A 144179-nucleotide genomic window follows, 5' to 3' on the forward strand; every position below is an offset into this window, starting at 1 on the left:
AAAAGAAAAGAAAGAAAAAGGTTTTAATATGTTCCCTTGTTTGGTTTAATGAATGACATGAAAATTTAAAGATAAAGAAGGGAAGTGAAATAAAATCCTCTTTACAAATTTTCAGTTTTCCTTTCCTTCCAAATTTGGAGGACATATTTCCTTTCTCTTCCGTTCATTACATTTCATTTACCAAACATTGGAGATAAAAATCTCCTTCTTTTCCCTTCCCTTCCTTTCTTTTCCTCTCCTTTCCTTTCTCTTCTTTTCCTTTACTAACAATGAATAAACTATGAAAAACCCTTTATGCCCATGCCTTTTCACCGCACCAAGCTACCAGCATCAACTCCCAAACCAGACTACAAGCCAACCACAACAGCACAACCGATCCAGCAACTCACCGCTGCACCACCTACCAGCAGAACAACCACCTCCAACCGTCGAAAATCACATCAGCCACCAGTTGTCCTCTCATTGCTCCAACCACCGCAATCAATCACCACACCCATAGCAGCAGAATTTTTCGTCACCAGCCCGCAACCACCTCTACCTGTCCACCTTCAGCCTCCCACTATCAATTACATCAATTGAGTACCCATTTGAAGGAGGTAATCTAGCAACAAAGTGGGCTATTAAATTACCATTACTTTTAACATGGTGACAAGAGAAGAATTCAAAATCATCTCCAATGCTACAAATGTCTTCCACCAGTAAGTCAAAAACAGACATGCCAAAGCATTTGCTGTTAATAGCCTTAGTGAGATTATATTGGCTGCAACCTAACACACTCCATTTTCAACATGATAAAAACCAAGCCTATGATTGAGCAGTTCGTAAGCCAAGCCTAGCAGCAAGAGCATCCCCTATAGCAACCGAACAACTGACCCCCTCACGCCGCACCACCACATTTCCTGATTTAACAGTTTAAAACATTCAAAGCTTCTCGTTCTTATGATGTCCATTGTCCAATAAAGCCCATGTTATATGATGTTGGTGAGTTTTCATGAGGTAACCTAAATGCATTTAGCATAGCTTCAATGCAATGGGTTGGCTTCTTAAAAGAACACTTTGCCTTTTTAAATATTGAATCAATCACCTACTAAGTTTTTCTATCAGATGCTTTTGAAAGTTTTGTAAAATTTGATATTGCTTTTACTTTAAATTCATGCTTAATTAGTGATGAAAATGCTAACGCATGTATATTTAAACTATCCAAAGTGTTTCTTAACTGCATGATGTGCGTTCCAAACAAGTTCACTTTAGTTAGAAAACATAGAGTGTTATTGACAAAACAATCATTCAAATATTATTCAATGGTATATAAGCGAAGACTACACATAGTACTCTATCAAAAACAAATAAAAATAAAGAAAAGATATGGTATTATGATGAATTGATATTAATCGATTTTGTTTAACCTACTCAAAAACCTGCCGACTATGAGCCTCCCCTAACCGTATAACCGACCAAGAACGTACTATAGATATTAGTACGATGCGTTTCAATTATTTTGCATCTCGTACACATCGTTTAGAGACATATGAGTGAACTTGTCAAAATTAGTTGGTATAGTGGGCCCCGATATGAGCTAATTGGGCCAGCAGTTGTCGCATATGGACTTTCACAGCCCAAACAATCCGTACAATTTATACCACACTTTGCTCCTCACATGATTCAATCCTTCTCAATCTCAACTTCTCATTATTCTATCCACTTCAAAGTGCCAAACAAGATTGTTTATTCTTTCTTATTTACACTCAAAACTTAACATGAAAATCGTATTTACTAAGTACTCCAGTATTAATTTTTGCTAAAAAAAAAAAATAACTCTCTTCGTCATTAAATAATTGTCACATTGAAATTTCCACAAATTTTGTGGAAGCTAATTTGGCAATTTGATTTGTTAAAGTTTTTTATGCTAATGTTAATAGCAAACTTTCTTTTGGGATGATAAGTTATTCTAGCTCTTTTATAATTATTCTCTAAGATTTCTAATTAACTAGGTTAGGTCCCGTGTCATGCACGGTAATTTTAATTATTATTTTTAAATTAACAATGAATTTTTTCTAAAATATTATATGGTGTAATGAATTTATTATAAAATACCCTATAATTAAAAAAGCCTATTTTCCCGGTTATTATTTTTAAAACGCATTTGACAATCTATAAATATAACTAAAGTAGCAACCGCTGACATCATATTGTCCACATGGCAGCTTTATAAGAAAAATTTTCCCGCCTAAATAAAATATGATGTCATTATATAAATTTCTTTCATTTCAAATTTCAAATTTAATTTCACCTCCTCTCAATTTATCTATACTCTTTAATTTATTTAATTTTCTTTTTCACCAATTATTTGTATCCAATGCATACTCTATATTTCTTATATGTGGTAATTAAGCAATATGAATACATACAATATATACTCTATGTTTCAAAGAAATTTCTAATATCGTGCATCGTACGAGACTAATCTAGTATGTATATTATATTTCATAAAAAAATTGGTACAATTTTTTTGTCGTTAACCAAATGGGTTTCTTAAAACGTTGCACATTACACTTCTATAGTCACTTAGGGATGTCAATGGGGCGAGGCGGGGCGGATTTTGGCTTTTCAATCCCATCCCTGCCTAATATTCTTATCCCCATCCTCATCCCCGCCCTGCCAAGTCCAATGCTAAAACCATCCCCACCCCCCCCCCCCACTTGGATATCCACTCCCACCTATCCCCGCCTCCCAAATACAACAACACTACATAATTTAAATTACAACAAAAAAAAAATTCATTGTTTATATTATACTTTTTAAATTTATTTATATATATATATATATATTATAATTTATTACATTTATTCTTTATTTTACGTTATTATTAATTATTTTTATGAAATAGCATAAAAAGTATATAATTATCTTTAAGAAAATATATAGATAGGTATGGGATGGGGTGGGGATGGGGCGGGTATGAAGCGGGGATGGGGCGGGTACAACCTATTTTCCCGGTTATTATTTTTAAAACGTATTTGACAATATGTATATTATATTTCATAAAAAAAATTGGTACAATTTTCTTGTCGTTAACCAAATGGGTTTCTTAAAACGTTGCACATTACACTTCTATAGTCACTTAGGGATGTCAATGGGGCGAGGCGAGGCGGATTTTGGCTTTTCAATCCCATCCCTGCCTAATATTCTTATCCCCATCCTCATCCCCGCCCCGCCAAGTCCAATGCTAAAACCATCCCCCCCCCCCCCCCACTTGGATATCCACTCCCACCTATCCCCGCCTCCCAAATACAACAACACTACATAATTTAAATTACAACAAAAAAAAATTCATTGTTTATATTATACTTTTTAAATTTATATATATATATATATATATATATATATATATATATATATATATATATATATATATATATATATATATATATATTATAATGTATTACATTTATTCTTTATTTTACATTATTATTAATTATTTTTATGAAATAGCATAAAAGTATATAATTATCTTTAAAAAAATATATAGATAGGTATGGGGTGGGGATGGGGCAGGTATGAAGCGGGGCGGGTGGGTGGAGCGGGGATGGGGCGGGTACAACCTAAAACACCCCTGCCCCATCACCCATGGCGGGTATGGTTTTTATCCCCATCCCTGCCCCGCCACCCGCCAAACCGGGATCCATCCCTAGTCACTATATATATATTACAAATTATGTTATGAACCTAATTTTTTTCTCTTTCATTGATTTTTAGTTGTTAATATTTATTTGTAGAAGGATACATCAAATTTTTAAGTTAATCTATTTTTTAATATTTGAAATTCAAATTACTTTCTTGGATATTTTTAACACATAACTAAATATAAATAAATAAAATTATTGTTGTAATAAGTAGTACATAATATTATGGCACAATTATATTAAAAACCTGATTTACTATATTTTTTGTACTTTAGTTTCTATATTTGCCAATGTACTCCGTTTATGTTATGGAAAGACATATCAAATCTCTTATATATGTATTATTTTGCTATCTTTTTATTTATGTATAAGATTTGTCAAATCTTTTATTTATGTATTTTTTTGCTATTTTCTATTTATGTATAAGATTTGTTTGCTAAAGATTTTTTTTTTTTTTAAAAAAAAAAAAATTAAAGGACACACCAGAAAATGACACGTGTCATTGCTGGTGTGTCTTTTAGTATATAGTTATTGATTTTGTTAGCATGATTCAAATAGAGACTTTTTTTTGTACAATTGTTAAATTGATTATATTGGCAAACAATTGCTTTACTACCCAAAAGGATCACAAGATTAAACTTGCTAGTTTTGAATTTTTACTTAGATTATAATATTTTCTACTTCTAACTGTAACATGATTTTTAGATCATAGATTGGACAATCCTTTCAAACTCTATATTTTTGGTAAGGCCTTTGTTAAATTCTAAGGTAAGGTAGGGTCAAATTTTGACTTATCCATGCCAAGTTTCAAATAATCAAATTCCATTGACAAAAGTCCCCTTTCGAAGAGATCTTATCAAATAACACATGATTAACAGGCCGTCTTGTGTGCGGCTGACCACAATATGTGGCCGCTTATAAAAGAACAAAGTAACCCCTGTAACATTGATTGAGTAACCCCTTTAACACTAATGAAGTAACCTTCATGATAGCTGGGCACACTGCATATAATATAGTTTTGATTACAATAATATTATTATTTAAATAGAGAGGTTGTTATATACACCTGGGTGCACCGTACGCCCATGAGTATTTGTTCTCATTTTGATGATTGTTTTTTATTTTATCATCAAATGAAAAATAAAAAACAAACCTTAGATTAGTTGAGTGGTATGATACACCCGGGTGTATATAACAAATTCTTATTTAAATGTGATTAACGTGAAAAAATTATTTTGAATGAAATATTATACTTGTTTTAATATGATTTTCTATCACTTTTAGCTATGAAATATAAAATTATATACTTTGTTTAAAAAAATTACAAGTTGACTACTTAACCCCAAAGTAGTAATTATTGCTTTATTAGGTCAAAATGAAAATTTATTTTAATATATTCTATTATTATGTTGGCAAACTATTACTTCATATTATTATACTAGTCGGGAAAAAAAATCATTTTCAAAACCTTTATTCAACTAAATATCTTATTACTCGAAAATTAATATTGAAGTATATCGTATATATATGTCGTAATACAATATTGGCCTTTTTGTTTTTAACAATAAAGATATACAACTTTGTTTTTGTTGTTTATTTGACGTTATTAATGTGACAATCACCATCAAAACAGGATTGAACTAACCTCTAAAGATGGAGGTAGTAACAAATATCAAAAAATGGTTATATGAATACCACTGAGCTAGTTCTTGATCTAGTGGCAAAAATCAAAGATTTGTGTATAATAATAGCAGGATCCGATCCAATTAATTTCGTGCAATCTCAATATTAATTATTAATAAGTGCAATCTCAAAATTAACAATAAGTGATTAATAAGTGCATCATATATAAGAGGAATTTGATAATCAAACAAACAACACAATAGTAATTAACTAAAAACATCATTAGATTTCATTTAGACTTGAAATTAAAAATGGGTACAAACATTAGATATATAAAAATCTAGGTTAGTCAGAAATATATGTGACACACCCCATATTAATACTATAACTATAATGTAGTATAATTCAAATTAAAAACACCCATCAATCAATCCTAATTTTTTTCACTAGGAAAGAACATCAGGCAAACATCATTCTAAACACAAGTATCAATCAACCCTATTAAAACACCCAATAATTGGGGTTAAAAAAAACGGGTATTAAAAAAATTTACATCTTAACTCCATTTTCTTAAAAAAAGAAAGAAAAAGAAAAAACTTATAATTCAAATATGAATTATAATTCAAATATGAATTATTGGGTGTTAAAAAGAGAAATAATATTAATCAAGGAAGAAAAAGAGGAAGATGACTAGTAGTAGAATCAGACCATTGATGATGATGAACGGCTGTAGTTGATTGACCCCAATAATCATGATGATCAACGGTTGAGGTTTCAGGAACTTCATATAAACTTTGATTATTATCAAATTTATCATCATTGTTATGCCAATCTAGTGTATTAAACCCCACATTACTTCCTCTGTTCTGCAACAAATCTTCAATCCTGACCGTTGGATCCACCACCAGATCAATGGTTCCCCCAATCTTATCTTCTTCTTGATGGACCCCACAAATCTTCTCCATATCCCACTCCTGAACTCCCTGATGATTCTGCAGGTATTCACTAAACGACGCCGTTTCATTCCCTTCTTCAACTAGATTACTATTACTATGATTTTCATTATTATTAATTAAATTCATAAATCCGCCCATATCACCGGAGAACAAATTCGGTTCAATATCCGACAATAACCCGAAGTTCTCAACCTCCGGGATTTGAAACAACGCGCCACCGTTGACGGTGGGAGGCGTGGAGGAGCTCTCACTGCTAGAATGAGAATTGTTATTATTGATATTGTTATTCTGAGCCGCTTTTTTGGATGAGGTGGAAATCAGTGTAGATGATGACTTAGGCTTTGATGATCTTTTAGACTTACGACAGCCTCCACCGACGGGGACATTACGAAGAACACCGCCTTTGGTCCAATACCGACGGCAGTTCTTACAAAAATGACGTGGTTGAGAGAGGTTATAGTTGTTGTAGTAGCAGAATTTTGTGTTTAATGAGTCACACCTCGGACACTTCAACGCCGCCGCTTGCGGCTGTTGTTGCTGGTTGTGGTGCGGGTGCTGATGATGCTGTAGAAGTTGGTAGTTAGTGTTACTTTTGATGTTATCTTGGTCTTGGTGGTTGATCCGCCTTAGCAATAGCCTTCCGCCGACAAGGCTGTTGCTTATTGGTTGTACGTCTTGCATTTGTGACGCAACCTAAGAAGAACAATATAAAACGGAGGTAGTAGAATAATAGAATATAACAGTATAATTGAATGTGTGTTATGTTATGAGTTTGTTTGTTTGGAGGGTAGTTTTAAAGTTTTAATGGAGTGGAGTTGGGTAGGGTGAAGAGGAGAGAGAAGAAAAACAGTTAAGAAAGTAATGATGAGTAAGAGATGATGAGAGTATAGTATGAGAGTATGAGAGTAGTATGAGTTAGAAGGAAGAAGAGTGGGACTGGGACCGTACAAGCCGTGAATTGAGGACACGTGGACGGATGGATGGAGAGGAGGGGTATATGATGTCCATAAATCAAGGGTTGTCGAGTTGTCGGCCACCTAGAATAGGTGTGATCATAGTAGAAATGGATGAGAGTTTGGCACGTAGCCTGTTTTGATTCGTGATTTGTAATGGGGTTTTTAGGTTCATGCAATATGCAATTATGTACGACTAATGCAATATATCGATCTTCCACTATGGAGTGGTACGAGTACTTGTGATCTTACATAGTGTTACATGTACTATTTGCTCCAATCATCCATTTTATGTGGGGATGGTGGTGTATACGAGTACGTCGTATGTATGTAGGATATTTATAGACCATTTCTTTGATTTGTCGTCTTGTCTTCTTGTGATCTTTTTTCTTAGGTGATGATCGATATGGATTGAGTTACATTCAGATTCGAACTAGATATACGTATGTGAATTAGTAAGTTCTGGCTACATATTTAACCAAAATTGTTTGGTTGATAGAGATGGAGAAGAACTCACCTTGTAACTTTGAAATCACAAGTTCGATATACTCCCTCCGTGTTTTTTTAAGAGTATAGCCAATGGTTGCCCATTTTGGGTGGGTATGAAGAGAGAGAAAAAAAAAGCTTAAAAAATGAAAAAGTTGTACTTTTGGTGAGAAATGGTTCATGACCAGGTTATGGCCATGACCATTTGTTGAATGTGGGCATTTAGTGGTATTTCGCCACTTGTCCAACAAAGAGAGGAGGTTTTATTTATTTATTTATTTTTTTAATTGATGAAGGCTCACGTGGGAATGGAAGGAAAGGAGAATCAATGCCCACAACTTTGGAGGGAAACCAGTGTGAGTGTATGGGCATGGGAGTTGGGCATAAATAAGGTAGAAGAGAGAGAAAGTAATAAAAAATATGATGACCACCATAGCTTGGGCATCCATTGGCTATGCTCTAAGTGATACATATTGACCGGCACATAGTTTTAGGCAATTTAATTGACTTAAATAAAATAAGAGGTAAGTGGGGTAGTGGAGTATTAAAAAATTGTTAAAGAAATATAGTGGGGTTAATTAATAGTTTATTGAAAAGTAATGAATGTGAGAGGAAAGATATAATAAAAAAGTAGTAGTGGATTTGGGTGGGACCACGAGATGAGAGAGATATAATATTTTAATGTATTATTTTGCCAAAAAGGGAAATGTATCACTTAAAAAAACACGGCCGGAAATGGAAAGTATATTACTTAAAAAAACACGGAGGAAGTACTTAGGGTAGTGTCATTTGCTTACCTCTCCCCCTCAACTCTCAAAATTTGACAATTCAATAAGGACAATCTTCTTACCAAATATAAATTCAAAAATTAATTTAGCTTTTAGTCTATCCAAAGAATTTATCTTATTGGCCTAATTACCTTAATCGATAAATATAGGGGGGGGGGGTGAGGGGTATAACAGATTATTATCATTAATTTAATTTAGGAATTTTTTTACAAATTACAACTAAAGGCCTGTTCTTTTTAGATTATTTTCAGTTCAATTCTTAATTTCCTTCTCTCATAAAATATTCAATTCAACTCAATTCAGTCAATTAGAACAGGCCCTAAAACATATTTTGGTTAGATTTCTCGATCTTATTATACTAAGGTACATACATGGTAGATTTCATTAAACTTGTTTTTGACTGAAATTTCATAAAACCTTTGTCGTTTATGTTAAACATTCTTTACTTCATTTATATACTTGTATATTGTAACAGGAGAAAAGAGAATGTAGCTAATCAAATATGGAATTGATTTAAAAATATTGAATCACAACTCAGATTTTATGATAAATAAAAAGAAAAATTAGAAAAAAAAAAAAAGTAAATTTATAAATACCCAAATAACCCAATAACTTCTTGGGTCAAAATCAGCCTAACCTACAAGTATTTTTTTACTCAAATATTTCCCATACCATTACATGCATGTACGTACAATTCATGCAAAATATAGCTATTGCCTATTAGTATCGTTGGATTTATATTTATTTTTGTTACACGGTTACACTTAAACATCTTTTATATGGTTAGATTTTGTTATGAACGACTTTATTGTCACTACTTGCAATTTGGAATGTATGAAGTATATTTTATTATTATTTTTCTTATTTTTTTTTTGAAAGCAAGTATACTTGTATATTCTTTAATGACTACTTCTATAAAATATATTTTAATGAATTGATATTTAGATTTTAGAGCAATATACTACATAATGTTTATTTATTGTTTTGTCCCGGCCTCACGCTCCTTCTCTCGCCCTCTTCTCTTTTCTCACCACCTAATCACCACAAAGATTATTGTTAGCCACCGCGCACCACCACTTGACCGATCCCCCCCACTTAATCGGCCACTTTTCTATTTGACCGTCATGACCATAATAATCCCATGCCACATAATCATCTGTACTATGATAGTACACCACAGACCATAACGCACGTAAAAGCATCAAGGACCTTGTACGGACTACGGAGTACTATACCTAGATACACCTTGTTGCTTATTTAATACTTTGGGGTTGTTAGTTAATCACTAGTCGGGAAGTTAAATAGCAAATTAGCTTGGATACATCTAATTGTACATGTATCGGACCTTACTAGATCGAATAATAAAGAAGAAAGTATTTTTGTTTGCGAATCTACGATACAAAACTCCTACTTAAGTAATATGGACTCAACAGATCTATAAATATATTGCTTATTCACTACGTAATTTCTCTTTAAAAGTATAGAGAAACTAAAATCTAGTTATAATCCGAACCAAATTTGGAGCGAAAGAACAAAAGCAATACGGTCGGGTCAAGCCGAAGCTACAATCGTGATCCGCACTAAACAAAGTCATAACTAATTGTCAATGCTTTTTGGTAGAGAGTCTTAATGGCCCTTGTTCCGGACTACGGTGTACAATCTTTTCATGATTATTATCATAGCTAATTGTCAATGTTCACAACGTACAAATAATCCACTTTTAGCCTAAGGAGCTATGTTTCATTATTGTCATAGGTAATTGTCAATTTTCACAAGGTACAAATAGAGCCCCTTTTAGCCTAAGTAGCTATGATTATTACTACTTACCACTTTAATATCTTTGGTACAGTATGCCAAAAAGGATATATTTTTCAACATGCACCCTTAATGCTTAATGGTATTGAGTGATAGTTTACTTATCATCAATACTTGACTACTTGTACTGTAATTTGCAAGGTAAGACACCTCTTGTCCATGGAAAATTTAGTCGTTGACAGAGGTTGTCTTGTAATTATTCTTCTGTAGACTTTTATTACATCTACAAATAATGCAATCGAGCAGCAGATAATGCTGTTTATTGGATCATTTTATTCAAGCTCGCTGACTATGATAGTAATCCTTTTGTACTTATATACTCGTAATAAGGGCATGTTCTCCTCAGATAATTTTCAGTTCCAATAAGTTCAGTTCAGTTCAATTCAGTTTTTAATTTCCTTCTCTCATAAAATATTCAGTTCAGCTCCAATAAGTTAAGTAAGGTTAAGTTAAGTTCAGTCAATCAGAACAGGTCCTAAGTTTTCTTATTTTATTCATTGTGATAAGTTAGGATTTAGGGCTTGTTCTGATTGACTAAACTGAACTTATTGGAGCTGAACTGAACTGAACTTAAGCTGAAGAGAACAGACCCTTAGGCTTGAAAGAAGATTGCTCTAACTTCTTGTGTGCATTTCCATAACAAAAGTACTTAAATTGAGAAAATCTATAACATCAACTTCAATTTATCATCACACAAGACTTGATGTAGTATTTAGTTAGAAATTCACCTTCTGGTAAGGTCAAATCCTCCCAACTACATCTTTGTTTGTTCTTGGACGTGAACATTCCTTACCCTTCCCCTCACTTTCAAATACATATTATTCTACCTCCTCACAAATACTGAAAAAAATAAAATAAAATCGTAAGAGTTGAGGTTTGATCAGAATCCTTCTTCTTGTCTTTTAGGAATTGAAGTACGGAGTAATAAAATAAAAACTTCAATTCAATTGATAGCTGGTCGGACGACTAAAAATAAAGTCATTGGTGCGACGGCGGCTTGACTTAAAAATTCAATTGACATGATCACACAGCATGTTGAAAGGTCTCCTTATCTAGAAAATGTACCCTCCAATCCTCCATCCATTCATAGTGATGATCATCAAATAAAAACTCATCAAGATGACATATGACATATGGCATTACTTGTATGAACAGACTATTGATGTAAAAAAAATCATGCCCACATGCACATGGGACGGTATTGTGGGGGCTATGCCCTTAACTTGTAGGTCTTCTGGTATATGTCCACATCTTTCCTATACCCTTACCTTCTTATGCATTCATACTCCAATGATATCTGCACAAATTTCCTTTCTTTGGCTAAGCATTCCTTTTGGATTTTCTATTCTTGTTGCATCTTATGTTCATTTCCATTAATTGCTTTATGTTTTCACACCATATCATTTTTACTTCCATCTTTCTCTATCCTAGAAGATTGGAAAAGATATCACCTATTGGCTTAATTGAGTCATCACTATCTATAGTTTTTTGGGTTTGTTTCCTAAGCAACCATTATAGTTCATTTGAATTATTTATTCTTAAAAAGTGTAATTATATTAAAATGTGTTCATGTCACATTGCAAGTTTATTTAGGGCATGTTCTGATTGACTGAATTGAGCTGAACTGAACTGAACTTATTGGAGCTGAACTAAACTGAACTGAATATTTAATAAGAGAGGGAAATAATTAAGATAAGAACTAAACTGAACTGAACTTATTGGAGCTAAAGTGAACTGAAAATAAGCTGAAGAGAATAGGCCCTTAGAGTCCTTGGCTTATATTAGAGTAGCTAGCTAGAAGTTAAATGTAGTACGAGCAGGGTGAAAATTGAAAAACTTCAAATCAAAGACCCAAGTTGTAAAAAGGTGAAAACCAATTATACTACCGCCTATTCTTCATTAAACTATTGTATTTTTATGAAATTAATCAAATGAACTTTACCTCCCTCACTCATTTTATTGATTTTTTTTTTCCTAGTATGTATTCACTTCTAAAGGTTTGTTTTATTCTAGTTTTGACATACACAAAGTATACTTTTTTTTTTATTATTATTATTTTTTATTTTTAGTGTTTAGAGAATCGATCTCAGGATATCCTGAAATTGGAAGGGAAGTTCTTAACCAAATAAGGTGACATGAGCAATAATGACTAAAATTGTTTTATTTGCAACACTAGTAATAAACGTTTAAATAAAAAGGACAAACAAATTTGGCACTTGTAAAATTGTAGTACATATAAAATGGACGTTGCTATCTAAACCCACCAACTTAGTTAACATCAACATGTGTGGCTAAGCCCTCCCTCTATTATGGCCTAGTCGGTTGTTGGAGTGACACCCACTGAAATATGGGCCCTCATTTGTTGTCATGGGCTTGGGCCCGCACCACTACCCATTTTATTAGGATTGTGTTCATCTTTACAAATGGGTTAGCTTAGATTTATAATGGGTATAGTACTTGTTTACCACTTTACCATGTTTAGGAGTGAAAATAATTAGCTTTGTGTGATATATGTTTGTCTTCTTCAATGAATATTATGGAAAAAAGAATATTATTATTAGCTAATTTGAGAAGTAACTATCAATGGCTTTCTTTATTTTGGATGTTTTTTCTCTTTTAATTATTTGAGGTTATCAATAGTGACTCATAGTTTTTGAATTATTTTTTTCCCCTCCTAGAATGAGAAATTTACTTTTCGTATGTATGTTTAAAGCAAAACAATAATTTGGTAACCTTTTATGAATAAAGGACATCCGTACACTTGATTGATAAAATACTTGTTCATTGTTAGAATGGTTTGCTAAAAATTGCAATGTTCTTTTTATAGGTGGTAATGAATGATGATAATGAATGTTAATTCAAAGACTATATTTTACAACACCAATGGGAAAGGTGCTCAAATGTCAAAGGAAATTGAAAATGACGATGTAGTGGTTTAAACATACATACTAATTGAAATTGACAATATTGTGCAACACCAATTTGAAAGGAGCTCAAAGTTAAAAGTTAAAATTAAAAGTAAATGCACAAGGTGTAAACTAATAAGATTGATGCATGATTGTGTGACTTGTATAGACAGCTGAATTTTTAATTTGTAATGACTTTTTTTTGAATAGAAAAGTAATTAAATACGATGACGAATCTAGTTCATCGGCCTATAATCCCAAATTCTTATTTTGAAATGATGCTTACATTATTATCTAATTTAATTCATTTTAGGATCCCTACATTTATTAAAGGAAATTGCGTACCAATTCAATTATTTCAAATGAATTCAAGTTTTTGTAATTTATCATTTAAGTTTCTTCTCTTAAATATAAGATATGATTTTAGTTGCATATAATGTGTAATCAAATGCAAATTAAGCTTATGTAAGGAACTTATCATCTTAATGATCATGCATGGCAATAATACCATATCCCCAAACTTGTGTTTAGTTTTTTATTCACTACCACCCAATAGCACCCCTTAAGTTATGATGAAATTAAAAAAAAAAAAATGAAGAAAAGAGTTATTTTGGAATAAATTAGCGTTAACATAAATCAAACTTAACATTATTTCATAAAGCATAAGACTTTTTTTTTTTTTTTTTTTTTTTTTTTTTACAAATATGCCTCGTACAATTCATTGTCATAACCTTAGAGTTAGTTTTATGAGTCATGTGGGGCAAAAAATAAGGGACAAAGGGAGTATAATACAATTAGTTGATGCAACTTGCTTGATCGGTTTTTTAGCTTGAGATGTCGAGCTCACCAATTGTCCACTCACTCAGTTTGTAAAATCAATTTTCATAGTAACGTGTGAATTCATGTCATCAATTACTACTCTTCATTTTTTTTTCTTCATAAAATTAAAATAAAAAATCCCTTACTATTATGGTATATTTTCCCAACATTTCTATAACCATTCTATTACGGGGTATTATATTTCAGTTCTTGCATTTTCTTTTTCTTTTTTTTTTTTCTCTATAATCAACTTGTATAAAATGAATCAAGAAGGTATTTGTATTTCATCCAAAAAAAAAAAAAAAAAAAACTAGTTGTAGTAATACTCTCTTCGTCACATTATTAGATATAAAATTTTCTAGAATATTTTTTTTAAAAGGAATGACTTATAACTTATGAGTGGTAGTTACAAAATAACCGCCATGCATATGGAATCATTTGAAGCATGTAAATGACAAAAGGTAAAAACAAAAATATCAACATTTCCTGGGTCATGCGATTTTGATGTTCCTCTCATAACAATACAAATTCAAATCATGAAAAATATTGTTAGCCTCATCATATCACACAAACAAATACTTGTAAAAATCATGACGAAAAATAACGTTTTTTGTAGAAAATGATGACAAAGAAGCAAAAATGTCCTTTTGTTGATTCCAACTTCAATTGTCACAATCTCAGACAAATATAATGTATAGCAATAATCAAAGTGCTATCAAACCTAATTTCAATCTTTCGCCAAACTTTGACATTTAGATTTTTCTCACAAATATCATGGCCTTTTGACCTACATCAATCCACGTTGCGTCCAAATTTCAAAATTTTCTTATCATAATATATATAGAAAAATAAAAAGTTATGAAGATTTCAACTAAGGCCCCGTTCACTTCACCTTATTTTTGGTGAACTGGTATTATTTTTACTGAAACAAAATTATATTTGCTGAACTTAAATTATTTTTACTGAACTTAAATTAATTTTACTGAACTGAATTTATTTTTGCTGAACTGAAATTATTTTTACTAATTTTCTATTAAAATTCTATTTTAAGAAAACTGAATTTTACTGAACTGAATTATTTTAACTGAACTGAAATTAATTTAACTGAACTGAACTTAAATTTACTAAACTGAAATTATTTTTACTTAATATTTTGAAGTGAACAGGGCCTAATTCTAAGGACATACAAATATATAGTTTATATTTGGAAAGTTGAGATATACGAAGTACATTATTGTTTGCATATTAAAGATTAGGAGTGTAAAGTTATTATACTTAAGCTAATCTAATTATGACAAAATTGTTGATAATAATTAGATAAGAGGATAATAATAAAACTTTGTATTCTTTAACTATATTAGAGACATAGATGAAAAAAGTTAATCAATGTAGTATTATTGTACTAAATCATTTATATATGTACTTATTTGACTTTTAATACTATTTAATCAGTGGAATTTGGGTGAGGGTAGAGGTCTAGCGGCTCTATACTTAGCTCCACTGTGCCAAGATAGTATGCCTATATTATTGAACTTGTTCACATCTAACAATATCTCACATGACTGTACTTTCATATATATAACTATATAAGTGTAATTACATGTCGCAAAAAAGATAGTGAATTTGAGACACATAAGAATTTGTGCATTCGCTCAAGACGAATTGAAGGAAAGCGTCTGCACAAGGGGTGAATTGAAGGAAAGCGTCCATACAAGCTATGGTGGCACTTCCATGCACGAGGCTTAGTTGCTCTCATTTGTGACACGTGTCTTCTTCGTTGTTCGATGTTTTATATGATTAGTTGTCATATTTACATAGACGGCTATAGGCAAATTTCTTGGAGGGTAAGGATTATTAGAGTTTCCTTATTATATTATAAAAAAGCTATTGGGATGTAGGTAAATTAGGTTGTTAAGCCATTAAGAGAACCCTTGTATATTCCTCTTTTTCTATTAAAGTGAAGAAAAACTCTCGAATTCCTCACCGATGGAGTAATTCTAGTTGACCAAATCACTTATATCTATGTGTGCGTGTTTTGACCATCTTCTCTATTACTTTCTCAACCATTAATTATTCATTTACTATTGCTCAACTGATTCCTTTTTGGCTAAAGCCCGACCCTTTTTTACACTGCCTATTTTATAATAGATATGCATCAATTTAACCCACTTACTCGATCTAGTATAATTTGTTTATTTTGTAGGAAAGTTGAAGGATTGAGTGTTCAATATTTTGCTTGTTTATGGTTTCAATTCTTGTATTTGTAAAAAAAATTGAGGAGGAAGTGAAAGATTAAAATGTCATCAATGAAGAAATTAAAGAGCAAAGATGGATATATGACATGTGTAAAACTTGCATGCATTAGCCCGACACCTGACTAAACCACTAGCTATGTTTTAAAAAGAAAATTTCTAGTACAACCAAGTCCAATCCACGCACTATTGCGCCATGTTGTATTTACGTATTAAAGCCTTGCAAACCCTTATTTTATCATGCTTTGTTGTACTTTACTTAAAAAAGGTAGTCCAAGTTCGACCCACGACCCAATATATAGAGTAACATGTCATGCCATGATGTTAACCTCATGTTCACGATGCATCGTTGGATTTTTTATATTAGGCTATGATATGCCTCTAGCCAGTCCGACTCAGCCACATGTCTAAGAAAAAGAAGAAAGGTATAAAGGTGTCTAAGAGTTGAAGAAAAGCTCATCTTACGATTCTTCTCATTAACATGCAATAAAGATTATGGACCTGAACTTAACCATTAAATTCATTTTATAAATTTATTATCCTTCATATTCTCAATTTCAAAACCCCATACCACCATTCCTACATGTCAAACACTTCAAAACTTTTTATTTGCTCTGTTCCATAATCAATTGTCTATTTCTCTGTCAAAGTATATAAACTTTGGTAAAAAGTTCTTAGTAATAAAAATGAGAAATGTAGTTACGAGTATGTGAGATATTGTTAAATTCATCTCAATGTGTAATTTTATAATATTAACTTCTTATATTTTTTGTTAATAAGTAATTGTCTCAATGTGTAATTTATTTTTTTTGAATAGAGGCCCTAAGGCACTTAGCTATCATTCATAGGGAGATCTTTCTCCAAAAGAGGAACAATACAATTCGGATAATCCGATAACCAAACCCGACTACTAGTGTCCCTTGGCAAACAATGAGCAAGCTCATGGGCCACTTTATTTCCCTCCCTACGAGTAAAGCTCCAAGAAATAAAATCAAACAAACCACTAACATGATAAATATCATCTAACACAAGGTGAAGGTTGCTTCTCCCTCTTTCTCGTGACTTAATTGCGGTGATCAAGGTGAGGCAATCACTCTCCACAATCAATCTTCGAAGGCCAAAATCTGCAACAGCTTTGAGACCCAACAACACTGCTTTAGCTTCAACAATTTCGGGCTCCCAGCAGTCCTCAACACTCCACACAGCAACGAAGCTCACGCTGCCCTGAGCGTCCCTCACCACAGCCCCAACAGACGCCCCTCCTGCTACCCGCGTTCCACCGTCCACATTCAGCTTGTAAAGGTCCCCACTAGGCGGCTTCCACTTCTGACGAGCAGACCCACCTCCAACATTGCTCTTCTTCTCATCTTTTTGAAGCTCTTCCATCAAGGTCGTGACATACTCCATTGATTGAGTTGGGTTGCAATTTTCACCTTCAAATATCCACCTATTTCGCGCCGTCCAAACAGCTCAGCAGGTGGTCATCAACAACCCGTGTTGCGAACTTTGGAGACCCTCCAGCAGAACCGACGCCCAATCCACAAAGGATTGACATCTTGCCCCCAATTCCACATTCAACTCGCACTTATCCCAAATCAATCTAGCAATAACACAATCACGAAGGCAATGCAATTCCGTCTCCTCCTCAACATTACACAAACTACACACCCCATCACAACTTTGAATACGCTTACTCAACTCTTTCGAAGTCGGAAGCGCACTCCTACAAGCACGCCAGAAGAATATCTTAATTCTTGGGATCGTATTTGCATTCCAGATTTTATTCCATAGAGACGAAGGCCTCGATGTGGCAGCCACATTATCATCCAAACTCGCACCAAAAATAGCTCGATATGCCGAACGGACAGAGTATTCGCCATCCTTCTCTAAATCCCAGCACAACGAGTCATTAGGCAACCTAAAACTCAATGGTATGCTTAGAATTCTGTCACATTTGAAAGGTAAGAAAAGTTTCTTGATGAGAGGAACATTCCAAGAAGCCGATGAGAGATTAATGATGTCACACACACGCCAATCCCTCCTCTCATCAGTACATGGGGATATAATCTTCTTAGTTTGAGTCTTTGGGATCCAAGGACTATCCCAAATTGGGATACTTAAGCCATCCCCAACTCGCCACCTAGCTCCCTTATTCACAACCCACTTAACACTCCAAATGCCACGCCAAGTGTAGCTCGGGTTGTTTCCGAGCTCGGAACTCAAATAATCCCCACCATCATAATATCGAGCCTTCAATACTCTAGCTATCAAGCTATTCGGATGTTGCATAAGCCGCCACGCTTGTTTCCCCAACAATGCTGCATTAAAACTCTTAAAATCTCTAAATCCCAATCCCCCACAAGCCTTGGGTTCACATAATTTCCGCCAAGCAAGCCAATGCATTTTTCGTTCACCTTTCTTTTGACCCCACCAAAAATTAGACACCAAAGACCGCAATTCATCACAAAAAGAAGAAGGAAATTTGAACACACTCATCGCGTAGGTTGGGATAGATTGGGCAACCGCCTTAATCAGGACCTCCCGACCCGCCTTAGATAACATTCCACTCTTCCATCCTTGCAACCTTTTCCACAATTTTTCACGAACACCTCTCGTGATAACTCTCTTAGATCTCCCCACCACCGTAGGAAGACCTAAATATTTATCATGAATATCCACCATTTGCACACCTAAAAGGTCCACTAGCTCCCTCCTTCTAGCCTCCGAGACTCCCTTACTAAAAGACACTGTCGTCTTACTTAAATTCACCATTTGACCAGACGCCGCCTCATAACATTGAAGAACTTCCCGGATCTTATTTACCTCATTCACATTTGCCTTCGAAAAAATAATACTATCATCCGCAAAAAGTAAATGTGAAATTTTCGGAGCATTATGCGCAACACTAACACCATGCAAACTCCCATTCAACACCGCTTTATTTAATAAACCAGACAACGCCTCAGCACACAGAATAAATAAATAAGGGGATAGAGGATCACCTTGTCGCAAACCCCTAGCTGGAGTAAACTCCCCCGAAGGTGCCTCATTTATAAGAACAGAAAAAGACACCGTAGAAATACAGTGCATAACACGATTCACCCAGATATCCGCAAATCCCATTTTCACCATTACTGCTCTCAAAAATCCCCACTCTACTCTGTCATAAGCTTTGGCCATGTCCAATTTCAAAGCTAAAGAACCCCCAGAGCTCGTCGAATTCTTCATATGATGAAACACTTCAAAAGCCACCAGAATATTATCTGTAATTAATCTCCTCGGAGTAAAAGCACTTTGATTCAGAGAAGTAATATCAGAGAGAAATAATTTCAGACGATTGGCCAACACCTTAGTAATAAGCTTGTACACCACATTACACAAACTAATTGGACGAAAATCAGACATTTTATCAGGAGCTTCTTTTTTCGGAATAAGCACAATGAAGGTTTTATTAATCTCTCTAGGGATAACATCACCCCTAAGGACACCCAACACAAGAGAAGTAACAGCAGGACCAACAATATGCCAATAAGTCTGAAAAAATAAAGGACACATACCATCCGGACCGGGAGCTTTAAGGGGATGCATTTGTTTCAACGCTGTAAGTACCTCATCCGCCTTATACTCCGTACAAAGAAGCTCATTCATATTTTCCGTCACTCTACTTTCAATGCCTGATAAAGCCTCACTATAATCCACCACCGGGGAAGCTGTAAAAAGTCCACAAAAATAATCAACCGCCACTGCACTAACCCCATCAGCATCTTCATGTCGCACCCCATCTTCTGTCACCAAGGAATGAATAGAGATCTTTTGACGACGTTGACTAGCTTTCGATGAAAGAAACTTGAATTTCGATCTCCAGCAGCAAGCCACAAAGCTCTCGAACGCTGACGCCAATACACCTCCTCGACATGGAGCAAGTCCGAGATCTCCTTCACAATTTTGCGCCTCTCACGCACTTTGGCAGCAGATCTCTCCCCTCTATTTAATCTACTCAATTTCCTTCTCTTCTTCCTAATCTCACGAAACACCTTCCCGAACTCTTTATCACTCCATGACTTCAAATATTCAGCACAAACTACAAGCTTCTCCTCCACACTATCCCCACCTACCAGCCACGCATCCCCTACTACACCCTCACAACTTTCACTCTCCGTCCATACTTGCTCAAATCTAAATAATTTCTCCTTATTAATTACTCCACCTACACCCTCCTCCAACACAAGCCGTAAGGGAGCATGATCCGACCACTCGCGGTCCAAATTAAAAAGTTTAGCCTTCGGAAAAAGATCCTTTCAACTTTGAGTCACAAGAGCTCTATCAAGCCGACATTGAAAATTATCCTCATCACTTTGTCCATTGTCATAAGTGAATTCATACCCATCCGCACATACATCACATAAATTGCAAACATTAATTGCCTCTCTAAAATTCTCCATTTGTCACAACGCTCTATCCCTACCTCCTTTCTTCTCCGAATCAAATAAAATTTCATTAAAGTACCCAATACACACCCATGGCTCATCTCTCTGCTTAGCCAGATCTTCTAAAAGCTTCCAAGACAAATGACGATTTTGCACTTCCGGCCATCCATAAAACCCAGTGAGTCTCCATACCACATTACCCGAATCAAGCTTAAGAAGAACATCCACATGATGAATAGACATCGATTGCAACTCCACCTCCACTCCTTTCACCCAAAACAAAGCAACACCCCCCGACCTTCCACAGCTATCAACTACCAATCCATCATACCCTGGAAATTTAGCTCGGATCTTCATCATCTCTCCACTACTCAATTTCGTCTCCATTAAGAAAATTAGAGACGGGGCCTCTCTCCGTACTAAGTTCCGGAGATTATCAACTGCAGAGGTATTGCCCAACCCTCTACAGTTGATACTTAATATACTCATTGAGCTAGGCGGGGCTGCTTAAGCACAGCCTCCGCCACACGCCATCCAAAATTATCAACATCATCAGACATAGTATTTTCATCAGAAGGTAGCACCTGCTCAACCCTCCCTTTGTCAACCTCTCTCACCCTTTTTCCCAAAACAACTTGTTGCTCCCCACTCATATAAGTGTCGAAGCTATCCCCCTGCTTTACCACTTTTCTCCATTTTTTATTTACCTTTTGACTCTCACCAACAGTGCCCCCTACATTACTTACCATATCACTTCCCTCCCCTTTCACCTCCCCATTTCCTTTCACCTCTGCCTTCTCCCCTGCCACATTCCCCTCCCCTGCTTCCACGGAAATTCCAGGAGCAGTAGGTAGATTACCTAACTGCAGAATTCCCCTTCTCTCATTACACACCTCCCTCTCATCTTCTAGCTCATGAACAACTTCCTCCTCCTTCTCCATATCCTTAGTAACAAACAATTGCTTGCGTACAGAAATTACCGCATCAAGCTCCTCAATATCTTTCGACCTTCCCTTTCTAGGAGATGCTCTAAGCCACCTCCCCCACCCCAATTTCGATTTCTTACTCTCCTCCGACACTACATCGCAGTCTTTCTTAGAGTGACCAATCACTCCACACGCAAAACAGATAAACGACAATCTTTCATAAACAAATTCCACGCACACTGTCTTCCCACTTTTATCAAGGATTCGCTGAAAACGGCGCAACGGCTTGGTGATATTAATCATCACTTTTACTCTACGAAATCGATCAAGTCCAAGCAGGTCTTCTTCTACTTCAACTACTTCCCCCCAATTAGCAATAATTTCTTTCACATCATTGTCAGTTCTACAATTAAACGGAAGGTTTTTAATACGAATCCAGAAAGGGGGGTGGTAAAGGGAGACTTGCTCAGGTTGCTCATCTCCTTCCACCTCCTTCATAACAATCAACTTATTATCAAAACACCAAGGTCGACCATTAAGAACCCTCTCCTTATCCCTCCAATGAAAGAATTGGAATGCATAGAGATTAGGTCCAAGAATTCTAATTATCAGTTTGTTTCGTAGCCCCCAAGAATTTGTCATAGTGTTCTTAAAGGCTTCAACATTATAAGGGCGTTCGGTAACTAACCTACCAATCAAGAGAAGATGAAATTTGTCTTTCGAAGGCATCGCATCAACACCTCCAAGATCCACCACACCACCATCTTCATCATCAAGAGACAAATTTGCGTAGCGATCCAGAATATCATCATCAGCCATGGTCAAGAACTCAAGATCAATCCAAGGTCAAGTCAACGGAGCCGAAAAACAACGGCAGCCAAACCCTACTTTCTAGAGAGAAAACTCTTTCTTTCGAGGGAGCGAGAGGTCTCAATGTGTAATTATGATATCAACTCTTTATAATTTCATCAATATGTAATTAAATATAGTAAAAAAAAAATAAATACTCTGTGCATATCATCAATCAATGCTATATACTGAAGTAATCACAAAAAATATTCTAGAAGTACACGTGTCACGTCTACTTTAAAATATTTCCCGCCAAAAACTTTTCATTTTTTATTTTTTTCCTTTAAAAATAATAAGATAATTGATGAAAAAAAAGAATATACAGCCAAAATTATACTCCGTACTTCCGTAGAACAATAACAACAAATTTAAATAAATAAAATATTAAATATATACACAATCTATAAACAAATACATACAAACTTATAGTAATATATAAATAAAATTTTGTTCCTATGAATATTCGAGCGTTGCTAGTTAATTATCAAATGTATGTTTCGAATACTATACAATCAAATATTTGTATTTTGTATGAATGTAGTACGGGATAGAGAAAGTAGGTTTTTTTTTTTTTTTTTTTTTTTTTTTTTTTTTTTTTGGCAATTGTTAAAATTTGTTTATACACAAAAAAGCAAATGAAATAAAAAAAAAAAAAATACTCACTTCTCGTATTTGAAATGCAAAGAGAGGGAGTGAAGGAAAAAAAAATAAATTAAAAAAGGGGCAATTCAGTAAAGTGTGTTGGACTGTTTCTTTCTCAATCCTCACTCTCTTCTTCCTCACTCAATCGACGGCAGAAGATTCTTCTTCGTGAATCTTCATCTTCTTCCGACACTCAAATTTCAAATCAACTCGCTCTCACTCACTTCACTCACTCAGTGACTCACTCACTTCACCCCCACATTTCGAGGAGAGAGAAAATGTACTCAGGAAGAAGAGGCCCAGAACAACAAGACTACGTGGAAATGGATGAGAGGTCTTCGGCCAGTTTCAATGGCGACCACCCGAATAACAAATCCGGATTCAGCGATAATTTGGATCGGGGTTTATACAATGATCTTGTTGAAATCGTTCCTCTCGTTCAATCCCTTATCGTAATTTTCTCTCTTCCCTAAATTTTTTATTTTGATTTTTCATGTTTTGAATCCGCGAAATGTGGAACAAGAAGAGGAAATTATTATTATGGGGAAAATTTCGAGATTTTGTCTCGCTTTCTGTGGCAATAGTTCTTCTTCGGTCTCTTTCTTTGATTTGGGATTTATTCATTCTGTATTGACCTAATTTCTGGGAACTTTTCTGTAATTATGTGAAATTTAAATTGATTTTGATTTGAATTATGTAGGATCGGAACGCTAACAGCTCATTTACCAGACGGGGTTCCATGATTTATACCAAGACACCTTCCAGAGATTCCAAGAAGGTAAAATTTTGGTTTTTTCGGTGTTTAGCGTGTTGTTAAGGGCAGTTATATTGATCTCGGGATGTTGGGTATCACCCCGAAGACTTTAACCAATTAAGCTAGTTGACATCGACATCAAAATTAAAACTTGTACATTGCGCTGTTAATGTTAACTTGTTGGGGTTTGGTGGGGGGGATGAGTTTTCCAAACGTGTATGGTAAAGCAAGTTTGTTGAAAATGCAAATGCAAGGATGATATGATGATTGTGCAATGTATGAAAATTGAATGAAGAATTTGGGATGTTTAATGCATGAGAAACCAAAGAAAATGTATCAACTTTGTTCATGTATCGAGCTATATTATTATTCTTTACGAAGTAGATTGATTGCACCTTAGAGAGTCACGTTGCTTGCGCTCACTTTTGATTCATCCAATTGAAGTCATCCTGTTGCGTAATTTAAGTGATTGCACTTTGGATCATAAATCTTAGTAATGCCATGGAGTATGAAGTTGATGTGACCCAAGCTGTGAAAATGATTGCGATTTTGTGTGCTTGAGACAATTATTTATAAGGGGTTTATTTTGCTTTCATCAGAATAGTAAGAATGGAGTTAAGTCTAAGCATGCAGACAAAGTACAAGACAAGTATTCTAAGAATGATACAGATGGATCTCCAGATGATCAATCAGTTTCCTCAGCAACTATGGCTGCAGAAAAAGAAGAGTTGAACTCTCTTCGGGAGCAGGTGGAGGATCTACGTCGGCAATTGGCAGAAAAAGATGAACTCTTAAAAGCAGCAGAGAAGTCTAAGAATCAGATTAATTTGATTCAGGCACAAGTAAATGAGTTGAAGCAATTTGCTTCTGAAAAGGATTCTTTGGTTAAGTCAAGTCTATCGCAACTTAATGATGCCAAGGTATTGCTCTGCTTGGCTTTATTTACTGTGTCTTCATGTCTTTGCTGTTTTCATGTATAAAATTCTAGCTATTAGGTATTCTTGCTTTTCTGCATGTTGCTAATAGATTATGCAGTTCTTGTAGTTGTTTATAATCTTATAGTTGTGACTGGCATATATTAATATTGCTTGAAATTTTGTAAGGTGTGCAGTTTACCTGGTCCTGCTTGAGCTTACGAGCTGTATACTCTTGGGATTCTCTGAGAACTAATAACGTAGACATTATGAACATAAGTGATAAGTAGCCTTGAATCCTTGATATCTTTGGAAAACGTTTTATTAGATGTCTTTAAGCACCGGGGCAATGGCAGGACTACACTCTCGTCTATTATCTGTGAAACTGTTGCAGCTTCTCGTATAATTGCCCTTCGAACTCTAGCATAGTCCATGTTGAAATATTTTGTATCAAGTTTCTTGTCTGTTGCCATTGTACTGCTGTGTCTGTGTATTCTGCATCAACCTTTTTATTTGGGTACTGACAGTGTATACTGCATCAATGCATTGTGAGTTTCTTCCTATTACATGGCCCATCTAGACCCAGGGTATAATTGCTTGTATTTTAACCTGTATAAACTCACGCTAGGCCATAGTTGGTAGACAGGTAGTCTAGTGGATGGGTCTTTCTTTCTTCCTAACAGAAGATTTCTTATCATTAACTACCTATTGCCAACTGCCAAGATTATTTAAAGGGTTTAATTGTCACCAGTTTGCTACTTTGCTGGAGTTGGAAGTTTTGAGGTTATTGGTGTTGTTACATTAGAAGCTAAAGTAATTATTGAATCTTGATGAGGGGAACCCATTAATGAAAAATTGCGAACATCAGTATAAATAGAGGGGGAGGCTGGTGAGGGGTTGTCACATATGAGAAAGCAAGGCAGGTTGGAATATTTGTATCTGAACTTTCAGCTTTTTCATATGAGAAATTGTCTGTGTTGAAATAATTTCATTCTATATTTGTCTTTGAACCTATCAATCTATCATCTTCTCAAATTTTTTTTTTCTTTTTTTTGGGCCATCTGTTGGATGGAAGGAGTTAAGAAGTACATGATAAAGTTGGGTTTGCAGGAACATTTAACATTGGACATAGTGGGATTTAAGCAGAGGATCATTGTTAATGAGTACAAGAGATAAAATCTTGGTTCATTTAGCTGACCCTATCTTTTGTTAAGGATTTGATTGATGTTATTGTTTAAAGATTCGCTTAAAGATATGTAAGTGCAGGTATGAATTTGAAATGCATAATATGGCGTTGTGGATAGGAAATGGTTTTGTTCATAGGATTCACTTCTTGCTCTAGTTATAATCTGATCAGAGGACAGGGAGAAGTTGCCAGGGCTCTAAAAGGCTAGTAATTCTGAACAAGTGTGTTGTTGGAGTGATTTTTATGAAAAATAATTATAGGAGTCCTGAGACTCTTGACTCTGGACACTCTTGATTGTTACTGAACTGTTTTTCTGTAGAGATATCCTTGGTCTTTCTTTTGTTAAGGGATTGATAGACGTTTAGTTCCTGTGGAGTGTTTGAAAGATGAGTTAATGATTGAAGTTTATGAGGATCTCAAAGCTTGAACTTGTCTTATTTGACCATCGAGTGTTGTCCTGAATTTGAACAGTTAATGCTCTTGAGACTTGAGGATACTGGGGATTTAAGCATTTACTTACTGAATGGCTGAATGATGGTTTGTTATTATAAAGTCATAAGTCCTACCCAGTTACAATATACAAGATCAAAGTTAGTTTTAAAATTTTGACCATGTCTAATAGTGTATTTATAAGAAAAACGTTATCAAGTTGAATCTTATTAGATCCATGTTGTTATGAATTTTCAATATATCAACGTCGTATGACTTTATTAATACTCAATCAAAGTCTTAAAGATGTTAATGGCCTAAGTAGTGCATTGGGTACAATGCAAGTGAGTAGAACTTAGGAAAATGGAGGGAGTAGAAGGTCTTGAGGAAATTCTATAGCTTTAATTATTTGTTCTATATCATCAATCAATCTTTCATACTATATACTGCTAGAAAAACACTTTTAGAGCCCATTCTCAATTAATCTTGTGTTTTTCTCAATTCTCATACCCTAATCAGATCCCAGTCTCAATTTATAGACTTCAGTTAGAATCACTATTTTTTTTTTTTTTTTAAATTTTATTTATTTTTTATTATTCCATTTTTCAGGACTCTTTGAGTCTTTTCCCTGGTCTCCTTGCCTCTTCCCCTTGTGTTTTATAGGCTTATTTTACCCATAGTGTTCTGTAAGCATATCAATTGGTTTTATTTATTTATTTTTGAATATTGTCTTGTTATTTTTACTCAGATAAAACTGGCAGACAAACAAGCAGCTGTCGAGAAGTTACAGTGGGAAGCAAAGACATCCAATCAGAAGGCAGAGAGGCTCCAAGAAGAGCTAGATTCCCTGCAATTGCAGATTTCATCATTAATGCATATATTTGAAGGATTGTCACAGGATGACGCATTTACACCGAGTGAGGATTATGACACTTCACCATACTATGTGGATCATCTCCCTGACGTAGTAAGTATTCTATCTACTAACATATATCTTGTTCTGTCATACTCATATTTATAGGTAGATGCTGTAGATTTAGCAGAACTGAACCCTAAACAATATCAACTTTATTCAAGCATTTTAGAAGCTGTATACTAAGACCGTAATTACATGAATCTTAAGCCAACCTGATTTACAATTAAATATGTTGATTTTAATAGGACAATGTCGATGAAACTGATCTGCAAAAGATGGAGGAGGCAAGGGAAGCTTATGTTGCAGCGGTTGCTATGGCTAAAGAGAGGCAAGACGAAGAATCACTTCTTGCCGCAGCTAGAGCAAGGTTACATCTTCAGTCGATTGTTTTCAGTGCCAATGCTGAGTCTTAACACCCAGCCACTACTGTATTATAAAATTATGCAGGCAAGCTTGTGGTGATCACATCTTTATCATGCAAGGCAGTTCGGTCACGGAGACTCATTTGACGTCTTCAGGATTTGCTGTCACCATCACAAAATAAGATCAGGCAGCCCTCTTTGTTTGGCTTTTGAACCACATTGTTTATATGTTTAAAAAGAAAGTAAAGAGGTATGGAGTAGCACTTTTGTTTAGGATTGACCAATTCTCATGTTTCATCTGTGTGAGAGTTGTTTTTACTGTACGAACTGCGCGCAATGAATGGTGAAAATGTTAGTAGATTTGGATTTCAATGTCTCTGATCCCCTGCATTGAATTTATTCCTACGATTTGTTTGCAAAAAATGTACTTTAGTTGAATGAAAGTATAAACACCATGGAGGAGGCACGCACGCTTAATTTTCTAGCGATACTTTCCTATTTGGGGGTGGGAGGTTTTGACTTTTGAGGAAAAGAGAAAAAAAAAAAAGTAAATTCGGGAAATTTTTCAGAATTTACAGCATCTGAGACACGCTGGGCGAGATTTGTGCTTTCTGAACCCTACCCTCCCTGATCTTGGCCATGTAACTGGACTACCCATCCATGCCCATTCCAATCTGCAAAATTTTGCAAACATTTATATTGTCAGCATACTGTCAGTAACCAAAACCTCGAATCTTTTCTTCTTTTGAATCTAAAAAGTAACTTACACAGGGAATTCAAAAGAGGTTGAGCTGGTATTCGATATATTCGATGTGCTTGATTTAGCAGACTCTGAAGCTAGCTCTTCATTTCCCTCAAGTTGATCGTCTTGATCACCCCTAGAATCTGATCCACTGAAGCCACTGGATTGATCAGACTCTATGCTCGATATATCATTATCTCCCTTCAACAGGTCATCAATCCTTATCATAACTCCCATTTTAGATTTCGGACTCAAAAAGATATCTTCCTCATCAATCTGAATTTTGACAGAAACACACAAAGGATATTAACGAAAAAGGGCCAGAAAAGTTGAATTCTTGTTATAGAATAGATATTCTTACCTCTATGTTGGGCAACAAGCAGTCTCTCCTAAAAGCTAGAAGAGCATTGACATTGCTGCCATCTTGGTCTATCAAGTTCCAGGGGGATGATGAAAGTTCTACTTCAGTGTTGTGGTCAATCTGGAACTGCTCTTCATAATCCAATTTAATAGACGCTGTTGATTCAACTGATCCATTTCTGCATTCCATCGATTCAGTCAATTCAATATCATGAACAAATTTGTTATTTTCCAACAAATGATCACTAATATCAGCTCCATTGTGGTGCAGCTTAGGACTCATCTCTTCCTCAGCCTGCAGCCAATCGCCAATGTCATCATCAGATCAGTACATAACCTGTATTATCGACTAAGGTAAATCTTACTCCTAACATGTTTTAAGGGATTCATATTATCTAACCTCTTTATTTGGTAAGAAACAGTCCCTTCTATTTATAAGGCTCAGGTGGTTTACATCCTTGTTCTCGTCACTACACATGCAGGTGAGGTTCCCATGTTCTTCACATTGAAGCTGTTCAAACCCCATTTTCCCATAAAAATATTAGATCAGAGTCATCAGACACCCTCTTGTAATTACAGTACTATGACTAGTCTACCACTATGTTTGTGTGAGGATTCGCCTTAGTTGTTAGACCATTCAGTCATTGGAATAAGATTGAATAAGGTTTAAGGGAAAAGGGATCGGAGATTGTACTCCCATACCCCGTTAATTTCTACTAACTAGACTGATCAGTAATGTCATTTCACTATGTTCACGAATCAAGTACAGACAATCTGTAAAAAGTTTAATGTAATCTTACCTTCGGACTGTTATTCATTGGGCTATCCTCTTTAACATGAAATGCACCATCCTCTTCAAAGCAGAAAACAATGTAGTCTTCATCAGCAAAGGGAGGCCAATCAGGTTCCTCTACATCACCCGAACCACTACTATTAGACAGTGTCGAGCCAATATTAATGCGCCTTTTAAGCTTCCTTGGCTTGAGTTTTGAGAGGAATAGTCTAGGGGTGTTGTTACCACCACTCCTAGCCTCATCCTTGGCTATCCAAGTTGTTGATTTGGCTTCCAGTGCTTCTGATTGTCGCGGTGATGATGAGCTTCTAGAAGTGTTATTAGCCCCTGCCCTTGGTGATGATGATCTTGGTGAAGAGATGAATGTTGTAGTGAAAATTTCTCTTTGTGAAGCTGATGATGAAGGGGATGAAACCGGGTTAGTTGGAGTCGTGACTCGAGAGGATGAAGCCGAGGAAGGAAGAGCAACTCTGTTTCTCCTGTTCTTCAAATTTTCGTCATTGATATATGAACATTTGCACATCACTGAAAAAAGAAAAGAATGGTAATGCATTCAGAGAAATAATGGACTCTAATTTTCCCAAGTAATATTGACTTATTGAGGATGAATTTTACAGAATCTATCATCAATATTTTTGCTGTCTTTTCTTTGAGTTGTGGGTGGCATGTTTAGAATAATGGTGTTCATAATTTCTGTTGAATTCTATTTAAAGATTGTTTAAATGAATTATAATGTATTCATCAGAATAATTAAAAGTATAATTCCTTTAAAATAATAAGGTAGAAGAAATAGTTGAGGACCATAATAGTAGATTATTAAAACCCATGATGACTAAATCCTAAGAAGCAAGTATACTATCAACATTATAAAAAATTAAAAATCCAATTTCAAATAAAATAAACAACTACTTTCTCTGTCCCTTACGACAAATTTCTATGTATAATCCGGTTGTTTCTTGTGTTTGGTACAACTAAATGTATTTTGTATGTCCATGTGTTTGTACCTTGTATGCATATGAGAAATGTTGTACTGAGTGCTCACTCTTGCCTTACTTAAACTATGATTTCGTAGATGAAAAAAGAAAGTGGATAGAACATAAATGAATGGAAGTATTACGATTAATGCGAAAATCGAAAAGAAAACTGAAAGCCCATACCTTTGCCTTGCAACTTTGCTAACTTCTTGATCATCCAGTGTTTGCACATTATTATTCATCATTCATTGGTTTGGTGCAATGTTGAAGAGTAAGAAAACAAAAGGTGATATATGAAATGGGGTTTGATTCAAACGGTAAAAGAAGCACGTGATTAAGAGGGCATAAATATTTGAATTTAAATACAAATTCATATAATTATGAGGTTTTAATAGCTAATAAAATGCGTGCTTTTATATGGCCTCCATCATTAGTGGGCTAAGATATTTAATTGGCAAGGAAAGAGCAAATCAAGGACTTAAATTAAATGATTAGTGTGACATGAACATGAATTTGAAAAATCACTCAATCATCCTATGTGAAATTTATTAGTGGTTACATAATTACTTATGCCACCTTAAAATATATTGATTTTTCAATGAAATGGCGCAACCTAATAATTCTAAAAGCCTTCTCTTAAAAAAAGGACTCTAGAAGCCTTAATCCTTGATTAAATAAATTAACCACAAACTTTTGTAACTTGGGGCGTTTGGTATAGTAATTTTAGATGTAGGAAATAGATTCAATTAAGTGTTTTCATTTCTAGTTGTTTGGTATGGGTTAAAAGTAACATACGTAGTATATAGTTTTCAAAGTAGGGGGATTCCTTTATCTCCCCCATCTACTCTCAAGCGTTGACCTATGGAGCCGTGTTGGCTAAACTTGTGAAAAGTGCTGGTGGTCCGATGCTCTAGGATTCTTCATCTTACCTTATAAAAAAAAACCGTTTTCACGTTACGCTCAATTCATATAGTAACTTTCCGTAACTTTATTTATTTAACTTTTTTTTTTTTTTGAGGGAAACTCCGTAACTTATTCAATTATTTTGCATTTAGGAAAAAAGATACTGTATCATTTTATCATCGTTTGCCAGAGAAGGAAAAAAAAAAAAAAATGGAGGAGACAGAAATTTCAGTACGTAGCCTAACCGGAGAATCCATCACTGTTTCAATTTCATCGACCAAAACAATCGCAGACCTCAAACTCCTTTTGAAGAACCGCTTTCCTCCCGCCTCTTCTTCTTCCGACTTTCATCTTTTTCTCAAAGTACGATTTTTTTCACAATTTTTAATTGTTATTCTAATTGTTGTTATTGATATTATATTACTTTCAATTTTAATTGGTTTGTATTGAAATTATTGATTTATATGTTGTTATCAATGGTATGATAGGTTACTTGTGTAACATTGTGCTAATGTGGTGAATTTAGTCATTTTATTGATTTATATAGTATTTGTCAAAATTAGCGTAATTGTTTAGGATTGAATGTGAATTGGCTAATGAAACTCGGTTTATGTTAGGACCTAATACTTGATTGCGAAGCGAACCCTCGCTCGGAAAATAGAGTGATTGTTTAGGGGATTGGATGTTGATCCCATGTCTAAGGGTTAGGGTAGCTACATTGTTGTGATGACATTATGAGCTTGAATTGTCGAATCCGTGGATTAACTGTCATTAGCTTTTATGCCTTATACTCCCTCGGTTTCATTTTCATATTCTCGATTTGACTAGTAGTGTACAAATGTATAATGACAAAATGAGGGTACTCCTTTTTGAAAAAATGGTATGTATAATCACAAATGCTTAGAGCAAAGAAGTAAGTTAAGGTCGGACTGTTAGTATGGGACTTAACGAGTACTATGTTGTTTATGTTTTGAACGTATTGCTCATTTCTGTTGGGTTGCTTTGTGTTTCCCAGGGTATGAAACTAGGTGTTAAGAGTCAAATAGGAAGTCATTCCATAAACTCAGGAGAATTTGTCGCTCTTATGCCGTTTACAAAGAAAGCTAAATCCCAAAATATACACTCTGAGGAATCTGGAGTAGCCTGGGAGACTACTCCACAAAGTGAACTTTCACACGTAGCAGAATCAGCTTGGCGTGATATGATGGAAGATTTGTCGTATCTAAATAACACAATGAGTTCTGAAGAACATTCTGGTTTTTTGCCGGATCATTTTGATAAAAGTAAAGGTGATATGATAAATGAGATTCTCTCAAGTAATTATGCAAGAAAGCGTAGAAAGATCTCCCAAGTTGAAAGTAAGGCAGGGCTTGCTGATGATCTTATATCTAGTTTACTGCGTTCCTCTAAAAGGCATGTTCTTGATGAAGAAGTTTGTGAAGGTTTCCTCAAGGTATTGGAGTCCGTGCATTGTTTATCAGATGCAGAAACTGGGAACTGTATGTTGTCTAGCAAGTTTAATATGCAGGAGAATGGCCAGCCAGCCCAGCCCTCTTGCTCATGCCTTTGCCCAACATGGTTAACGATAATGATGAAGTCCTTTACGTTCTTGAACATTTTTGCTGGATTTCTTCAAGTGAATCATGAAGCTGTTACATTTGACCTTGTCAAGAATTCACTTGATAAACTTCGTGAACTTGGTTTCTGTGGTAGTGTGGATGATTTGAAGCGTCTGCCAGATCTCTGCCCTAAGGTTCCTTACCAACTTAATTGCATCTGATGCCAATTTGTTATGTGTTCTGTGATACATCCCCTGCTTATTTTTTTTTTTTGGCTAGTTGCTTTTCCTGGTTGATTTACCTTGTGTTTCCATTTCTCGCTTAGTTTCTTTATCGGCTACTGTAGGAAACTAAAGTATGATAGCTCAAGTTCTCAACTAAGGAACTTTTGTTAAGTCTTGTATGTTTCATGTTAAATTAAATTTGTTTTTTGTGCTATACTACAATCAATGCTGTCCAAGAGGTAGATTTTATTTGTATGCTCATTCTCCAAGAGGTTTGACATGAGACTGAGGGCTTGGTGTTCTTGTTACTTTCAATATGAGTTACACTAGGTATCTATTTGTATAGTCTTTTCATTTTTCACTTTACACTCTTTTTCCAACTTTGTTCTATCGACAGTTCATTATGCTGATTCATGTTAACCATTATCTTGCCATTGTTGTTGTTGCTGAACATGAACAGTCTTGCTATGATGTTCTTTATAGTGTGCATCAATTTGTTTGTTTATGATACACATTAGTCCAGGATGCAGATAAATTTAGACCATATCTCTTTTACTATTACCCTGGTGATTTTATACTCCAAGCTAAGCTAACATCCACTTTTTCGTTGCTGTGTTGACAATCTTTAAATTTTAAATTGAATATGTTGTTTGATCCCAGGTTGTGCATTTTATTGACCAAGAAACAGAAAGTAAGATGTCAGTAGATGTTATTGTGATAAATAATTTCTCAAGGGAATGGTCTGACCATATTAAAAGCAATGTGAAAGGTAAAGTGCTGGAACATTGAGATCCTTGTCTTTTGTTTTCCTGAGTGATGTGTGTTTTTACATTCCCCCAACTCCTCCTTTATGGTCTGGAGTTTGGACTGTTGTCTTTATGTGATTTTACAAGGTATTGCATTGCTGTATATTTTCATGTTTACAGCTCGAAAAATGGTTCCTGTGTCAAAGATAATTAATTCGATAAATAGAAGACAAATACTTTTCAGAACAACTTTAGAGGAAGGTTTCAGATTACTTTTGGTATGTAAGTATCAGATCCTCCATTGCTCAATTATTTTGGTCCTAGATGTATTTATTTTATTTTATTTTTGGTGAAACATTAGAAAAAATTAGTGTGGTATTCCTGACCGAAGAAATAGTATTCAATATTCATTTAATTTAATCTGCAATGTTGATTTCTATGGCCCTCGATAACAGAGTTTCATATGGTACTATGGTATATGATTGTTATTGTTTTTCTTGTATTCTTGTTATTGTTACAATGAACACTGCATACTATATGCTTTTTATCCCTATAATGTTACTTTTGATCTTATATTTCTGTAAAAATATAATTGCCCTTTTACTACATCCAACCAAATTAATCATTTACCTGGTTTGTGTATTAACTAACACCTTGTTCTATAAACCTTTGAATTATAATATTCTGTAAAAAAATAACTTTTAGTCAGTAATTAGTAACTTTGAGTTTGAAATCTTTTCATAAGTAAAATTCAGTTATTGAGCAAAATTTAGTAACTTTATACAACAAATTATACATGTGATTCACTAAAAATTAGTGTCAATCAATATAATGAATTTCTGCTCACTAAAAGTTGCATTCAGTAAAAATCAGTTTTGATTAGTAAGCTTAGTTTAATTGGCTAAAATATTTTTTTAGAAATTAGGTGAAAAGAACAAGGCCTTATTGGTGGAAGGTTTGCGATCAATCCTTAAATTATTGAATAGTTGAGGAAGAGAGCTTTTTGCAAAGTTTTGGATTATAAAATTTGAACATAGGTGACAAGATAAAATTGGAGGGATATGAGATGGACCATGACTATAATTTGGAGGATTTTTTCTTAGAGCCTTGGAGGAAGTTAATGTTTTAGAGCGGGAGATGTTTTGTGGCTAGGTAGGAGCTTTAATAGTACTCCCTCCCATCCTTTTTATTTTTCCCACTTTAACTTTTTTGTCTCACAAAAAGATTCCAATTGGGAAGATTAAAAGGGTAGTTGTTGGGATTAATCATATAACAAAGTAAGAGATTATGAGATGTTTTTATTGTTTTGGAATGAGGTCCTTTTTGCAACGAGCATAGTGACTGGATTTAGTTAATGAAGATAATTGACATGATATGATGATATTAGGATACGTGAGACCCTAGTGCTTTATCCTTCCCGGAGTTTCATAATGTTGCTTAGGATAGTTTATATGACTTTACTACTTGTCCTTGACTTTTTTTCTTCTTCTTCTCATTTTGAATCTTCATATATACTTGAGATTCAACACCTGTCTAAGTACTCAGTAAGCTTTTGCACTTTAACATGATCATTATCAAAATCTACTGCTTGTTATATCTCTATTAAGATAATCAAAATTCTTGGCAACGGGGTTTACATTTGTGTAAATTATCATTCATGACATTTGATGCAGGCCACCTCTTGTTGTTTTGTGTTCTAATTATGTGTGAAAATTTTATCAATTGTTTTTATTACTGAATTTGAATGATATCCTATGATACCAATTTTCTTATTATTATAGCTATAACTCTGTTACAATTTTGTTATGCAGCCTGATGGAATCTATGTGAAAGCTGTTTCGCTGGAGGAGCTTATCACTTCTGTAAAGAAAACTGATTCATCCTCTTATGGAATTGCTGCAGAAAAAAATAGGAGCTCTATTGAAGTGCGGTGTTGTGTATGTTTTTCCTCTTGTTTTCCTTTTAAGGGCAACGCTATATATACTTCTGCTGTCTTGTTAAATTTATTCAGTTTTAGGAGAGGTATTTACGAGAAGCCCCTTCATAGAGTGTTTGATTGGGCACATGAGTCATATGCAGGTATCTTGAGAATTGAAGTGGGTGTTGCATTGCTGTCTGACCCCCCTTGCCCTCTCTTTAGTGTTCTTGGACACTTCTATTCTAAGTTTAAGTAGTCTTAGAGGTATAATTGATAAGTACTTCCTCTGTTTCTTTTTAGTTGATAAGTTGGGTTAGGCACACATATTTAGGAGAAGTAAGATAGAAATGTGAAGGACAATAATACCCCTACTTAATTTCCCCTTTCCTTCCTCCAACTACTGACCAGCCATGTGAGCCACCTCCATCCCACCCCAACTTCATCTATGGATTCTAGTCATTCTACTCCACCACCACATTGATCTACTTTTCCGGTACCACCTTCCCACCTTTGTCAACACCTTCTTCCTCACATAAAACCCACATAATTACTCAACATTATCAAATTCGAAAAATATTTACAACCCCGACTTTCAATTTGTCACCGCCCCTACCTTTGGGTCTGGATTTGGAAAAGAAGACAATGACAAAGGATGAAAGAATGTCAATGCTTTTATCAATTTAGTGTTGAGCGATAGAGGATTGTTGCTATAGTGAAGAAAGATTGACAAAAAGTCAAAATTTTGAAGTTGAGATTCAATATGCTAAAACTTCTTATGAACATCCATTATTGACGGTCAAGTAGCTAGGCGAAATTATTAACGGTGAAGGACAGCTAATTTGGGGTTTTGGAGGTGAATTCAGTGAAGGATACGATGGTTAGGGCTTTATGGAGGCAGCCATGGTGGTGGGGATCTAGAGGAGACTAAGGTACTAAGTGTAGCGGTGATGTTGGAATGGAGGCCAAGGTGGAAATTTCTGATGAGGACTCTGATGAGGGAGGAGATAGAAAAAAGATTTTTCCATGGTTAAGAGGGAGTATCTGGGTTAGGGGGGGAGAGAGATGAAGGAGTGGGTCAGTAAGGGGGAGAAAAGAGAAGAGGGATAAGGGCAAAATTGACAATTATTGTACAAGACATTTCTCAAATTGGTATGTGTCAACTGTAAAACTTCCCAAAAAGAATACGTTTTAACTAAAAACACGAAGGAAGTCTTTTTCAGTCTGTTGCTTTTCTCATCTCCATATTAGATTTGCTAATGTTTCTGAAGATTTAGCTACATAAATCTTTTGGTGGATCTTTATTCTTGTCTCTCATGCTCCTTATCACGTTCCTGACAAAGAGCTATCTTGATCAAAGGTTTTCTGTTGACTAGTTACAGTGTTACACCATCATAAGGGCTATAAGTGTTTTTTCTGGCGTTTATCCGTGGTACATGTTAAATGTAAACAACTGTTTCCTTTCATTAGCTATTACCAATGTGTTTGCTGTATATTTGTTCATCCATGACTTGTGGCTTTGTCTTAGTAAGCTTCAAGGCGAAATTAATGTGTGAACAAGTGTGATTTTGTTGTTTATGGTGCAATTGAGCAAGAAAGGTCTTTATGGCTGATTTTTTGGTCACATTTTTTTCAGTGATTTTGGTAGAGAGATGTAGGAGATGTAGGGGTAGCATGTGCTGTTTTCCAATTTGCATCCACTCCTATGATAGAGTTTCACTCTCGCATTCTTGATTTTTATTTGTGTTTCCAAGGAAAATTTTAATTGCTTTAAGTTTCAGATTGTTCAGAACTTTATTTAATGTTTTGGTGTTAAATTTACTTCTTATGCTTGGATGCTTTTCAATCGTCACTTCTAGTCCTTTCTCATCTCTAGGCTTCTCTGTTATCACTCTTGTATTTTCTTTTGTGTAAAAAGGGCTCAAAAGCCCACCTCCCATAAATTTCGCTGTTATAAGATCTTTTTAATTTTCTTAATAATCAGCTTGCTTGGTTGTGTAGGATACTCATCCACTTTCACCCATGTTGATGATTGAACATCTTAGGAAGGGCATTGGCTCTCGTGGACAGGTACTTTCATACTGTATGAAGTTACTTTTTGTAAGAAGCATGCAAAGCCCTTAGTTTTAACAAGCGCACGATAGGTGTACCTAGGCGCAATTAGGCGCAAGAGCTGGTGCCTTAGCTCTGCGAAGTGCAAAGACCTACAAAAGGCGCAAACCTATGCGCTTTTTTCTAGACTGCTTCTTGCCCCTTATGCTGTAAGGCTGTAAATAGCTAATGCGTACGATTTTATTTTATTTATTTATTTATTTTTATTTATAATAACACCATGTGACTTTGTGATGGTCAGTCTAGAGGAGAGAGTAACTTTATATTCCCCAGTTCCATTTGAAGAGTCCTAGCTATTGATCACATGGCCTTTTCACCTTTTATTATAATTCACTTTTAGACTTATCTAATAGAAATTATCATGAATTTTAATATAAATAAAGTGCAGTAGTGCACCTTACCTACAAAAAGTGCCCGCCTTGCGCCTAGGCCCTAAGGACTTTTGTGCCTTGTTGCACCTTGCGCCCTTTAAAACTAAGGTAAAGCCTGTAAAGCTCTGCTGAGTGGGCACTTTGATGGAAAGTCTGTTACTTTCTATCTTCACTGTTTCTGGTGCCCATTCCCCCACCCCCACCCTTATTCCCCAACCACAATATTCTTTTTTTCTTGACCAAAAAGCATAATGTGCCAATATTTACAGAACAAAGTGCCTACGGAAAATAAAAGATTAGAAAATTGCTTTGGGCTATTATTTGGATGCAGATAGTACATATAGAAGAAATTAATCCAAGAGTTGCAGTCTACACTGATATCCCTGATGAATTATCAGAAAATGCGAAGATTGCTCTAAAGACTCTGGAAATTACGAAGCTGTATAGCCACCAGGTCCGTATCACCGTACGTGTCTTATAACTTTTTTGCCTAAAGCCATAAACCTGATGTGGATTAAGTTTACCTTTTTGCAGGCTGAGTCTATAAAGGCTTCTTTGTGTGGCAAAAATGTTGTGGTAGCCACCATGACATCTAGTGGGAAATCTCTGTGCTATAATATACCAATATTAGAAGCATTATCCCAAAACTGGCTATCATGTGCTCTATATCTGTTTCCTACTAAGGTGAGTATACTGTTTTTTCGTGTATAAACAAGCATGGACCCACTTATACACCCACATGGCCTGACTTGTGCACATACAGACATATATGGAGTATATTTTGATATTTGCTTTTATTCAGGCATGGTTATGTAAGGGAATTGGATGAATCACTGGCCTTACTTATCTTATTGTTTTTTTTTTTTTTTATTTTTTTCTACTGAGTTGTTCTTGGCAATATTGTGTGGACAATTAAGAAGTTTTTACTGCTTTTTTATAAAACTTCATTTCAGAAGTATTTGATGGTAGGCTCTCCATAATAATCATTTGTTATTTGAGAGATGATGGATTACGTTTTCTATCTACTTTCCTTAAGATTCAAATGAATGTTCTCTTATGCTTAGCTGATTTAAAGATTTCTGGTTCAATCTATCACCACATTCGTGGTCCTTTGTTGGGTTAGGGATTTCGATCAGCTTATGTTCTTTTGATTGTCCGAGGTGAGTTAATTGATGCCGAGACAATTTTTTGACATGAAGTAAGATTAGAATGGGTTCAAGCTTTCTAAGGGCTAGCCTTTTTTACAGTAATGAAGCAGTGATGTTGGGGGTGGTTAACACCTTAGTTTTTGTGGATCAAGTCAGATTGGTCTTGAGAGACATAGGCTTAGTAAGACTTCATGGCAGGTATCTTGCATTTCTATCCCTTGGTTTTGTTGATGGAGAGGAATGAGTTACTTTTCCAGAGTATGTTTTCTAGTTGGGAGTTTTTGTGGGAAATAGTGGTGTTTTTTAATTTTTATTTTTATTTGTGGTCCTTTTCTGGCATATCTTTAGCAGCTATTCATTTAAGTTGGACACTATATTATTTTTTAGAGGACCCTGTTCCCCTTAGTTTTGTATCCATCACTTCCGATATATCTTTCTCCCGTGCACACACTAGCGCGTATTTGTTTGTATGTATTACGCATGCTGCATGCATGAGGATTTGACTAAGCAATCTGTAGATTTGTATGCTTAGCAGATATCCATTTAGACTAGCACAACTAGTCTTAAGGAAGTCGAGCTTTTACGAGTTCACTTTTGCATCTTTGGTACTAGTAAATCCCATTTTGCAATCGTTTAGGGCTTTAGGGATTCCTAGCATTCACATATATTGATGTTCTTATGTGACCTTTCTCAACTTTTACTTTAAAATGCTGTCTTCCTCAGAAATTTGGCATGCTGCACAATCCCTTGATGGATCTTAACAATGTTAATATTTAAAAATTATTCTAACCAGAGTAGCTTACGTAGATTTGTTGACACATGCAAACACAAATTCACTCATTCACTGATTTGCAGCCTCTTTTTTATTCAGTGCCACACATCTGGTTTTCAGTGAAATATTTTTAACTCACACTTAAATCTGTGTTCAACTTCTTTGACTGTCTAAAATGATATATATATATATATATATATATATATATATATATATATATATATATATATATATATATATCGTGAAAACTGTCTAAAATGAATTTGCCTAATTTATGTCTAATGCTGCTTCCAGGCCTTAGCTCAGGATCAGTTGCGAGCATTGCTGTCTATGACTGAAAATTTTGAAAATGTCAATATTGGAGTTTACGATGGTGACACTTCTCAAAAAGAGAGGAATCAGCTTCGTGAAAACGCTAGACTGGTACTTTAATACTTCCTCCATTTCATGTTAGTTGACACGTTTTGACTTTGGACACTTTTTTATAAGTTACTTTCACTTCCGTTTGTGATTTATACTCAGAAGAAACTTCCATTTGGATACGTTTCAATGTATATTTTTCAAATATACTCTTTTTTATGCTTATTTCTATTAATAATTGAAGATATTATCGTTTAATCATGCATTGGCAAACATGCCTAAACAAATGTGTCAACTAAAAAGAAACGGAGGAAGTAATTATCAACTTTGTAAGATTGTGAATGCTACTCTCCCATGCTGTCGTGCCTAACTGAGATCAATAGTTTTCTTTCCTTTGTTACAGCTGATCACCAATCCAGATATGCTGCATATGTCAATCTTGCCATATCATGGACAGTTTCAGCGAATTTTATCTAATCTTAAGTAAGGAGTAAATCTTGTTGATTCCTGTTTTTTATCATCTAGTTATTTCTGTAATTTTCTTTTGCTTTTCTTTATACTGGTGCATTTAACTTTTATTACACTTTTATGTATGGATGTTGAAAGTATATGCTATAAATTCTCTAAAGCTGTGATTTCTGTTTAATCAAACAGGTATGTAGTCTTTGATGAAGCACATGCTTATAAGGGAGCATTTGGATGCCATACTTCCCTTATATTGAGGAGACTACGCCGGTTATGTTCTCATGGTATGTATATATTGGCATACATTGTTTTTAATGCCACATGATCTTTTTCTTGATCTTATTAAGTCAATTGCTGAATTTATAAATTTAAACTTGTAAATTCATTAATTTGAGCTTTATAATCAACTTTGGTGCAAGAGTATATTTGTGTTCTTGAGTAGCTTTAGTTTCTAAGTGTATAGAAAATTGAAAATTGAAATATATATTATATACGAGGCTACCTAGGTTTATCACCTGGTGTGTTTATCTTATGGCATTTCAGTAATTATTTTGTATTGAAAAACGTGCTGTGTAATAAAAAATTAATATTCTCTGATTATGCCAGGTGTCCCTAACGGCTCATATTTAACACCGTCAATCTACTATAGACAAAATTCCTTCCTTCTCTTTCCTCCCCTGCCTCTTTGCTATTCCTGGTATTTCTTCTCTCCTCCCTTGCTAAGCCAATCAACCACCTTCGCAGCTATAAACCGGCCGGCCGGCCGAACAAGAGACATCCTAGTAGCAATGTATATAAAGTGGGGCCATACAAACCCCTTAGGGAAAGGTATCAAACTAACCGCCACAATCGTTAAGTCATGACCGGAAATCTTTAAAGCGGTGGTTCTATAATTCCGTTTGACCGATGTGGGGGTTGTTTAGTTGGAGCGATTGGCGATGCTAGTGGTTGTGTAGTTGTAGCGATTGACCGATGTGACCGATGTTGGGGTCGTGTAGTTGGAGCAATTGGCGATGCTAGTGGGTGGTTGTCTATTGTGGTGATGGTGGTGTAGTAGCTATAGGAGTGAGAGAGGGGTTGGTTGTCTAAAGGAAGAAGAGGAAGTGGGTTTACTGGTTTTCTTGAGGAGAGAGAAAAACACTAAAAGTTTGCTCAACTATTTTACATTAACGGCATTTAAAGCAAAATATAGGAAAAGCCATATTTCTCCCTATTGTTCATGATTTAAAAGTAAAAAATGCCCATAGATAAACATGAAGCGTTTATCTAGGTTGTAAACTTGTATTTTCTCATTATATAGAGCTTTCCAAATTATAGGGTTCCAACCTCCAAGTAGCTAACTGGATGGGTTTTTATGGCCATCAGCCATTTACATAGCCCAACTTTTTTTTAATAGGGCTTTAAGACCAAATTTATTTATAAAGCCCAAATCAATTAATTTTGATTGTTAATTTCTTTTATAAAAGCCATTACTTGACTTTACTGGATTAAAAAAAGATGATGTGCCACATGATAAATATATTATGTCTACAACTTCATTTAGGTATCTATATGAATTTGGAGTGATATCTTACTAATGTGTCCCATGCACTTGATTTAAAGCTCCTTCATGGCATTAGTATGCATAGTATTCTATTCTCAGTTGGTGTAGGTCTGTAAGCGCATCAATAGTAATCCAGATATGCCTTCCTCATGCAGTGTATGGCTCTGATCCTTCTTTTATCTTTTCTACTGCAACTTCTGCCAACCCTCGTGAGCATGCAATGGTAATTTTATTTTTAACTTGGTGGGTTCCATCAATCTGGTTGTTTATTTATTCAGTTGTCTATGATCTTTTCCCTTTTTGAGAATGAGCTGGTTAGCTTGTTTTTTGTCCATTCAGGAACTTGCAAATTTACCAACAATGGAGCTGATTGACAAAGATGGAAGTCCGTCCGCTCCAAAGTCCTTTATTCTTTGGAATCCACCTTTGTTACCAAAAACAGTGGGTGCTTTATGGTTCTTTAATATTTTTATAGTAGTGGATAACTTTGTGATATGATGCTGATCATATACTTCTGAAATCCAGGTGCAGCTAACTGGCACAAGAATAAAAACCATTGTCACAAAGAGGTCTAGGTAACATTTATCTTCTTTTATAGGAAGCTAGGTATATAGTGTTCATTGTACTAAGATGTGTTGGACATGGATTAGACATATCATCTTTCAACCACTTTTTAAGACCTGTTATGGGCATGGCTGCAAGTTTTAGCTGTAATGCAGCTCTTACTTGCTGGATTAGACCTTAGAGAGCAAACAGGAAACTTATCTCTTTCATGCGGAGTTTTAGTTCTTAATTCCTGTTCCTGTTCCTCCCTGTGTAGAAAATTACTTGATACCCTTCTCTCGAAAGTATAAAGATATACTGAGGTATTAACCCATTACTAATTTCACACTGATCTTGAATGCTATATGCTAAGGTGATTTGATGATTCTCTCATCTCTTTCAAGCCTCTATATTGCTTTTTGAAATAGATAAGGCTGATTCAAGAGGCCTTTTCAGCTCTATCCTGCCACTGGCTTTTGATTATAGCTAGTAAGAGATCAATTTTAGCATTAGAGTCTTACTGTGTTAAGTGTAGCCTAGCCACAAACTTTCCTACCAATGTGCAATTGAATCTTTAATTTTGTATATATAGCTTTGCCCTTCTAAATTTAAGGTCTGGCCGTGAATCTTACTTGAGATAATTCATGTAGCCTGTTTCATAAAGTCATAAACTGGTTAAAAGACCATGTTTACTGCCGGAATTAGATTTCTGCTAACTGTGTTCTATCTAGATCCCATATTCCCATGCACTTTAGAAGACCTGGAAATATATCTCTATCAATTACAGATTTACGTGGACTCAGAAAGTTACTTGATTTCCTTACTTATAAAGATTAAACAAAACTATGAATTTTTGTATAGCTGATGTTTCTAGAGATTGATGAAAATTAAGATTAGTTAAAGTTGAACAATAATTAGATGTCAGTTTAAGCTTTATCTTTCCCCTTCTATGTTAACTTTTACTGATATTAATTAATTCTTTTTAGCTCAGTATATTACTGACGTACTGCTCATGCTTCTGCCTTGATATTAATACCAGCTTTTATACTGCTTGCAATTTGGTAACCATCATCTTTTTGTTGTATTTACAGCCCTATATTGGAGGTTTCACAAATCTTTGCTGAAATGGTGCAGCATGGACTACGTTGTATTGCTTTCTGCAAAACACGCAAACTTTGTGAAGTTGTGTTATCTTACACGTAAGTCAATCTCATATTCATGTGTTGATATTCGTGATAAAATTTTGGAATGTCCTTTAGTGTAACATATGTAAAGTCTAAATTTTGTTGATTTAAGCTCATATTGGTCGTCATTTTCTGCTTCTTTTTTTTTTTTGTGTTATACTATTTTGACGCATCTTGATGTGTACTGCAGTTAAGTGTGATCCAAATAATGGGGTTTTCAAAATTTTTAACTTTATTTCTTTGGCAGACATGATATACTTCAAGATACAGCTCCTCATCTTACTGATTCCATCTGTGCTTATCGTGGTGGCTATTTTGCTGAGGTTACTGTTCTTCCTTTTTTTTTTTTTTTGGTGTTTAATGCCATCTCATGTCTTTAGAAAATAAAAAAGAACTTGGTTTATGCCTTGAACCAACCAACGCTGCCCTTAAGGGTAGAAAGTGCTAGACTTGTGGTCAATTGTATAGTCTTTAGCATCATAAAGCTAGCTGACACCTTTGGTGTTAATGAACATTGCATGCATTAAGCATTTTAGTGGTTATTTACGAAGCAGTTGAAGTCTAGATTAATTTTAGGGAGCATCTTGTAAATTGGATAATGAATTTATCCATTAATTGAGTTGTTTTTTGTCTGGTTAAGCTGCTTGGCTTTTATTTCTTCTTGGACTCTTGAATGTTTGTGGGTGTATTCAAGGGTGGTATATGAGACCAGATCTAATTGTAGTTTATATTAATATAGTTAATGGCTCTGTTGTGACTGAGCTTTGTGATGAAGCAGGATAGGAGAAGGATAGAGAGTGAATTCTTTAGCGGAAAGCTCTGTGGAATCGCTGCAACTAATGCTCTTGAGTTGGGTATTGATGTTGGACACATTGATGTGACATTGCATCTAGGTTTTCCTGGTAGCATTTCTAGGTAAAGTCTGTAACTAATTGATCTTAGTAACTTGGAATTATATATTTTGGTCCTGATGTATTGCTTGTCATTTTATTCAGTCTATGGCAACAAGCTGGTAGGTCTGGAAGAAGAGGAAAACCGTCACTTGCTGTGTACGTTGCATTTGAGGGACCACTGGATCAGTATTTTATGAAATTTCCACAGAAATTATTCCGAAGCCCTGTAGAATGCTGCCATGTAGATGCTCAAAACCCAAAGGTATCAGTAATTAGTAATTTATATCTTGAATCTGCACTAATTAGTACTATATAGCAAGCTAGATTTACTTTTTGCCCTCAGCCCTCACAAGCTTGATTATTTACTTCTTTGACCATGTCTTTCATGCAGGTTCTTGAGCAGCACCTAATTTGTGCTGCCATAGAGCATCCTATAAGCTTGATATATGATGGAAAGTATTTTGGCTCTGGTTTAAACGATGCTGTTGCAACACTTGAAAGCAGGGGTTATTTATCAGCTGATCCCTCTCGTGAGTCAACAGCAAAAATATGGAGCTACATTGGGCAAGAGGTATGTTTATCAGGTCTTATTTTAAAGCTCATCTACCTCAATTTACATATTTGGGGACCATGAATTTGTTGAGGCCCCTTTTGTGCACTATTGACTAGGCAAAGCCACTATCTAAATTGAATCGTGAATATTGGGAAAGAGATGGCAATATCATGTAAGAAGGGAAAATATGGAAATAGGAAATATGATGAAGAATTGTGTGCATGTGTGAAGGGGGTATTCTGCTTAGACTTTGTACCTAAAATGGTAAAAAAAAAATTGAAAAACTTTGAAATGGATTTTTCCTGTCGACTTTTGTGTGTGTTTTTATTTAATTATTAGAACTTGTATTGTTGTGGAAAGAAAATAGAAGAGATGGATTGTAGTTTCAAAAGATTAGAGACGAAGTGTGGAATTCATATTGTGGGAAATTTGAAATTCTGAAATGCAGTTTTTTTTTAAGGAGAGCAAGTCATAACATGATGTGATCAGTGGTCTAAGAGGATGTAGGAATTAAGGAGACATGATGATCAAAGTAGAAAGAGACACAGTGATCTATTCCAATAATGAGTTGGCCTGAATTGAAAACAGAAGCATGACAATTCTATTGGACTTCTCAACCTCTTTTGATTAGGCCTGTGCTATGGGCGGGCCCCATTGAATGCCCTGACCCGGCCCTGAAATTGAATAGTCAAACACGACCTTCCACACAAATAAGGCGAGCTCTTAAGGGTCAGAGTTCTTTTGAAAATAAATGCGCTGGTTTGGGCACTTAAAGGGTAAGGATTCTTATAACAATAAATGGCTTGGGGAGAGCTGGGGAGAACATTGGCGGCGAAGAGCTAGGTAGAACCCAACATCTTTTTCAGCATTGTTTTGGTGGTAAATATAGTAATGGTTTCTTCAGTTGGAGTGCACATATACAACTCAGTTTTCGTAGTCCATTGAAGCTCACCTTTTTGAAGAGAAAGAAGATGATGCAGCATTTGCAAGTGAATGGCACTGGAGATAGGGGAATGAGCCAGTGAAATGCGCAATAGAGCACTATAAATGCTAAAACTCAGATGTCAAATTTGGAAAAAAAGCTTGTAAGGTTAGAGAAGGGCTTTGATTTTGGAGTTGAGAAGGATTTTACCCAGAGTGCAAATTTGAATTGGGTCTTCTTTCATTGGTGCATTTGGGTCCTGCTGATTTGGTGTGACTGTGAGGGATGATGATTTTGATGCTGTGGATGTGAAGAGAGAAGAGGATTTTTCAAATAATTAAACAGACCTGATCGAGGGCTGTGGGCAGGGCCCAGCTTGAACTGTTTAAGAATAACCTTGACCTTGACCTGATCCATTAACTACTGACCCAAATCGTTAATTAGTAATATGATAAAATATTGCAAATTGCAATAAAAACTTGTAATTTAAGAGATGGTGTCTTCTGGTAAACTAGCTATAGGCACAACCTGGAAGCTATGCAGCTATGCTACTTGCCTGTGCTTAAGTATTGGTATCAAATACTGGGTTAATATAAGTTTAGGACACAAGGATACTGTGCTAGAGTCTAATGAGAAGGATGATAAGACACTGTTTAAGGTGCAGAATTTTGAACTACAGATACATCATTTTGACAGTGCATACTTTATGTCTTTGTAATTTCAGATTTTTCACTGAATATAGGGTTTGACATCAATTATGTTTATCATCAATTATGTATTCTTTTGTATTTGTTCTCTTTTTTGGTGCCTTTGTTTGTGCACATTTTCCCCTTTTTATTTTTTTTCTTTCATTCTGATGTCTCACTTTTTAACTCTTGTTTTTATATTCTTTCCTTATGTCCCTTCTTTGATTCACCTCTTTGCTTTAATCTGCCCCTCATCTGTTAGCTTAGTGTTCTTTTAAGAATGGAAGTAATTATAAATGTGATCAGGGCTTCGTCATGTAGATGCCTGTATTTTTGTTGAAAAATCCTGTAAATGACTTCACTTGGTAGTTACGGCTTAAATAGAGGAGGAAAGGTTGGGCTTTCTTTCATATGGAATTTTGTTTATGTTTTCATTCTGCAAGTTATCTTTTATTCAAAAACCTTAACCATGTCTATTCTCTGTTTATTTTATCTTACTAGAAATCACCATCTCATTCAATTAGTATCCGTGCAATTGAGTCTGAGAAATACAAAGTAATTGACAAGAATAATGAAGTTCTTGAAGAGATTGAAGAGAGCAGGGCTTTTTTCCAGGTTAGTTGTACTTGATTTTACTTTTTTTATTTCTTTTGATGGACATTACACTATAATTTTAAATCGTATTGTTCCATGCCTGATACCTGGCTATCTGTACTTGTGCAATTAATTTTTTTTAATGTATCTTTGTAACACCCAGGTATATGAAGGGGCAATCTACATGAATCAAGGGAAGACCTATCTAGTAAAGGAGTTGGATTTATCTAGTAAGATGGCAATTTGCCAAAGAGCAGACGTAAAGTATTATACCCAGACTCGTGACTACACTGACATTGATGTCATTGGAGGTGCTCTTGTATGTTGAATTGTATTTCCCTACTATATTTTCAGACTGCATTATACACTGTTCTTACATATTTGTGCATCAAGTGAGACATTTCAACTGTCTTTCAGAAATTTTGGTGTCAATGTCATTCTAGCATTGTACTCTCTATGTCTCATGATTATCATTCTCTCTTTGGGATGTCCGTCATGTCCCAAACATATCTTTTAGCTACCTATTTTGGCAATTACTTTCTTTCCCTCCCCAATGCTTTGAGGATTGAGATTTGAGACAATTTTATTCTAAAGGGGCTCAATGGTTATAAAATATTGGGGTATCAAGCTTGAACATTTGAAGATCAAGAAGAAAAACTATAATTGTTAACTTTAGGCTTCTTTCTTTGGGGACCTGTATATTGAGGATTGTGGTTTGAATTTCTATGGGGAGATTAGAAATGGATCTTCTTTCTAGCTATCTTAGGCTCATAGCCAGTGCCTTGGGAGACAGTTTGAAGTCAGGATGTTACAAATGTTGATAGCAACAGAGAGCTACCATCTTATATGATACTCCCTCCATATTTTGTTACTTGCTCCACTTTCCTTTTGCGGCCGTATTTTATTACTTGTTCCATTTCCTTTTTTGAAAACTTTTAATAAATATTATACTATTTTCCTTCCACTAGTGGCCCCCTCATATCATATTTTAATATTTTTCATAATATCTCTCATCCCCACTTATACTTACTTTTGCTTTTCCAGATTTTTTTTTTTGTTCTTCAACCAACCCCACTTCCATCATAAAATAATACTTTCTACTATTCCTCCTGAAACTCCGTGTTGGAGAAATGGAGCAAGTAAAAAATCTGAAGGGAGTACAAGGTAACTTACAAAAGATGATAGCAACAGAGAGTTGTCATCTTATATGACAAAAGATATTTAAGGGTTATAATTTTAGGCCTTTTAGACTAAACTAGTATCTACAAGATTTTGGCTGAAGGGTAATGACTTGACTTTATGCGGTCGTTACTAATGTTGACCATTGACTGAGCCCTATTTTATTGAAGTAGTTGATATTGCTGTCAAACTAAATTCGGTTAAAGTCTTTTAGCTCATCTTGGTCTTGAAGATTTGTAACTTAGTGTAATGAACTCGAGGTGCCTTCTTCAAGTTTTAATTTGCTACCTTAAATAGCCAAGGTGATAATGATTCGTTTCCTGTTCTTTCTGTTTTATTTCTTGAAAATGCTGCATTTTTTACCTAAAGTGGTCTAGTTGATAGCAATGTTTGCATCTTTTTGACTTGAGGTGTGATATATGGTTTAGCTTTTAAGGATATTACTATCCTGAATGATTTGGTGTGGGATAAATTGACTTTGTTGAGGAATTGAGCTAATCTGTAAAACGAAATTAGAGCTTCTTTGTGCGGACACCATGTACTCCTGTATTAGGGAGTCATGTTTGCAGTTCAGCTGGACTTTTGTCACTGAGGTCTCTTAGAGTTCAACTTCGTGGAAGATAGCTATCTTTTCTTTAAAAGTTAAAAAATGCCTCTGGTTCACTCCCTTATGTGTAAAATCAGTTTTTCACTCCTATTTGTGTAGTATCCCTACCATGTGGGCTGGACTTGGTTGAATTAAGCCATAACTTGGACTGCTCTCTTAATTGTCATCCCCAAATCATTTTGGGACTAAGGCTTTGTTGCTGTTGTTTCTCTCTTAATTGTCAAGTCCTGGTGTTGTCTGTTCTAAATTACTAATTCTTTTTTCAAGTGTAAGCCTGGAAATGAAGGTTTATTCAGATAGTCAGAATAGTTGTTCAAAAGGGAATTACTGTCACTAATAATCCTTCTCGTTTTTTTGTTTCATGTCTAATAATCACTGGCTTTTATCATGTTTCTTCCTTTACTGTAATACTCTTTTCAAAATTTTCCAATCAAAATCAGTATTCCATTATAAAAAAACCAATTAATCCAAATATGTGCGTGTGAATGTGCATGTGCGTGTGTGTGTGTGTGTGTGTTTTTTTTTTTTTAGTACTGTCTAATTCGCCCTTTGATGATTCTAGATATGGTGCTACCTGAATAATGCTGATTAATTGCATTAATAATTTTATAGGCTTACCAAATAAGAGCTTCAAAGATGCAGTGTCGTGGAACAACTGCCCTAACAAATTCCTGCACAGTAACCACCACTTGGTTTGGTTTCCGTCGCATTTGTAAACGAACCAGTAGGGTACTTGATACAGTTGATCTTGCACTTCCCAAATATTCATATGAGTCACAGGTGCATACCAGGCTCAAATCTTTCCGTATTTTCAATTACAGCTTCCTGTTTATTTCAAGTCTCTTTTTAAGAGTTTTTTCATGTTACCACAATGGTTTTTGTGACAGGCTGTCTGGATTCGAGTTCCCACATCTGTGAAAACAGCAGTGGAGAAGGAGGGATTTTCTTTTCGTGCCGGCCTACATGCTGCATCTCATGCTGTTCTCAATGTAGTTCCGCTGTAAGTTTGCATCAGATCTGGACATAATTACATTCTCTTTTCGTTCTATGGTTTATGTAGTCAGAAGTTTTCATTTGTATCCTTACAAAATAAGACGAGAAACCAAGGGATGGAATTCAATTTTATGGTGCTATGAGTAGATTTAAACATCTCTGGAGCTGCTAGACTGCAAGGCCACAAGTTGAACGATAGAAGATACAAAATATATGTTGCATTTATTAGTTTGGAACAATAATGCTTTATTTGCAGGTGCAGTCTTATGTCTGAACGCTTAAAACAAAACTATATATGGCTTTCCTCATTTAGGAACCAACCACACTCAATTAGCCAATTATCTTTTAGTTGTGTACATGTTGTATTTAATCACTAAGGAGTCAATACACAGTTTGAAGGGTAATGAAGGCTTCTAGATTCTATTACAATATATCTCTGTTTCTACTTTCTAGTTACTACCTACATTTATCAAATTATAGACTTAACTAACTTGTGACAATGGTCATCTCCCTTTTGTTGGTGTAAGGGTGAGAATCAAGGCCGTGCTTCTTTTGCACTATAACATTAGACTTCAATCAGTAGAGAATAACATTAAGCAGGTGCTGAAATCTAGTCATTCTTTCACAAATTATTGAGTAGGCGAGTAGCTCTCCAATTGGAACTATCTAGCTCACTCCTTATAGTATGCTTTCCCTAGAATATTTTTCTCAAAGATCTGCAGCTCTGCACCAATTTTACACGATGTGCTATAGGATGATTTTTATTTACAATATTAAAATGGTGTCTTGGCTGGATAGTTGTGTGTATGTTTTGTCGTTTTTAATTTTTAATTTTTTTTAAGGGAGGGGGGTGCCGAGACTGCATTATGTATAGAATGTAGATTAACTGTCCGAGAGTTATTACCTATGTTGATCTTCTTTGTGCCTCCTATGTTGATCTTCTTTGTGCCTTATTGTTATTGATACTTAAGGTGGCCTCTAGACACTAGTGATCAAAACCATTACCATGCATTTGCAGTTGTCTCTTGTTTGTCTATTATTTGCTAAACAGGTGACAATATCTTCCTGAACCTCTTGTCGCCCAATCTATTGATTGTTGGTGCCACAGTTCCACTGCTAATATGTTAGAAGCTGAATGAACTACTGTTATCTATTATTATAGTTTTTGCAATGAATAATTCATCCAAAATTTACACCTAGAACCCGCTTCCTTAATTTCTCTTGTTTTCTTTGCTCTTTTATGTATAAAGCTTTGCTCTTTCATACATTTTCTGCATCCCTGATTGATTCTCTTGTAAATGTGTAGGTACATAATCTGTGACTCTTCAGATTTAGCTCCAGAATGTGCAAATCCTCATGAGACCCGCTATGTACCAGAAAGAATCTTATTATATGACCAACGTCCTGGAGGAACAGGGCTTTCAATGCGGGTAATTGACATAGATTTATCTTATAACTTCTTATCAAGAATCATGCAGCAAAACATATCACTATTAAATAATGAATAGTAAGAGTCACAGATGTATCCAATTCCAATATTGAGAAGATGGTTCTGTGTGTAATTTCTTGATATGAGAGGTTAACTTTAATACTAAGGAAAAGAAGAATCTATTCTTGGCGCTCATCATGTACTGGTTGAGAAATATAATATACACTAGATTTTGAACAATAGACATGGAAGTGATTCCTACATCACCACACTATTTCTTGCTAAATTGGCAGTTTTTATTTTCCCCCCTTGATTTTAGCAAATACAAGTTGTTTGCTCTCTTTCACATTCTGTTTCTCGATGAGTTTCATGTTAATGTATGATGTTTTGATGTGGGACAGATTCGACCACTGTTTAATGATTTGTTGACTTCTGCTTTGGATATGCTTACATCATGCTACTGTTCAGGAGATGTTGGTTGCCCTAACTGTGTTCAAGTATGTTCAAATTGTTCTTTTCAATTTTTCATTTTGACTAAAATTTCAGAATTATCAACTTTTTTCACCATGGTGACTTCATATTTGCATCTTAACAGACACTCGTCTGTCAGGAGTATAATGAGCTGTTGCACAAGGATGCTGCAATCATGATTATCAAGGTTAGCCTGATTTCTGCGGCCAATGAGAAATTATGTTTTTAAGTACCATTACTAATAAATTTTAATCATCTCCCCATCCACCCTCTCCCCAAAATTTGGGAATAAATCAACTTATTTAGGGTGTTTTAGAGGCGGAAGACTTATACTGGCGACAAGATCCTGGCCCTTCGGAAACTGCATGAATTTGGAGTGGTAGCTTAAGCTTGAAGACACTTGAAATGCTACTTTCTGAATGACATGCACAATAAAGCTTCATATTTGGCTACATTTCTCATCTAGTAATGCTTCTCGGCCTCTACTTTGATAGCTCCAAGGTTCTATATACCGAGGAACAACTGTGGATTGGGGTTTCTGTCTTCAGAGCTGTGACTGTTGCAATAAAATCTGATCATAGGTGTTGACAAATTCACCTGCAGTGTATCCCATCTTCAACACCTTGGCAAAGTACTATATGAATCCCAGCATCAGATTTGACCTTATGAGCTGACTACATCCAGAGTGTCATCAAAATGCGAGCTCTAACCGGTTGAACTGTTCTGTGATCAATCGGTTGATTCAATGCCTGCCTTGCGAAACTACAAGAAACATACATCTTACATGAACTGTACATAGTGTATTTCAAAATTTTATCATTTTATATGTTCTTACAGAACAAATGCTCATACATACAAATATACAATTAAAAAGGGTATCTAATTGTCCAAAAGATTTTATCTTGCTGAGGCGAATGTACATAGTAGTTTTACCAACATTTTACCACCATATCAATCAAAATATTCATATTGTTTCGGTATTTCAGTTACTGCACATAGTTGGTCTTCGTTTGTAGCAAAATACAATGACAAGCCTAGATCTACAATATGCTAAAACCAAATTGCATAAATTTTAATACAGGGGTGAAAAAAATCAATGGCCCATGCAGGTCTCGAACCTGCGACCTTCGCGTTATTAGCACGACGCTCTAACCAGCTGAGCTAATGGGCCAATTTTGCTAACAAAACCATTATCTAACACCATTTTGTACAATTCAATACTTGATCAATAATTGGACACTGGATTTCAAGATCATATAAGTTCTGCTAATTTGTTCTACTGATCTTTTGGAAACCTTCTTGATTAGGAAACCCAGAAAAAAAGAGGAGAGAGAAAGTGATGGGGTGGGCAATAGCTTTGCATGGAGGAGCAGGTGACATCCCTCTTGATCTTCCTGCTGATAAACGACAAGCTCGTGAAGAAGCCCTCAAACATTGTCTAGATATTGGTGTCACCGCTCTTAAAGTTGGCCGCTCTCCCCTTGATGTCGTCGAACTTGTGGTAATTTTTCTATACGGAGTTTTCTTTTCGGTGTTGCTCGATTGATTGATTGATTGATCGTGTTTTTAAGTCTTGTTTTTGGAATTAATTATCAAGTTTACTATTTTAAGATGTCGGGAAATTGTTGTTACCTGTATATATTCGTATTTGGTTTATGATGTGTTTTTTTACTATTGTAAAATTTAAAAGGGGGCTATTTGATGGGTTTTTTTCCCCGGGTATTTTCGTTGAATTATGTCAAATTCTAATTACCTGGAATTGGATTATGTTAGCATGTGACAACTACGGAAGGACTGAGTGAAGGAGTAACAGACTATCAATGATTGGATGGTTCTGATATTAAACATTAAAGTATATCCATACTAATGCACGGGATATAATGATCGTAGACCTTGTTGGTTTTTTATTTTTGGATTTTGAGCAGGATAGGAGTATAGGAAATTCAAACAAATGCATCATTAAGATTTTGGAGAGGTTTGGCAAAAACATACTCTACTATTAATTCATTTCTTAGATGCACCAATAATTCCTCAAACAAACACTCCATTAGAAACTGTCCCTTTTTAACTTGAAATAGACATTGCTTTCTGTCTTCAGTTAAAGAATTTCTTATTGACTTATTGTTATGCCGAAAATTGAATTTTGATTACCCTCTTATTTATTTTGGTTGTACTACTACTGGTACAAAACTGAGAATGATAATGGTTTGTGACCTTAACAGGTACGTGAACTAGAAAACCATCCACTCTTCAATGCTGGCCTGGGTTCCGTCTTGGCCACTGATGGCTCTGTTGAAATGGAAGCATGCATTATGGATGGTAAAACCAAGAATTGTGGTGCTGTTTCTGGTCTCAAAACTGTTGTAAACGCTATTTCTCTTGCACGGCTAGTCATGGAGAAGACGCCGCATATATATCTTGCATTTGAAGGGGCTGAGGCATTTGCTAGAGAACAAGTGAGTGCATCCCTTCTATTTTATGGCCAAATTGTTTTATCGGGCTAATTTTCTTTCTTTTTTTTTTTTTTTTTTTTTTTTTTTTTTTTTTTGCAAACCCATGTCTTGCATCTGTTGTTGACTGTTGAACGTTTCGATTATAAATACTGAGATTTAATGTAGCTAGTGAGGTTAGCTGTCATTATATTTGATCAACTGTCTTCATATGGAATACTGTCGTATTGCAGTACCATACTGATTAATTTCATTTTAAGCAGGGCTTTGAAACTCAGGAACCAAGTCATTTTATTACGCAGGCAAATATTGAAAGGCTCAAACAAGCTAAAGAAGCAAACAGAGTGCAGGTATAATCATGTCTCTTTGAATATGAAGCTGCATACTTAAAACATAGAGAAGAAATTCTTACTTTGTGGTTATTGTCCAGAATATTTCATGTAAATTGGTTGCATCACATAATGCGTATTGGTGCAACCCTCTCACAACCCGATTTGGAGAGTTGTGGAAAAAGGAATTTTAGTTTGTGCATTTTGCTAGTCTTCCAATCATGTTAACAATATTAAATGAAAAAATAGACATGCCCATCTAGGTCAGCATCATTACTTTCAGTTCAATGATCTATGAATGGTACTTGCTTTTGTAGCTAGACTACACTCAGCCCATCGTGAAAGAAGTGAAAGTGGAAACACACGAAGTGAGTGGTGACAGCCACTTAGGCACAGTTGGATGTGTTGCAGTTGATGGCGATGGCAACTTGGCTACTGCAACTTCAACAGGAGGGGTAGTCAACAAGATGGCAGGAAGGATTGGAGACACACCAATCGTTGGAGCAGGCACATATGCCAACACTTATTGTGCTGTCTCTGCCACTGGGAGAGGGGAAGCCATCATACGTGGTACCATTGCACGAGATGTAGCTGCACTTATGGAATATAAAGGCATTTCTTTGAAAGAAGCAGCGGATTATGTTGTGAAAAATGGCGCCCCAGAAGGCACTTTTGGGCTGATTGCTGTATCAGCTACAGGAGAGATTGCTATGCCATTCAATACTATTGGGATGTTCCGCGCTTGTGCTAGCCAAGATGGTTCCTTGGAGATTGCAATACATTGATTGGCCTAATATAATTTAAAATACAGAAGATCAATGTTTGATGGAGAAGGCATTCTAACTAGAAGCAATTAAGTTATGCAGGCTTAGATATTTTTTCAATTGAAGGGAATGTAAACAATTTTGCTATCATTTGAGATTGCATTCATTGCAACTCTTTTCTTCTGAAAAATGAAGAACAAATGATCAAACTTTGTGACTTTGTGAGTAGTGGATTAGACTACACTAGATATTCTCCGATTATTCTCTCTCCCGCTCCTTTTTACTGGTATGTCGTATAATATTTCCCACCAAATGCACCTTTTTCGGATTTTGATTTTATACCCTTCACTCATTATTTCAATCATTCATTTTTATTTGTCTCATTTGAAATTTTATACAATTTTTTATACACATTAGAGTTCAAACATATTTATGTACATATCATTTAAAATTTATACTCCTTTGTTTTAAATTACTCACATAACCGACTTCTTTCTCTTTACAAATCAAATTAATCAAGGTAGCTAAAAGCCCTACAAATTAAAGAAAATTTGTTTCAAAAAAAAAAATAAATAAAGAAAATTTATTAAATAAAAATCAAGAAAGTGTCATTTCATTTCTTGATAACCTACACTAACTGTCCTAACAAACTCAGACTAAAGAAGAGAAATCCGTTTGGATAAATCTTGAATTCCATGTAACAACCAAACTACACTTATAAATATGAACCTACCCTTATAAATCATATATCAAGCACTCTACATTTTCTTCATTATTATAGCAGCATTTTCAGAAATACTACTTTCATCAGCAAAAATCCTCAGAAATCTTACTGTTTCTGTTCTGTTCTCTTCTGCTGTTAATCACTACTTCATCAGTAGCGCCATGTCGGGTTCGAGTTCACAAGCAATGCTACGACGCGATGTTGCAGAGACAGATTCCACGGGGCGATACGAAAGGTACCGTAACATTATATCACACCCCAACTCCAAGAAAATAGTTTATGGAGGAATTGATCAAGCTACTGGTGTACAAATTAATTGGTGTAAGATAGTCTTAGGACTTGCAACAGAAGAAGATATCAAGAAGAATATAAATTTTAAAGATTTTTGTGATGAGCCTAAATTGTTACAGTCGTTACAACATGAAAATATAATAAAATGCTATAATTATTGGCCTGATGATACCCTGAAGACTGTTCATATGATTACTGAGCCATTTTATTCAGAGAATTTAAGGGATTACAGTTTGAAACATGATCTTGTTGGTAATAAGCAAGTAATCAGGAGATGGTGTAAACAGATTCTTTTAGCTTTGGAATATCTTCACAGTCAAAACCCGCCGATTATGCACCGTGATCTTAGCCTCGAAAACATATTTATTGATGGGAATACAGGCGAGGTTAAGCTAGGAGAATTTGGTGTCGCGATAAGGCTTGAAGAGAATGCTGATAAACCGGAGTATGCTGGTACACCAGAGTACATGGCACCAGAGTACAATATACCAAAGGGTTATTCGTTGAACTATTGCGAGGTGGCTGACATATATTCTTTTGGGATGTGTGTACTTCAGATGACGAGTAGAGAAAAAATTTACAGTGAATGCAGGAATCGCGCAGAGATTCAGTCGTGTATTATAAGGTGTGTAATGCCTGCTGCGCTAGAAGAAGTGACAGATGATGAGATTAAGCAGTTCATTAAAAGGTGTCTGGCTAAATTATATGAAAGACCTTCAGCATCTGAACTGTTGGAACACCCGTTTATACCATCTGATAAGGAATTTCGAGGCATACGAACAGGGGAGAGCAGCAGAGTACAATACTAAGTTTATCTTGGTATCAATTCTTTTATGTCAGACTACAAATTAAAATCAGTCTTTAATTCTAGGTAGTATGTTAGTGATATGATATTACTTAGTGTTTCAATAAGTATGATTACTCAGTTTTAGGTTGATGCTGAGGCTTTTAGTAGTGTGTGTCAGTCAGTCAGTCAGTGTGTGTTTGTTGATTGAGTTTCATCAGTTGTAAGTGTCTGATTTGTGTCGAGAAACATTGCTGAGTTAGTTGATTGTAACAAATTTGTCAAGAACATTGCTGAGTTAGTTGTTTGTAACAAATTTGTCAAGAACATTGGTGAGTTAGTTCAATGTAATAAATTTAGTATTAAGTAATTTGTTTTTCTTACTTTATAGGCAGTTTCTGGGTTCATAAACTTTGTTTTTCGATTACGTTTTCTTTCAGAACTACTGTAATGTGAGTTTAGCACAAGTAATATATCCAAGATTTTCCAAGTCATTAGAGCTGCTAAATCGAATGTTTAATTAACTTGAGTCGGGTCATGTAATTAGTACGGGAGAATTAAATATGGTTAGTAGTGTTGTTTCATCTAGCTTAGAGTTTATTCGAGTTAACTCATAACTAACATGTATCTTATAATAACACAACACTTAAAATGTAAGAAAAAGTACACTAATGCCTAAACCTGAAAAAATTCAATCAAACAAAGAAAAAACAATTGATCATGAATTAATGATACTTAATGCATTAATAAGACTAGACCTGTAATGAAATTCAGTTCTTGTCACTGAACTCTGTATTTAACATGATGCCAGTTTTATTTTAACTTAGTGATTAAAATGAAGATTACAATTTTTATAATTTCAAACCACCACCAACTTCCATGCTCGAGTGGTGCAAAATGGGTGTGACGTATGAAATTTAAGCGCAATACAGTACTGGGGGACTAACAAAATGGAAGGCCTAGGTAATCTTCATAACCAACTGTCAAATTGACATTTCTAGAACAAAATAGCTACCATGAATACCATCTATTTAAAGTACAATTACAATTGAATCCAAAATTGCTATGAATTTATTACAAATTGCTACAAAAATGAAAAAAGAATCTACAACTGTATCATAGGCCAAAAAATTAAGATCCACCAGCCAAAAGTGAATAACCAGCACCATTTTTTTCCCAGTACAATATGTGGGGCCTTATAACTGTAAAACCAACTTCCTCTATTAGAATACATATGTAATATGAGGAACTGAAGTGTACCAATAAAGGATCCTAAATGAAGACAAAAATCCTTTTCTGACTCTACAATTGGTTGAATCGCAGGCTCCGGCGTTCATGACTGCATAAGTTACCAGCAAAACTTCAAAGATTAAGAAAAATTAAATAAAAATCAAACTATGCTTGCTGTTCAACTTGTGACACACTCCTGAAGGTATGTACTGCTCTGGTTCACATATCGATCCCACAATGGTTTATACCGGCCAATGGCCAATTTTAGCCATGGCTTCATGTTCCCATTGTAGTGAATAACAGCTGCACTCTCTATTAGACGATTATCAATGTTTGGATCATATCCTAATCCAAGTACGTGCCATCTTCGATCAAGCGGCTCTGTTAATCCATAGAAGCTGAGAAGTCCAGGAGGGAGAGTACCTAGCTTCCACAATGACCGGTCATAGTTTTGCTCCATCCAGTAGTGATAACGTGTAGTCACATTTGCATTTCTCCATGCAATCAAATCGAAAACATTCATGCCAAATGCCCATCCACAAGCCTGAGGATCAAATTTCGAGCTAATTATTGAGTTGGAAAAATTGAGATACTTATAGTACCGATGAAATGCTTCAAGGCAAGTTTCAACAGCTCCATTCACATTTCCATGCAAGTCCAATGAGAAAAGTGGGGTCAGATCCTTCTGGACAACCACATCATCATCGAGAAAAACTACTTTCTCCAGCTGAGGGTAAATGTCAGGCACATAGAACCGAAGGTGGTTTAATAGCGAAAGGTACTTTGGGTTCCGAAATTTAGGTTCAACTCTGAAATCTTGTGACCCACCAAAGTAGTAGGCCTGAGAATCAGGGTCAAGCAGCTGTTTGAAGACAGGAGAGTAAGAGGAATTCAGCCAAGTGAACTCTTCGATGTTCTGAACTTCTATTGTTGCACCTTTGAAGTCATTACTAAGAAACCAAGTCTGCATAGCACCATATGTGACGCCATTTGTAACTATGTGGAATACAAGTTGCTTTGGATGGTCAGCATTGGAGATGGTAGAGTTGACTACCACTGACACGCCAAGCAAATTATCTGAAAATATGCAGAAATGGTACGGATTGTTGTCCACAAGACGGGGAGAATTCTTGTTCTCATCTGCTAGTGTCTGTAGAGATGGCTTCTTCAACCAATCAGCCATCAGTTTGATGTTTAAGCAATGAAGAGTCTTAGGTAAGGATTCAGCTGCCAACTGCCCGAAAATTGTGCTCTGAACAGTTGCTGCATGTGCACGCTCCTCAAGTGCTTGAATGTGAGATTTCATAGTCATTATTGTGGTAGCTAGGTCATAGTGTGCATCCTGCGACTTGAAGATCAGAGATGACAGGCTTTTTATTATTGGTTCTGCTTCATCCAGTGATATAGCCTCTCCTCTCATAGCAGCTTTTGAAAGCAGAAGCTGGCAACTTCTGATCCTTGAGCTGAGCTCCCAAGCAAGCTGAAGGTTGTTATGCTCTTTTGCAATGATCACATAAGCCTTGGCAAGGGTCATTTGATCAGCTAATTGTCTTGCAACTGAACTTGAACTTAATAACTGGTCTGTAAAATTCAATCGCTCCCGAAGAGGCTCTACTATATCATCCTTTTCCTGTCACAAGTCATTAGCCACTGGTAAGATACTGCAAGTAATACGCTGATTCCAGGACATTACAAGCATGTGGATGAATATGTAAAAACATGTGCATCATTGTAGTTGTGTGATATCCTATTACAAATTTCTTCTGATTTAGGTAAATAACAGCTTATTATAGCTCAATGACAGGCAACAGCATATACGGTTTTGCATTAATTCAGGTAAAGGCCAAGCATAAGGTCATGCATGAACATCCAAGGTGATGCATTTCCACTAGCAAATATGTATCATTCTTCACTAATACACTATGAAATTCATCACCACCTAGAGGTGTGGATAAGAGAAATTAATGTACTCAACCTGCGGTTTCACTGAACAAAACTATGTCTGAATCAAACATAACTAATGCGTTTCATACATGAAGAAAATACATCACAGTAAAATGGTTTGATTTAAATTCTAGATGATGTACATAAATTCTACATTGTACAAATCACTGAAAACAGAGGAAAAGCTCAAAAAAAATCGGAATTGTCAGCAAGAGTGATCAAAATGGTGCAAATGTAAAATCAAAGTAAAGCTTTGTTAATATAAGGAAGTTCGATATATCCTTGGTCTAATTAGACCGTCAAAACGTTCCATTTTATCTAGAATTTAAGGACATAATTTGAGATGCATAAAGGACTAAAAATTAGATTGCTCAACTCATGTCCTCAAAGTACCATGGTCCACATAACCAAAAATTTTGGGCAGAGCTTAGTTGGTTACCCAGGACTTGGGATCAAACCCTGCCTACATCAGTTGCCCTCTTTAAACACCACATAAATTAGCACTGTTTTGGGCAAAGCAACCAAACAAATGAAAGAAAATCTAATTGATAAGAGGTTCAGAGATTCATACAGAAGAGAACTGTAAACCATATACAGATGAATAGTGGACAAAACTCAAATTATGAGCAACAAGCTGCCAGGTAAATGTAAATAAGCTGGAACGCCAGTAGCACATACAGAATTTACATGATGCAATGTCAATAAAGCAGGAAAATTGTGCAAAACATAAATTTTATTCCATAATTTGGAAGTCCTACACAGCATATACTACACGAAGGGTGAGTACCCTCCAGACCAAGAATTGTGTGTGTGGTTACTATATTTCACACCCTTGGAAACAGTAACAATTTTCAAACACGTTTAAATCTCGCCTATGTCAGTGGTTACAATTTCACATCCTCGGAGACTGTTAGCTGATACCTTTGCCACATATGTTGTACATGGCACAAAAATTGGTTCAATAAGTAGCAGATATTTTAGGGAAGAACAAAAAAAGAGAAGGAAAAAAAAGACAGAAGAGCATAACTAGCACTGATCATGACCAAGGCTAGCAAAAGTGAAGATAAGTTTAGGCTTTTTTTTCCTTGTTGGCCTAGAAAGAGAGAGATGGAGGTAGAACAAATCACTTTCAGTTACTCCAGCTAAAATAGTGAAGTTCAATAGGAAAGAAGACTTGGCATTCATCAAGCTGTTATTACTAGTTGAACCCCTAGAGCTTTGAAATCAGAATTTGACATTATAGAGTAATTCCCAAACCTTCAGGGATTAAGGCTTTGGCAATGTTTTATTGTTGTATCGTTATAAAAGCTACAATTGAACTGAGCTAGAGTTTGGAACGACTACCACTCTGCGGGTATAAGAACAAGAAGTATACACTATTCCTTTCAAATTCTTGATCGAACCTACAAAAAATACTAAACTAAAAGAGATCTAGTTAAGTAAATAACTAAAAGCAGTAGAGCTTCAATGAGCTTTAGAGAATAGCACTAGGCAATTCCCTATAAAAAGACTAGTTTACTTGGTATCATGCCCATCAGCATTAAGATGTTTTACTTTACTTAATCAGGAGCACCTGATCACAATACGCATTGTATGCTTAACTATTTGCTTTTGACAATGAAGGATTTACAAAACTTGAACTTTACATCATTAAATGGCTAAAAATCTCTTCCATACCCGCTAAAGACAAAACACACTGATCTACAGGATACAGCCAAAATGCCTACAGGAAGATCACTTTATTTCTAATTGACTTAAATTTTAGTCCACCACCTGGACTCATTTCAAATGGTGGCGCTCAAGATATACATTATAAAGCACGAAGTCCTAAGACTTTGAATGTGACAAAAGGATTCGTTAGCAAATAAGAGTTTGTAACCACAAAACAGGACATCTCTCAGGAAAGCATTATGAACTATGAAGAAACATTATACAACTATGCTCAAATACAATAAATCATATGAGGATCATCACCCATTAAAAGATAAATTTTACCAAATTTTGAACATGCATGGTTATTGGCAAAAACCCATTAAATCCACCTCAATGTGCAAGATAGAAGAACTTCTCTCTGTGGTGCTTCAGTTTTGTAATATGGTAGACATACAAGATTCGAGATCTCATACAAATCAAGTAATGGCCTCAGATATGAAAATTTAGTCAAAATTCATCTAAACTATAATTCAAACATTGACATCAAACAAATGAGCACCTATAATTATATGAATCTAATGAACTTGGATATCTTTCACAAATCAGGAAAATTCCCCAACGAATTCCTCAAACTGGGTAAAAACCACTGATAGATTAACACTACAACTAAACCAAAACAACCAAAAAGCAAGAAATGAGTATAAAGTAATCCGTTACTACTTATATGACATCTCACCTACCAAGATTCTGCCAATAAAATCACCTTTGACCCACAAAATAATTTGACAAAATAACACTTAGATAACCTCTAATCAATCAAAATTTCATCATCCAACTTCAAATGATAAGCATTTAATTCAAATATATACTATTATAACTAAATTTGATTGAAAAAATTGAGTAAATTACCACTGTCGGCTGATGAACATGATCTTGATTATGATGATTATGTTGAACAACAAACAAAATAATCCCAGCAAAAAAGAACAATCCAAGAAGTGCCCAGATCCAATTAGAAATTCTTCTTCGAACAGGGCGCCGGAAATCAGCCGCCCGCCGCCCCCGCATCTTCCGCCTCAAAAAAAAATCACCCCAAAATTCAACAATCTAAGCTGAACCCATCATCAATCAAGATTGAAATATCAATCTAAAAGTACAAATTTTGATTAAAAACTCAATTAAAACAAAACCCAGTTCAGTATTTTGGTTGAAAATTGTGCCCAAAAGTCTAAATTGGCAAAATTCACCCAGAAATGACTGATCAAAATGTGGGGTTTAAAGTTTTTTTTCTTTTTTTTTTTACTGGGTTTATTTATGAGCAGCAAATGATGGAAGAAAAAGAAGAAAAGTATAGATTTGGAATGAATGGGGACAGTAAAAATCAGCACATTTATTTGGACAGCTTTTATATAATCAATAATTAATGAATTAATTAAGAGGAGAAATGAATTTAGTTTTAGTTTCAGGTTCTGCACTGTTCACATTGGCGGGGAAGGGAAGGAGGAAGGGCATCTCCACATGACTACATGTGCTGATGTGCTCTTGGCTCTTGCCCTTCTCTTTTTTTAAGTCTTTGCTTTTAACTTTTTTTACTCCATACATTTACTTGGAGGAGGCATTAAGGATAAATCATTCCTAACGACAAGCGGAATTTGCATCCGCGAACCTTATTTTTGTGTTCGGATCTTTGTTTTGAAATTTTCATTTTTATTTACTATATATGAGATGATTTACATGTGATGTTTGTATCGTTTTATGTATGGATGATTTATATGGTCATGATGTATTTATCGATTTGTATTTTGTCATATCACTCATATGTCTACCTATTAGGTATCTATGTTATACGGTAATTGTCTTTTTAAAAGATCATTGTTTTTATTATTATTATTATTAAATGTTAATTTTGAAAAGTCACAAATAACATTAAGATGATAAAATACTATTGAAGATCATGTATATTAATCTTTTTATCATTTCACGTCCCATTATGGCCTAATTGCCTACCTAACCTAACTAGATTACACAAATTGGAACCACAATAATGGCCGATCGAAACAACATAAAAGTACTTAAGGCATAAATTAAATCAGCTTTAACTACAGTTAGAATATGACAACTTGAAGTCCAAGTAGTTTTCTTTCTCTAGTAGGGTTGTTCTTAGGTAGTTCCTAACCCACGTAAGGAGTAGTGAGCATCTTCCAAAAAAAAATTAGGAGTAGCTAGGGATCTAGACAAATTACTTGATTTAAAAAGATACAAACATATGTTACTCTAATGACGTGAAATAATTTATGAATATTAGGACATTATTGTTTATCTCATTTTGTCTTAACTTTAACCATAGAAATACTATAGGCCAAGCATCGATTTACATAAGAAAGGACCATCAAAACTCAACAAGGATGAGGACATTGTCTTTTTTTGATATAGTCAAATCCAACCTAACTATTGTGTTATGGAGTACTATATTACTTTCTCCGTGCTTTTTTCCTTGATCCACTTTGACCTTTACACTATTCACTAATCTTACTTTGACTGTCCTTTATAAATTATATGAAAGGAAAAACAAATTCATGTGAGATCATGCTAAAATCATCTCAATAAATATTATCATAATATATAATTTTTACTAATGAAGAATTAAAGTGTTGGTGGTGATTAGTGTCAGATAATATAAACTCCTCAATCAGAGTGATTTCCATTGATCAATATTTATAGGGTTACAATGAGAAACCTAATCATATTAGGTAACTATAAGATATGTACAGATATCAAAGATAATCTTATACAAAATATATCCTAAACCTAGGATGAGAATATTCTATGGATATTCTCTATCACACCCCCGCAGTCGGAGAGGGAGAAAATCGGATGCTCAGACTGGATCTGAATCACGCATCAAGCGGTAAGGATAGTATGGTAACCCATGATCAAAAGAGAAGTAGTAGACATGTGCCGGTGATGACAATGATGAGAAGCAACAGCCACGACCTACGTATAGTAGAGATAAGCACTGCTAAGCCGGAGGAGAAGGAGAGGAGCCGCACAGACTTGGGCTAAGTTGCAAATCCAAAAAAGAAGAAGCTAAGGGATCAAACCATCATCCGGGTAGAAAACACTACACTACTACGGGAAATCACAGTTGAAGAAAAAAACAAATAAGATAGCCTAAATTCCACACCACTTAACCACTAGAAACTATTTACCTCTAAAAAAATTGACCCACACAACAAGATAAATTCCACCAAATTAAAACAAGCTAAGTAGTGGCTGGATTTAGAGAATAAGAAATTCCACCGCATGTACTTGTGATAATTAAAATTGACAATAAATTGAAAAGGTAAGAAAAAGTGTTGTTAGTGCCAAAAATCCAACACTCCCTTTAAGTTATTATAGTGTAGTTGTTCAAGGCTCCAGCCAAGTAGAAGACCTCCGTTGGAAAGGGGTCAGGAGCAAGACTACAACGTAACTAAGGTGGTGGAGGCCAACAACGACATTGGGAAAAAGAAGACTATCAAAGGGGTGGTTTGTCTCGTGGGTCTGGCTCATCCAAGACTACTATATCAGTCATTGGATACACTACGCAAGATTGCAATTCACTCACAGATTAGGTTAAAGAAGGAGAACTATGAGTGATCTAGATGGCGTATTAGGTGGAAAACTAAGAGGTAGAGGTAGATCATAGAGCTCCTGTGTGTGGTGGGAAGTTGGAGCACAAAAGGGGTTGCCGATGATGGTCAACCATCATACTCTATAATTAAATCGCGGAAGCCAAAAAAAAAAACAATGTGTTTTGTGTAATTGTTTGTGAATCCCGCCGGTGGGTTTAATTTTCTAACCCACCGGCAGGGGAAGAGAAAATTTTAGATCTAAACAATCCCAAGATCTAACCTAAGCTGTGATACCATGTCAGATAATATAAACTCCTCAATCAGAGTGATTTCCATTGATCAATATTTATAGGGTTACAATGAGAAACCTAATCATATTAGGTAACTATAAGATATGTACAGATATCAAAGATAATCTTATACAAAATATATCCTAAACCTAGGATGAGAATATTCTATGGATATTCTCTATCATGATACCATGTTAGTGGACCAACTCAACCAAAAGCTTAAGCTTTTGGTTGAGTTGGTCCGCTAACAATTAGAGTTCTACATTGACAAACATGTTAAATGAAACATGTCAATTAAAAAAACGAAGGAAGTAGGTTTTTTTTTTTTTTTTTTGATAAGGAGAAAAACCCTACCGAGCTAGAATCTCTTAAGGGTCCACCCGACTCAAGTTAGCAGGCTAAACCTTTCACAAGTGTGTGTTGGGGGCGGGGGGGGGGGGGGGGGGTTAAGGAAAACCCCACCCAAAGTGTTTCTAGTGGGAAAAGGAAGAAGATTTTAATTGAGTTATCGTAAAACCGAGAAGCTAAGGTTAATTAAACGATAGATGAGATTAAAAATCTGACGACATTTTTCAAATGCTTACTTAGTTGCCTAAGATCCTCCTTAACTATGCATTAGATTCGTGGTTGTTATAGGGTATGCGGTCATCCAAACCTTCATGACCTAAAAACATTTGGAAATTGAGAGAAGAGAAGATAAATCCTATGAACATGGAGCATAAAATTCTACTCCGTAGTCCGTAATACAAATGAACATATAAGAATATGCGATGCAAATAAATGTAGGGCCGTCAAGGCACGACTTTATTATTTGCACTTGAATTGGTTGGTGTTAGATCTATATAACAAAGGTATAATTCTTTACTAATCAAGTCGCGTTAAATTATAATTCGCATAAACCTAAGGTATAGCATGCAACATGAAAATTTATTTCTGCAATGTGGTACTGCCATTAATTTACAATGAATGAACTTCTCAAAAGAGAATATATCATTGCATGATTAAAAAAAGATCAGATTTGTAAATGATTCATATATATTTGACTCAAGTCAACATGCTCCAATACTTTATGTATATTCATGAAAAGGTCATAACTCATACTTGTGGATTTTTTTGCATGGGCAACCTCCACTAAACACTCCTATCATAACAAAAACCCGCTCTCACTTAACACGTGATGCAAGGTATTGAAGATAATGAAGTGTTCGCTTTTTAGAGGTTTTTCGAGGTAATACAAGTTTATAAGTTTATCAAATGATAGATTTGTAAATAAGTTGTCTAGATATTCGTGCTTGTATAATTAAATATTAAATTTCATTTATGTCTTCCTCACATGAACCACTACTTAACCAACCACCAACACCATCTCCCTCCCCCTTAAATCCACTACCAAAAATAAACCATTGTCTTCATCTTCTTCGTACGAACTGACCATAACCTTTAATGGTAAAATTCTCAGAGTTTCAATGGTAGAGGGAAATCGAAGCCTAGTTTCAAGCCTTCAATGGAGAAAACAATGGAAGGGGGAAAGCTCACTTATCATAGGGTTCGCCATGTAGGAGTTTATAGGTACTACGCAGCGGAAATAACATGAATCATATTCATACAGTACTTAATCCCAAGATCTAATGCATAACACATAAAGAAAACATAATTATACCTTTGAAGAGTGATTCCACGTGCGATCGAGCAAGAATAATGGGAGATAAAGGACCCCAAGCGTGATTCCTCTACTTGGTCCACGGGCACAGATTAAACCTCCACTAATGCTAGTTAGTCGTGATTGAACGCTTCAATCAACCTTCAACGGAGAAGAGAGACACGAGCTAACCATGAACCACCACGACGAACACCACAAGCCACCACGAGGGGCGCCGCACGTACGGACGTGAAGGGGAGAGGGGAGGGCCGTGAGGTGAGGAGAGTGATTAGGGTTTGGGACTTGGTTGCTTTTTTCACAATCTACTGTTACTGCTTACTTGCAACCCTAGGCATGGATCTTATTTATAGATCACATCTCTAAATAAGAGCCCATGTCAAAAGCCCAAAACCCTTATCCTAAACATACTACTCTAGCCCAACACTCTACATGGTATGTCATAATCTCATGAGGCCCATTAATGGGCCTCTTACTTGTTTAACCCAATACCCTTGTTGTGTGACCTCATAGGATCCATTCTATAAGGCTTTGGGCTATTTAACTAACCCAAAGATCAATTATCAAATCTAGCAACAAATATTGACGACCCTATAGAATGAACTTATTATCTCCATAATAGTGATCCTTGATTTATCTAGTAATTGCACTTATCGAAGACATAACTCCTTCACGCCATGCCCTGAATTACTCTATTTTTCTTAGGGTTATCGTTTAATTTGGCGGCAAAACAATTGTCAATGTTGATATTGATGATAATGTCGGTGTCAGTTCGTAGGAGGAAAGCGAAGATGAAGATGATGGTTGTTTTCGATTATGGATTGTGGAAGGAAGGAGATGAAAGAAGAAGATGTACAATGGTGGTGGTGGTGGTTAGTGTTCGGTGGTAATTCAAAAAAGAACGTAGAAGAAAGATGGTGATCTACAAATTATTCTTCATTTTGCCGTGAAATTTCCCTTTTAACCTTAGATAAACTTATAAAGATTTTTTTTCCTTTTTTTGACACCAACTTATAATTTTATTAGGTAATTAAGGGTCTGTTCTGTTTAGCTTAATTTCAATTCAGTTCAGTTCCTAATTTCATTTTCTCATAAACGATTCATTTTAGCTCTATTCATTTCAGTTCAATTCAGTTCTGCCCCAATCAGTTAACTTAACTAAAGTAGTTTTTTGGAAACAACTTAACTAATGTTCATGAGAGAAATCCAAACTTAAGTCAACTTTATAATGAAATACTTTGAACTCCGAATTTTAATTTCCAACCTAAAGCAATTCAAAACAGAATGTTCCATTGACTCGAATTGACACTACTACTCAATTTTTTTTAAATTTTTTATTTTATTTTTTTAATTTGGGGCTCATTTTTAAGTAACAAGATTTGAATCCCCACCTAATTGTTGTTACAGGATCGAATATGCGGCCCTTCCTTCCCAAATGCAGCCAATCAAACGATACACAAACCGCTAATTGGTACCACCAAGGCACCAACCGCTAATTGGTACCACTACCCCATTCTTTGAAAGCGCGGATAATTTGTTCTTCAAAAAACAAAAAAGCAACCAAAACGTCCAAAAACGAGCCTAGGAGTCTGGGCCCCAAACATCACCATGAACTCAAATTCATGGTAAACATTACCCGTCATCCTTCGGTGGCACTCTTCTCTTCTTCCCACCATTTTTCGTCGTCATTTGCTTCATCCCACGAAGAGGAGAGAGAAAATCACGGCGGCGTAAATAAATGGCAACAAGAAAAGGGGAGAAGTTCTCGGCGGATTGGGTAATGGGAGGTTCGGCAGCAGTGGTGGCGAAGACGGCGGCAGCACCGATTGAAAGGGTTAAATTGTTGTTGCAAAATCAGGGTGAGTTGTTGAAGAGAGGTCGTCTTCATACTCCTTATTTGGGTGTTTCTGATTGCTTCAAAAGGGTTCTTCGAGAAGAGGGTGTTCTTGCTTTTTGGAGAGGAAATCAAGCCAATGTCATTCGTTATTTTCCTACCCAGGTATTTGATTTTTTGATTTTGTTGAAAAAAGTTGATGGGTTTTTGCTGGAATTGGAATTAATTTGTGGGGTTTTGTTATTTTCTTTTTTTTGGTTTATTGTTATTTTGTTTGAATTCTGTTTGTTTGTTTTCCAGATTTTGTAGGGTGTATTAATTAATGTAGTGAAAAAATGTGAATTGAAAATGAGGATGTGTACTTTCAATTGATATTTACTAAGTGTTAATGCCATTGTTTTGTGTGATTTGTGGAAATAAGAAGATACATTATGGTTTGTCTGGAAACCAGAATTTCATTTGAAATTCTAGATTTGTCTCATTCAAATTGTTTGATTTAGAATTTGGAATTGGATTTGACACAAATCCAACCCTTTAAACAAATCTGTCCGTTTTAATGAATTTGAAATCCAATAACAAAAGCTGTCATTTCGAATTCTGGAAAGCTCATATATATGTTTATTGCTGCTGTTTTGTTTCCCCCTCCTCTCTTTCATTCTCTTCTCAGCCACCATTAATGGAAGCTCGGATTTCTTAACTGTGCTGGATTGCTTTTTTTTTTTTTTTTTTTGTTTTTTCCTTCATGTACATCTCATTTCTATCCTCCATCAACTTGAAGTTAATTATTCATCAAGTATAATAGCACATCTTTTAATTACCTTGAAACAATATCGAGATTATCGATGTCGGCACCGACGAACACGAGTAAGATGACGAAGCAAAGCACATTTGAGGAGAGAGAAATCAAATTGGGGTAAAAAAAAATATACAAGAATCAAGGGATTGAAGAAATTAATGCTAAGGATGATTCATATCTAGTCTAGCTTATGGAGTATAGAAACTTTTTGAATGTTTTTAATTCTTGAATTTGAATTCAGATTTCTCCCAAACATTTTGTTGAAATTGAAATGTTAGAATATAAATTCTAGAATTTCCCAAACATTATATTTGGAATTGAATTTCCAGAATTCAAATTCTAGAATTGAATTCTTTCATTTCAAATGAATTCAAGGTTTTCAAACACTACCTTATGGAAATTGGTGTCAATTTTTTTTTGGTGTTTAAAGAGACACAAGGGCAGGGTGAGAATCGATCTTAGGATCTCTTGAAACCGGGAGGGAAGCTCTTACCACTTGAGCTATCCCTCACTCTCAAATTGTTGTCAATTTGAAGTAAGGATGTGGGTATTACTCTATTGTCAGTTTACTATTGGCATTGTAATGATGCAATTATGTGGTGGGATTTTAGTTGTATGAAAGAACAAAGGAATTGATGATGTGGGTTTTGAGGAAAAGAGTGAAAGTTAGGAAACAAATGTGGGGTCTTTGGTTTAACATTAGATTGCTCATGAAATGGGGCTCTTCGTATCATATTGATTGGAAAAGAGTGAAAATAAGTGAAATACGTTGAGATTTCTCAGTCAATGGGCTAACAAATTTATTGGAAAAGAGTTTAAATTTGGGGAAAAAAATTATTGAACTTTCGTTGGTGTTATGTTTGGTATAAAGGAGTTGATTCTGAATTAATTCTATTCAGATGTGAATTAATAATAGTTGCTGGACTGGAGGTACTTTTAGTATGATTAGGCCTGGTTGAAGCAAGGAAGTGCTGCTCAGAAACTAGCATTACATAAGAAGATTTGAGCTTTGCTATTCAACATTGCAGTTTATGGCCTGTTTCTGTTTAAAAGATAGAGAAACTGAAATATCTGATCCTATGCAGGCTTTCAACTTTGCATTCAGAGGGTACTTCAAGAGTCTTTTTGGACGTTCTAAGGAGAGAGATGGCTACTTGAAATGGTTTGCTGGAAATGTGGCTTCTGGAAGTGCTGCTGGAGCAACAACTTCAGTCTTTCTCTATCATCTGGATTATGCACGTACACGACTTGCTACTGATTCTCAGGGAGTTTCTATGAATGGACAACGACAATTTAAAGGATTGGTTGATGTTTACCGCAAGACATTGTCAACGGATGGAATTGGAGGGCTTTATCGAGGGTTTGGAGTATCAATATTTGGAATTACACTTTATCGGGGTTTGTACTTTGGGATGTATGACACTTTGAAGCCGCTTATTTTGATTGGGCCTCTTGAGGTTGGTCACTTTTTTTTTTCTTTCTTTTTTTAGTCTGAGTATTCTATTACACCCTTATCTGTCTGCGTAGTTTGATTTTACTGAAAACCTTTGCAATGCAGCATTAGTTTTGCTCCCACTGGGTTGATGGAAAAATGTTAATGCCTGGAACTTTAACAATCTTGTTAGATGTCAATTGTCAAGTGGAAGAAAACATTCATATTGAATGTTTGACGGACGTCTCTTTTCTTATTTTTTATTGGTTAATTAATTTAATTTCCTTTGCTCATCTTCTTCCCACCATCATGGCACCATTATAGGCAGCTGTAATGATTTTTTCATGGTATTGCTATGGAAGTAAGATCTATACAATTGAAAGGAGAGAAGATCCAAGGAATTTGTTTCTCGTTGCCATTCTTTTTAACAAATGTTTTTTATAGACATGTAGGGCACACTTCTTTTCTGCTGTTGCTAAAACAAGGTCAAAGGAGAGTGGTTTGTAGAAATTTTGTAAAAATTTACCGATCTTTTGCTGGTGCAGTCATTGCTTATGTTTAATATTTGAGATAAAAAGAGTAGGAGTAGGCCTCAAAGAAAAGAAAGAAAGATACTGGAAAGTAGGCTGGATAAGTAGAAAATAAGTTGATACAGAAAAGAGAGAGAATCTTGATACTGAAGCATCGTGGTTGGTAATGCTCTATTGGAGATAATAATATAGAAGTTGTGGTAGACCAAGAATGACTTGGATGGAAGGGGTACCATGTATTGAGGATATGAAATTAAGGTCTTCATGATCATATGATGGAATGCAATAGGAGTGATTGCAGGAAAATGATTAATGTAAGCGATTCATGGATTGACATCTTGCTCTATGTGGCAAGGGCCATCCTTTTGGGATTGAGGATTTGATAATGTTGTTGGTTGGATTGGGCCTCTCTCCAAGCTAGACACAACATAAACATTTCAAAGAACCTTGACACGTACCTGACCTAATTAATTAATCTGTAATAGACTAGGATTTTTAGATTAGAAGTTCTAATGAGCAAGAAATTTAAAGCTAAAAGCTCGAGTCTTTGATTGATAATGGCAGAAATTTGGATACAAAAGTAATAGGTTTATAGCTTTAGGCTATTACTCTCCTTGATATCTTTAGGCTATCACTCTCTAAGTAACTTGAGGTTACCATTCTCTCTCATTCCATATTACTTTTTTTTTTTTTTTGAAACCTCTCATTCCACATTACAAATCTCATGCCTTCTACTGCTATACTACTCCTTATGAATCAAGCAAGCTACACTAGACAACAAGGATAACCTAATATTAATTAACATGTCACTATTCCGTAGAGCATCAAAACAGCAGGCTTTTGTGTTACCCCTCTCCTTAGTGTTTTGATGAGTTTTGTCCAATAGTGCCTTGCTGTCCTATGCTTCCCATCACTCTTAGATGGCACCCCCATTGAGTCTATCACATAATCTTCGATAGTAATCCAACCTGTTTATATATCGGGCAGTTGTGTTGACCTATTTAACTTTGTTTAAATTTGAAACATCAAGAACATTCAAATAACGGATCACTTTCTCTGTCTGATAATGCTATATTACTAAAGTAGTTCTGGTTTAGCTGATTCCTAACTTTCTCGAGTATTCTGAAATTTTCAAGAAAGAATTCAGATTAATCTATCTCTTATCTTTACGCTGTGTTAAAATGTGGTTCGTAATATTTTCTACTCCCTCTGCCCACAAATAAAAGTCCTCTTAGGATTAAGTGTGAAAAGTAAGAGTTTTAATCAGGAGGGAGGCTTATGGTAGACTGTGTAAATGTAACAATAAGAAATTATGGTGGCTAATACTTTGTATAAAAGAAACATAAGCTCTTTTATGAGAACCAAATTACATGATAGAATTCGGTGAATTCTCTGTATAAAATAATTAGGACTTTAAGAAATGGACATAAAAAAAATATACCAGACTTATACTTGTGGTATATGTTTAAGTCGTTCAGGTTGTAGTATATTGTATTGGTGTTTGAAAACTCATCACGAACCATACCCATTTAATCTTCATCTTATCATTTACAAATACTACTTTATTAAAGTATGAATTCTGATTGCTTTTTATCCTTGGATTGTTACAGGATAATTTCTTTGCTTGCTTTTTCTTGGGTTGGGGAGTGACAACTACATCTGGTATCTGTGCCTATCCATTTGACACCGTGCGACGGAGGATGATGCTTACATCTGGGGAGTCTGTAAGGTATTCTAATGCATTACATGCATTACGTGAGATTATTCATCATGAAGGGTTTTCTGCTCTTTTCCGGGGTGTTTCTGCAAATATCCTGTTGGGTATGGCAGGGGCTGGAGTGCTAGCAGGCTATGATAAGTTGCACCGTATTGCTTATGGACATGGTTATAGGTTTGGGCCTTACAATAAGTTGTGAAAATGAAGTGTATAAGATTCTTGGTTTTGTACAGCTCCAAAATATTCTTATCGTATCCCCATTGACTTTTTCACAAAGGGATTCAAATCATTCAGAAGGAAAAATCACAGCCAAAAGTGTTGGAAATATAAGTCTCATACTCATTGAATGTTCATTATTGATGCCATCAACAAATGTTTGTTCATAATGGCAATCCCAATTGTATCAACTGTATAGTTTCACCAGTTCATATTAATGTAACTGCTTCTCTTTTATTCCTATGTGTTCAAATGTTTCCTTGTTTATGTTAGTATAGTCTGCCTAATTCTGTCATGGATGAACCACAATGTTCTGAAACAGAACAGCCTGTCTGTTGATGCCTGATCTTTGGCAGGGCTTTGGGGTTCCAATCTGTTTCTTCTGATTAGCTCTAGTACTCACAGAGAGGTATCAGCCTTGAGTATACTATAGTTTACTTATAATATCCGTATTGCTTTCTTCATTTTCACAAGTAATCTATTATTTATTATTTTGTGTTGAGTCATGGGGTCCATTATGACAAAATCTTTTTCATTTTTGTTTCTTTTCTGTATAAATGCTCCTTTGATCAATTAAGGTCAATCTGAAGTATGAACTATGGGATATTAATGTCTTGTTTCTTTCTTTCTAAATGGTCATTTTGTGTATTATTGCTCCTGGTAGACTTGATTCTTGATAAGTCAGAATCACATGTTACTTTTTTTATTTAATATTTTTTTTAATCTGTGCTTCTGGTACTCTCCTTCAGGTAATTTTGTGAAATATCTATCTATTGTGTTCCTCATTCTTGATCACTATTCACTGGTCCGTATAAAGCTGATTCCACAACTAGTTTGATATACATATACTTTCCCAATGTGATGTAAGAAGGGTAGGTTTCAGATACGAAATAGCATGAGTTCATTTTCAGTTACGAAGAGGTGCGGTGCTACATATTTGTCTTCATATCAGAAATGTCAGTGATTTTTGGTACACTTACTACACTATCAAGTATAGATGTCAATGGACAATGGTTTCAGACTTGTTAAGAGTGGAGCATTTTGCATTGTCAAGGTGGGTTTCGTAGCTTCTTACAGGTGAATATCCTTCTTTTATGCCTACATGACTGTATAATTGCTAGTGTTAAACCATTGGAGATGAAAAGTGAATTTAACTAGTACTAAGGTTGGAGTTTCGTCCGTAGCATAAATTAGTACTTTATATTTTTCAGCTGTAAGAATTTTTTTTTAGTTTATTTTTATTCTGTGCTCATAACACTTTAAATTAATTATGAATTTTACAATGCAGTTTTTTCTGGCCATCTGGGTGTTGAAGGCTTCACCAGACTATTCTTCTGGCATCCTCATCTCTGGTTAGTCTGGTATAATTGGTGTAAACTTTGGGAAGTCTGTCTTTACATATTTTTCTGATAACTAAGATGTTTTCTTATTCACTCTCTCAAATCTGGTTTATATATCCTAACTATCTAAATTGCTTAAGGCCCATATTGATTATACCATATTAGTACTTCTTGAATATTGATGTGCAGCTTAAGGCGCATCCCCTGAGGCGCACAAAGAATTTTTTCAGAAATTTTCTTATGTTTATTATATGCGTCTCAAATGAGGCGCACCTCGGTGCAGGGAGCTCTGAAACGCCTTGGCAAGCCTTGAGCCTTTTTATACATTGCTTTGCGTTCTTATATGTATATAATAATGCAGAAGCTATAGGTCTTTAATAACCAACTTTCAGAGACCTTACTTTTTTGGAGAATGGGAGGATAAATGTCGAATTCATACTCTTACCCACCATTCCAGCCTCACAAACTTTTGAAACATATGAACTAGATCTTTTTTTACCACACCCAGAAGACCTGGAATAACAGTTTTTTTTTTTTTTTTTTTTTTTTTGACGGGAAATATTGAGTTTTAGGGATTTGTATTTCTACAACATTATGGTTCTTATAGGGTCTTTTTAAACAAGCACTTATAGAACTTGCAATAGGAGATCAATTCTACCTAGCAACATATTGATTGGCCTAACCTCATATTTCTGGGAAAAGATTGTTTTAGAATGTTATTTCAGCAAACAGCGATGTGTTGACTGTTGGATTTAACTCTTTTAACCGCCTAAGCATCAACCAAAGAATATGTGGCCTTTTGGGCAATAGCTTGTCTGAAAAGGAACATTCTGCTTGTTGCTCATGACAGACCCTATGAAATCATCATTTTCACCTGTATCAACCTCTCTTGACAACCAATAATTGGTTGTAATTTTTACTACTTCTGCCGACAATATACAGCGGATCCAGATGTGACTAACATGGCCTATAAGCCTGGTCTGAAATGTCTCCAAAGCCCTAAACACCAGCTGCAAAAGAGTCACTGGTGACAGATGGCAATGCAGATTAGCAGACCCAACCACCCATTTATTTCTATGCCTTAAGCTCCAAAATCTAAGTCTCTGGTATTGAAAATGAGTTTCACATTAATGAACCTTTAACTATTAACACTACTATAGTTTCTAACACAAACAAAATATAATTACCCTCTTGAAATTCTGTTACCAAATCTGATGATATATTACAGATCATAAATTGTTGAAGTGTGAGGATTACAAAGAATAGATGCAGATGTTTCTGTAGGGTTTATTTATTTATTTTTTTTAGCTAGTTTAAACTTTTAATTTTTCATAGCCTACAACAGAACAATTATTAGGTAAAGAAAGGTTTCCATACTGAAATAACTAATGGGGTGGAAAAAAAATACATAGACACTGTACTCAAGTCCTTGTATACATATAAAACATGATGAGCCTCTTTGGCATTTTGTCTGACTCCATACACCTAATAAATGCCAATTCTCTTTCACAAAGTAATGCTAATAGAAAACTGTTATGATCCTATCTTCCTTTTCAATAATGACCCTATCTTCCTTTTCTAGGCTTCTTGAGACATAACCGATTACACAACCTGACCACAAAGAATGTTGAATTCTGTAGTCCCATCCAACACTTTTTTTCTCTGAAAAGTAACGTGAGAAGTTTGCTGGTAAACCAGCTTTGAAATTTGATTTTGGTAGCTGTCAATCTGTTTCTGACAGTTATCTCGATAGAGGAAGATTAATCCAAAGGTCCCATTGATGCTCTCAAGGATAGGGCCTGTTTGGCCAAATATCAGCAATAAGTAAGATTGAGTAGGTTATTCTAGAGATAAGAAAAATCTTTGTGGCTAATTGTTGAATACATTGGTCTTGTTAACGAAAAAACCTAGAGGATAGGACATATGGATTTATAGTTTCTCTTGACCCTTTGGAAAGAAAATGACGAAACATAACTTTAGGTTCTGAACTGCATTAACACTTCATATTAGTAAAGCAGAACTCAATTTCGGATCTTCTGAGACCTGAGTTACATCTATCATACTTTCAGCAAGTTCAAATGGTTTTAGACTGGTTCATTCTTTAAATGTCAGTAGCATTAGCTTAAGTTTCAGTACTTTGATAGGAGTCATAGGAATATCCAAATCCCTTATAGAATGCTTAATTAGGGTTACCAAGCCTCATATTGGTGAGGCTAACCTTTAATTGGGGATCTGAATTCTGAGTATATTTAGCTAACAAACTTTCTTTTCAATTTTATACAAGTGTATATTTTAATTTTTGAAGTTTATAAATTTCTTTTATTCAAGCTTCGTTTCTAGAATTGCACTTTAAAATGTGACCTGTCACCTGTGCATAGCCTAAACTTCATTGATTTGTAATTGTTCTTACTTCTTAGAAATTTTCTTTGGTTCTTATAGAAATTTGTCAGTTTTCGGTTTGTGCTGCTCTAAAACTGTTGGTGATGTTTTTCAAGCATGATTTTTATGTTGTATAGTCTTATATACATGATTGATTCTCTTGATCCCCATGTATATATTTTGTGCACTTGTGAGTTGCCCCATGGTGGAAAAGAGAGAATTAAGTGCCTAAAAATTGAGGCCTTGCTCCTCCCTTTACCAATCATTACTGATTAAATCTCACACTTAAGTTTGTAACAATTCTCTCTTTTTCATGACTGTGCAGGGCCCATTTTATATATGCTTTCAAAATTTTAGCTTAGTGTTAAATTCAAAATGGGATTTATGATAAATTTGGGCCTTTGACATGCAAATGTTCAACCCCAATGAAGAAAGCTGTTGTTTACCTTTCGAATTTGCTCATGTTTATAGCACACTTTGATTTGAGGGGGCAGGGTTGTGTCCTAAATAGATGTCTTGTGCATGTGAGTTGTCTCACGTTGAAGAAGAGGAGAGACATAATCACCTTATAAGCCTAGGGAGTTATTGTTGCCATGGCTAATTGATTCTGAGATAAAATTAACCCTCCGGCTTATGAGTGGTCCAACTCACCTCCATGTCCCATTTAAAAAATTTAACAGATAACCCTTGAAAGTGAGACATTCACTTTGGAATAGAGTGACTATGGATAAATTTTCAGATTTACAATAATAGAATGATTTATGAACACCAAACCCCCTTTAATTGAGGCCAAACCTTCATTGAGCCTACTGTTTTTTTAATAAGAAAGCTAGGCCAAGAGCCAGAAATTCTTATGACGCTTAGTGGTAATCAAATAGCCACCTAGTTTTTTGCTCTTCCTCCTTACAGCAACTGTCATGCAATCGGCATTTTGGATGCAGTAATCCACAACACTTCTTTTTCTTCCTGTCCATCTCATCCAAAATCTCCATGCCTTTGATCGTTTTCTATGGCCTAGTACCAGTAATGATGCCTTATGTTCCTTTGCTTGGCTCACTATTGTTGGACCTTTCTCCTTCCCTGAAAGTGCTACTATTTCCACCTGTACCTGCTCAGTGAAAGGAACCAGATTGATGCAGTTAGAGCTTGATTTATTTTTGGTGTATCACTAAACTTGCTACCCTTTAAAATTTTGTCTGATAAATTGTCACCCTAAAGTTACAGATTTCACTGATCTTGACAGTTTCATTGTACACTTTGAAAACAATATGATGGTTTTGATCCTCTATATAATCTATTAGTTCTGACATTGAATTATTTATCACTCATTGATTCATTGTGATACTTATTACCAAATTTGATCTGTTTAGAATTTTAGAATGAGGATATTAGGGTGACTTTTAGTAACTACTAGGTGAGTTTTTCTGCAGATCAATTCTTCTTTTCTCTACATTAAAACTTAGTATCCTTCTTTGATTCTTTTGTGTTTTTATTGTGAATTTGTGATTAGTGTAACTATGCTATACCAATTTATCAGAGTAATGTGACATACCCCAGGTCTTCTGGATTGGCAGACGCTTCTCAGAGAGTAAAGAAGTCCATAAGCTTTTGGATCAATTTCACTCTCAGTATGTGAATCTGCATTAATAAAAAAAAAAGAAATTATGTTAAAACTTAAAACAAACTTGCTCTGCATTTGTGACTTTTAACAGATTTTCCCTCTAAATAATATACCAAGTATTCTGTATCATGTTTCTATTTCAGACCGTCTCAAAACTATAGGTCACTTTTTCCATTATGAATTAGTAAAGCTGAACTTTGAAATACATTAGTATGATTGAGATGTAGACATATGAATAGAAATGGATGGTATAGATATACTAACTAGATTTCTTAAAATTGATAATTCAAATGTGACTTAAATGACAGGATGGAGATAAATTTACCGCATTTTGTTGGCTTGGCTAAATGCAGAAGAATTACAGTGTCCTCCTTTTGAACAGTATGGGATAATGCCCATTGAAGAGCACCTTTAGCCTGTAACGTTGCATCTACAACGATCATGATCCTGTTTCCCTCCTTGGGCTCACCCTTTTCCGAGTTTTCTTCACTGCTGAAGCTCGATCCACACTCATTTTCAAAGTACTCACTCTTGTCACTTTTGATTGAATTATAAGCTGGATTGGATTGCAGCGGTGGTGAACGAATCCGAGCTTTACTTATTTTAAAGCAGGACCCCGGAATTTTGGTATGTACTCTCACCATCCTCTCTTTTCTTTCAGAAGGCAATGACAGTACACAGAAAACTTAATTCTTTTCAGATTTGAATATAACTAACAAGAATGTTCAGAAAACTATACTTTATATAGTTATACTCTTACATATCTGACAAAGGGGACATAATCTGTTAATTAATAGTAACTAATATCATAATTATATGGTATATCTTTAGAAGGGCTAAGTCAACTTTGTAAGTGAAATGACAGAAAAGGACAGAATGTGGTTAGACATACATTTAGAGGCGGAAGACGTGCTCACCATTGTGTTTAGATTCTTTGAAGACTTTAACTCCATTGTTTAAGTTAGGGTGTGATTTTCTGGTTGGTGAATTTTGTTTTTTATATGGTATTTTCCTTAATGTGGGACATATCCCATTAAACGTGCTAACCACGAAGGTATTTAGGTGTTAAGTGCAAGCCCCACGCCTGCTAAGATTTCTTAGTTGTATTGATTAGTTTTGGGGTGTTGCATTGTTATTTTCTGTATTTTCTTGACCTTTCGTTGATTTCCAACCGTGTGATGTGCATCCTACTCCGTCTTTAATCTTCTATATTCGCGGGGTTTTCTAATCCTAATCATAGAATACAGGATAACCTTAATTATCTTGGTAGCAACCTGCTAATGTTAATTTTTTAAAGGTTATGACTTTCAACTTGCTACAGCAGAACCACAGCTCAGATGAACTCGATCTTGTAAAACTCACACTTAGCCGTCTTCTTTAAATGGTGGTGGCTACAGACGGTTTGTTTGGAATTTGTTCTAGCCTTCAGTTCAGACCTAAAAGAGGACTAGTCATGGTCAGCTATTGTCTACTAATTGTGTGGACAATTTTCGGGCCCGGACTTGGGTTGGATAGGTGCCAAATCAAAGTCTTTTTGTTGCTTCAATTCTTACCATCCTTCCCACCCTAGTCTTTTTAAACTTGTGCAGAATTATCTTTATTCTTGAATTTGATTGACTTTCAAAGCTTATACACCTTCGTGGAGGGCAGGAAAGATAATTTAGACAATAGGTCTGGTCAATTGTAACTTATTACACACAGCATGCATGAATCAACACAAGTTATCATTGTAAAGATTTGACTAAAGAAATGTAGAACCTTCCTGTTTTGTTTAAATTTTATCTAATTATATATCTAGGTAAATAAAGAGTAATAGATTTAATTTTGTTTTAAGAGTCGGTTATATATTAAAAAAAAAAGTCGGTTATATACATTGTACTTTGTATATCGTTGTTTCTTTGTCTTGTCATATTTTTTTTTTTTCCTTTTAATTTAAAATTGTATAAACATAAACAAACAATAGTTTAATCTTATGAGACGGCATAACCTAAAGAATAAGTATGGCAATTTAAACTATTTTTAATTTTCTTAGAATAAGTATGGCAATTTAAACTATTTTTAATTTTCTTAATAATGAGTGCTTGAGTCATGAAAAATATGTAACAAATGCACTTGCACCTACGTTGTATAAACCCTGTAAAAATGTGCACATGTGAGACAAAACTACTTGACCACCAAATCACATACTACGGAGTAGAAGTCTAGTCCAATATTAATTTTAGCACTCTCATGATTCTTTATAAGTAGTATACATAACTATGCTCTCATGGTGGGGTTGCTAAAATTATATCCCGTGTACTTAAACCGCAAAAAATATATTTATTTTAATTTAATTGTGTGTAGAACAAGTGCCCCTACCGGGTATGGGCAATAGCTCTCCTTTAGTCCCATGTTATTTCGATTAGTGGTTTGAAATGGCTTCAAAAAAGTCAACTTTGTTAAGCCATCATAGGCTAACACTTGACTTGCAAATTCATTTTCACACAATCGTTCTATGCACCTCGGAAGGCCAGAAGATCAATAATAATAATAATAAATCAATTTACGAAACAGTTGATTGCTAATGCCGGCTTATCCTAGCTGTATCTGAATTGAGTTATGATTTATGAACAACATTAAATGAAAAATGACTTGCTTTAATTCCATCTGTCTTCTCTTCTTTTCTTTTCATGAAAATTCCAAGTAATACTTTTCCACAATCAAGTCAATAACATTATAAACTTGTCTTGTAATTGTTGATTTTTGGGCATTTTATTGAGATTGTTTGTTTTTGGAAAAACACAATATAATTTGTTTGGCAGTTTTGCATTTTGTGCATTATGCGAATTAGGATCCACTCTAGTTTATCTTGAGGACTTTCTTTATCATTATTTTGTAAAAAAAAAAAAAAAAAAAAAAAAAAAGTCTTAATATTGGTGGTGTCACAACATCACAGCTTTGTAAGCTCTCTATCTAAACTATTTGTATATATAAAATAAGTATGTTGATAACTTGATGAGTAACCATGATATATTCATAAAAAAATATAAAATATTTAATCATATACAGTACATTAGTACATATATTCTAATTGTTGTATAGCATAACAAATAAATTTCATAGCTAGGAAGTAGTAAATGGTTTATTGACACTACATCATGCTCTTTATTATCTCGTTGTCTCTTGTAGTAGTAGCCTTTCGATCTCAAAGGGTCTTATGATCCGACATATTCCGTCCAATAATGATTGTAACAATATATTGTCTCGTTATCTCTTGTAGTAGCCTTTCGATCTCAAAGGGTCTAATGATCCGACATATTCCGTCCAATAATGATTGTAGCAATGTATTAAGGTAAAATTTGGAAACCATGATATTCGATTTAGGAATTTAGAACCAGGACATTTGAATCCAAATTTAATGTTTGTACAATGCTAGATCGAATTTCAAATCAAACGTTAGTTATAATAATCCTAGTATTGCTAGGTAAGTGAGCAACAACAATTATCTAACACCATTCATGTAAGGCCACAACCCAACTTTCCCTCTTTTGCTCTCCTCCAGCCTTCATCTCCTCCCACCTTTCATGTAGCTTCTCTTAGCTACTCTCTATCGTGTCTTTTGTATGCCTTCCAGGCAAAGCGGATGTTGCTTGCTAGTTTCTTCCTCCTGTGCTGTAGCCCTAAGACAAGAAAGGAATGCAATAAACCAGAGCTACACTCTAAACCACATTAGGTACATGATCGCGCTTGTTCTCCAGTTCTGATACAAGTTGTTGGGCCACATGCTAGACTCACAACTAGAAGAACCGATAATTGCACACAAGTTAAATGAGAATCCATCTAAAATATAATCAGCAGGGTTTTGTGTTGTACAAAATGTCTTTGTATTTACAAAAACATGTTCGTTCATAAAACAAACTCAAACATCATTCAAACCAAAAGTTGGTCTTTTGATTTTCCTACTTTTCTGTAGCCAAACCTTTTTCTGGATTTCCTATTTTTTTTTTTTCCTTTCCTTCTACATCTACAATATGATAAAATGGCAACTGATCTTGTTCTGATAATGCACAGACGAGGAAAAAGAAAACCGAAAATATAAAAAACATGTATATGTATGGAAAAAATAAATAATAGCCTAAGCAGATATTATGTACATCAACTGAATACCGAATACCTTTATTTTATGCTGCATCCATTCCCAAACCCATGGAATTCAGATATATTGAAGTCTTCCATGGATGTCTCAGAAAAAACCGAAAATATACAAAACATTACCTAACATCTTTGTTTTACTTTATACATCAACAACATTTCTAGCCAATACTTTTATACAAAGTGCATAGATGCAGCACTATCTTAACTTGTTTCCCTGTTGTCTAAACTCGACGTCAATCATCTGTTTGCTTCTACTGCTCAGGCATGTGATTGAGCATCCAGGATGGAATAAGGGTAGAGTTGCTTCGTGTTGGTGGCTGTGTTGCTTGCTGTTCATCTTCTATAGCACTTCTGCCTGTCCCTGGTCTGCATTTCAAGCATTGAACACATTCAGTTAATGGATAAAGAAGCGATCAAATACCTGCACAACATGATAATAATCGCGGTAGGAACACACATTAAGAACTTGGGTTGGTTACCCTAGCTACATTGTAATTGATTTATGGCTCATTTAAAGATAATTATAACTTCATCAAAATTCTTTCCCTAAACTTGCTTTAAAAATCTATTATGTCGTTCTCACTAGGGTTGTCATCGTCATCCTAAAGATCAACCAAACATTTTCCATCATATTCCTACAGTACACAACGTGTGACTCCGTATGATCAAGCTTTTTCTACCAGTACACCAGCCATTTTTTTCCTCTAAAATTCGGAAATTAAAAAGAAAACTACATATAAGTGTGACAAAATGTGGATTGCTAAATTTCGTAATGTGACTTTAAAAGGAAATAATATGTAACATTAATATTAGAGAAAATAGCAGAAAATTAACAATAGGTAAGTGAGGTACTGACCCTATATTCAGTGAGGGCAAAGCCTGAGACATGAATCCAGATGAGTTATTGTCATGTTGATGCTGATCCGGTTCTGGCTGCTGAGCCAACGCCTTCTCTCTCTCCTTCACCTATTTTTAGTTCAGTATACATTGTTCATCTTTAGCAACACAACATATCAAAAGAAAGGTTACAAGTACTTCAAATTGATTTTTTTAAGGTATGAAAAAAGAGAGAACGATAGAAACCCTCCTCACAAGGAGAACTCCTAATTTGAAGTCCTTAAAATCGAATTGGTTCATGATATAATACCTTTTTGGTTAGCAAGTTGTTGTGATCCTGTAATGCTTTATCCTGTCATATTAAAATGAAGTTAGTAGGATACTAAAAAATATTTGGAATACATTTTCGGGATTAGATGCTTTGTAGGGCTGCATACCTTCTTCTGAAGCTGAGAAATTGACTCATGCATGAGTTGATTCTGCAAAGATGAACAATTTTGTTAGCTTATTTGTTTTTTTTTTTTTGGTGAAACTGTTAGCTTATTTGTTTATATATCTTCTCCAACCAGGCAATTACAATACAATATATTAGTTTCTTATGCAAGAGAAATTTTTTGTTAAGATACTTAGACTTGGAAATTCTAAGATAGATTCAATTATACAACCAAATTACCAGACCTATATACTTGAATAGTATGTAAGTAATTACATCATTCTAGACTAAGGCCATGTTCTTTTCACCTTAAAAAAATAATATTAAGTAAAAATAATTTCAGTTCAGTAAAAATAAGTTCAGTTCAGTAAAATTAATTTTAGTTCAGTAAAAATAATTTCAGTTCAGTAAAAATAAGTTCTCTTCAGTAAAATTCAGTTTTCTTAAAGAAGAATTATAATAGAAAATCAGTAAAAATAATTTCAGTTCAGTAAAAATAATTTAATTTCAGTAAAAATAATTTCAGTTCAGTAAAATTAAGTTCAGTTCAGTAAAAATAAGTTCAGTTCAGTAAAAATAAGTTCAGTTCAGTAAAAATAATTTCAGTTCAGCAAAATTAAGGTGGATCAAACAAGGCCTAAGACTATGATCTAAACCAAGAGTGACTCAAACCAGCCAAAAAATAATACTCAGTATGACCCTTTTCTTTCAAAGAATATGCTCACAATAGATTTGAACATGACAATACCCAAATAATTGTGATCGGACTAAAATTAAACAAAATGACTCATCACCTGGCGTTTGGTTTTGGTTCGCAGAGGGATATGGGTTTGGAATCAGGTTTGGGGTTAAAGTGGTACCGGGTTGGAACTTGAATACCGTTTGGTTCAATTCTGGAATGGAGTCTCTCACTATTTCCTCCATTTATTTGATACCTAAGGGAATGGAAGAAGCCAAACCCACATCTCTCCAAGGTTTCTAAATCCTATACCTCATGGGTTTTAGATATGGGTTTAAAATTTATACTTCTGACAACTAAACATATGGTATGGGTTTTTGTCATTCTAAACTCATACCTCATACCTATACTTATGCTCAACCTATTTCCATATTTACATTTGTCAATCTCTAATCAGTTGGATTGTTAAAAGTCAGGGACTCTAAATCTAATTGATGATAAAAAAAAAAAATTTAGATATGTTGTTTAGAAACTTCTTCATGAACATGGATTTATCAATTCTTATTAGTCTTACAGAAATACATCTAAACTTTGAGGAGAAAAGACACATTTTTAAGAAAAATTTAGGTTAGGCAGGCATAACAAATTAACAACAACCCAATATTGTTTTCGCCGAGGCAGGATTAACAAGGCCTAGATGCAAACTATTCAGTTTAGAAAAGATACACACTAAATTTTTTTGCCAATGCCAGTATGATTCATCAGTTATTAATTCACAAGTACAATTTCCAGTGTTGGCATGATGATATTGACCATCACCTCCTACTTATATATTTGCATCAGAATATTCTGTTTTCTGAAGAGTGAAGACCTAGTGTTGTCATCTTTTATACTAGACTAGATAATAAGAATGATTTAGATCTTTTTATTAATTTGAGGTTTGTGTTTGATCATGTGAGCTGTGATACCACTACTAGATGCTTAACCCTTGGAAAATAAAACCTCAAAATATGTAAACTTGATAACTGATAATCAAATACAAAGTACTAACTACTAACTAAGCATCTCTAATTTGTTTAGTGCACTATGATGGAGGGAACAATAAGCTAGATATTATCATATATGTAGTTTTCGAAACAACAATGTTCATTTAATTAACTAGCCTTAATACGGACGACCAATAAATAAGTTCTACCAAATCTACGGTCAAAATCAGTATGTTTTAACCATTAAAGTCAAATGTGACCTATTATTTAGGAACAGATGTCTCTTAAAATGATCAAAGTATAAACCTAGTATTGAATTCTCTGCACAATGCATATCCAAAATGAAGATCCTAGACCTACGTCTATGATATAACATATAAGACTTGACTATAGATTGATTATTTCGTTAGTCCCCCCGCACCTCCCTATTCAGCTTGAGGAATTCAACCATAAACCATCAGATTGATACAAAGAGTGAAGGAGGCTACGGAACTAAGTTAACTCAGAAAATAAGCTAATGTTGCTGAAAAATACCTTCTTTGACCTGATGTGTTTAAGAGCGCTGTCAAGCTGATGCTCTAAATTTTGAAGTTCCTTCATATTCAAGGTATCAAGCTCTTCTCCCATGTAATGCCTGCAAAGATCAAAAGGCTTAAACTTTTCGGCAATAGGGTGGTTACTCCATAGAGCAGCATTTGCTCTTAAATCTTATTACCTGTGATTTTTCTGCAGAATCTCCAGCCTAGCCTTCAGCTTTGCATGCTCCAGAGTCCAGCTTACCTAAAAGTAGTAAGCATGATTTTATCAGATGAAGCATATCTGAATGTGAAATCTCAACTACTATGCTTGGAACAAGGTAACTTCAATTCCATACATGGGAATCAGGATCAGGAGCAGTAAGCTGTCTTTCTGCATATGAATATCTTTCGTAGCGCTCGAGTATCTTCTCCATGCTGCTCTTAGGTAAAACACCAACACAGACCAGGTCAAGAACTTAAAAGACATACTTTGAATACTTGACATCCAAAAACCTTTTGAATTATATCAAAAATTATAGTCCAGTTAGATCATCTGATATATAATCCAAATTTCTACTACTTGTTTAAGGTTTCCTGCATAAGACCTATTATTATTAGGGATTGATCCCTCTACCCCACCCCCAACAATGAAGGAAACACTTTTGAACTAGTATGATTACATACAAGTCTTTTATTTTGGTCTAGACAGAACTTGAACACGTGTTATATATAGACGAGATTTAATCATCGGTCTTTGGGGTCACCCCCACCTACATACCTTACCAAAGTAAGCTACTTAGCATCTATTGCATTAATCTATGATAGAACCACATGCCAAATCCTAATCCATATACTTGTATATTTTAATATAAGTCTCAGCTTTAACATTGAGCCAATATGACAAATAGAGAGATAAAGATAATTGAATGGGTTTTGTATTGCTTGATCATTATTCATCAATAGGTAGAGTATTTATCACACACATATTTTCCGATATTAATGATACCATATCTCTAACAAAATACTATTGAAAGAAAAAAAATTAAGTGCCAATCATATTTTATAAAAACCAACCCTATAGTATATAATGAAAAAGACATGTCATATAAGAATAGTATGTCTCATAATTATGCCTAGTTATTCTTACCTTTTGTAGTTATGTTCATTTTTCATTCTAGTTTCATGTCCACATCTAATCTTGTATCTGAAGTGATTTACACATCAAAGAGTCCCTTAATTTTTTATCACTAAATCTTGTACCAAAGTATTTATTGGATTCATTAATCTCCTTGGTCTACTTATTGCTAATTTGTTGTTTGAAAGATATATGATTTCAATTTTCGACTTGCTTACTCTACCTATTACGATTGGACTAAGCCCAATAATTATATATAAAAGCTAATTACACTTAATCACAACATAATTAAGGCCCATTTATGTACATGAAATATTTCTTAATATGTCTTCTCTTATTCACTTTATGGATTTATTGACGCTTATAGAGATAGATGTGAGCTGAAAAAAATGCATCCCTAGCTGTAGTTTGTTGCTTTAATTTGATTTTTTTTTTTAATTTTTTTTTTTTTATTGGGTGCAAATGTGCTAAGGGCAATGCAAATTATAACTAGGGGAGAGGGATTCGAATATGTGTCTTGTTGTACATAGGCCCTCATTTTGGGGTGAAGTCTAGTCAAAAGTTGGTGATGTTCAAGACGATCCGGAGGATCTTCATGTCGTTTTATTGGAGGACCTTAGGGGTGTGTCCAGACCTAGGTTGGTTCCTAATAAAGCACCCTAATTATTGTTGGTGCTAAGGTCTAGTAGTTAGTAGTTTGTTTCTTTCTGCTTTCATTTTTTGCTTTTCTGTTCACCAAAAAAAAAAAAAAAAAAAAAAAAAAAAATTAAAAGATCCAGTCTTTCTTTGACATGATTATAATGGTATTAACATTCAATATAAGAAAATTCTGATTGCAGTATAAAATTAGCAAATAAACTCTATTAATTTTTAAAGTCTAATATTAAATTGTGACAATTTTGTATAATTAAAATTAAAATTCTAATAGTAATGTTTTTACTTTTGTATTATTCAATATTATGCTTATATATAGACTATGGAATACATAAGAAAAAAACATACTCATGTAGGATTTTGTTAAACTTATTTTGTGGTGTATTTTCAAAGTCATTATTTTTTTAATAATTTTAACTTATTAATGTATTAATGATTAAAAAAATTTGATGACAGAAATTACTAATTGACAAGTGTAAAAACGAAAACATTTAATTTAAAAGGATAATGCTATACATATCTCTTAGGGCTACATATAATAAGCTAAAAATGGAAAAAACAAATAAAATATGGCATTAATTACACTGATTTGTGCGTGATTTTGTCATACATTCCTAAATTAATACCAAATTAGGATACGTATTAAATGTTTATTCATAACCCTAATAGCTACATATAACATTACTCAATTTAAAAATATGAAAGAAATATTTTTTAAATGTGACTGTACAGATAATCTAGAGTGCAGAGATGATCTTTTGCACTCCATTTGAGTTGCAATTGAGTCTTGGAATTCAAATTGAGTATGCAGATAGGATAATTTGATCAATTAATATTTGAGTTTAAGATCTTGTAGCCCCATCCAATTTTGGCTGATTTGGCTTAATGTTACTATTGCTATACATTGAAATCGGAGAGAGTTACTAATGTTTTTTTTTTTTTTTTTTTTTTTTTTTTTTTTCACAATACCACCATGATTTAGACTTATCATAACATCATTAAAAGACAGCGAAAATGAAATCAGCCTTACTTTAAGGCTTAACAGTACTAAAGATGAAAATGAAATGACCTTTCCACTTTTCTTTAACAAGAGTATTTGTCATTAAGCATACTTATATAGTTATAGATGAAGCTTTACTTGATGTCGCATAAGGGAGGTCTCGGGTTCGAGCCTCACCGTATGCAGAAACTCTTATTGGGAGACTCACCCACCATAAGCCAGGTGTGCTACCCGAGTCGGATCCGGATGTAGTCAGAGCTAGGCTCCGGTGAACCGGGTGGGCATCCTATATATATATATATATATATATATATATATATATATATATATATATGAAATTCAATGCACAACTTTAACTATTGTAATATTTAAAAAAAAATAAAATTAAGTAGTTAAATTATGGATATATACATCAACTTTATTGTAAAAATTTTTCACTAATACCTGTTCACTTCAACTTATTTTTACTGAATTGAAATTATTATACTAAACTCAAATTGTTTTTATTGAATTTAAATTACTTTTAATGAACTGAAATTTATTAAATTGTACTACAATTATTTTTGATGGACTAAAAATTATTTTTGCTGAATTAAAAATTATTTTGACTAATTTTCATTATATTTTTTTCTAAAATTACTGATTTTTTCTAAACTGAATTTATTTTTTAAGATGAAATGAATAGGGCCTAACTAGCTCCTTGTTTTCTTTTTAAAAAAGATTCATCCTTTATAATTGCATCATAAGGGTTGGACACGACGCACATGTTTTTTTGGGTAGTGGAAAAAATGAGAAAGAAAGGTAAAAATATAAAATTGGCTTGTGATTGTTTATATTAACTAAAAAAAAAAAAGTTTTGAAAAGTAAAGGTACGTTAGATATTTACAATGTGAACATAGGCATTTCTTTTCTTTCAGGAATATAGGGCAATATTTGTGAAATTTTCTTAAAAGAAAAAAATAAATCTAAAATTGCAATTATTTCACCACAATTTCTATATTACCTATATATTTTTTATTTTGTTTGTGGTGATAAGTGGAAACATAATTGTTTGGTAATGCTCCAATATCTTCACTTAAGTTAGAATTACTATATTGATTAAAATCTTAAAAAATAAATATTTAGTAAAAAAACAAAAAAAATTCAAGTCAGTAAAAGCAAGTTCAGTCCATAAAAAGAATACCATCTTAGTAAAAATCGGTAACTTTAAAAACCAAATACAATAGAAAATTAGTAAAAGTTAGTTTTTATCGGTAAAATTAAGTTCAGTTCAATAAAATTAATTTAAGTTTAACAAAAATAATTTCAATTCTATAAAATAAAGTGAAATAAACAAGGCCTAAATTTCCATTTGAATTAATTAATTCTGTTGTTGTATTCATTCTATGATAAATTGATTTTCACTAACTAATTTTTACAGATTTGTATTTTATTGAATACTATTCCTTCTGATTATAGTCATATTTGACTTTCGTGCTATATATACATTGACTTTGACCACATGTTAGTAAAATTATAGCATATTGATTTTGTTTCCGAAAGCTCGATTCACTTTTCCTTTTTAATATTTTTGAAATTTTGACTCACTCATCGTTGGCAAATTACTTTTACATACAAACTTACCCTTTTCACTTAAACTGTCTTTGTTTTTATAGAATTTGTTAAATACACTTTGTATGTTTCCAAGACTTTCAAACCATCTATAAATCTATATATCGATGTATGTTACTCCCTCTTTCTATTTTTTTTTTTTTTTTTTTTGCCGCATTATTTTGATTTTTAACGGTCCAAGACGCATTTTAACTAACACATATAACTTCATTTCAATAAGCATAAAAATATAAAAATTTAATATTAACAAAATGTACAATGAGATGAATCTAATAAAGTTTCCACATGACTTATTATCTCTAGTTGATGATTAATGGGAATTTATGGTTAAATTTTTAAAGTTTGATCCATTTATTAGCAATGAGGCAAGAAAGGACAAGGGAGTATATTGAAGTTTTCCTTCCTAAAAGAGTAATTTTTTTTAACTTTTTTTTTTATCTTGAAAATTATATGTATATTCTCTCAAAAGCATTTATGATAACATTATATTTTATGAACTATATTTTTTTTTATATTTTTTTTCCTTTATCTACAACTTCTCAATAATTGTATTTCTTATCATTGTATTGCTCCTCATTAAACATATTCTTTGATAAGATAATGTATTATACGAAATACATAGGTTTTCCTAAATGGATCATATTATTAACAAAAAAGCAATTGATGATCGATTTATTTTGACTAAGTAATTTTTTTATAAATTATTATTGTTGGTAGAGAATGTCCATAGAATATTCTCATCTTAGGTTTAGGATATATTTTGTATAAGATTATCTTTGATATCTGTACATATCTTATCTGACATGGTATCAGTGAGATCTTGGGATCATATACAAAAATCCTCATCCTGTCGGTGGGTTAGAAAATTAAACCAACTTCTCTTTTGATCATGGGTTAGCATACTATCCTTACCGCTCGATGCGTGATTCAGATTCAGTCTGAGCATCCGATTTTCTCCCACTTTGACTGCGGAGGTGTGATAGAGAATATCCATAGAATATTCTCATCTTAGGTTTAGGATATATTTTGTATAAGATTATCTTTGGTATCTGTACATATCTTATAGTTACCTAATATGATTAGGTTTCTCATTGTAACCATATAAATATTGATCAATGGAAATCACTCCAATCAAGGAGTTTTATATTATCTGTCAATTATTATTATTATTATTATTATTTTTATTTTTTTTTGAAAGAGACTAAATTTTTATTTAACCATGTACTTTAATTTTAGAATCCGAGTATGGTTCAGGCATTGACAAGTAGCGTCCCTAATATATTGGGGTATCATAAAAGCTAAGTTGTTAGTTTATTCAACACGGAGTTTTATTCATGTAAGTCCAAACTTAAGAAGCATTTAGTTCATTTATGCGGCTATTAAGTTCATCCCTTACTTCTTTACTATTAATGGTTTCAAATAAATAGAACTTATTACTTAGGGTCTGTTCACATTTACTTAATTTCAGTTCAGTTCAGTTCAGTTCAGCTCCAATCAGTTCAGTTCAGCTCTTAATTTCCCTCTCACATAAAATATTCATTTCAACTCAATTCAGTTTAGTTCAATTCAGTTCAACTCCAATCAGTTCAGTTCAGTTCAGTTCAGCTCCAATCAGTTCAGTTCAGTTCAGCTCCAATCAGTTCAGTAAATGTGAACAGACCCTTAGTTTTCAACAATTGCATGTAATACTTTTGTTTTTTGACATTTACTGATTTACATGTTATACAATTTATGAAATATACTCTTTCAAATATATATAGGTTAGTAATAATACACAAAGAATTTGCAATAACATTTTTTTTTTTAATATTCCAACTAGGATACTTATTCTTCGCAACATTAGGTGCTAGTAGCTAGATCTAGATGCAACCAAGGCTATTTTGCTATTTATTGACGAACTTGTTTTACTCATTTAAAGCTACTCAAAGGTCTGGTGTATAGTATACCTAGATTGGTCACTTATAATGAAGATAATGATCATATTATAGCATTTATGATCGCTCTACTCTCGTAATCTCGTTAGATGAATGGAGCTTGTAAAAATTTGTAAGAAAAAGAATAGTGTGTGTAAGCAAACATGCACAAGGACATAATTTTATCAAAATACCATACCCTTCATATAAATTGAGTTTAATAAAAAATCAAAAACTAACAACAGCGTATTAGTTTTACTCTGATCTGCCTTCTAAAATCAATTATAAATGTACTTCAGATTAAAAGTGTATACTATACTTTTTGTTTCACATTATTGCAAGATTTGCAACTAAGGAAATGTGAGAGAAAGTGGACTTCATGCCAAAACCCACTTAATTAACAAACTAATTAATTTATAATGTGATAATACATGGGATTTTTCTAAATTCCATCATATGTTATTTGCTAGTATCATTGTGGATATGCTAATAAAAATAGATAATATTAACAGATAATATGTATGTAAGATAATTTCATATATATATTTATGGATTAAGTTATTATGAATTATTGATAACTCTTACTCTTAAGAGTGAATTTATTACAATACATAATCAGATCGAATAATCTTTATATTGCATGAGGAGTTTATTGGGTGAATGCTTTCTCAACTTCCATCACTTACACTTTTAGATAATTATGTTAATTAGCTACCATCACTCTTTGAAATTCTTATATCCACTCTTTGAAATTCTTATTGAAAGAGAGAGACATATCTTTTAAATTCATATAGGCCAGGTCCGTGCGTGTGCAAAGTGTTAACTAGAATGGTGTGTAGAGGTTAGAGAGGGAAACAACAAGAGAAGAAAGGAATGTTTGACATTTGATCGGAGACTAACCTACCATAGGTTAAGGCTATTTAGCCAGAGTCAAAGTGAAGGAAATGAGCGAAGGTAGACTAACTTTGGATTTTTATATCTCACAAATATTAAACCAAAGTTGCATATAATACGAACCGAAGGTAGTATAAAAATCAAATGGGTGCAATATAGGAAAGTGTTTGTGACAGAGGAAGCCCATAAAAAAATGTATGACTAGAAGAAATTTGTATGCAGCACTAGGTATTGCAAATATATTTTTATTGTTTTAAAAGAAAAACCTATTTAAACCATATTACTCCGTAGGATTTATAAATGACTAATAATATAGGGGCTTCGCCCCTCTCTTTCACCAAAAAAAAAAAAATAAAATAAATAAATGACTAATAATATTTAATTGGAATTTCAAAATGACTAGAACATGTAGTACGAGTATAGAAAAGGAGATTATAATAAAATAGACACAAGATCTTGGGATGTAAAATTTAAAAAGTATATGAAGTACAAATGTATGTCAAAGAAAAGAATAAAAAATTTGCAACTTTTTTTGGTAAAATCCAAAAAGTAATCCGTAGTCCGTACATCATGTAACTACCATTTCCTACGTAATAGTGTATTGTAATTGTAGTGCATGGGTTTTGCCTTTAAAATGCCAACTATTAGGATCTATTGAGATACAAGATCTAATTATTTCATGAATTTTCTTGTACAGAGGATATGTAATTGATTTGTAAATTGCAAATTTAATCTTAATTAATTAGCATTAAAAAAAAGTACTAAATTATATGCCCTGACCCATTGTTTTGAAATGATTTTCTTTTTGTATGTTTCATGTAGTTACTTGTATCTTTCATTTGTAGAAAATAAACTTTTAGATTCATTTCAATGTACTTTCGTAGTACTCTATATGTGTTAAAACGTATTCATAGTCAAATTGTATATTGAAAACCATTGAAAAGAATAGTGAAGGGGTCAAATAAAAAGTTAAAGCAAATCAGATTACTCGTGCTTAGTCCATTTGTTCTAAGCTAGTAGCTCTAACACCAAAGAAAACCATTTTGATCAAGAAGAAGGTACAAAAGTAATGATGTCCGTTTTGCTTAATGGTGAATGAAAGGACTTATATATATTATTTAATTCAAACTTTAACCCTCTACTCATTATATACTACGAGTTGTAATATTATAGAGTACTTTGTATTTGATAATTTTTTATATATTAAATAGCGTAATACAAAGTATATTATTAAGCAATTATGTATGTTAATATTTAAGAGAAATCAATTCGATGTTCTTTACAAATGCATCGTCCTATCATGTAGGATAAAATAATAAAAATAATATATAGATAAATAGATAACTTATGTTTAATTTGTTTAAAAATAATATTACAAATTCTTTCAATAAAAATAATAATACGAGTAATACAATATTACTATTTGAGAGGTTCAAACTTCAAAACTTTGAATTTAATTGTTAAAATGAAATTAATTTAACCTATATACTCTAAGTAGGTGCCTAAAAATGGAATAATTTAGGTTTAAACATAAGAAACCACCTGATCTACATAGAATTTACTAAACTAATCCATACTGTTCATGATCCCTACAAAATCACCTCTTTCTCTCTCCTCCCTACTGAGCTTATATTCATAAATTAAACAAACACCAATTGAATTGCACCCTAATAATTCAAAACTTATAAATATAATCATGTCATCAAATTTAATTTTTTTTTATTTTTTTTTCTTAGCTTCATGATAAATAAATACAAGAAGGTAAATTACATACCAGGCATCAGAAGCGTACTCGAATAGCTTGCCTTTAGTAGAGAAGATGATAAGAGCGACATCGGCATCGCAGAGTACGGAGATCTCATGCGCCTTCTTGAGCAGCCCAATCCGACGCTTGGAGAACGTTACTTGTCGATTAATCTTGTTCTCGATCCTCTTGAGCTGAACCCTACCCCTTCCCATTTCTCAGGGTTTTTTTTTTTTATTATTTTCTCTCCCCTTCCGGAAAAGCAATCTCTCTTTCTCCCTCACTCTATCACTTATTATTATTAATAATAAGTAAGAAATGCGGAAGGAGAGAGAAAATAAGAATCGATTGTAGTGAGGGAGAAAGAGAGATTACAATATACTACGAGATAATTTGTATAATAAATATGAATTTGTAGTAATGTTAGAGGAGAGATAAATCTGCAGGGAGTATATGAGGCAGGAAGGTAGACACGGGAGTAATGAAAGAGAGAGTTGAGATTTGGATGATAAAAAAAAAAAAGAGTGGTTTTCAAAAGTGGTTTTATAAAACCAGAGTGGTTTCGTCAAATGCGTTGTCGACTTTTGATAGGATAGGACGGTTTTAATATTTGGATTTTTTTTGTTTTGTTTACTTTAAATGAAAATAATAAGGTGGGGGTCCGTTAAAAAGATGTGGGCTTCTAAAAAAGTATAAAGAAAATTAAAAAAATGTAACTCAGTATTTAGGATTTTTGGGGGATTGGGAATTTTGGTTTTTCCCTTGATTTTTGTACCCCACCAGAATGAATCTAAGTCAGGCGGTAAAAAAAGGCAAAAACTTGAGATAGTTGAAGGTTACACGTGTCGCGATTTATGAGTATCCTGAGTAATCTGTAGTTCTTTTACCTGGTTTTATTTTCATGCTTCATGTTCTCGCCTTCAAAATGGATTAGAGGCTAGAACGGAATATCGGTTCGGGTCAAGTCAAGATTAAGTCACTAGGTTAATTGGCTGGGTTCGGTGAGATTTTGAATCGGGGTTGATAAGTATTCTTGAGTAGAGCTAACTTAGTTAAGAGATACTCCTTTTATATTATAATAATCGCAACACTTTGATTATTATAAATATATCAAATTGTCAATGTATAACTTTGATTATTATTATTTGTAATTAAATATTTTTAAAAATTATAAAAGTATAACAAAAATATACATAAAGACTAATCTAAATTTTTTTTTTACATATATAGCATATTGGTAAAAACTAAAAAGTATAGTTAAAAAATCATATAAATAGTGCAAAAGTCAAACTATTGTGATTATTTTGAATTAGAGGTTGTAGTTTTTAATCTTTATATTCCTTTTAAAGATAGCAAGTTAGTCCGGCTCGATACAATTCAAGCCTTAGCCATGCAAGCCAAGTATGGCCTAGTATGGCGGCACGTGTGTATGGTAGTTTGTGGTAGGTGTTTCAGCTACGTACTACACCAAGTACAAGTGATAGTGCACCCAAGCCATAGTTCAAAGTGTTGAAGTCAATTTTGTCTTTTTTTTACTATTTTTTTTATTGTTATACTATCGGACTTAAATTGTTCGTTATAATTCTATTATAATTAACACTTGCTTTATTCGTTTAATTATGGCAAATTAAAAGAAAATTCTTAATTTATCATTTCTTAAGCTCGTTATTATATGATCTACTTGTCTATTCTCTCCGTCCGATATTGTTTTCCATCCCCCATTTTTTTATTTCGAGTGTCCCATTATAATCTTTCCATTTCATTTTTTTCCATTGGTTGACACTATGAAATGACAATTTTCCTTCATTTACTACTTTTTTATTCACTCAACTATCTAATATACTCTCACATTTTCTTTACATATTTGTGCCCTCACTCATGTTCATGTACTTGTTTTCATGTATTTGTTTTTTGTGCCATATTCACATAATTTTTACTTTTCACTCTTTTTAGGACCTGTTTATTTCAGCTTAATTTCAGTTCAGTTTAATTTAGTTTAGATCAGCTCAACTATAATTAGTTCAGTTCAATTCCTAATTTCCTTCTTTCATAAAATATTCATTTCAACTCTATTCAGTTCAGTTCAGTTCAATTCGATTAGTTCAGCTCCAATCAATTCCGTTTAGTTCACTCATTTGAGTAAATGTGAATAAGCCCTTAATGTATTTCATGTACTCTCTCTTTCAATTTTTAATTCTTGTCACCGTGAAATTTGACAAATGTAAAAAGCAATATAGGACGAAAGAAGTACTATATAATATTTCCTCTATTTTTTTTATACTAACAACACTTTTTTTTTCACGCTTGTTGATATATTATTTCAATCGCTATTATCTTAAATTACCAATATGTAAAAATAGTATAAATTTAAACGAATCTAATAAGATCTCACATGATTATATTTTTTCTTAACTTTAATTCACCAATATAATGCTCGCTAGTCAAATTAAAAAACATAAATAATACTCCCTCCGTCCCCTTTTGATAGTTCCTTATGGGCTTTTTTCACGGGAATTAATAAACACAAATAAAAATAGTAAAAGTACATTGAAAAAGTAATTTGACATTGGGTATGCAAAAGAAATAGAGCGAAAAAGTAATAAAAGTACATGGGAAAACAAAATTTACATGGGAAAGTATTTTTTTTTACGGAAAAGTTAAATTTGCACAAATAATGTTGCAGATTGGAGGGAATTTTGGTAAAAAATTAATATTAATGGTTGTTGGAAAGAGCAAACGGGTGAACATTTTGAGACTAAAATTTGCCCATAAAGCCATAAGGGACTATCATTTGGGGACGGAGGGGGTATAAAAGTCAAATTACTACAAGTGTAAAAAACGGAGGAAGTAAATGTACTGTCAATGTCTCTCTACAATTTAATTTTTTTTTTTCTACACCCTCTGTCCCTAAATTACATTCTTACTTATCTCTATTATGTGAGGAATAAATGCTAGAAATAAGAATGTAATTTAGGAATGGAGGGAGTACTAGAATAGTCAAATTTCACACTATCTTCCACTTAATACTGTTACATGCAATAAATAGGAAGATAAAAAATAATTAATACTACTTAAATAATTTAAGATTGGAGGTACAGTAGTAGTTTATTTCAAAGTATTCAACTATTCATGGTTTTAACGTCGTACAAACTCAAAAAGTCTCATGGTCTCACCGATTAGATGGGTCCCTCTTAATCTCTTGTATGATCCCTACACGTGTGAAGGTACGACAAATTACTTTGTGTGTGGCTATTAATAAATAAATAAATAAAGTAATCCCCTATAATACTGATCAAGTAACTCTTGTAACACTAACTAAGTAATCCCTATAACACTGATCGAGTATCCCTGTAACACTTACCAAGAATCCATTATAATACTAATGAAGTAATCCCATGATGGTTGGTCACACGGTGAGACCAACCTAGAGGTGATCAACATTGGCCCGGCCTGTTAGCCCAACTCGATTCGGTCCGAAAATAGGGCGGGTTTGGACAAGCATAAAAACACATTTTTAGTAAAAAAGCCCAAACCCGGTCCAACAAGCCCGCTACTGTTTTGCGGGTTTGGGCACGATAATTGTGTTGAGGCTCGGCCCGGCCCAGCCCGATTTTTTTTTAATGAACTAAGATACATCAAGTATATTGTAAAAATTTTATTTTTATGGTACAAGATGGAGAACCCTATTGAATCAACACCTCTTACAGGTTAAGCCAGTCCAATTTCACAAGTTAACATTTGAGAAGTTGAAGGGGAAGGTAAAGAAATCCCCCTACTCTATCTTGTAGTTGGTAGAATTTGAACTCGTGATGACCTTAAAGCTACAAAGCGAGTTTCTTACCAACTCTACACCAAACTTTGCTAGGTTTAAGATATAATGTATTTGAGTAGAGAAATACTACCTTTTAATACTTTCTTGGATTAAAATAAAAACTCAACTAGATCAAGATCCTATCACACCAGCTCTAGCCATATTTTCACTACCTATGTTTCATAATAATTTACATACTTGATCCTTTTTCATAACTTTGACTATCTTTATTTCTTTCCAATTTAATGATATACGAGTAAAAAACTTCGTTTGGTAGTTGGATTTATTCATGCGTATATTATTGGTGTATCAGAGAGTGAAGCATAACTCAACTACTCTAGTGGTTAGAACTCCCCTCCCGGTTACAGAGATATTGAGATCGATTCTCATCACCCGCCTTTTGCGGCTCTCTAAACAAGAAAAAAAATATATATTATTAGTGTATCAAGCTTTTAATATTTTTAATAATATATAGTTAAAGATATTGATAGTCATGTGTATATCATATTGTTGGTGTATCAAGTTTGTTATTAGTCTTATTTTTAATAGTATACAATTATAGATATTGATATTTATTTTTATTTTTTTTTTAAAAAAAGTCAAATATATTAACTATTGGAGGAAATAGTTAGGGGCCGTTTGGTTTGCACAAGGGAAACGGAATGGAATCAACAAAGAGAAAGGAAAGCTAATCCCTCATTTTTGTATCATTGTTTGTTTTACATAAACAAAGGGAATCACATTTGCAACCTCCTCCTTCTAAAACTACCAGTCCACCACTACCCCTTAAATCTATTATTCACTTACCACCACCACCACCACTTTAGCCACCACCCTCCTCATGACCTACCACTGTTTCCCCTGTTGCCCACCCTTTTCGCAACTGGTTTTATCCCTTCTACCATCGTCGATGCCCTCTTCACTCTCAAATTTTTTAAAGTTTTTTTATTGGATCTAGTTGCTTGGTTTTCGAGTGGTTTTCATGGTGGATCTGGAGGTTTTGCAGATATGGGTGGTGTTTGTGACGAATTGGGTGAGGTGGCTTTACATTAGGTCAAATTTGGGAGATTTCGGTGGGTGTTTTTGGGGAGGGTGGTTTTGGAAGATTTCGGTGGATGGTTTTCAAGGAGGGTGCGTAGGTTTTTTTCGAGTGGGTTTAAGGTGATTTGGGTGGGTGGTGATGGTGAAGTTGGGTCGGTTGATGGTGGTGGTGTTGACGGTTGGGCAGTGTTTTTTAGGGTTTTTGCGGGGAGTGGGGGAGTATTTTCGGGTGAGGAGAGCTCTGGCAAGGCACAAGGGAGCTCCGGCGATGGGCAAGGGAGATTCGGCGAGGGATGGTGGAGGTGTGGTGATGGTGGATGGGTGGTGGAGATAGGGTAGGATGGCGGTGGCTGGTTTGGATTTGGTGGTGTTGTGGTGGCTAAGGAAAGGAAATGGAAAAGTCTGGGGGGGAATGAAGTTGGAATGATTTGGGGTGAAGGAGAGGGTAAAGGGAATGAAAAAAAATGCCAAACAAACAACAACAAAGGGAATCAGGGCAATTGATTCTTATTTCTTTTGATGAATACCCCCAACCAAACGCACCATTAATGTGTTTGGGATATACTTACTGTTTGAGATTCACCTAGCTCATAGTTACTAAAATACCCTCTATTATCAAAATTACTGGAAGTCCCGTAGCATCAACTTATGGCCTACCAACTTTATGATTTACCCCTACAATTGGCAATAATTACTTGAGATGCCACTACGTAGTGCATATAACAATCACGTTACATTCATCATTTCATGTAACTCATACACAATAAAAAACTTCATACTTTTAATTCTCGTGTCACATTGACTTGAATGTCGAAGAAGGTTTTTTGGGGAGTACCACTTAAGCACTTAATGCATATCGCTTTGCTACTATGTAGGTGAATGATAAAGAACCTTACAATCACTTGGTGAACTTATTGCAAGCTAACTAGCTAAGTGTCACTCTCAAGACAATTGCCTTTTCCACGCTTATAATGTTTTTGGAAAAACACATACTTCGTACAATATTGTTAGGTCGTCATATTTATGTAATTGCTAAGATAAATAATACTCCGTAAATCAAGACCACTTCTACTAGTGACCTTTACCATTATATTATATTGAGATCTCAAGAAAAAAAAAAAAAAAAAAAAAACTATATCTGAGCAAAATTGTTGTCGTCGTCTCATGTTAAAGAATGCGAGGGGTATATTAATCATTTTAATTAATTGAAGAGTTGCTTATACTACCTCCGATTTAAATTACTCGCAACTTTGAAATATTTTATATCTCACAAATAATACTCCAAAATTACGAGTAATTTGGACCGGAGGTAGTACTTATCTTCGTGACCTATGATTATTAATTGATTAAGGGCGGTGCATTATTTATTAAGAGGCCTGCAAGTGGTGCAATTCTCTTTTCCATCAACACCGGTGAAAGTCATCATATAACAAATGATAATAAATTTCAGGAACAATGTACGGATCAGAGAATTTTGTACCATACGTAAAATAGTTCTTTATTATACCATCAGCTATTCATTCTTAGATATTTTTAGTAATTGGTTCAAAATGAACATGCCGAGGTGCGAGACAATCGATTGTGCATTTGTGCTCATGCTGGACACATTTCAAATTTAAAAAATAATACTCACGCGTAGCCCAAAACTGCACCCAACGCCGTTGTAGTACATTTGTCCCTGTGTCGAGTTTGAAATAGACTCGATCCAAATCGAGTTACTTTTATGCCAATAATCTAGAAGTGATAAAAATTTGGGGCGGACTTATGCATAAAATCGTGTGTCCAAGCCCACAAAATAGTATCGGGCTTATTAAGCCAAAGCAAGCTTATCGGGCTTTTTCGGGCCAACATAGACTCGGTTTTTAAACTAAAATTAGTGTGTACCCCGGGCGATGCCTCGAGTTGCTAGTTTGTGTACTTCTTTAATTAAATAATTATGTTCGACTACTTGTATAGTTAGTGTGTATAGTGGTTTGGGCATTGTCTCGGGTGTTACTTTTTTTTTTACATCATATGTATTATATATTCTAATCTTATTAAAAATAAATGAATTATATTACCTCTAATTAATTTACTTAATAAATGAAAGTAATATATAATACTATGTGAAATTAGAAACATTAATATAAGTTGGTTAAGATGGTAAATGTATCACCAGTAGTTAGCTTACGTGGCGCATATACTTTGAATGATGATGTGGCACTGTGACATGGCACACATACTGTCAAGAGTGTCACGTGACACCGTTTCTTAAAGAAGAACGGTTTTTAATATATAGTATAGATGCTTATTTATCTTTGCCCAAACCCATATTTTTTGGATCGGGTCGCATTGGACTAGCGAGCCGGGTCATTGATCGATGATCATCTCTACAATAATCCTATGCAACCTGTGTATCAGCCAAATTCGATACATACGCAAGTCTAACATTAATTAATTAGTTTCATCACAACTTTTCTCCAATAATCCCCATGCATTAAGTAAATACTCATGGTTTACTATTAATTTGATGGGCAAAGTACACAGTACACTAGGTTGATGATATCAAGAACAACCAAATAGGAGGACGACAAGCGTAACAAAAAGTGGACCCTAGAACTATTTATTTCATAAATAGAAATAGGATGAATGGACATAAATTCTTCAATACCTAACGGTAGCAATTAACTAGCAACTTGGTACTAATAATAACAATATCATAACGAAGTAACATTTAATAATCAAAGCGTGCCAAAAGAAGTAAATAATGCTTTTTTTGAGTAACAAAAAGAATAAAATGTGTTTGGCAACTTCATTGAAATCATGAATTTTAATAAGCTTAAAATGTTACTGAAAGAGTAACATTTATACGAAGTATTGTGATTTTCACGTGGCCTTTATATACTCAAGTATCAAATTTCAGATTTTTGGGATAGGATTCGTATTTCTGTCGTCTATACTTCATTTGGAATCATGATTGACCAAATAAGGTTATATACGAAGGGGGGACAACTTTTGAGAATTATAGATTTATTTAACATTTGAATTATTTTATCAGAATTTACCATAATTAATTGTAGAATGGTGTTATGTGATGGGGTTACGTTGTCGTAAATTAGATCATGAACATAATGGCATATTGGCATTTGTTTATGGTGTTAATTGTTCGCCAAAAGAATAAGTGAATATGTAGAGAAAATCCATGTATCTCAACTAGAGATAAATTGAACCATCTCAACATGGCATCGTGGTCATTTTGCAGGTTAACAATAGGGTTAATGTTGTAATTTTGTCTAAAAAATTTCTTTTTTCAAGCAAAATTAGAAGTTTTCAATGAATTTTTCAAAAAAAGAAGTTTCAATGAAGAATAGAAAACATTAATAGAGAAGTTAAGAACCTTCAATGGGTAAATCAAACATGACGAATGTCTTCAATGGAGGACACAAATCTTACCTTTATTTAGGGATTAACTATACCCTTCTTTTCCGCAAATTTCCCGTTTATCTTCATGATGAACAACATTTGTTCATCATAAGGGTATAACAGGAACTTCCTTACAACCCATCGCCATCTGTACATAGATGCTACCTATCTTGCCGCCACGTCATTCACATCTAGTCAGCACCTTTCTATAATGCCGTATCTACTGTCTCCATTCACGCCGTTTCCATCAATTTGGTAACGTTAGGGTATTATTCTTTGGATCTGTTGTGAAACAACTCGATCTTACCAGATTCATCTGGTGTTGAAGAACTCCATTGTCGTTTAGGGTTTTACAGGGGACATAATCCTTCCACCCTTCAACGTACATCGATTTGTCGAAGAAGTGGGGTTTAATCGTCGGTTGCATCTACGCGGCGAGGTTGCCCGTCAATTGCAGACATCCTGTCTTGGTGGCCGGTCAATTGCAGACACCCTGTCGTTACTCGAGGTGAGTTTTTTCCTACCATTCGCAATTAATTTGATCATAAATCCAAATTATTACAATTTTTTCCTACAATTCGCAATTAATTTGATCATAATCCAAAGTATTACATCAGTGTTTTGTTATTATTGTTTTGTTGGTAATAGGGTTTGCAATCATGATTTTAATCCAAATTATTACATCAGTTTTTTGTTTTTATTGTCTGCTGGTAATAGTGTTTGCAATCATGATTACTATTTCCAAATATGATTGCGGATAAAGATTGTTTGAAGAGTTAGTAATTAGTTGATAATGACACTGACTTTTAAAAATTCAACATTGCTGCGTGTGGTTATCCGTTTAATATTAATTGTTTAGTGAATTAAATAAAAATATGTGTGGGTGAAGGTTAACAGAGTATTAGCAATGGAATTGGACCTGGAAGAGGTACGAATCTAACTATATGCAATCTGGCAATTATATTTGTTTGTGGTTGATGTATGCCAACATAAACCCCTGTTGCAATCCGTAGGTATCTTCAGGAGGGATTTCCACAAAAAAATTAGTGGACTTACATCCGGGATTATTTAAGGTAAATGATACAATTAATATGAGTGAAATGTAATTAAATCGCTATTATTTGACTAATAATCCACCTTTGCTAAGGCTCTGTTGTGTGGCTATCCTTAGGATGATAGGCTGAGTGTGGGTGGTATGGTGAAGGCTAAGGGCCATGTTGTGAAGACACATGGTCTTGCTGTTAGCAGGGTAAGATTTTGGATTTTTTTTTGTGATTATTAGTGTTTAATGATGTTTGGTTGTTAACATGTATTATTCACTGATTGTTCATATACTGTAATTTCAGCCACCAAATATTAGTTGACGTATTCATTCATTTGGGCAGATTTGCAAAAAATTTGATGAGAAACGGATTCGATGGGTGACGGAGATGGGGTTTGGGGGTCTCCTGCATTTTGTATCCAGTAGACACCCAATTGTGTCTCCCCAAAACCAAACCCAGTGATGAATACCTTTCACGTCGAACCATAATCGAATGAGGTGAAAGTGTGAAAAGTCAAGTGTTGCGGTTAGTTTTTATTAAAATCCTTCTTTCTGTTTTCGAAAACATGCTCTATTTTATAAAAATGTCCAATTCAGTTTATTTTGGTCAATGATAAGGGTCCAATAATGGTGTAGTTGGATGGGGCTTTAAAAGACCTTTCCAACGATATATTATAAGCCCAATTCCGATGAATAATGAGGAAGTTATGGCCAAAATACTAAACTGGGCCCAAACCGGATTTTACCTACGACCCAATGATCATGAGGAGGGTCCAAAGGTTTAATCCTATTCCTAAAATAATTAGGATTGATTAGGATCTTCTATAAGTTTCTAAAATATCTTAATTATCCTTTTTTGAAAAGATAAGATCATGGAATTTGATTTGAATATAAACTTTCCTTCTTTTAAAACTTTCCTAATTCTATTCGGATTTAAAGATGTTCAAAGATAGTCAGATATTATTTTCGTGCCTCATATTTTTTATCCAAATTTTATATGGTTGGATAGATCTTGAAATTATCTTTCCAATGATATATTATAATATTAAATCCGAGCTATAACGAAAAAGATATTAAAGATATACGAAACTCTATCCAAAACTGACACCCTTTCACTATTTCGTCCATATCTTTTTATCTACAAAAGATTTTAATCTGATTCTAATTTCATTAGAAATTAGACTTCAAGATCTTTCCAACGACATATTATATGACTTATTTGGACTTCTAGATCAAAAGATATGATAAAAACAAAATCCGCAAAAACTGTCTCTGTCGCTAAACGACAGGTTTGTCGCCTAGCGACAGACTCTGTCGCCTGGCGACAAGATAAATTTCTGGCGACAAGGTCGGTTTGTTAGCGACAGAGTGGAGTTTTATTCCTTATCAAATTCTATGATTTTCCGGACTTTTTCCTTATAAATAGGGTCTCGAACCTCTGTTTTTATTCATGATCATCTTTCATCAATTCTCTCTATTCTCTCTCTAAGCAATATAGCTTATTCTTTCTCTCTATTTCTAAACTACCTTTTTACATACAATATTCCGCATTCACAAGACTTAGAGTCTCTTAGCCAAGTTCGAAGTTGCCTTCGCCCTAGACGTGAAAGGTTGATAATTTCTGAGGGTTTGGTCCAAAACTAGTCAAAACTTTATTTAATTTGATTTCAATTTAGTTCTTTAATTATTCTTTATTATTTTCATTGAAGTTTACTAACTTGTGTATTTTGTTATTAGAAAGAGGTACGAGGCTTCAAAGTAAGTAGATTAGCTTACTCCTTATTTTATTCACAATGTAGAAAGCATGTTTATTATTGTTTTATAATTCCTAGTATTATGTTAGGATGTTATTTTATGCTTTCTAGTATCATGTTTAGGTTGCCTCTTATTATTTCTAATATTATGTTATCATGTTAGTACCATGTTAGGTTTAAAGCTTTGATCTTTATTGTTTAGTGACATGCTAGGGTTTGTTATTAATCTTGTTAGTATCATGCCTAGGATCTTGCTATTATTATTGAGCTTTATTATGCCTTATCATGCTATTATTATCGTTATTGATTTATTATGTTGCTTGATATATTTTATTGTTATTGCTAGATCACACCTTTTATGATTGTTAAAGGGAATTTGTACTTGAAATCACGCTTAATAAGATAATTATTAATTTGGTTTACGCTAATGTGATTTTAACTCAAGTGATCGCCAATAATAGTTTTATTTGTGCATTGATATTCAACCAACATAGATAAACAGGGTAGGTTCAATATAATGTTTGTATGTTATTCGAAAAGCGCACATGAATACGAGCAGAACAAAGTAGAGGCCTATTTTATAGGGCGGGTCCTTTCTTTTGTAGATTGGATTCGTACCCTCATTCCCGGACCCTGTTTGGTTCAAGACCTTATGGAGTAGTTGATGATCCTTTTGGATTGTCTTTTGGGTTTACAAGTTCCTAAAACTTGTTGGCGACTCTTTTTGCTCTTTTTCTTTCCCTTTGGAACGCCACCGTACTTTAGTGTATGATCACAGTGGGGTTCAAGTTTGGGGTTATCATAATGCTTGAAATATTCTCTACAGTTTTTGGCGACTCCACTGGGGAGGATTTCTATTTATATTTCTGAAATTTATTTAATTTTGGCAATTATTTAGAATGAGCGGATGAGACTCGAAAAATTCTAAGTATTTCATGTGCGTGATTTGATTAACATTATTGTCATATGCATTAAAAGGTCCTCATGGGAGCACCCCATGAGTCAATCCATAGGAATTTTACACGTAGGAAATTTGAGAAATATCTTTCATGACTAGAATCGAAAAGATGATGCGAAATCTGGAAAATTCGAAGAACACAGAAACTTGCCAAGGCATGTAGGAACTAGCATCTAGAAAACAGGGCTTGTCGCCCGTAAAAAGTTTCTGTCGCTTGGCGACAGGAGCTTTTTTGCGGCGACAGTCCCTGTAGTCTGGCGCCAAGTTCTTCCAATACCGAGCCAGGGGTCTGCCTTCTTGCTTTGACCATTTCTAGCATTGTTGGCTTGATTTTGCTTATTGATTGAGTCCTTTTCTCACTTTTCTGAACCCATATGTGTTCTACATATGGAAATAACCCTCTGGGGGTTCCTGCTTCACCTGCCCAATGGAATATCCCACTATCATGTGCAAAGTTCAGATTTGGGTACGTGCAAAGTTTGTGAATCCACCAAACCATGGAGTCGAGTTCGATTTCATCACGAACTCGCGGAATCCTGTCCATTCGCTCCAACCCTCACGGTAGGCTTGTGTGAAATGCATATGGATTCATAACCATGGACCTTTTTGACTTAACCCATATCCTTGAACTTTAGAGAACTAGAGCCCTGGTTAGGTTGCAAACTCATTGCATCATATTGTGACTATGTGAACTACTTGTGCACCCTTGCTTGTATATATTATATATGTGTTAACCGTTTGTTTGACTTGTGTTTAAATCTAAATAAACTAACCAATGAATAAAGGACTTTGTTTAATTAATTAATTAATTTGAACTAATAAACAAGCCTAAAGTCGAGTCATAGTTCCTTTGAGTCAACCCGGATTTTATTCCCGTATACTGCACATGCGTCAACTTGTTTTGGTCATAGCCGGAGTTCTAGGAAGAACCACGAGTCGTATAACCTATGGATCTGTAGCCCCGAGTTTTATCTTTAATTTGGCGTTGGTTTCGTCCCAATCAGAATCACAGATTAAAAGTTATGACTAAAATACCACAGCCTGTCCAGTTTAATGCACATACGTGAAGTCTTAACTTAGTCTTTACTTGAGTCTAGTCACATAGTCTAGCCACATGGTCATGACACAAGTCTTAATATGTCACCTACACTCATTAGTCTTAGCACACACTTTGTACATGTCACCATGACCATGTCTTAGGTTCATGCATGAGTCGTTTTTCCGTCATTTGAGTTGGGGGTCCATTCTATTCCTAATTCTTCTATACTTCTCGATCTCCATCATCTTCCCACTCACTACATTCTTTCCCCATGTATATCATACCTCTCACTCTTCCATAATCTTTTCCCATCTATTTCATGTTGAATAAAGCTTGAGTCAAAATAATTGGTATAAAACTTATCCCTAATTTCCCTTTCTACAGTACTTGGTCAAGGAGAGAAGGGCGTTTAATCAAGGACAACACCTTTGTTCAAGTTTTACTTTTTGACAAACCAATCGGTAGGAAAAGGAAAGCTAAGAAGGCAATGGCTAGTCAAGAAGAACTTAATGAGGTCAAGGGACAGGTAGCCAACTTGGCTGAGATGTTACAAAATTTATCACTGCAAATAAGTAATCCTGAAAAACAGAAACAAATGGACCTAATCCAGGAAAGCTTGGGCAAGCTGTCCAACGACTTTAGATTCCAAGATATTAGCTCACAAGGGGTCTCGGTGGATAAGGAACTTCTCCCACAGAAGTTCAATCCCAATGACATCCCTAAATTTAAGGCTATGGATAACCCTTATTTTCATTTAAGAGCTTTTGAAACTATAATGAACATTAAGGGGATAGATAGAAAAGCATTTCACTTTGTATTTTCATTATCTTTAGAAGCTGTATGTCAACAGTGGTACTTTTCACTTGATAAAGAAAAGACCTCTAGTTGGGAATCTATTGTAAGTGCTTTCATTGAAAGGTATAAATGCAATATACAAATTGAAACCGACCATAGACAGCTTGAGATGCTAAGACAAAAAGAAAGTGAAAGTTTCACCTCCTTCTTTAATAAATGGAGGGAAATTACTGCAAAAATGATTGAAGTCCCTACTGAGAAGGAGGCTGTGAGGTTGTTTATCAAGAATTTACAAGAGAAGTATTCGAAGCATTTGAGATATCAACACAACTTGAACACTTTCAAGGCAGTCTATGACATAGGCATTGAGATTGAAGATGACCTTGTAAAACAAAAAGCTACTAACAATAGTAACCAAAGTGGCTGGAAAGGAAAGAAGAACGACAATCCTTCTTCTTCTGAAAACACCCACTCTAGTAACAATGTTAGTACCTTTGACCTCAATGAAGTCTTAGCCATGAATAACCAAGAATCTAAGAAAGAATTAAGGAAAGAATTCACTCCTATTGGGATGAGCTATGATGTTGCCTTCGATCGACTCCATACTAAGGGGCTTATTACTCCCATTGGACCTATTCAAGATCCCACACCTGAAAAGAGATTGCCTAGTTGGAATCCAGATGCACATTGTAAGTACCATCAAGGTAGGGGTCATACTACTGAGAGCTGTTGGAAGCTAAAGGAGGCCATCCAGTATTTGATCGACAATAACAAGCTTCCTATACCTCCAGTCGGCAAGAAGACCGGGTGATGATAAAGCACAAGACAAGAAGCGAGCTTCAACGACAAGATTTCGTGACCTCTTTTTTCTATTTCTTTTTTTATTCCTTTCCCCAATAAAGTTTAGCATAGGCACCTTTCATTTTCCCCTAGTTTTTACTTTGTAGGACTTTTCATTTACTTTTTTCCTTTTAATAAAATGAGCATTTTATTTTCTTGAATATGATCATTGCATTGCATTATTAAAAAACAAAAAAAAAAAAAAAAATCAATGTCGAATTAAGCACAAGGTATACCAAGGATTTGAGGCACCCCTTGTAACCATATCATATTACCTTTCACCCTTCAAATATATAATTCCTTTCTTGACAAACCACTTTGAGCCTTGTCTAACGATAGACCTTTCATTTTTCAACCCACATCTACTAACCTTGGGATGGGATGGTGTGTAACTTATGCAAGTTCCAATTTACAAAAGCTTGAGTGATAAAAATAAAAAAATATAATAAAAGTGTACAAAAGAGCAAGTGTTTCAATGTCTTGGATATAAAAATATCTTTGATAAGAACATGTCTCAGATTGCGTTTCTTATCGAGTGCTCGGTACCGTGCCTGAGAAACATGAATGCCAAGTGAGTGATAGACCGCATGATCGGGATTGCCCACACTTATAAAAATAAAAAAAAGCAAAAAAAAGAAGAGCAAACAAAAAAGAAAAAAAGCTCAAAAATGAGAAAACTCAAGCATAAAAAATACAAAGATTCAAAAGCAAGGTTGCACACCTTGGGGGCTTATCTAGGGTCTTGAGCCTTTATCCCCTTCTTCTCTAACCTTTAGCCTAACCACGTTACAACCCTTAAAAGACCTTTTTGAGGTATACACACACTTGTGCGAGGTTCGGCTAGAGCTACGTTTGGCCTGATTCCTAACGGATACGTAGGCAACCTCAGATTGAGGTGCGGCCATAATAAAAATGCATTCATTTTCACATTCACACACTTACACCATGATCATATCAAGGGATTTCCAATGCTCATCCCTATTTACTTAGAGCTAGACTTGGGGGCTTGATCCTTACATCATTAGCCTACCTAGCCTAAGAGTCATCATTATTTGACTCTTATCAAATAATACTTTTCCACACCATTAACCTTTGCAGCTTAACTTTAGTGTCACTTTCACACACATCACAAATACATGACCAAATAGACTTCCAATTAGGAACCCTTTGTCATGAAATCTTAACATAATGTTGAAGCATGCTTTGTCATATCAACATCACTCATCACTTATAATCATCATTGTATCAGGAAGTATGAAGTGCTTAGCCTCCATGCCTAAGTTACCCATATACTTTCATAATCGAGTCAACTAAGATAGTTTAGGAGGAATTAATCCTTGCACCTTGAGGGATAGTATCAAATGCATATACTTGATTAAGCTCATTCAACATGCACCATCAAATACTTCGATTCTTTTTCACTTCTTTCTTTTTTCGGGAAAAGTCGGTACCCTCCACAAAAATGACGGAATTTTTTTGATTTTTTGCATTTTCAAGTCGCACTTTATACACGAGTCATGTACATTGAGTCATGTCGTGCACATCGAGTGGAGTCTAACACATGTGTCAAACGATTTGAGTTAAGTCATGTCAAATCAATGAGTCAAGCAGCACTAAGCCTTAGGTCAACCCTAAGATAAAATAAAGATGAGCAAAGTCCTATAGTCTGAAATATAGATGCAGGTACATTCCAGCGAGCAAGAATATTCTCGGATTTTTTCGAAAAACCGCGAATATAGATGTAAGAAACTTTTCCAAGATGAGAGAAGTTTGAGCAAAATTATGAAGAGCTTTAATTTCCAAAAGATTTGAGCAGATTTGGTTGTAAGGAAACGACCAAATTGAAAGTTCGGAGCGAAACCGAGCAATGAACAGCAGCAGCAGCGGTAAAAATGAAAAAGAAATCTGTCGCCAAACGACAAGGTTTGTCGCCTGGCGACAAAACGATATCGCGGCGACGAGCACTTTTGGCTTGCGCTGGTGCAGCGACAGGTCACGTGGCTTCATGATGTGGTCATATAGACCTGGCTCAGCAATTTTGGTTCCTTGGTACGCCAGTTAGCCCCTCTAAGCAATTTGACATGATTTAGTAATCGGCTCGATTACAACAACAATAAGTGATCGACCTGACAAAAGATCGTCTCACTTAGCTTAAAGCGCCTAAGTATTGGCTCATCGCAAGCACCAAAGTAACGGTTCACAACGATTTCCTAAGATGGAAGAAGATTTGAAGATTCGAGATGACGAAGCCTTCAATAGGGGGCTTTAAGATTAAAAAGAGTCTATTACTTGGATTTAAGAAGGACGGTTTGAGATGAAGCGACCTTCAATAGCTTTCACTATGATCGGGGAGGTTATTATTTGAGAAGAACGATTCAAGATGAAGCGGTCTTTGATAGCTTTCGCTAAGATTGTGAAGGTTATCACTTGATTTGAGAAGATAGCACGAGATGAGCAATCTTCGACAACGCCCGCTAAGATTGTGGAAGTTGTCACCAAGATTTGAGAAGATAGCACGAGATGAGCAATCTTCGACAACGCCCGCTAAGATTGTGGAAGTTGTCATCAAGATTTGAGAAGATAGCACGAGATGGGCAATCTTCGACGACCTTCGCTAAGATTGTGGAAGTTGTCATCAAGATTTGAGAGGATAGCACGAGATGGGCGATCTTCGACAATGTCCGCTAAGATTGTGGAAGTTGTCACTTATATTTGAGAAGAGCGGTTCGTGATGAGGCGGTCTTCGACAACATTCGCTAAGATTGTGGAGGTTGTCACCTAGATTTGAGAAGAGCGGTTCGTGATGAGGCGGTCTTCGACAATGCCCACTAAGATTGTGGAAGTTGTCACCTATATTTGAGAAGAGCGGTTCGTGATGAGGCGGTCTTCGACGACATTCGCTATGATTGGGAAGGTTGTCACCATGATTCAAGGAAAAGCTCGAGATGTAGCAGCAATGATAGACAGTGTTCCCTAAGATGTGGAGTGTTGTCTCAAATTTTGAAGATGGCGAAGCAAGGTCACCTTCGACGGTCCCTCAAGGTAAAGAAGAGATTGTCTATAGCGGCGATGCACTGCCGTGGCAACGTACGGCCACAACCTGAAGATGACGACATACAGTTATTTTCGACGATGTTCCCGAAATACTATGGAGGATTGTCACCAAGAATATTGAAGATGACGACGTACGGTTATTTTCAATGATGGCGTTCACGAAATACTGTGGAGGTTGTCACAAACAACAAAAGCAACAGCAGAATAGTTACTTTCAGAGACGTGTGCTCGACGGTGCAAGATACGCGTTTCTTAACTCTCTTATCTGTTTAACTAATGATTGGTTTGCAGGTATCAGCGTTATAAGAATGATTTGGAATCGCAGAACGTTTTGAATCATTCTCCGTCCCTATCGATACTTTGACTTTCGTTTTCGAAACATAAGTTTCTCCAAACTCAGTCAAAGTGGGGGCTTCTGTAGACACCCAATTGTGTCTCCCCAAAACCAAACCCAGTGATGAATACCTTTCTGTTGCGGTTAGTGTGATAAGTCAAGTGTTGCGGTTAGTTTTTATTAAAATCCTTCTTTCTGTTTTCGAAAACATGCTCTATTTTATAAAAATGTCCAATTCAGTTTATTTTGGTCCATGATAAGGGTCCAATAATGGTGTAGTTGGATGGGGCTTTAAAAGACCTTTCCAACGATATATTATAAGGCCAATTCCGATGAATAATGAGGAAGTTATGGCCAAAATACTAAACTGGGCCCAAACCGGAAGGAGGGTCCAAAGGTTTAATCCTATTCCTAAAATAATTAGGATTGATTAGGATCTTCTATAAGTTTCTAAAATATCTTAATTATCCTTTTTTGAAAAGATAAGATCATGGAATTTGATTTGAATATAAACTTTCCTTCTTTTAAAACTTTCCTAATTCTATTCGGATTTAAAGATGTTCAAAGATAGTCAGATATTATTTTCGTGCCTCATATTTTTTATCCAAATTTTATATGGTTGGATATATCTTGAAATTATCTTTCCAATGGTATATTATAATATTAAATCCGAGCTATAACGAAAAAGATATTAAAGATATACGAAACTCTATCCAAAACTGACACCCTTTCACTATTTCGTCCATATCTTTTTATCTACAAAAGATTTTAATCTGATTCAAATTTCATTAGAAATTAGACTTCAAGAGATTTCCAACGACATATTATATGACTTATTTGGACTTCTAGATCAAAAGATATGATAAAAACAAAATCCGCAAAAACTGTCTCTGTCGCCAAACGACAGGTTTGTCGCCTCGCGACAGACTCTGTCGCCTGGCGACAAGATAAATTTCTGGCGACAAGGTCGGTTTGTTAGCGACAGAGTGGAGTTTTATTCCTTATCAAATTCTATGATTTTCCGGACTTTTTCCTTATAAATAGGGTCTCGAACCTCTGTTTTTATTCATGATCATCTTTCATCAATTCTCTCTATTCTCTCTCTAAGCAATATAGCTTATTCTTTCTCTCTATTTCTAAACTACCTTTTTACATACAATATTCCGCATTCACAAGACTTAGAGTCTCTTAGCCAAGTTCGAAGTTGCCTTCGCCCTAGACGTGAAAGGTTGATAATTTCTGAGGGTTTGGTCCAAAACTAGTCAAAACTTTATTTAATTTGATTTCAATTTAGTTCTTTAATTATTCTTTATTATTTTCATTGAAGTTTACTAACTTGTGTATTTTGTTATTAGAAAGAGGTACGAGGCTTCAAAGTAAGTAGATTAGCTTACTCCCTATTTTATTCACAATGTAGAAAGCATGTTTATTATTGTTTTATAATTCCTAGTATCATGTTAGGATGTTATTTTATGCTTTCTAGTATCATGTTTAGGTTGCCTCTTATTATTTCTAATATTATGTTATCATGTTAGTACCATGTTAGGTTTAAAGCTTTGATCTTTGTTGTTTAGTGACATGCTAGGGTTTGTTATTAATCTTGTTTGTATCATGCCTAGGATCTTGCTATTATTATTGAGCTTTATTATGCCTTATCATGCTATTATTATCGTTATTGATTTATTATGTTGCTTGATATATTTTATTGTTATTGCTAGATCACACCTTTTATGATTGTTAAAGGGAATTTGTACTTGAAATCACGCTTAATAAGATAATTATTAATTTGGTTTAGGCTAATGTGATTTTAACTCAAGTGATCGCCAATAATAGTTTTATTTGTGCATTAATATTCAACCAACATAGATAAACAGGGTAGGTTCAATATAATGTTTGTATGTTATTCGAAAAGCGCACATGAATACGAGCAGAACAAAGTAGAGGCCTATTTTATAGGGCGGGTCCTTTCTTTTGTAGATTGGATTCGTACCCTCATTCCTGGACCCTGTTTGGTTCAAGACCTTATGGAGTAGTTGATGATCCTTTTGGATTGTCTTTTGGGTTTACAAGTTCCTAAAACTTGTTGGCGACTCTTTTTGCTCTTTTTCTTTCCCTTTGGAACGCCACCGTACTTTAGTGTATGATCACAGTGGGGTTCAAGTTTGGGGTTATCATAATGCTTGAAATATTCCCTACATATCCATAATGCAGTTTCCTAGGCAGTTAGCGTATTGGGTGATGACTAGAATAGATCCCCTTACTAGAAGCATGGTTGCTCCTGGTGGACGTGTATTTAGTTTTTCAAATAACCAAGTCAGGTGGATATTAGGAATCCCGAACGGGAGTAAGGCAGTGCCCAATGCAAAGTTAATGTCCGGGGAAGTTCGGGGAAAGGTACAACATCTGCTTTTGAAATATGGGAGTTCGTGGAAGACAAAATCTAGTAGAGGTTGTGGTAGTGTGTACACTTCTGTTGGAATACCTGTTACTCGTACAATGATGGCTCGTTTAGAGGCTGAGTTTGCTGATGATGAAGAAGAAGAGTTTAAGTCCATATTTCTCATCGTTGCCTTGCACATGGTGTTATGTCCTACTCAATCTCCAAGACTAGGGACCGACTTATTACCAGCACTTAGTTGTGTGATGAACTGCATAGAGTATGATTGGTGTGAGTTGGTGTTAAACAAATTAATGGATAGTGTAGCAAGCTTTGCCCGTCGATTTTATGGTAATGGATATGCTACTGGTTGTGGTGGTTGTGCAATGTTTGCCGTTGTAAGAACATATCTGATACTGTCTCTTATGCTGTAAAATATGTGTCAAAGTGAATTTTGTATTTATGGGTAACTAATGGTATTAATTTGACATATTGTGCAGATTTTCTACCTTGATCGTCTTGATAGGAATCCTGTTTAGTGGGGTGTATTTCCCAGAATTAAAGTCTGGAGCATGAAGCAAATTGGGTTTGCCTCGAAGGATGATCGAAGACTTGAAGGTGATTTTGGGAAGCTAGTGGTATGTACGGTGCATTTCCATGCTTTAATGTTCACAGTGTTTGTATGGTTGTTCAACTATATGTGATGCCCTCATAAAACTTATGATATTAATCCAGATGGTGGACGTAGCATATGGTGAAAGACACTGCCGGATGGCAAGGGATACCGAAGCTCCCAATGGCAATATTGTTGTGAAGGTAGGTGTATCAGTACTAGTTTGTAGGTACAATTTTAAACGTGGGTACGTATGTAGTTAAATTGCTTTTTTTTTGGGCTTACTTTTGTAGGATGTAGCAAAACTCATCATGGCATCGCGTTTGCGTGAGAGAAACCACATACAAGGTGTGTCAAGGAAGAGGAGATGCTTCCCTTTGGAACAATGATTTGCTACACACATGAAGGGAAACATTTTTTTACTTGCTAGGGGAATCATATACATCCTTGTCCAATGTACTTCTACTAGTTGGGGCATATTCTGTACGATTTACTTGTGTATATGGTGAGAGCATTGTTAGAATAATTTAGATCTTTGATTGTATTTCATAATATCTGGCTCAATTTGTATGATATGAAATGTGTCCGATTACGTTATAAGCCAGTGTTGGAAGGTTATACAGTTATACATTTTTTGTATACTTGAGGTAGTAACGTTAATGTATGGATAGTTCATTATTGTTGAGCCCACCCATTTGGTGACTTAAATTTTCGGAAGCCCAATCACAAAACATGGACAACAGGTCTTAACACGGTACTCCAACTATATCTGCATTTAAACGAGAAACAAAAGGCTATATCATTTACCCAAATTGTTTGTTCAGGTTTAGTTCTAATAACTAGTAGGAGATATTAAACTTCATCTGCCACTTTTATTAAGTTACAGATAAATCATTAACACATTAGAGGTGCAGCACATCCTAAGGAATGTCTTGTGAATAGTCCTGGTTGTTCATGTTGCAAACCGTTGTTCCAGCCCGTAAAATGTACTAATTTTGTATGATTGAACTTGAAGTACATGTAGTTGTCACCTCCGTATAATTGGTTAGAAGTGGTCGCCGATCTTAGGTACACCATGTATGCTTTTACGGATTACAACATTCTGAAAATATTTTCCACCGTTCTTGTTGGTGTGTAGTAAGGTTTGAATGATGTGCTCATATGGGAACATCACACAAAAATTCTGTGACCCAATAAGCAATACTTCTTCAGGCCCAATAGACAGTAAGACCACTCCATTTATTGCATCCGCAGCGGGTTATTATTCGTAAATTAAAAATTTTGTGGTAATTATTTACCGACATGGTATTAATTTCATGATTATATAAATTACCATAAGACAGTACATTTTTTTTTGATAAATAGTCTAGGGTACACTAACCTTTATCTTTTTAAATAAGATTATGAATGTTGTGCTCATATGGGAACATCACACAAAACATTTGTGACCCTAAACGCAATACTTCTTCAGGCCCAATAGACAGTAAGCCCACTCCATTTATTGCATCAGCAATGGGTTAATATTCGTAAATTAGAAATTTTGTGGGTAAACAATTTGTTAATTTAGCTATTTTGTTTCTTATGATCTCATGCATGTATTAATCTTTCAACCAAAAAAATGTGCTATAATTGTCCTAAAATCTCATCCGTGTATTCTTGTTCTTACTAACCAACTCATAACTATTATAAAGTAAAAACACGTAATGAATAAATACATACTACAATGTTGATTAACTTAATCTATTCAATTACAATATATCAAAAAATGACAAGTAATATCGCGCGGGACACACACCAGTCTATACTTATTTATTAAAAAGCCTTCCTAAAATCGTTTATGTGCCCACGGCATTCCCATCTCATAGCGTTGTGACACATCATCACTTAATGACATGTCATCACCAATTAACAAATCATTCCAACTATTGTTTATAGATTAATATTAAAAAGCATTTGATGGGTTTTGAACACTACACCTTGAGGATACAAAATCCAACTCTTTACCATCTTATCTAATAATAATTCATGTTATCTATACAAATGAATATAATTATTAGAGGATTCAAAGAAAGCGAGGTTTGAAAAAATATCGTTTGTGAAATAAAATCTACATTTCTCAAACAATACGGTTTTAAAAATTGCTTTCTATACTCTTTGTTAATTACTCGCATTATGTGTAACATTTATGCATAACATACATAATGGATGATAATATATTTCAAAAAGAAACAATTTAATGAAAGTGGTAACCCGGCGCAACGCCCGGGCCGCACACTAGTATCATTATTAAATAATCTTCTCTACAACGGCTCTACATTTACCATTGTTTATTCCTGCCAAGGTCTCCGGTCACTCCCTTTCACGGTCTTTTAACTTATCATTACCCGTTCCGCCGATCTACCACTATAAAATCTTATGCTTTTAAAATGAATAATATCTCCCACAAAATGGTTAAAGTGACCGGTGCATGTTGAGATAGAAATTGAGTCGTGAAACCTCAACTTACGTATTACACTAGCAAATCCTGTCTAGTCTGTGTTCCGAATGGTCATACTTTATACGGTGTTCCGTTTTTTATATAGATATGAACACTATTAAACGGGGAGTAAGTGTAGCCCACTACCAGGTATAGTCCATACCAAGTACTTTTGTTGTTTTTGTTTATACTGTTATTATTGATAAATATACTGTTATTGTTGATTTTGTACTGTTATTTTTTATTCTATAGTGTTATTATTCCAGCGAGATTTTCAATTAAGAAAGAGGGAAAAAGAAAAAAGCATATTTTTGAATTATACTGTTATTATTAATTTTATTCTGTTATTATTGATTTTAATACTGTTTTTGCCTCTTGGTATGGACCATACCGGGTAGCGGTCCATCACGCCTCAAGTAATTAATTAAATATCTTTTTTTCTAGCACTTGAGGGACCAAATCTCACGGTAAAAAGTCATTCCAAACCACTCAAATTAAGTGAGCCATACACTTGCTCTTAGTATATAAGGATAACAACATGAGTCCTTTACTCTTTGCCCCTCTCACAATTCATCACCTCAACATTCCTTTCATATTACCTTAACATATTAAGGCAATGCCTAGGCGAGCCATCACTCCGTGCCATACTCCCGCTCTTTTGTACTTCGATCCACCATCGGGACTCATTCTTGAGATGGATTTTACTCAATTCGAATACCTGTTTGTAAATGATGAAGGTGAGATATTGGCTAGTGCGCATATTCAAACCATATGTGCACTCATTTTAAATCCGAAAAACAACTCCCATGACCTTCTTAATTCTTTGCAGATGCGTGAGGAGGGCACAGAAGATCCTCCGCGTCTAGCCCATTTCCCTAGCATATTTGATTGTTACCCCATACGCCCTGAATTCGAAGTATTTCTCCAGTGGTGTTTAGGTTCATTACCACCTTCTTCATTCAACCCCATAAATGCCAAACCGGCTTTCCATGTCTTAGATCCTAAACCTATAATTGACATTAGTGGTCCGATCTGGGAATTAGACCATACATCACTTCGGATGTGCGTTGGTGCCTATACCGACACCTTCAAAGTGTTTAAAGTCCCATCCTTTCCACACATCCTCCACCTTTTGGTTGGATTTGTTGAAAACAAAAATTTTCACTACGGATATCTCTACGTTGATTTTACTCCCTTCCACCTTCACAAGGCCAAGGATCTGACTTGTGTGCCATGTGCACCAATGCCACCCGATTCTCTTGTGTGCTGTTGGAATTTGAGGGGCCTAGGTCGACCTTCTTTGATTGAAAACTTCATTGTGTTGCATGATTTGCATAACCCAGTACTTGTTATCCTGTTAGAAACAAGGCACGGCTACACCAACATTGCTAGTCTTGTCGATCAACTACCTAGGAATTACACCTTTGGGTTCTCATTACCAACTGATGGTCTATGCGCGGGGGGGGGGGGGGGGTGGTGTACTTGTGGAAGATGGATTCAATAGCAGCAGATGCCAAGACTGTTACTTCTTCTTCATTCAAGGCAGATGTGTTTTTTAAGGTAATATTTGTTAGCTGTTGATGTTGTATATTTGTATAACCTTCCATCACAATTTTAATTTGAGTCTTATGTTGATTACAGGGCCACCTCAAGTCGAGGAGATGTTTATTTGAGTGACTGTAACGTGTGTGCTACCTTGGTGCCTTCGACATCTGGAGGTTGAAGTCAAAAGTGACAAACGACTATGCTAGACCTTTGTTTTTAATTTAGCTTAATGTCCTGTTGTTATGTATCATAGACCTGGTTTTTTAATTTCTTGAGCGTTAATGTCTTGTTATGATGATAATGTTAAAATTAAAATTTACGTTTATCATGTTTGAGGCAACATCTGTCTGTGGTCTATGAAGGGAACAAGGTATATTCAACGTTTATGTTTATAAGGCAACGAAAAAAACGCTTATCAATATTATCGTAATAAATCAGATGATTATTATTAATTACATCAATAATACAACCAGAATCTAGTAAAAAACCATATTACGACAACTGAACAAGTAATGGCCCTAGCTAGTTCGTAGCACTTGGTAATCTCCGACTTCAAGGTACGAATTTCATGTCGCATTTCCTCATTCTTCACTAGCACTTCGCGAGTGATGTTCTCAAGTACGTCAAGTCGATCTTGTATTCTCGAGTATTCATCCACCCATTCAAAGTAGCCACAGCCTTTAGATCTATCCTGTACACAATTTTGAAGACATAGATTAAGTATCTACAATGATTTGAGATCATGAGTGCACAATAATCACATAACCCTACGTTACCTGCCAAAAAGGACACCCTAGGAATGACCGACCACTGTTAACGCCCCGGCGAACGGTAGACACCTTGGCCGGGATCCCATGTCTGCATTGCCTATGGGTGGTGCTGGATCCAGATGACATTGCTTGTGTAGAACTATGTAGAATTGGAATAGAAATGCTTTCTTTCTCCATTTAAAGGGATTTTCTTGTTCGACTTGGGCCGGCCTAGTGTGGACTCATTAGTCCACTTTTATAACTTAGCTGCACGGAGTGATAAGCCTACTTAAGTTTGTATATTGTTTTACACCTTTATTATACGGTCGGGATGTGAGCGATTCACAGTCTCTTTAATATATAAGTCGTCCTTATAAAAGTTGTAACATTAATTCATCTTAAACCAATTAATATAATAATTACCCTGTGCATATATAGGGGTTACAATTACCTACTTAAGGGTACTACAAAACTGAGTTCTTTAAATTAGATATGTCCAATGAATTACTATTACATACAATCTAAAAATTCTAATCCAATGCTATCACTGAGTATAGGTATATTGTCTTTTAGAATGATACTGAAATTATAACTGTCACCATTTCGGTTTTAATTCCATAATGCTCCATACATTAATACATATAGAATCATAGCAATATTCATGAAATGTTTCATAGGATAATAACCATATCTACAGATAAATCCTTAACACACCGTCACTTCGTCGTGTATGACCACGTATGGTTGCAAAAAAATACCATGTTAAAAATTTAGTATAATCTTTTTTCATGATAAAAACATGAATACTTATCTATGAGGTTAACAATTAATTATTAGTCTATACAATAACAAACAAAGAGGGTATTAAAGTTCAACAGGCACCAATATTTGGTACAAAATAATAGACCCTTAAGTTTCACGACTATATATATAAAAAACAAAGAGGATAAAAATCCCAGATCTATATATATAGGTTCATAAGTCATTTTAAACCAATGTAGCTATCAATTACAAGTCAGATACCGTAATATAGAGTAATACATAATCGATTGCCACGAGAAATAATATTGTCTCTTTATACAAACACTCAATTTTGTTCCCACGTGGTACATTTGCACAGGTGTACATAGATGGATATGCATTTGATTTTGTATTGCACAGTAAGTTGCGGTATTCTTTCTCAGTACTCAATAATTTAAGCGCAATTTTATTTCTTATCAATTCTCTATTGGCGGGAATAGTTTTTTACGTGAAATTAGCAAGCTTTTAAATTTTCTACCTCCATCTCCCCCTCTATTTCCGCATCTCGTACAAGGCATATACCCACAAACTGACACGTGACAGCACATCCTTTACAACATTACAAAAGTAAGTAGTTGAAGTAAAGTTCCAACTGCTTCTTTTCTTTGAGAAACAACTGTTTAAACTAGATTCAGACCTTACCATAAAAGAATATCTGACGAAATATCTAGTTAGTGGCAGGTCAAATATTTTTTTCTCTGAAACTGGTCATTGTATCAAATACAATCCTTATACAGCGTGCCTTACAAGACTCAGCAAAACAATACGTACTAGCTCTCACTTTGTATACGCTTTGTTTAGCAGTAGACAAATACAATCCTTATTCTTTTTCTTTCCTATTACATAGCTCCGCATACAAGTATTCTTGTACATTGTTTCGCATACAGAGCAACGCAGACCAAGTGGCTAGAAATTGCACCTTGGTAATTAAGGTTGTAGGCGCTTGAGGTCGTGGGTTCGATTCCACATTCTATACCTTTTCATTAACAATTGTTTCATTTTTGTGTCGTTAGTACTGTAGGTTTTGTTTGATGTATCATATTTCCTTATGCTGTGTAATCCAAATTTTCTTGTTTGATTACCGTAGCATTTTAATCGTAAAATGTATAGAATGTCGATCTCTAAAACCTACATTACTGTTTTATTTTTTACTTTTGTTGTATGTTGTATACTTTTTTGCTTAATTATTTTTGACTAAACGTAACAACATTAGATGGAAAAAGTGTAAATACGTAATTTTTATAACAAATTACAATAGTAATACCATAACATAACTGACAAATGCAGATTATTGGTTTTGCACTGTGCATAATTACGGTGCTTCAACCACAAAATTAGTGTAACATATCTTATAGTGTATCGTGTTGCACCTCCTTCTTTTGTGGACACCATAACCCTCTTCTAGGGGAGTAAGGTGTATTATCCCTCATGTTGGCTTTAATAAAGGAGGGTGTAACTTCTACAGGACTTAAGTTTACTGTAGAAAATGGCTTTGGAATACTTGAAAATCTTTAATTTTATGGTTACCCATCATTTCAAGCTGTGCTTGTTTACATTGCAAAGTGGTTGAATTAAATATGGAAATGTCCTTGTTGATTTATTTTTCTTTAACTTGCTTAGGTTAGTAAAGGGGCTAATTTATTAACATATCCAAAGGTCACCCTGATTTGCTGTATTTTCCTTTTTTCTATTGTTTTGTTGGTGAGTATAATCAGATATTAGTATGTGATAATATTATTGTTGTCCTAGCTTGATTTTAATTAATTTTCCAAAACGCTAATTTGTTAAAAAATTATATGTGACGTTAAATTACATTAGCTATTACAAATGTAATTTAAATTAATTTGATTTTATCTGATGTTGTTTCGGTGAGTAAAATCTCATACATTTTAAATGTGATATATCTAAAAGGGTAAGTAACGTGTATTAGAAATTGTCGATGTTATTATCCGATGTAAAGACGTGGTACGGATTTAGTGGTGCATTGAGATGTAGTAAGCTAGTAGCACACAATAACAACGTCTATTAAATTTAAACTTCTTTGATAAGGAAGTCATCTTTGCATAGGTCTGAGTTTGGCGAGGATAATAAAATCTTTGATAGCTTGGAGGTATTTGATTTGCTAATGGGAAAAGGGAAAAGCTGAACAGTACCATAAAAAACTAATGAACTTTGTTTCCTCCTCTACCAAGCCAAGACTGACATGGATGGGATAGTTGCGCCGAACTGCTAAGCTATGGACTGGGTGTAACATTTAATGAAATTGGTTGAGCAACTCATCCTAGACACATTAGACTTACAATTACGAATTTGACCTCAATGCAGGAGGGCATACTCAATTGAGAAAAATCGTGACGAAAATATGAATGTGTGACTTGTAACGTAGAGGGATTGAAACTAGATTGGTACCCTAATGACTCTAATAATGTATGGAGTGATGAGTTGGTGCACGTTTAATTGGGCCGGGTAGAATTATGATAAAACCAAATTAATTAGAGTTTCACAAACGAACAAGACAAATATGAGTGTTTGTACGTCTCAAAATAATGTCCGGATAGCCGCACTTTGTATAACATTTTTTGCATAACTGTAACCCTTTCTCGGAGAATGTAATCCGGTCAACCAAGGAAACCCTAATTATGCATTTGACCCAAACCGAGAAAGCTAAACAAAATTTTAATTACTCTTTGAAACCTGGGCACGAATGTACATAATACCACATTAGTGACAAATTTTAAGAATAAATACCACTACTTAGCCAGGTTGGGTACAATTAGTTGTAATTAATAATATAGTGTGTACGAAATACTTATTCTTAATTGTCCATACAGTTTATCCAAATTGCATCTTAATTTACAAAGAACTCCAGCCAACCGCATTTTATACGAGTTAAACACTCATTAAGTGTTGAAGGTTGTTAAATTAGGAAATAGTAATATTTTAGTAAAAAAAAAAAACAACGGTAGGGGTAGTGCACACCCGAGTTAAAGTGAGGTCAATTCAGGTTAGGGTTTTACTCCCTTCTATAAATGGAGTGATATCAACTACGGTGTTTTCATCAACAACACTTCCTAACACCTACAACCATTTATCTCAAGCAATGTGTCCCTCCAAAAAATCTCAGACCACCCCTTCGACATCCAAAAGGAGGGGCCACCGCCCTAACCAGTCGGGTAGTGACGGACCAGCTCCTCGTCGGACTATCCGAGCATTAGCTATGCTTGCTAATGCCGCGGCGGCAGCTGCTCAAGCGCAATTGTCCCCCCTCTCCAAGAACCACTCCAGATTGCTAACCAACTTAACCACGCTCTTGCAATCAACCAAGTAGACCATCCTGACCTAAACATACCCCCTGCTGAGCCACTTGAGGCTCCTGCAATGCAACAAGAACAACATCCTACTTTTCCACCTGCATTGCAGCCTCTAGCGCAGCAAATCCCTCTTGGTGGCATAGGCATCCCCTTCTTCTACGCCATGCAACAGGCGCAGGGAGGTGTGGGGATCCCTCCGAACTACAATGGTGGTGTTCCTAGCTACAACATACGGGTGAGGTCGACCAATCTGCACGACCATGGGGTCGCTTACACCGTCGGACCAGCTGAAAGTATGTACCGTGTTTACAGCGATTATGCGACGAGGGTGGATCTACTTGTCCAATATATCATCATCAAGAGGCATGATGTTATAATTCCATCCTTGTCCACCGCTTTTGCTGCCGGAATCCAAGATGGTGACGTCCTGTCTGTGGTGCCTGTGGTATATCACTCTTTCTATTCATTCTTATGTTACACTATTAATGTTTCCTAAGTGCTTAAGCTATCAATATTTAAATGATGAATGAAAGGTACAGACACATTAGTTTAGCAAGATGTCGTTTTTCCATATTAAAATAAATGAATAACATATGTTAAGCTGAAGGGTGTATAATCTGTTGTGTTTTTATGTCAACTTTCTGTATAATTCGTTGCCTGAGTTCTTTGAAAATTGTTAGCATGGTGATAGGAGCTGACAAAAATTATGTTTTTATTCTTTTCATACGTCACTACTGGCAAAGAGTTTAATGTGTATATGTTTTTATCTATGTTACTTGAAATATATACGTAGTATGTCACGTACAAGTATAGGATATGGTATAAATTCGTCTGTTTAGATATATGTACATAAAAAAGTCAAAGGTTATACCATGTTTATATCCCAAACAGTAGGAGTCGTATGTGCAACTACATGTGGAAATATTTAATTTTTTGATGGTGTGATAGCAAGGAAGAAGCCCAGATTGTAGCATGATTATTGTAAACTAGAGTTAAGAAGTGATTAATCACGTGTTTGATTTAGAAATTCATAAAATATAATTTCCTTTTTTTAATTGTGGTTAATTCCCATTAAAATTGGTTTCCCATGTCTACCAGTAAAGATTATGTCATATCACATAAGGCAATGCAAGAGTTGCAATATATTTACAACTTTATTTATCGGAAATGATGCTTTTATTTAATATACTTAACCTTCATACCAATAAAATGACTTCTATGTATTAATACGATAAGTTTTATATGTATTTGTGTATGATACGCTAATTTAATAGATTGGATGTTTGGACATTTACAAATTCTTTATTGATAATTCAATCTATGTGTTATTTTATTGTTTGAACCCGGATCATAATGTTGACACTCGATTCAAGCGATTCGTGGTACAAGACTGTCACTCGATCCCAAGGGAGTTGAGGGTGAATGCACTCCCTAATGCTACGTTGTATGGAGCATATGAAATGTGGGGTGCCCAATATGATGTTGACACCAATAACATGATCGGGTTCCACAACAATGAAGTTGTCACAACCCTCCATACTGTAGCTGAGGCCGGTATCAAGAATCAAGACCGTCTATTCATTCTGCCAAACAATTGGAAGCAAGCTGGTGGTTTAGTTTTCGGAGCCTAGAACAGATCCTATGAAGCTCTATGCGTGTTATGGAAGTGAGGTTGAACTTGGTTGTTTTAAAGTAGTATATCATGAACTAGTTATGTGTTTGTTATTTGTTAGGAGACTATTCCTCTAACTTTGATTGTAACTTCTATTCGGCTATGCGTGTTTAAAATTTCTCAGTAACCCACTATGGTACATTAATGATGGAGGCACCTTAACCTTTTGGGTTGACAAGTGTTAAGGTACCTAGCATTAGAATTAGGTAGTAAATGGCAAGCTAATATCCTTGGCTAAGTACATGTAGGAGATCCGTAAACTCTAGGCCCTCTACTATTAAGATACTATGATGTTGTGGTGTTGTTGCGACATCATAGTTATTATGTGTTTGTGAAATATATATATTAATATAACGTATTATTATTAGTATATGGTTTGTGGTAGAATACATGTAATGGCAGTAGTTGACTAGTAGTGCTAAATGCTTTTGAATTGATGTTATCCAGGTAAAAAAATCTGCAATTTTATTAAGTGAAGCTTATGTTGGATAAAGTCGTCCAAAAATTTGGCGTTGTGTTTAAAGAGATTGCTATTTGGTGCTAGGTGACCTAATAAAATGTGTGTCATGTCACGTATTTGTTTCTAAAATAATCCAAGCTAGTGTAACCCTTTTGTAAGAGGCACTAACAACGTGGATTATAAAAATTGTGACATTCTAAAATTCTTTTAGTGTGAAATCTGTACAAATATTACATGTTGGTCTTTGTATTCTTTTTTAAGGTTCATAGCATATAATGAAGGATCCATGACATCATACTGATGTGTATGTGATACAACTAGCATTGTGTGTGCTGTCGTAAAGTGTAGAATGTTCATTTATGTGACTCTGATAGATTTCATCGATGTCCAATGTGTAAAAAAAAATTCAAGCAAACTTTTAAATGCCTCTCAACTACCTAGCTCATATAAATTTGATAAAGGAAAAAGTACCAAACCTTCTATAAATTTGAGTGTTAAGGCTACTACAAGTAGATAAAAAAATTTATACACTTCATAGTTGAGAGGAGAGTTATGGATGAAAATGATGTACGGGAGATATATGTGAAATCCACAATTTTTTGTGGGGCTAGGGATCGGCTAATGGTGCCGTTGAGTATGGTGCAAAATGATCCAATCACGATAGGATCAAGGACCTCGTCGATTGATTTTGATGAGGTCCCAAGTTCACTTGGTTGTGACTTAGTGGACTCAACCGATGAAGAGTTGGAAGTAGGTGAAAATGAAGTGTCTGCAAGAAACTTGTTGCTTTTATATCCTTATTTGACTCCAAGAAGGTCTTTCAGTGAACAAGTTTGCAATGAGCATCACACGAGTGAAAATTGCAATGTAGATGGAAAAGTCAACAAGTTGTCCTTTTTAACTAAATACCAAGTTGACTTGAACTTGCCCCCAAATTCACCTGAGTCGACTAAAGAGAAAAGGAGGTTCTTTGGTTTGGGGGAGCTTTTTAGGAGTCGTGGAGGTAAGAAAGTAGTCAATGGCAAGAAGGCGAGGAAGCCTAACCCTTGGTTTATGGAGAGACTGTGGATGTGTGAGTGCACACGACCTAAGGTGCCAAGGGAGTGTGAGGTCAATCTAAATGATATTCCCACTGATTATGGAGTCTACAAGGCAAATGGTTCAAGGCAAGGTTGCGTACTAGCCAGTCCCCCACATGAGGTTGGATGATGCTTCGAAGAATGTTTTGTAAGCCTCTGGTAAGCGCCTAATTTTATGCTTAGAAAATAATTACCACTTATTAAAAATTAGTGAATGTATGTGGGTTAGAATTTCAAACTTATTGCGGTATGTCAATGTTCTCTTTTTAATTGTGCTCTTTGTATTAGCATTTGTTAATTCTAAGTTAGTAGGGTTAAAAAACACAATGTATCAGATTAATGTCTAAGTGGGCTGGACTCTGAATTGTGAAATTATATAACGGATCAGTACCGTACTAATTGTGATGATGTAGTTCATTTTTAACTTGTACAAGTTTCAGCTATTAAATCCTTTATTATGATGTTGGGTTCCATGTCATTGTGGCCCATCCAGTTGTGATGGTCTGGCACGGTTTATGGCCCAATATATTTGAAATTTGTAAAATGTGTATGACTTGATACTACAAATCAAACTGCATGTGAGCTAACATAATCCGGAATTATATTTACACATGCCTTGATCCGAACGTACGGACTTTAATTTATGTTACAACGTCTCTTAGCTGAGTTTCAAACAAGTGATACACGTAATGACTAGGCCGTGGGGTGTATAATCAAAACACGCTATAACACACAAGCGTTTTTAAGAAAAGACACCCATTATTGTAGCAGCACGTAGAGTCCGAAAATTGGGTCAAAGTATGTAGAATGGCCCAAGGCCCAAAAGCTTATACATATTTTCCATGGAGCTCTTTGTAATTGCCCAGTGTAATAGGCCGAAAAAAATTGTGAACGATTTGTAACTACACAATCCACCACCTGTATGTGATGGAAAATGGAAGGGATTACATTTTTTTCCCAGCATTGACCCTCACTGCAGGGACTGGGTGTATGATAAACCGTTGTTAGCTGTGTTTGAAACATTTGGTTAATGTAATGACTAGTCAGTGGTAATCAATTAATACACCATGTAGCACACAAGCATTAATAAGTAGGAAACAATGAGTATTGTAAGAGCAAAAACATCCCAGAACACAGTGCGTAAATAAATTATTAAACACCTAAGTTTAAAGGATAAATGTCAAACTTCTGCTAACACAATTTTAACACTACAAGTTATGCACTCTGTCGATTAAAGGTTGAAGTTATGAAAAGGGGTACTATATAACCCTATAGTGTCTCGGACAGGTCAATAGAGCAGTCAACAAGCAGGCTGTCATCGTCATCAAGCCAGTCCAAATTTGAGGATGAAGTTGTGCTCCGAGCCTAGTAAAACAACAATGAACATAGGACTGGTTATACAATAATATACACTGATAGGTTCCTAACAGCTGTGGATGTGTGAGTATTCAAAGTACCTTCTTGTTAAGGTTGTTCAAGTAGTAAGAGGAGCTGGATATCCCTATATCCGTAGCCGTAGCACAAAGGGTGATTGAGCGATCCTTGAGAAGACTCTCAACGTCAGCCATCCAATCCAGGTTGGCCGAGGATCGAGAACCTAGCGTCTGTTGAAGCACCCGTAGAGTACTTAGTAGGAACAATGGGAAACTGAATGTGATAACGGTACGAAGGTTGCAATGGTGTAATGATGTACCTTGCTCTTGGGTGGGTTTGTACTAGTTGAGAACTGGTGAGTTCGAGATTTGACAATCGTCTCGGACAAGTCAATAGAGCAATCGACAAGCATATTGTCGTCCTCATCCAGCCAGACGGAGTTGGTGGGAGACACATTACTAATTGCCTGCTGCAAAAGACAATCTCCGTTATCCCAAAGCATTTGCTCAACTGTATGTCTCAACTTTGAATACTTTACCTTTCTCTTTTGTTTGTTTTTAGCATTGGGGGGACCTATTTCAGTTTCTGAATCGTTCTCGGAAATCCCAATAGAGCATCCAACAAGTAGACTGTCTTTCTCATTCAACCAATCCAAATTTGTTGAAGAACGATTGCTCCTCTCCTGGCCACACAAGATGATATCCTTAAGCTAATTATATACAACCAAAGTTATTAAAATTAAAGTGGCACTCATATAGCATAACCATTAATTGATTACCCTCCGACGAGCAGGTTGTTTCCTCTTATCCCCACCAATCTTTTGCTGCGCACGCAACAACAACAATTAGCAACAACACATAAACATACACTTGACAGGTTTAATGCATCACTGTAATGAACTGACCTTTTTTGGCAAAGGTTGTTGAATACTCGAGGGAGGGTTACTTAAATTTTCCTCCAAGCTTTTTCGCTGTGAACAAGTGAAATCGTTAACCACATATAATATTTAAATACAATCATCCACGATAGTTTGCTTCATGAAGTTGAGGTAAGAATGTATACCTTCCTAGGAATTGGTTTCTTATTGTGTTGAACCTTACGGACTTGTTCCTTTGTTGGCTTCCTTGTGGTAGCGGATTGCTTTCTGGGCATCTTCGTAGGAACGGGTTGCTTTCTTGGCTTCTTCGTAGGTACATCCTCACGGGTCTTCTTCTTAGGGGGTGGTGTCTTCATAGGTTTCTTGTAGCCTATTTCCGACAGACCCTTGTATCGTGTCACTTTTGGCCGTCCTCGTCCTCGTTTTTTAGTGACCGGATCTTTCACTATGGCTTCAGGGAACAAAACATCATCAGTCATGCCATCTGACGCCCCAGGTTGTTGCGGCCCTGCTGACTTAGAATGATTCCCTTCAGGGGTGTGATGAACAGCCTGTGACCCATCTTCTTGGTATACCATGGGAACAGTTTGTGCGAGTTTCTTCCTTCTACATTCGCTGACTTGGGATTTAATTTTCTCCAAGCTCTTAATCACCATTTGGACAGTCACATCATCTACCATTGTTGCCTCATCACAAATTGGCTCAAAAGCATTAATCAGAGTCGTATACCTTTGCACCTCTGCGGTCTTATCAGGATCATGATACGAGACTCTAACTCTGGTGTGCTTGCGTAGTATGTCCTTACGCCATCGACTCAGAATGTACCTATCAGGAATGTCTTTAACGTGATTCAGATCAAATATCCTAATTGTATGTCTGCACATTATCCCATCGGTTTCAAATTTTCTACATTCACAGCATACAACCTTTGTTTCAGTGTTGAAAGTAGCTGAGTATAATCTCCGTTTATCAGTTAGAACATCCTCACTTTTTCCATCCAGAACGATCCAAACACGATCTTCAATCAAATACTGAACGAGAACGTCAAATACCTTATTCTCTTGCCGCGGAACACAGTACATCATGCGTATGCATTCATTCTGCACTTCTTGAAACTTGGTATCTGTGTAAATTTTTGAAAAAACTTCTCAACATTGAAACCAGTAACAATTCTTCTAATGTACTTAGAACATTTGGCATCCGCATCGGTTTCATCCCCAACCCTCTTCCTCAATGCACTATCATATTTCACAGGAAATTCATACAGTTGAGTGTTCTTGTTAAGAAAACCATCAAAAAAACTGTTTATACTCTCAACTCGTTGCGTGGTCTTCATGCCCGCCCAAAACTATTCCTTCATGAAAGCAGGTACCCACATATGCCTTTCATTGTACAAAGTGTTCAGCCACTCGTTGCTTTCCAACTTAAAGTTGGCAACTAATCCCAACCATCGATTCTCGAACTCCTGAATTGTAAAGCTTTCATACACAACAGACTTCAACATTCTCTTGATTTGTTTGTACCTGCAAGACAATAAGCATCATCAATGCAAATTAAATTTTTCCCCCAATAACAACTTTAAAGAATATCGGGTTCCTAACCTTCCACATTTACCAAGCTTATCTGGAATCTTTCTCATTATATGCCAAATACACCAACGATGACGAGCATTCGGCATAATCTCCTCCAAGGGCTTCCGCATTGCAGGTGCTTGATCAGTTAGAATTGTTAGCGGGGGTTTATCATTCATACACTCCAGCCACTGCTTGAACACCCAACGAAATGTGTCAGAATCTTCCCGAGACACAAGTGCACAGCCTAGTAGAATGGTTTGCCCGTGATGATTAACACCAACAAAATTCGCGAAAGGAAGGGCGTACTTGTTGGTCAAGTATGTGGCGTCAAAGCAAACAACGTCCCCAAACTCCTCATACGCTGCACGGCTACGGGGATCCACCCACAACACGTCCTTCAACCTTCCATCTTCATCAAGCCTCTGTGTTTGATAAAAAATCTGATTCCTGGATTGCATTTGTTGAAAATAACTCATCATCGCAACTGAGTCCCCGCCTTCCATTTGCAGCCTCCTCTTTTTATACACCTCATGCTGAAGGTCTTTAACAGTGAGCGCTAGATTTTCACTACCTCCAACCTCTGTCGCCATGCACCCATGTATTTGTGACACTGATACGCCTTGATCAAAAAAGTTGAATAGGTTCTTCCTAGCCCTTGATGTGTATTTCTTCATTCTGTACTCTTTCACAAGCTTTGCCATGGTAGGATTAGGAGTGTGGCTGGAATGCTCCAAATTCACTTTCTTTATTACCCATTGACCCTCCCGATTAGCACTTGCATAAACCATAGCTCCACACTCACATTTATTAGATCTTCTTTTAGATCGACTCAAATCATCCTCCACCACGACCCTTCCAACTACACCCCCCGAACCACCAAAACCCATAGCCTTAGCCCTCTTCTTTGCTTCTCTTTGCGCCCTCATGTCCGGCTCGCCATAACACTCACATCTCCACGTTGTAGATATCCGCTCTCTCACCTCTCCTCTAGAATACGCACCCTGAACCCGACTCACCCCAAAGCCTATTTTCTCAGCATATTCCTTATAATATACTTCAACATCTCGCCATGAATTGAACACCATTCCAACCTTCGGTTCTTCCACGTAACTAACCACACTAATGTGATTACTCGCTACAACAGTTTCAATTGTCTCAACCGTTTTGATTGGTGTTGTGTACTCCTTCCCATGCAAATTACGAGGACTAAGCTGACCTTCTACAAAGGGAACAATTACACCGGTATTATCAACATCCCTCGGGTCATGGTTGCAGTTACCCTGTTCAGAACTCACTTCCCTCCACCTAACACAGCTCCCCTTGTCTCGGACATCAACACCATTACCGGCAGCACCTGGTGATTCATCACAGTTGTGCATTGCCAACCAACTTTTATGGCCAAAACAAACTCAAATCTACAAACACCCAACAAGAAGTATATTCACACATAGCAAGATTTAAAGAAATAACTTCATATACACATCAACTCATATGAAACGTGCTCAAACCACGTAGCACTCCACATGATTTCTTTCAATTGCACTAATTTACTGCCTACTTCAATGCAACAATTACAAATCTCAATCTAATTTTCTGCCCAAATCGATCAAACACAGTCACGCAAATTATTCATAATTATGGTAAACAATTTATAATCTTCCCAGATCCACACTTACCAATGTATGTGTAATCATTACACCCGGAATTTGATTACCCAATTGCCTATCTACACTTACACTTACCAAATTGTCCAAGCGATACCCCATTCTTACTTAAAATCAACAATTACTGTTCTAATTATAATACAACATCACGATAATATTAATTTTGCAACGACAGTATCAAATTACCAACAACGAAAATGTCACATTACCCAAATATATCAAAACAAAACCTAAATCTATATGCAATGATCAACTTCCTTTCACATACTTACCAGATCTACCGAGTTTTAACGACTGACAACCCTCCTCGCACGCTTCTACCGCACCAAAGCCTCGATCAATGCTAACCGATCATCATCTCCAGTCGTTTTTGCATGCTCCCAATTGCACTCCACGAAACAAATGGTGATATAGTGTTATTGTTCAAAAAGATATAGTAACGGGAGTTAGTTATAATCGTCAACAGGTGCTTACGGAGTTAATTCACTCCTCCATGATGTGTTCTATTAGTCAGCATCAATTGCCAACGCATTTTATTAGCTGCCTACTCAGCTCGCAAGGTGTACGTAACACTGTTCCACTTATTTACGAATTGCCCCTAAGATAAACAAATTTTGTTCATCTTGAAGATGAATGGGGGCCTGCTCCTTCTTTTCCCCCTTTTTGTTAGGGTTTTAGTTTAATTCGGCGGCAAAGCCGTTGAAATATGGTGGTGAAAGTAGGGGTTTGCAAGCTAGTACAATGAAGATGAAGGAAAGCATCAAGAAGATGGAGGATGAAGAAAATGAGCAAGAAGTAGAAAAAAAGACAAAATTAAAAGAGTACAAAAAAATAATTATTAAAAAATTCATACTTTTTTTTTTCTTATTTATAATAATCCCATTTTGAGAAACAAATAATGTATCTATATTTAAACTACTTGTAATACAAGTATGATTTATTGATAAAGGAAAATGATGTATCATTCCGTTCAACACAATAGTTTAAAATAAAAGTTACATACCTCACGATCTTTATACATGTATATATAATATCATAATCGTTTAGATTATTATCTATGTATTGGTATTCTTTTGGTGCATAATGAGCATTGTGCACCATTGCACCAATATTCACAATCTATAAGTTGAGTTGCATTGCTTTGGGAAATGAGTATTAATTGATGAGCTAGGTTAATGTTGTGTGGTACTAGGTAGTGAGGTATGCGCTGTAAGATTATATCCTAATGGAGGTGATCAATGCAATATTATTCTACTCCCGTACCATATTGTTATGGAGAAGAGGATTTGATGTAGATTAGAAGCAGTAGTTAAATTGAGAGGAATAATTTGTTAAAGTAAGAGGAATAATTTGTAAATTTTATGTAGGGTGGAAACATTATGGAGTAAAATTTAAGGGTAACATATCCCTTTTAACTTCAACCAATGATGAGCTCAACTTAGGATCTGCAAGCATACAATTATACAATGCACCACTTTGCCTTAGGCTTATCTTTGATGTGAACATAAACTCTGCTTGGTCATTAGCTAGTAACTAATTAGTTGTTATACCTGGTTGTATTAATTGGTTTAACTAGCTGGTTGAATTGGTTACTATTCAGTTCATTTCATTTCTTATCTTAATTTGTCAGACCAAGAAACAATTAGCACGACAATCCGAGCAACCAAGAAACAGAATGCAACTCGAATGAAACCCCAACCAGAAATTCGACCAAAACAGAATTGTTCTCCAATTTCAAACCAGAAAAAAAATATGTAGAAATTGATTTAGGGATTAGAATTTAGAATATAGAAATTGAACTTAGGGATTAGAATTTAGAATATAGAAATTGAATTTGGGGATTAGGGATTAGAAAAAAAATTTAGAATTTTAGAGATTAAAATTTTAGTGGCTCCGATACCATGTCAAGAATTGATTTTCCTTAGTTTGTGTAACTGTAGAGAAGCGTATATATACAAGTAAATCGGGCTTATAAACACATATAGCCCACAAAGCTAACTATACAATACACTACTAAAATACACGGCCTAACATAATTTCCTTCTCTCATAAAAATATTCAGTTCAGTTCAGTTCAGCCTAACTCAGTTCAGTCAATCAGAACAGGCCCTAAGCAGCCTTTTCGAATTAGATTATTAACTTCAGATAAGCTTGATCTTCAACTCATCTATTTTTCAAATACCAAAAGCTTAGACTAATTAGGTCAACCTGATGGTTTATTGGTTTGAGTCTCACTTTAGTTTTATACTTTTATAAGCTATCACGTACAAATGGGTTTAAAATGAGATAGTCCTTTTTTTCTGAAATAGAATATGAGAGGTAGTACTTAGTATTTCATAGGATAAGCCTTTAAAACAAGCCAATTACCTATAGTCGCTTTGCCCCGGTTTTGAATCCCATTAAAGATTCCACTGACGAATACAATTCAAGTTTTGCATACTTTTATTTCCTTTGATTACGGATTTTGATTTGTGTTAGCATGTCCTAATCATTTTGATAAAATTTCGATTAGTATTCAAAACGTTCTTAATAAAGAGTAGGACCAGTAGGTGATGTAAGATTCATACTATATTTAACAATTCCCTTTTTTTTTTTTTTTTTTTTTTTTATAACCTAAGCTTTACTTAGTTACTGTAGCTACGCAAACTAAGGAGAAGTGAATATGAGTCTGTATTTATGTATTAAAGAGCAGAGAAATATAGAATAAGAGATTTATCAAGATTGAGCTCGCATAATGGGGTTGTGGATGATAGAAAAATTGAAAGAGTTGTTATAAAAAGAAAAAAAGAAAAAAAAAATCAAAAGTGGGTAAAATCTAGAAAAACAGATGACAAGTTGTAACTTATAAAAATGGAGAGAGTATTAAAGTAATTATTAGAAATATAATTTTATTGATCCTTTTTGTCATTTTGGTAAGAAAAGCATTACATCAAAGTTTTTTTTCTTTCTGTCTTTTTTTTTTTTTTTTTATGTTTTTTAAATTGAAAAAATTTGTAGCTTTGCATTTTAATTGGAATAACCTTGGAGAAAGAATGGACTAAAGAAACCATGGCATAGCCAGATAGCCTAGGCATATTCTTAGGTGTAACCTCCTGCACCTAGTGTAGGTGCAACAACATGAAACGCGGGAATTTATGGATGAAACGCAACCCAAACTCAAATCATACAAAATGTTTTTCCTGCATTAGTTTGTTTCTTTTTTAAAATTTTTAGTTTCCTTCTTCCTAAATTTTTAGAAAAAACCGGTTTTCATTAATTTAGTGAATGGCGGAATGATTGCACGTGGGTGTAATGATTGCTAAAATTGAATAAAGAAATATAACTTTCTCTCTCCTCGATTTTCTCTCTTCATTCAAACACTATAGCTTTCTCTCTCTAAAAACCAGTTAACTGGCGATTGTTGCTTTTCGAGCGTGTTCTCTCTCCTCCATTGTTGCTTTTCGAGCTTTTTCTCTCTTTTCTTTCAATTGTGAAGTTGTTTATCCCTTAATTCTGTTTCGTTTACTTATTTTTTTGAGATTTTTGTTAGTTTAAATTGTTTTCGTTCTTCGATTTTTAGGTTTTTTGATTTTGATTTTGTTTTCGTTTTTTGTAGTGTTAGTTTCAGCAATGGTGAAGAAGAAGATTACAAAGAAGGTTGTAAATGCTGAAGAAGGTGTGTTTATTTAAATTTTTCATCATTTTTTCGAATTTTCAATTGAATTTTCGCTTATATATGTCGAATTAGTAGTGCATGTTATTTTTTATTGTTTTCTGTTGATTTATTATGCAAATTATGATAATTGAATTTCAATTTTGAAGTTATTATGTTTAATTTTGCTTTATTTTATTGTTCATTGTGGTAATTGGTTCAAAATTTGATATATATGTGTTGTGGTGTTGTTACATGTTAAACAAATTTTGCATGTTTGTTTTCAGAAGTTTTATTCATTATTCTTCAAATTTTGATGTTAGGTTTTAGTTAGATTATGAGAATAGTATGCATATCTGCATTGTGTTTGTGTATATGTGTTTGAGTACCAGTAATATGTGCATTGTGCATTATGTGTGAGTAATATATATATATGTTATTTATATGCATGACAAAGGTTATTTTATGCTTTGAAAAGGGTCACTTTATGCTTTGAAAAGGGTCACTTTATTCTGTCAAAAGGGTCACGTTTGTATTTAAAAGGGCTACTTGTTGTAGTTTAAAGGGTGACTTTATGCAGTGAAAAGGGTAACTTTATATAGTTAGAAGGGTCACTTTATGTTTGTTAAAGGGTTACTTTTTAGTTAAAAGGGTTACTTGTTGTTTTTTAAGGGTGACTTTATGCAGTAAAAAGGGTCACTTTATTCTTTTAAAAGGGTCACTTTTTGCATTTAAAAGGATTTTTATGCATATATTCTAAATTTTCCCATGAGTAATTTGTGAATTTGTAATTTATGGTTATCCTCTGTATTAATTAGATATAGGTGGTTCAATAGGTGGATATCGTTATAAATCGCCTTCAAGGGGAAAAGGAATGGGTAAAGAGCCTGCTAAAAAGAACAAGACAGCTCCTGAGAAGGACAAACCAGAGTCTAAAACTGTGAAGGCTAAAACTGTTCCTAAGAAGGCCAAAGCAGAGCCTCAGAAGGTTAAAGCAGCTCCTAAGAAGTCTAAAATTGTATCTAAGAAGGCCAAAGCAGATGCTGAATTGCAAGTAGTTTCTGATTCTGATTCTGATACTGTTGTGTAAGTATAAATGTTTTTTGTTTTGTATTTTTTAATCATATATATCATGATTCTGATTCTGATTCTGATATTGTTTTACTTATATTATTATTATTTAGGGAAAAAAGACCCTTGATTACAAGGTGCATACCACACACATTGGAATTAATGATGAGTACTTTTAGTCCTAATCAACAAAAAGTTGTTGAAGAAATAGGTTTTGGTGGTTTATTACATCTGAAATTGAAAACTTTGAATCGTCAAATGCTACATTGGCTGGTTGAACACTTTAATGGTGGTAGCTGCATGTTCACTATTGCTGCTGGTAAAGAGTTTGTAGTTACTAAAAATGATATATGCGATGTCTTTGGCTTGCCTATGAGTGAGATTGTTGTTCCTGAACTTCAGAAGAATCCTGAAGAAGGTAGTGTAGATAAACGTATCATTCAGTCATGGAGACTTGATTATGGTCTTACTGAGAAGCAACCTCTGCATTTGTCAAAAGTGGAGTCTAGGATGGTTGATTTGGATGATGGTGGTGAAGAATTCAAGAGATGTTTTGTGCTACATGCTATGTCTAGCTTCTTAGCTCCTACTACTAATAGGACTGTTTCATTGAAGTTGCTGAAGGCTGTGGAAAATGTTGATGAAATCAAAACATTTGATTGGTGTTCATATGTTTTGAAAAAATTAAAGAAGGCTGTTGTGAAGTATAAGAATGATGAAAATGCTCAAAATGTAAGTGGTTGTTTGCTAGCTTTGCAAATTATGTATTTTCATCGATTAAATTTCCAAGGAGAAAAGGAAAGTAGTACCCTTCCTTTGATTCAACATTGGACTGATGCGAAGATTAAGAAGCGGATCAATTTGGAGATTAAAGCTGGTGATTATGGGCAGGGACCATTGGATACCCTTACATATCCTGTTTCACAGCCTGAAGTTAGGGATCCTGTAACTCCTGTTGTTAAGCAAACTTGTGGTCAAGGGGCTTCTACAAGTGGTAGAAGTGGCCGCATTCTTGCATTTGAGCTTCCAGAAAGTGTGATGACTGATGATGAAATTAAAGAAATTTCAACTGATGTAAGTGTTCTTTTTTTTTTATTTAGTTATTATCTCTTTATATGCACTAAAGTTACCCTTTTTGTGCACTAAAGTTACCCTTTTTGTGCACTAAAGTTACCCTAAATATTCAGTTATAAGGGTTACTTTATGCATTTTAAAGGGTAACTTTATGCATTATAAAGGGTAACTTTATGCATTTAAAAGGGTAACTTTATGCATATATCATGAATTTTCATTTGTTTTTTATTTTTATTTTTTACATTTGTATAGTTTCTTATTGGTTCATATGTTTGCAGGCTGTTCATGAAACATTTCTTTTGGTCAAAAGAAATATGGATGTATTATTGTTGGTTCAGTCACAGGGTTTTCAAACCTTGAGTGATATGATTGCTTCTCGCAGAACTGAATCATTATCCTCTGATGATCCTGTTGTATTTTCTCAAACACAACAGCTACTTTCTGATCCTCATTACCTGAAGCTTTTAGATGGTTTAATTGAGGAGTGTAACAAGATGAAGTCTATTCATGAAATGTTTCGTGATTTTTATGAACCTGAAGGTCATAACAATGATGTTCCTGATAATGAACCTGAAGGTCATAACAATGATGTTCCTGATAATGAACCTGCAGAAGATTTGAATTTGAAAAGGTCTGAGGATGATGTCAATGGTAAAGGAAAAAGTGTTTTGATGAATAGGTTTGAGGATGATGCTGGGCCTTCTGTAGCAAATGCTTCTAGACGTATCGTCAGAGGCAATAAATCTTTTTGCTCACTCGACTGTGGGCCAGTAGGTGTGGATGTTCCTTTTCTTACTCTGTTTTTGAGGGCTAATGCTCGGATTTTCAAGAATTTGCCCAAGTTACATCAGGAAATTCTTGATTATTGTTTACTGAAGGATGATTCAATGATGAGGAAGTTAAGTGTCATTTTTTATGATAATTATATTTTATATGTTTTTTTTCCTTTATTTTTTTTTAATACTTATCTTATTTTTTATTGTTGCAGTGAGAATCTTGTTACTATTGGGATGAATTTTTTAATTCCAAGAGAAGACATGGTATCCCTGGTAGCTCCACTTAGAATTAGATGGTGTATCATTGATTGCTACTGTCTGTATTTGAACGAGAAGGCATGTTTTGATTCTGGTCCTCGAAAATTCTTCTTTGGTGTGAGGCAAAGTGTAAGTAATTTGATTTTTTTTTTTTTATATGCACTAAAGTTACCCTTTATGTGCACTAAAGTTACCCTATATGTGCACTAAAGTTACCCTTTATGTGCACTAAAGTTGTTATCTTTTTATATAAACAAGTCCTCATACTTTTTAATAGTTTGCATTCTTGCATGTTTGTGAAAACATTGGCAAAGGTGAAGTTTCACAAGCTGTTAATGATTTTCACGGTTTATGGGAAGGTTGGGTGAGCTATGAGAATCCTGAATGTGATATTATGGATGCTGAACTGGTATATTTCATGATAAATTACTATCAAAACTTTAAAAAAGTTCTGTTTTGTGTTAATCTGTCTAAATCAGTGTTTTAATTTTTTCTGTTTCAGATATATTTTCCTGTTCTTATTGAGAATCACTACATTTTGTTTGTTATTGATCATACAAAAGAGGTGGTATATTATCTTGACAATATCATCTGGCGTGATGATGCTCTTGAATATACCAAAGAAATGTCTTCACACTTGGTATGTTTATGTTGATTCATTGTTATGTTTCTGTTTACTTATTGTTTCCATTTAAATTTTTTTTTCTTTTTTCTTGTTTTATTTTATTCTAAACTTTTATATTTTATGTCAGTGTGATCAAATGGGTGTTTTTCTCGAAAAAAGAAATCATCCAAAGAGTTCTCAGCTACCTTCTTATAGGTTTCAAATTGTTGAGTTGGAATGGAGAAAAGAAAAAGTTGACAATTTGGACTGTGGGGTGTTTGTCATGTATCACATGCTCCATTTTGTTGGCGAAACGTTCAAATTAAATGAACTGAAAACAGTAATTATTTATCTATTTTGTATGTAGTTTTTCCCTTTCTAATGCTTTTATTAATTACATATTGATAAGTTTTTTTTTTTCTGTTGTGAGATTATTGGGAGAAAATTTCTGCGAGGTGAGATCTGTACGACACTGGTGCTGTGTGATTTGAATGAATCTAGGAATGATGTGTTGTCAGAATTAGAGAAGTTCAATGAGAAGAAGAAAGATCCTGCTTATTGCCAGGAAATTGAAATGAGAAGAAAGGATGCAATTGCTGCAAAGAAGAAGAAAGATAATGAAGAAAGAAAAATGGCAGCTGAAGTAGAAGCAAAGGCAGAGGCAAACGAAGAGAATCCCAAAGGAAAAAGGGCAAAAAAGAAGACAGACAAGTACACTCCTTCTAAAGGGTGAAATGACTGTTAAAAGCAAAGGTTGATTAGGTCTAGGAGTATTTTTTGAACAATGAAAAAACTTAATGTTTGTGCATATACATCAAGTTAAATGATGTAATTAAACTTAGTGGATAGTTTTTGGTTCTTTTGGAATACTGATGTATGTGCATACATTAAGTAATTTGAAAGGTTCTTGTGTATGTTTTTTGGGGTCACTTTTGTGCATAAAAAGGGTTACTTTGTGGCATAAAAAGGGTTACTTTTTATATTTGATAAGGTATACGTTTTTGGTAGATAGGGTAACTTTTATGCATGAAAAGGGTAACTTTTATTGACAAAAGGGGTAACTTTTATTACCAGAAAGGGTAACTATTAACAAAGAAAAGGTTGATTTAGTGGATAGAAAGGATAAGGTATACTTTTTTAGATAGATAGGGTAACTTTTATGCGTGAAAAGGGTAACTTTTATTGACAAAAGGGGTAACTTTTATTACCAGAAAGCGTAACTTTTAGTGGATATAAAGGATAACTTTTATGCATGAAAAGGGTT

The 144179-nt window shown here is 34.8% G+C and overlaps 12 protein-coding genes, 1 long non-coding RNA gene, 1 other non-coding gene and 1 pseudogene across 15 annotated transcripts; 8 read left to right on the top strand and 7 right to left on the bottom strand.

The window, feature by feature from the left end:
* Positions 1-5523: 5523 nt before the first annotated feature.
* LOC145598561 (uncharacterized) lies at positions 5524-7502 on the bottom strand. Its single transcript, XM_081654934.1, has one exon. It carries the CDS (start codon positions 6941-6943, stop codon positions 5972-5974), a length of 972 nt encoding a protein of 323 aa, XP_081511060.1. The 5' UTR covers positions 6944-7502; the 3' UTR covers positions 5524-5971.
* A 9610-nt stretch (positions 7503-17112) lies between these two features.
* LOC145597063 (uncharacterized) lies at positions 17113-17688 on the bottom strand. Its single transcript, XM_081653241.1, has one exon. The coding sequence runs from the start codon at positions 17686-17688 to the stop codon at positions 17113-17115; it is 576 nt and encodes a 191-aa protein (XP_081509367.1).
* Positions 17689-17751: 63 nt separating this feature from the next.
* LOC145597064 (uncharacterized) lies at positions 17752-21197 on the bottom strand. Its single transcript, XM_081653242.1, has 3 exons — positions 20799-21197; positions 20129-20561; positions 17752-20066 (listed from the first exon to the last, which is right to left on the bottom strand). The coding sequence occupies exons 1-3, from the start codon at positions 21195-21197 to the stop codon at positions 17752-17754; spliced, it is 3147 nt and encodes a 1048-aa protein (XP_081509368.1).
* Positions 21198-23210: 2013 nt separating this feature from the next.
* On the top strand, positions 23211-28058 carry LOC145598387 (protein MICROTUBULE BINDING PROTEIN 2C-like). Its single transcript, XM_081654731.1, has 5 exons — positions 23211-23577; positions 23826-23903; positions 24479-24799; positions 27157-27375; positions 27570-28058. Exons 1-5 carry the CDS (start codon positions 23404-23406, stop codon positions 27735-27737), a joined length of 960 nt encoding a protein of 319 aa, XP_081510857.1. The 5' UTR covers positions 23211-23403; the 3' UTR covers positions 27738-28058.
* A 3610-nt stretch (positions 28059-31668) lies between these two features.
* LOC145597065 (uncharacterized) lies at positions 31669-53665 on the top strand. Its single transcript, XM_081653243.1, has 27 exons — positions 31669-31821; positions 32474-33211; positions 33902-34010; positions 34168-34265; positions 35799-35924; positions 37904-37972; positions 38717-38839; positions 38920-39069; positions 40600-40728; positions 41069-41148; positions 41320-41414; positions 42829-42896; positions 43013-43114; positions 43199-43248; positions 44308-44415; positions 44648-44723; positions 45179-45315; positions 45396-45555; positions 45685-45864; positions 47956-48069; positions 48212-48367; positions 50447-50614; positions 50722-50834; positions 52134-52257; positions 52658-52753; positions 52852-52914; positions 53034-53665. The coding sequence occupies exons 1-27, from the start codon at positions 31669-31671 to the stop codon at positions 53094-53096; spliced, it is 3648 nt and encodes a 1215-aa protein (XP_081509369.1). The 3' UTR covers positions 53097-53665.
* Positions 53666-53824: 159 nt separating this feature from the next.
* On the bottom strand, positions 53825-53898 carry TRNAI-AAU (transfer RNA isoleucine (anticodon AAU)). The gene has a single exon. It is a non-coding gene; the product is annotated as a tRNA-Ile (tRNA).
* Positions 53899-53914: 16 nt separating this feature from the next.
* LOC145598684 (isoaspartyl peptidase/L-asparaginase 1-like) lies at positions 53915-56488 on the top strand. Its single transcript, XM_081655064.1, has 4 exons — positions 53915-54228; positions 54950-55183; positions 55441-55527; positions 55824-56488. The coding sequence occupies exons 1-4, from the start codon at positions 54067-54069 to the stop codon at positions 56289-56291; spliced, it is 951 nt and encodes a 316-aa protein (XP_081511190.1). The 5' UTR covers positions 53915-54066; the 3' UTR covers positions 56292-56488.
* A 667-nt stretch (positions 56489-57155) lies between these two features.
* LOC145597066 (putative serine/threonine-protein kinase WNK6 pseudogene) lies at positions 57156-58094 on the top strand (annotated as a pseudogene).
* A 1068-nt stretch (positions 58095-59162) lies between these two features.
* On the bottom strand, positions 59163-64448 carry LOC145597787 (hexosyltransferase GAUT11-like). The gene is made up of 2 exons (XM_081654033.1): positions 63806-64448; positions 59163-60929 (listed from the first exon to the last, which is right to left on the bottom strand). Exons 1-2 carry the CDS (start codon positions 63962-63964, stop codon positions 59478-59480), a joined length of 1611 nt encoding a protein of 536 aa, XP_081510159.1. The 5' UTR covers positions 63965-64448; the 3' UTR covers positions 59163-59477.
* A 5555-nt stretch (positions 64449-70003) lies between these two features.
* LOC145597865 (ADP/ATP translocase ER-ANT1-like) lies at positions 70004-75223 on the top strand. The gene is made up of 3 exons (XM_081654121.1): positions 70004-70456; positions 72173-72544; positions 74660-75223. The coding sequence occupies exons 1-3, from the start codon at positions 70196-70198 to the stop codon at positions 74963-74965; spliced, it is 939 nt and encodes a 312-aa protein (XP_081510247.1). The 5' UTR covers positions 70004-70195; the 3' UTR covers positions 74966-75223.
* Positions 75224-79429: 4206 nt separating this feature from the next.
* On the bottom strand, positions 79430-81256 carry LOC145599367 (uncharacterized). The gene is made up of 3 exons (XM_081655757.1): positions 80648-81256; positions 80254-80339; positions 79430-79809 (listed from the first exon to the last, which is right to left on the bottom strand). Exons 1-3 carry the CDS (start codon positions 80964-80966, stop codon positions 79531-79533), a joined length of 684 nt encoding a protein of 227 aa, XP_081511883.1. The 5' UTR covers positions 80967-81256; the 3' UTR covers positions 79430-79530.
* A 3191-nt stretch (positions 81257-84447) lies between these two features.
* On the bottom strand, positions 84448-97303 carry LOC145599510 (agamous-like MADS-box protein AGL8 homolog). The gene is made up of 8 exons (XM_081655876.1): positions 96891-97303; positions 88266-88344; positions 88107-88171; positions 87926-88025; positions 85731-85772; positions 85604-85645; positions 85313-85422; positions 84448-84822 (listed from the first exon to the last, which is right to left on the bottom strand). Exons 1-8 carry the CDS (start codon positions 97073-97075, stop codon positions 84708-84710), a joined length of 738 nt encoding a protein of 245 aa, XP_081512002.1. The 5' UTR covers positions 97076-97303; the 3' UTR covers positions 84448-84707.
* Positions 97304-105370: 8067 nt separating this feature from the next.
* On the top strand, positions 105371-111750 carry LOC145597738 (uncharacterized). 2 transcript variants are annotated; one of them, XM_081653978.1, is made up of 6 exons: positions 105371-105622; positions 106004-106042; positions 106128-106187; positions 106286-106363; positions 106500-107914; positions 110292-111750. In XM_081653978.1, exon 6 carries the CDS (start codon positions 110395-110397, stop codon positions 111511-111513), a length of 1119 nt encoding a protein of 372 aa, XP_081510104.1. In that variant the 5' UTR covers positions 105371-105622; positions 106004-106042; positions 106128-106187; positions 106286-106363; positions 106500-107914; positions 110292-110394; the 3' UTR covers positions 111514-111750. The 2 variants fall into 2 exon arrangements, with proteins under 2 accessions (XP_081510104.1, XP_081510105.1); XM_081653979.1 differs by lacking the exon at positions 105371-105622 and having other exon boundaries at positions 105641-106042.
* A 4011-nt stretch (positions 111751-115761) lies between these two features.
* On the top strand, positions 115762-118537 carry LOC145599454 (uncharacterized). The gene is made up of 4 exons (XR_014103757.1): positions 115762-116306; positions 117808-117945; positions 118043-118123; positions 118214-118537. It is a non-coding gene; the product is annotated as an uncharacterized LOC145599454 (long non-coding RNA).
* A 20573-nt stretch (positions 118538-139110) lies between these two features.
* Positions 139111-142596, top strand: LOC145597067 (uncharacterized). Its single transcript, XM_081653244.1, has 5 exons — positions 139111-139156; positions 139951-140213; positions 140606-141277; positions 141556-142175; positions 142266-142596. The coding sequence occupies exons 1-5, from the start codon at positions 139111-139113 to the stop codon at positions 142519-142521; spliced, it is 1857 nt and encodes a 618-aa protein (XP_081509370.1). The 3' UTR covers positions 142522-142596.
* The last annotated feature ends 1583 nt before the right edge of the window (positions 142597-144179 follow it).

Source organism: Chenopodium album, chromosome 20 (assembly GCF_948465745.1).
Source record: "Chenopodium album chromosome 20, dcCheAlbu1.1, whole genome shotgun sequence".
In the NCBI taxonomy this organism is placed as follows: Eukaryota; Viridiplantae; Streptophyta; class Magnoliopsida; order Caryophyllales; family Amaranthaceae; genus Chenopodium; species Chenopodium album.

Bases quoted from the DNA above. Each gene is read 5' to 3' on its own strand.
- LOC145598561 (XM_081654934.1), bottom strand. From the start codon at position 6,943: ATGCAAGACGTACAACCAATAAGCAACAGCCTTGTCGGCGGAAGGCTA.
- LOC145597063 (XM_081653241.1), bottom strand. From the start codon at position 17,688: ATGGAGTATGTCACGACCTTGATGGAAGAGCTTCAAAAAGATGAGAAG.
- LOC145597064 (XM_081653242.1), bottom strand. From the start codon at position 21,197: ATGAGTATATTAAGTATCAACTGTAGAGGGTTGGGCAATACCTCTGCA. The intron at 20,562-20,798 runs GTGTGTATTGGG...CTTTTTCCGAAG, and splicing joins AGCAGAGAGATGAGCCATGG to GCTAAACTTTTTAATTTGGA. The intron at 20,067-20,128 runs GTTTCTTTCATC...CCTTGGTGACAG, and splicing joins TGCTGGAGATCGAAATTCAA to AAGATGGGGTGCGACATGAA.
- LOC145598387 (XM_081654731.1), top strand. From the start codon at position 23,404: ATGTACTCAGGAAGAAGAGGCCCAGAACAACAAGACTACGTGGAAATG. The intron at 23,578-23,825 runs GTAATTTTCTCT...TGAATTATGTAG, and splicing joins CTCTCGTTCAATCCCTTATC to GATCGGAACGCTAACAGCTC. The intron at 24,800-27,156 runs GTATTGCTCTGC...ATTTTTACTCAG, and splicing joins CGCAACTTAATGATGCCAAG to ATAAAACTGGCAGACAAACA.
- LOC145597065 (XM_081653243.1), top strand. From the start codon at position 31,669: ATGGAGGAGACAGAAATTTCAGTACGTAGCCTAACCGGAGAATCCATC. The intron at 35,925-37,903 runs GTATGTTTTTCC...TTGGTTGTGTAG, and splicing joins CTATTGAAGTGCGGTGTTGT to GATACTCATCCACTTTCACC. The intron at 39,070-40,599 runs GTGAGTATACTG...TGCTGCTTCCAG, and splicing joins TATATCTGTTTCCTACTAAG to GCCTTAGCTCAGGATCAGTT.
- LOC145598684 (XM_081655064.1), top strand. From the start codon at position 54,067: ATGGGGTGGGCAATAGCTTTGCATGGAGGAGCAGGTGACATCCCTCTT. The intron at 54,229-54,949 runs GTAATTTTTCTA...TGACCTTAACAG, and splicing joins TTGATGTCGTCGAACTTGTG to GTACGTGAACTAGAAAACCA. The intron at 55,528-55,823 runs GTATAATCATGT...TTGCTTTTGTAG, and splicing joins AAGAAGCAAACAGAGTGCAG to CTAGACTACACTCAGCCCAT.
- LOC145597787 (XM_081654033.1), bottom strand. From the start codon at position 63,964: ATGCGGGGGCGGCGGGCGGCTGATTTCCGGCGCCCTGTTCGAAGAAGA. The intron at 60,930-63,805 runs GTAATTTACTCA...GACTTGTGACAG, and splicing joins ATGTTCATCAGCCGACAGTG to GAAAAGGATGATATAGTAGA.
- LOC145597865 (XM_081654121.1), top strand. From the start codon at position 70,196: ATGGCAACAAGAAAAGGGGAGAAGTTCTCGGCGGATTGGGTAATGGGA. The intron at 70,457-72,172 runs GTATTTGATTTT...GATCCTATGCAG, and splicing joins TTCGTTATTTTCCTACCCAG to GCTTTCAACTTTGCATTCAG. The intron at 72,545-74,659 runs GTTGGTCACTTT...GGATTGTTACAG, and splicing joins TTTTGATTGGGCCTCTTGAG to GATAATTTCTTTGCTTGCTT.
- LOC145599367 (XM_081655757.1), bottom strand. From the start codon at position 80,966: ATGGTGAGAGTACATACCAAAATTCCGGGGTCCTGCTTTAAAATAAGT. The intron at 80,340-80,647 runs GTAAATTTATCT...TTATTAATGCAG, and splicing joins AGCCAAGCCAACAAAATGCG to ATTCACATACTGAGAGTGAA. The intron at 79,810-80,253 runs GTATGTCACATT...TTCACTGAGCAG, and splicing joins GCCAATCCAGAAGACCTGGG to GTACAGGTGGAAATAGTAGC.
- LOC145599510 (XM_081655876.1), bottom strand. From the start codon at position 97,075: ATGGGAAGGGGTAGGGTTCAGCTCAAGAGGATCGAGAACAAGATTAAT. The intron at 88,172-88,265 runs GTATGGAATTGA...TACTACTTTTAG, and splicing joins CTCCTGATCCTGATTCCCAT to GTAAGCTGGACTCTGGAGCA. The intron at 85,646-85,730 runs GTATGCAGCCCT...TTAATATGACAG, and splicing joins TTTCTCAGCTTCAGAAGAAG to GATAAAGCATTACAGGATCA.
- LOC145597738 (XM_081653978.1), top strand. From the start codon at position 110,395: ATGGCTAGTCAAGAAGAACTTAATGAGGTCAAGGGACAGGTAGCCAAC.
- LOC145597067 (XM_081653244.1), top strand. From the start codon at position 139,111: ATGGTGAAGAAGAAGATTACAAAGAAGGTTGTAAATGCTGAAGAAG. The intron at 140,214-140,605 runs GTTGTGTAAGTA...CCTGAACTTCAG, and splicing joins CTGATTCTGATTCTGATACT to AAGAATCCTGAAGAAGGTAG. The intron at 141,278-141,555 runs GTAAGTGTTCTT...ATATGTTTGCAG, and splicing joins TTAAAGAAATTTCAACTGAT to GCTGTTCATGAAACATTTCT.